Here is a 144,179-nt window from a genome sequence, read left to right on the forward strand (position 1 = left end):
TAGAAGGAGCCAAATTACACAGCAAAGCACTGTGCTGTGTAACATGCTTTAAGGTAACAGGATCAATTTTCTTTTTTTTTATGTTAGAGGCTTTATAAATACTGTAAATGCTGCTGTTTGCTCTTTCAAAATAAATACTCAAAATAAGTATAATGACATTGTTGAAAAGAGGTGGAATGTGGGTGACCTTAAAATGTTGCCCCCCCCCCTGAAAAAAGTTCTGCGGACGCCCATGACGGCCATGATAATAATGATGATCACAGCACAGTGGGATACTTTCTTTTGGGTCTCGCTTATACTTGTGTTTGGTGGGCGGTAAAACCGTGCATTTTTACCACCCCCCAACTACTCTCCTTATGCTGCACAAGCACTGCTACCATAGTAAGTACAGTGGGGAAAATAATTATTTAATCCCCTGCAGATTATGTAAGTTTGTACACTTCCAAAGAAATTAAGGGTATATCATTTTTATCATAGGTGTATTTTAAATGATAGAGACAGAATATCAACCAAAAATCCCCCCCCCCAAAAAAAAAAAAAACCACATGATGCAAACATTATAAATTGAGTTGCAGTTCAGTGAATAAAATAAGGGTCCTTTCACACGGGCGTTCCGTTTTTTTCCTCCGATCAGTTCATTTTTTTTTTTCTTTAACGGACACGGATGACACATTGGAGGGTCCGTTCCGTATGTCCGTTTATCATCCCATCCGTTTGCGGATGATAAACGGACATAATGTATGTCTATGTAAATACGGATGTCAGCGGATGACACCACTGACATCCGTTTTTGCGTCCGTTCCGTTTTTTAAACAGAAGAAAAAATAGGGTTCTCTTCCGTTCAAAAAAACGGAACTGAACGAAACGGACGCAAAACGGATGTCAGCGGATGGTCATCCGCTGACATCCGTATTTACATGGACATGCATTGTGTCCGTTTTTCATCCGCAAACAGATGGGATGAAAAACGGACATACGGAACGCCCGTGTGAAAGAGGCCTTAGTCTTTGATCCCCAAACAAAACATGACTTAGTAGTTGGTGGAGAAACCCTTGTTGGCAAGCACAGAGGTCAGACATTTCTTGTAGTTGGTGACCAGGTTTGCACACATCTCAGGAGGGATTTTGGTCCACTCTTCTTTACAGATCTTCTCTAAATCCTTAAGGTTTCTTGTCTGTCGCTTGGTAACTCAGATGACACCAAGCTTTGCAGTGGAATAACTTCCTTACAGGATGTCTCCAACTTACAAGTCAACCTCAATGCACTGTTTCATTGAGCAACTATGTGGCAAATGAGGTTTAATGTTGATAAATGTAAAGTTATGCACTTGGGGGCTTAGAATATGCATGGATCATACATACTAGGTGGAGTAGAACTGGGGGAATCCATAGCGGAGAAGGATCTGTGTGTTCTGGTAGATGCTAAGCCTTATAATAGCATGCAAGCTGCGTTTATCAAAGCAAGCAAAGTCCTTTCTTGTATTAACAGAGGCATGGACTCCACACAGAGAGAGATCATTTTGCCCCTGTACAAATCATTAGTAAGACCTCGTCTGGAATATGCAGTTCAATTTTGGGCACCAGTTCTCAAAAAGGATATCGGGGAACGGGAGAAAGTGCAGAAAAGAGCAACCAAACTGATAAGAGGCATGGAGGAGCTCAGCTATGAGGAAAGATTAGAGGAACTGAATTTATTCTCTCCTGAGAAGAGGAGATTAAGGGGGGATATGATCACCATGTATAAATACATAAGGGGTCCATATAGTGAACTTGGTGTTGAGTTATTCACTTTAAGGTCATCACAGAGGACAAGGGGGCACTCTTTACGTCTGGAGGAAAAGAGATGTCGTCTCCACATATGAAAAGGTTTCTTCTCAGTAAGAGCTGTGAAACTATAGAATAGACTCCCTCCAGAGGTGGTTCTGGCCAGCTCACTAGATTGCTTTAAAAAAAAGCCTGCATTCTTTCCTAGGTGTAAATAATATAACAGGGTACTAATATTTATAGGTAAAGTTGATCCAGGGAATATCCGATTGCCTCTCAGGGGATCAGGAAGGAATTTTTTTCCACTGCTGTAGCAAATTGGATCATGCTTTGCTGGGAGTTTTCGCCTTCTTTTGAATCAACTGCGGGTATAGGATTGTGGTTTTTTTTTTACTATTTTTTGTTTTTTTATTGATTGAGCCAGATGGACTTTTTTCAACCTGACTAACTAACTAACTAACTAACTTAAAAAAATTCAGCTCCCTCCACAAATTTTCTATAGGATTAAGGTCTAGAAACTGGCTAGGCAACTGACCTTAATGTGCTTCTTCTTGAGCCACTCCTTTCTTGCCTTGGCGGTATGTTTTGGCTCATTGTCATGCTGGAAGACCCATCTATGACCCATCTTCAATGTTCTAGCTGAGGGAAGCAGGTTCTCATCCAGGTTTTTACAATACATGGCCCCGTCCATGGGCTCCTCAATGTGGCAAAGTCGGCCTGTACCTTTAGCAGAGAAACAGCCCCAAAGCATAATGTTTCCACCTCCGTGCTTGACTGTAGGGATGGTGTTCTTAGGGTCATAGTCAGCATTTTCCTTCCTCCAAACACAGCGAGTCGAGTTAATACCAAAGAGCTCAATTTTTATCTCATCTGACCACAGCACTTTCTGCCAATCCTTTTCTGAATCATTTAGACATTCATTGACAGACTTCAGACAGGCCTGTACGTGTGCCGTCTTGAGGAGGGGGACCTTGCGGGCATTGCAGGATTTCAATCCCTGGTGGCTTATTGTGTTACTAATAGTTTGTTAGGTGACTTTGGTCCCAACTGCGTTCATTCACAAGCTCCTCCTGTGTAGTTCTGGGCTGATCCCTCCCTTTTTCCATAATCATCCTTACCCCATGAGGTGAAAACCATCATGGAGCTCCAGACGGAGGGTGATTGGTGGTTATTTTGTATTTCTTCCATTTGCGCATAATCGCTCCAACAGTTGTCTCCTTCTCACCAAGCTTATTGCTAATGGTCAGGTAGCCCATTACAGCCTTGTGCAGGTATACAATCTTGTCCCTGATGTCCTTTGACAGCTCTTTGGTCTTGCCCATGATGGTGAGGTTTGAATGGAAGAAAGAGATTCTGTGGACACTGGACAGGTGTCTTTTATACACATATTGAGTTGTCATCAGGAGCACCTTCTTAAATTGACAGGACTATTCTGTCTACCACATGAGCCCATACTGTAGCCAGTATCTGGGAGCCAGAATTATTGTTGGTTGGTAGGGGATCAAATACTTATTTTACTCACCGAATTGCAACTCAATTTATAACATTTGTATTCATGTGTTTTTTCAGATTTTTGGTTGATATTCTGTCTCTATCATTTACAATACACCTATGAAACAAATTATAGACCCTTAGTTTCTTTGTAGGTTGGCACACTTACAGAATCTGTAGGGGATCAAATAATTATTTCCGCCACTGTATTATGCTTGACTTCCTGATGAAGCGGGCTGCTGACCTATGAAACACATAGAAGTTACAGCAAGCAACCCATTGCCTAGTTTTGATATGGACGATGGGGAAAGTATCTTGTAACATCAGATCCAAATACCTGTTTGCACTAGGTTATCATGTGTATTTTTCAAAATTGTTTTAGAAAAGGAATGTGAAACTTTTAACATTTGTACAAATAAAATGTAATATTTTATATACCTAACTGGGTACCATTAAAGTCCTGATATATATTTTTGATTTAGGTTCTTTTTTTTTTGTACACAAACATAGGATGTGGTATTGGACAACATAGAGTGTCCAACATTTAGGCCTCCATTCATTGGATTCTTTCCTCCTACCTGTGATTTGTTTCTAAGAAAAATATCATCTACGAATCTACGATAGCATTTTAGTTTGGGTGATTTATTCTTCAGCACATATTCTGATTACCATTTAGACAAAAAAATATTTGCCACACTGGAGGAAAATTTTGCCCCAATCAGTTATTTGAAAAACCTGGATTTATACCAAAAAATAGTAACTTACTCCAAATTAGACTCTCAAAAAGAAACGTATTGTGTCTCCTAAAAATTCAAAAAACAAATCCAGCACCCATTTCATTTAAAATACACCTATGATAACAATTATAGACCCTTCATTTCTTGGTAAGTGGGCAAACTTACAAAATCTGCAGGGCAGCAAATATTATTTTCCCTGACTGTATTATGGCAGTGCTCCAGGTGATGGGGTGTGTCACTCGTTGCCTCTTACCAAAACGAAGTAGGTCACAAAGACCCCCAACGCCTGTGATCCCTTTATCTAGGTGGATCAGACCTCTTAATCGACTCGAGTATCCTGCTCCTTTTCCTTTTGTGCGTTTACTCGTGCAAGAATCAGTATATTCCGCATATATAGACACACAAGAAAAGCCAAAAATAGTATAATATTGCTTTGCTTTAATGAAATAAAAAACATATAATTGACTTCTTACATTTCGGTGTGCCCTCCTGGCACTAGGCAATTGGGCAGAAAGTGGCTTGCGGGTATTGGGATGACACCTTATCCGAGGATCTGCAGCTTCCCCCTGTGTCTCCTGGTTCCCTGCTCACTTGCGGCGGTCGCAGCGTCCCAGCCTATGCTCCAAAACTGCCTGTACTTCCTACTTCCGGGTTTAGCAGAGACCACAATGCATTTCGCGATGCTCGCGTCATCAGGCAAGCAATTAAACCAGCCCGGAATTTTTTTTTTTTTGCATGAATTGTCTTGGACCATTTAACCATTTAAGCACTTTATATCACTTATTTTAGCATGGTATTAAGTGGGCACATATATTTATTGTATGTTATATTAATCTTTTATGCACGAATAAGCACTTGGAGAAGCTTAAACCATTTTTCTGCACAAGTAAAGGATAGCACTTGCACTTTACTAATTGGATGTATTGAATTTATATGCACTATTATGGTATACTAATGTATTATGTGAATACACTAGTAAGCACTTGATTAATTTAATCTCCTTGCATAAGTAAAAGTTTGCACCTGCACTTTACTTTTAATTTTTTTATATACACTATTTATGTTTTGTATGGAAACTATTTTTTAATACCACAAAAAGAGCACCAGCGCCTTTTTATCAATTACCTATATTTATCTATATTTATATATATATATTTATATATCCATTTGTTGCTCCTGATGACGTCATATCGTCGAAACGCGTAGAGCGTCACTATGTCACTTCCACTGTGCACACTTCTGGCGCGTTGGAAACATCATCTATTTACAGCTCATTTTATTGTTTGTCTGTGAGTATAATTTATTACTTCAATTAATCATTTAAATTTACGGAATCACAGTATGAGGTTATTTCCATTTCTACATATCTGTGGTCACTGAGACGGACTTCCAATACCTATTGGCATTCGTGGTCTATATACTTAAGGTTTCCATTACTGGGCATATATACAAGAGCCATTTTAACTGTTATTAATGCTCGTTACCCCTCTAGGGATTCCTCTATCTGGTGAGTGCAGTCCTGGGAGAGAGGGGGAGCACACGTGTCTTCACAGTCACGAAACACCATTGAAGATTGATTAACCATTTGGGATTTGATTATGCATTATTGATTTTCTTAATAGAAGGGGGGAGATGTGGGACTTTGAATGAGGTGCACGGTAGGACATGCCATGCGCCTCCATCCCTGTTCAATGAAAAATGAAGAAAGTTGGGACTTTGAGTGAGAGACAGGACAAGGCTGGCAGGGATTGGTTTACACCAGGGATCCTCAAACTACGGCCCTCCAGCTGTTGCGGAACTACACATCCAATGAGGCATTGTAAAACTCTGACATTCACAGACATGACTAGGCATGATGGGAATTGTAGTTCCTGAACAACTGGAGGGCCATAGTTTGAAGACCCCTGGTTTACACATTTATTGGTAAATACAGATATGAAAACATAACATATTAAAATATTGGATGACCAAGGTAATAAGGGAGCTGGTAAGTGGTCCCCAAATCCAAATTCATAAAAAACCAACATAGCAAAATTACAAGGAGTAGTAGAGTAGTTTGAAATAATCACAGCATCAACAGACTCAATGCGTTTCGTGGACCACTTCATTAGGAGTAGATGTATGATACATATCTATGAAAAATATATATATGTAAGGAAATTGCAACAATGATGATAAATATAAACTGGGAAGGGGAGGAAAGGGGAGACAGAGCCCCCAAATTCCCAAAACATACATTGCAGCTCAGGTAGTTAATGGCATTGGAGGTGGAACAAGACCCTGGGTATCCCCCACGGGAGCTGAGGGCGGACAAGGCAGTCAGAGAAGGCACAACACGCCACACACGGGGAGTGTGGACTGAGATAAAATGGTAAAAAGTGATACGTGTAGCAACGTAGAAGGATATCTATCAAAAGTATACAAAAAATATAGTAAGTAAGTGTATACTTGATATGAATACCATAGTGCTACATGCATAGTAAAAATATATATGGAGGCAAGAAAAATATAAGTGTGAAACAGAATGGAGTAAATAAGAATAAAGAGTGTACCAAGCCAAACACCAGAGAAAGTATATCTGAAGCCCCATGAGGAGGTCAAAAACCACAAGTAAATGAAGACCAAGAGAAAGGGATGGAGTGGTGAAAACCAAGAAAGGACCTAGGAACAAGAAGAAGAACCGAGACAAGGTCCTGTAAGTGGCGGGGAAAGACACAAAAATAAAGAGCCAAAAAGAGGATATCAAAAGAAAAATACCAAGGATGGTATTGATTTCCTTATGGACTTACCTTTTTGGATTTTTACACAATTTTTTGCACAGATGTCTCTTTTTGCACTTTGTCACTTATTAATGTTTTTTTTTATTGATGTATTTTCCCTTTTTGGGTACTTAGTTTTACATACCCCTTTAGTCACAGTACCGTTATTGGTATTGTTTCTTTTATATCCCTTTAAACATTTTCTGCTGCACTTTATATTTATATATTTGTTATTGATGATTGATACTTGTTAGACTCACTCAATTTTCACTATTGGCTTACACTTCCCTTGGTATCAGGCAGCGCCATTTACCTCTCTCTTTTCTATCCCCTCTAATGAATAAACACAAAAGCGCTGTAAATTCTGCCTCTCCTGGGTTCAGCGCTGATGTGGCCCGGGGAAGCAACTAATGGCGGGTGACCTGTACTATATTATCTTCATTGGTGGGCTGGGTAGACAACAGGGGTCTATTAGAGAGAACCTCTCACTATGAAAGTTGAGGTTGCGACGAGCAAGTAGATGTCAAGTCTTAAAACTGTACACGTCTGTGAAAATCAATAAACGCTGGTACCCAAAATTGTCAATAGGTGGCGCTTTAAAAGTCTTTGCAGGTCATGCATTTAGAATTAACCATGAATGATTATTGTTCCAACTCCGTTAGCGGCGATATACATAAAATAAAAAGTAGAATTGTTGTTTTTCGTACGTAGGCGCACCCACCACATGTGTTTATGGTCTTATGTGTGTGGGGGAGGGGGGACAGTTTTTTGTTTATTTTTTAAGTGTTATTTATTTATTTTTTACAATTTACTTCATCATTATCACATAGGGATCCAATAGCCCCTTGTGATTACATTTTTATGTGACAGATTCTCTTTACTGGCACAATAGACTCCTTATGTCTCCCCTGCCTTCCACTCTTCCACTGAAGCTAATAGAGTGCAGATCACACTCCATTAGCTTCCTCCCACAGCAGCCAGGGTAAGTGACAGTAAAAGTCGGTTCACACCAGGGCGACTAAAAGTCGCCCCGACTTTGAAGTCGCCCGTGCAGCACGACTTCATTGCTACTTGCAAACGACATAATAGAAGTCAATGTAAGTTGCTCCGACTTCACCCAGAAGTAGTGCAGGAACCTTTTTCGGAGCAACTTCAGACGCTCTGATTAGAACGGTTCCATTGCACAGAATGGAGCTCTACTTGTCAGGCGACCAAGTCGCCTGACAAGTCGGAGTAGTGTGAACCGGGTCTCAAACTCAAAAGTGATGTAATACCATAATACACGTTTCTTCTGAGTTCCTTCATCGGAGGGGAGATTAGCAAATGGGCAGTTGCTGGTCTTTCTATGTTCCACCCGCCATGCCGATTACAGGTAGGACAGCCGAGCCCAGGATACATGATACTCATCAATGAGGGGTTCCACCATCCCGTACTCAGTTCCCAGGTTTGTACACCTACTGTTTCCATTTTGAGGGGCTCCCACCATCCCTGTGCTGAGTTCCCAGGTCTGTACATCTGCTGTGCCCATTATGAGGGGTCCCCACCATCCCTGTGCTGAGTTCCCAGGTCTGTACATCTGCTGTGCCCATTATGAGGGGTCCCCACCATCCCTGTGCTGAGTTTCCAGGGTCTGTACACCTGCTGTGCCAATTATGAGGGGTTCCCACCACCCCTGTACTGAGTTCTTGGGTGTGTACACCTGCTGTGCCCATTGTGAGGGGTTCCCACCATCCCTGTGCTGTGTTCATGGGTCTGCACACCTGCTGTGCCCATTATAAGGGGTTCCCACCATCCCTGTGCTGAGTTTCCAGGTCTGTACATCTGCTGTGCCCATTATGAGGGGTTCCCACCACCCCTGTACTGAGTTCCTGGGTCTGTACACCTGCTGTGCCAATTATGAGGGGTTCCCACCACCCCTGTACTGAGTTCTTGGGTGTGTACACCTGCTGTGCCCATTGTGAGGGGTTCCCACCATCCCTGTGCTGTGTTCATGGGTCTGCACACCTGCTGTGCCCATTATAAGGGGTTCCCACCATCCCTGTGCTGAGTTCTAGAATCTGCAACACCTGCTATGCCCATTATGAGGGGTTCCCACCATCCCTGAGCTGAGTTCCTGGGTCTGTACACCTGCTGTGCCCATTATAAGGGGTTCCCACCATCCCTGTGCTGAGTTCTAGAATCTGCAACACCTGCTATGCCCATTATGAGGGGTTCCCACCATCCCTGAGCTGAGTTCCTGGGTCTGTACACCTGCTGTGCCCATTATAAGGGGTTCCCACCATCCCTGTGCTGAGTTCTAGAATCTGCAACACCTGCTATGCCCATTATGAGGGGTTCCCACCATCCCTGTACTGAGTTCCTGGGTCTGTACACCTGCTGTGCCCATTGTGAGGGGTTCCCACCATCCCTGTGCTGAGTGCCTGGGTCTGTACACCTGCTGTGGCCATTATGAGGGGTTCCCACCATCCCTGAGCTGAGTTCCTGGGTCTGTACACCTGCTGTGGCCATTATGAGGGGTTCCCACCATCCCTGTGCTGAGTGCCTGGGTCTGTACACCTGCTGTGCCCATTATGAGGGCTTAATTTTGTTTATTGAAAAATCTTACAAACAACAACTTATATACAATGAAACCATAAGGCTGCATTCACATGTCCCCGTATTGATCGCGGGCAGAATCGCCGCTATTCCGCCCGCGATCCGGAAATCATTGCAAATCGCGGGACGCATGTGCGTTGCCCGTGATTTTGCAATAGCACCCCAAACGCTGTGCGATGTTGCCGCGATTTCCGCCTGCCGAATCGCGGTAACATCGCGCAAAAAAAATCGCGGGACGCATTACGCCCAAAAAAGTACAAGAGCTTCTTTGGAGCGTAATGCGTCCCGCAATTTTTTTTTGCGCGATGTTACCTCGATTCGGCAGGCGGAAATCGCGGCAACATCGCACAGCGTTTGGGGTGCTATTGCAAATCACGGGTAACGCACATGTGTCCCGCGATTTGCAATGATTTCAGGATCGTGGGCGGAATCGCGGCGATTCTGCCCGCGATCAATACGCTGACATGTGAATGCAGCCTAATAAAGAAAATTGATACATAAAGCATATTTACAAAATAATTGAATATAACCACACAAAACAAAAAAACAAAAACATAATAAATGATATAAACTGAATTGTGCACAGTATAATTCCTACGAGAGAGAAGCAGACTAAGGAACATCACCATCACCATGCATGTAGCCTTTTATAAAAAATATATTTTTTCTGAAAATCTAGGGGAGTGAAGCAAGGACAGAAAGAAAAGCCGCACACCGCGAGATCAACAGGCAGCAGCTACAGAGTCCTGATATTCCTCCACGCCTTTATCCAGGCCTCCTGATGCTTCTGTATACTGCCTTATCACTGAGACCACCTCCTGTGCCTCCCCAGTCCCAGAGATAAAAACAGAAATGTCATCAGCATAAGCCACAACCTTTAAAGGTGGCTCACCAGCGATGCCCATAGGTACCCCACACAATGGTCCACTCTCTAGCCTTCTAATGAAGGGGTCGATTGCAAACACATATAGCAGAGGACTCAAAGGACACCCCTGAAGCCTCGTACACACGCAACGATTGTTGGCCGTGAATTTTCTGCCTACGTCCGATTGGCCGATTGTCGGCTTGTTAGTATGATGCTTCCGACTGCGACTTTTCGGCAGAAAAAAATCTGTTGTGCATGCTATAAAATTTTTGTTGGCCGTCAACAGAACGGCCGATTTCCCATCAGTCAGTACAGATTTCGGCAGACAAAAATCAGATGAGCAAGACTGGGCATGCTCAGAGAAGAAAAAGCACACGGAAAGTAAACCAGCACATGACATCACTTCTGAAGTAGGTTGTTGTTGGCCGAGAAAATTCGTGTGCAGTCTAGAGCACATTTCAACCAACACAACAACACTGGACAAAAGACGGCCGATCGGTCGGCCAACAATCGTTGCGTGTGTACGAGGCTTGACGCACACCTGAGCCAACCACAAAGGGCTGCCCAACCCAACCATTAACCAGAGGAAAGCTTTCAGCCCCTTTGTACAAAATCTTAAACCAATCGATGAAACCCCCCTCCAGGCCATACTTGCCAAGAAGGAGCCATAGGTAATCATTAATAATCCTATTAAAGGCATTAGCCTGATCCAATGTCAGCAGAAATTGACCCCAACCAGCAGCCCTACAACGCTCCAAGACCGCCCGGACAGCTAACACAGCTGAGAAAGTGCTTCTACCCTGGACCGAGCAGTGCTGGTGATGGGATAACAAACCGCTGCCACTGATGATAATCGCCAGAAAAAAATCTTTGCCAGTATCTTTTTTAATCGACATTAAGAAATCATCGAAGGATCTTCGCCCTTTGACAGAAGAATCATTGCGGATTGCCTCATGGAAGGAGGGAGAGAAATCTCATGCAAACAGCCATTAAAAACCTCCGCAAGGTGTGAAGCCAGGATCGTCTGAAAACATTTATAAAATTTGGCTGTCAAACCGTCTGGCCCCTGCGTTTTCCTGATGGCTAGTTTATCAGTTGCCTGGATCACCTCATCTGCAGTGATTTCATCTATCAAATTCATCAAAGGAACATTACTTTCCAGACCTGGTGTAGAGTCTAAAAAGCCCGTACTGTCCTTCAGGCCATTGATCGTCTTAAATGCTACGCTCTGTTTAGAGTTCTGGTAAGTGTCAGGCAAATGGTATTTCCCATAGTCCCTTTCCGGAACCAAAGAGGCGTGCCGGTCATATTGATATCTCCTCAGGAGGAGCTTCACCTCAGAGATCGCCCCAGAGTCTCCTCAATTCAAATCAAGGCAGTCAAGTTTCCTCTGCAAATACTGGTAGGTGATATACTTATCTTGCTGTCTCTTTCTCCCTATGGCCTTGAAAAGCTCTACCAACTCTATTTTCCCCTTTCCTCCGCACCCCATGGTCCTTAATAGAAGCCCTGCAATGCCGAGGCAGGGACTGACACTGCACTTGATGCCCCTTTCTCAGCACGTCTTGCTGCATCTGCAATTTTGAAAGACATAGACACAGAAGGATTGGACACATTCTCAGTAACTGATACCTTAGATACAGACTGGGAAGACACTGACACACTAGGCAAAAGCACAAACTGGGGCACCACAGACTGGGAAGATACAGGCACACTAGGCAAACGCACAGACTGGGGCACCACAGACTGAGAAGACACAGGCACACTAGGCAAACGCACAGACTGGGGCACCACAGACTGAGAAGACACAGGCACACTGGGCAAACGCACAGACTGGGGCACCACAGACTGAGAAGACACTGGCACACTGGGCAAACGCACAGACTGGGGCACCACAGACCGGGAAGACACAGGCACACTAGGCAAACGCACAGACTGGGGCACCACAGACTGAGAAGACACAGGCACACTGGGCAAACGCACAGACTGGGGCACCACAGACTTGGAAGACACTGACACACTGGGCATTGGCACAGACTCGAGGGAATCGCAGGCTCTCTAGCTGCTGAGCTCTGAGCATACTCCATGTCCAGGCGGAAAAACTCTCTTATGAACTTAGGCTGGTTTTGCATTGCCTCAGGACACTGACTATAAGGATGCCCAACCGCATTGCACAGGTTGCACCTTATAATGTTACAATCCTTTGCCAAATGCCCTAAACCCTGACACAGATAGCACTTCATCACCGCACAGGAGGATGCAAAGTGCCCTTTATCCATACACTTGTTACACAGCTTTTGCTGGCCCGGATAGAAGATGGTCAGCCTGTCCCTCCCAGGAAAGCTGAGGATGGCAAATGCTGGATGACATTGTCAATGACTCTCAGTTTTAGCTGCACAGACCAAATCCCCCCCCCCCCCCCCCGTACATATTTCCTGATCATCCACACTCTTCTTTAAGGGGCGGGGCTCAGGATGTCTCCATATCTCCTCAACCATACAGATAAATCCCCTTGTGGTATGGACTCATTGCGGACAAGAATTGTCACCATTTTAATGAGTGGATGGCGTGATACAACCTTGGGAATCAGCCCTTTCCAGTCCGGTAGGCCCCTACACACATGCTCATACCTCTCCCAAAATATGTCCAGACTCTGGACGGATAAAGGACAAATCGTACTCATAAGAACCAGCTGGACTGATCAGGGCGAAGATATCTGCGGGTCTAAACCCCATCTGCAGAATCCTATCCACCACTGCCCTCCTATTTGGAGGAATACCCCCACCATCCCATTGAAGCTGCACAACATTTCTCCTTTTAAATAATGAGGAAGATAAAACATTTCCATGCTCCTTCCCTGCTCGCTCCCCCCTCCCAGATCCTGCAGCAGCACCAGCATATGTTTTCCTCCCAGACACACCACCAGCAATTACAGCATTGTTCTTAGGCACAACCAAAACTGCTGACAAGGAGTCTAAATTAATCATAGCAGTCACTGGAGTAGCAGAGACAAGACCCCCCTTCCCCCTCCTCTAACCACTCAGCTGCTTTCCTGGGTTCAAACAGTACAGTCCCATCTACTGCAAACTTCCAAACAGTTGTGGCACCACTGTTTCTGGCACCTCCTCCTTCATTTTCAGGAACAGCCGCGTTATTTGGTCCAGGCAAAGCCTCCGCAATGTCCATGGCGCTCCTCTCTAATTTAGAATATATTTAATTTATTCACTATTTATTCATCATTTAGCCAAAGATTCAGCACTTTGTCACATTACTGTATATATATTTTTTTATCTATAGAATAGAGCAGCACCACCTTCTCTCTTAACATTATAAATACCTTTTTTTCCCCATTTTATATTAGTGATTACATTCCTTCTGTTCTCAGCTGCATAAGAGCTGGGGGGAGGAGAAGCAGCAGTACACTGAGCTTCCCAGTGAATGGCTCTGCAACAGGGGCGGATATGTCTGATCTTTGGAGGAAAGCAGCCTGAGGTCCCAGCATAGCTAAAGAACTGACCAAGGTGTGCTCTCCTGCTTAGTTTGGTCAGTTTTTAATAGGAAAGCATAAGGACTGGCAGGAACAGCATGGATTTCACAAAAAGGAGACAATACAAAGAGAACAGGAGACTTTCTCCTACAAGTACATTGTACAGCAGGCACATATCAGGAAAATAAAGCGTTGGGGTAAAAAACGCTTTAAGTTCTTTCAGGTTCCCCCGCAGCATAGATGGTTTAAACTGATTGAGCAGAGGTCAGTTCCATGCCCCACTGGAGACTCTCCTACCCTGGCCAGCCCCAACCGAGCTGTTCCAGCTCCCCACAACTGCCCCTTACTGGCCAGATTGGGAACCCGGATTTAGCCGGTGAGTAGAGAGTACCTGGAGCAGGGCTTCAGCCTGGAATGGAGGTAAGGAGGAGGACAGGGCGTCAAGTCGCTGCACCATGGGCCTCTAGTTTGTACATTCCCCCGGGGGGCCGAAAGTTGCCAGTCTGCCCCTGCTGCCTGGGAACTCCTGCAGATTGACATTCACCCAGCAAGGCACATTGATCTTTGTATAAATCCTCGCAAGAGTCCACCCGCTGGTTGCATCAGGGCTGGGGGGCTCCAGAGAGAAGTACTGAGGCCGAGTGCTGTAAAGTTTTTTTATTAACGGCACCCTGCCAGCTCCAGTGCCATCTTAAGAGCATTATAGGCCCCCGGGCAATGCAGTGCACTGGGGCCCTGCCTACACAATCACTCACGAGAATAAAAATGCAAATTATCGATAAGGCGATATTTATTGGTAGATGTACGTCGGTCCCGCGCAGGAAGCTAGGGGGCAAGCGTGCGCTGCCGGCAGGGCGCTCCTGCCCCCACTTGGCAGCGGGGAAGCCGATGCACAGGTAAGGCGGCTCCGATTAGGGTGGAGAGCACTGGGGGGACAGGGAAAACCAGGGGGGTGGAGAGCACGGAGGGAAGGGGGAACTGGAAATCACTGAGGGGGGAGCCAGGGAGCACAGGGGGTGGAGAGCACTGGGGGAGCCAGAGATCATAGGGGGGAAGCTGAAGAACACCGGGGGGCTAAATAGCCCCGGGGCGGCAAAAGAGCACAGGGGGACTAAAGAGCGCTGGGGGGGGGGACAAGCTCACTGGGGTTGTTTAGAGCACTGGGGGGGGGTTGTTTAGAGCACTGGGGGGGGGGGTGTTTAGAGCACTGGGGGGGTGTTTAGAGCGGGGGGATGTTAAGAGCATGGGGGGGATGTTAAGAGCAGAGGGGGTGTTAAGAGCAGGGGGGGTGTTAGGAGCAGGGGGGGTGTTAAGAGCAGGGAGGGTGCTAAGAGCACTGGGGGGTGTTAAGAGCACTGGGGGGGGGGTGTTAAGAGCACAGGGGGGTGTTAAGAGCACAGGGGGGTGTTAAGAGTACAGGGGGGGTGTTAAGAGCAGGGGGGGCTGTGCATACCGGGTCCTATCCTCCAGACGTCACTGGTTGCTAGATGCCAGTCGGCTGGCCATCCTAGCAACCAGTGTAGCACACAGCTAAAGCAGCTGGTGACCGCAGAGGAGCAGGCTGGTCTGGGGGGGCCGGGGGGGGGGGGCTAGACCACCAGGTAAATTAAACTGGGGGGGACAGATGGGGGTAAATTGCCACCCTGCGTGGGGCCCCTTGGCAAGTGTGACCCCCGGGCAACCACCAGGCGTGCCCATTCGGATAGACGGCCCTGGCCAGCTCCTCCTACCAGCCATGATCTGCTTGCATTGCGTAGAGAAGCACAGAGACCCAGGGATGACCACAAAGAATCTTAAATAAAGTATGAAATGAAAATAGAAAGAGTTTATTTAACCACTTAAGGACCGGGACTATTTCTGACACTTATTGTTCATAAGTAAAATCAGTATTTTTTGCTAGAAAATTACTTAGAACCCCCAAACATTATATATATATATATATATATTTTTTTTTTTTTTTTCGCAGAGATCCCAGAGAATAAAATGGAGATCGTTGCAGTATTTTATGTCACACCGTATTTGCGCAGCGGTCTTACAAATGTAATTTTTGTTGGAAAAAATACACGTTTTTGAATTTGAAAATAAGAAAACAGTTAGCACAATTTTTTGCTAGAATGTAAAAGATAATGTTACTCCGAGTAAATAGATACAGAACATGTCATGCTTTAAATTGCGCACGCTCGTGTAATGGCGACAAACATTGGTATTTAAAAATCTCCGTAGGCAACGCTTTAAAAATTTCTACAGGTTACCAGCTTAGAGTTACAGAGGAGGTCTATTGCTCAAATTATTGCTCTCACTCTAACGATTGCAGCGATACCTCACATGTGCTGTTGGAACACCGTTTACATATGTGGGTGCGACTTGTGTATGCGTTCTCTTCTGCATGCGAGCTCGGAGGGACGGGGCGCTTTAAATTTTTTTTTTCTTATTTATTATACCTTTTGTTCCTTTTTTTACACTTTCCCCTTTAAAAAAAAAAAAAAAATTTGGATCACATTTTGATTCCTATTACAAGGAATGTAAACATCCCCTGTAATAAAAATAAGCATGACAGGACCTCTTTAATGTGAGATCTGGGGTCAAAATGACCTCACATCTCCCATCTACACTTAAAAGCAAAAAAAGAAAAAGAAAAAAATGTAATTTGTTTTTTCAGCAAGAAAAAAAATGGGCCCTTTATGGCCATTGGGAGGAAGTGACGTATGACATCACTCTGGTCCTCCAAGGCTATAGAGTCAAGTGGGGTCCATGTTGCCCTCACTCGACTTCCTGCACAGCACCACAGCGTACCGGATCGTTTTCCCCGCTACCGGGTCCAGTACGCAGGGAAAACGACCAGGTGACCACATGTGCTCCCAGTGTGGAGACACTCAAATTAAAAGTGTTAGGACTGCAGGTAAAACAGGGTGCCGTGTAGTGGCCCTGCAGCTTACACATGCGTTTGCAAATGCGTGTCAACTAAACCCCTGTTCTTTATTTATATCATGAGACAGGTCTACTTGGTTGGTGGCAGACTGGAGGGTGAGTACATCAGACTGGGGGCTGACTGGCTGGCTTCCATGCACCTCTCTTAATCCTTTTCAATTCGTTTTTTCTGATACAGGGATGGAGACGCTGGGCATACCTGCTGGTATCTCACCTGAAGTCCCAAATAGCCCACATTGTTTATGTAACCAGGGATGGAGGCACCTTGCCTACAGGCTGGTGCTTCATTTAAAGTCCCACCGTGCGATTTTAGTGCGTTTTTTGGTGGATGCAGTCTGATTTGACCCCAGTTTTTTCATATATAGGGATGGAGACCATAGCATGACCTACTTGTCTCATGTAAAGTCCCAAATATTTTATGAAATTAGGGATGGAGGCACTGAGCTATACAGGCCAATTGCCTCATATAAAGTCCCAATCTGTGTTTTACACTGCATCCGCCAAGGGGTTGGAGGTGTATGCTTCTCAGCTGGTCGTTTTCAGTTTGTACCATCACAAGAACATTGCTATTAGAGTTTTGAGATACTAGACCAGTCATAGATGGGGGTGGGTTGGGGGAGGTTTGGGCTGCTCCCTCCCACCTGCCTCCTATCCATCCATTAGCAGCCACGTGCTCCCAGTGTGGAAACACTCAAATTAAAAGTGTTAGGACTGCAGATAAAACAGGGTGCCGTGTAGTGGCCCTGCAGCTTACACATGCGTTTGCAAAATGCGTGTCAACTAAACCCCTGTTCTTTATTTATATCATGAGACAGGTCTACTTGGTTGGTGACAGACTGGAGGGTGAGTACATCAGACTGGGGGCTGGCTGGCTGGCTTCCATGCACCTCTCTTAATCCTTTTCAATTAGTTTTTTCTGATACAGGGATGGAGACGCTGGGCATACCTGCTGGTGTCTCACCTAAAGTCCCACATAGCCCACATTGTTCAGATTGGTATATAACCCCCCTCTCTGCTCTAGGTAATCAGTTTAGTAGCGAGCAGTATTAGAAGTATCAGAACTCCATAGAGGGGTGGGTGCTGTGTCCGCTGATGAACTCAGAGAAATGGATTTTACGGTAAGTATAAAAATGTTCTCTTTCGTTCATTGACGGATACAGCGCTCCATAGATCATAACTTCTGGGACGTCCAAAAGCAGTGCCAAAAAGAAAATGAGGGTGGGGAAAATAACCAAAGGCTAAACATAAGAGCTATTTACCAGGACACAGGAGACCCATCTAAAAAATACAAGTTTAAAGAAAAAACAACCCTCAAGAGAGAACAACCCCTCTTAAACGGGAGCCTGCAAAACTTTGTGGCCAAAAGAAACATCCGCATATGCCGAAGTATCTACCTTATAGAATTTTGTTAAGGTATGTACCGATGACCAAGTGGCCTCCTTGCAAACTTGCGATATTAATGCCTGGTGAGGGAAGGCCCAAGAAGCGCTCAGCGCCTGAGTAGAATGCGCTGTGACAGGGAAAGGTGGAACCTGACCTTTAATGCAATAGGCCTGAGCCACCGTCTGTCTGATCCATCTGGAGATGGTAGCCGAAGAAGTGGCCAGCCCTTTTCTTTTTTTTCACAATCCCAGCCCTTTTCTTGGTCTGTCTGTAACCACATAAAGCGAGTCTGACCTCCAAAAAGACTCAGTAGCTGCCAGATATGCCTGAATCCCACAAACCACATCAAAGGTATGCATAGCAAATTCTTTGGGATGATCCGGCTTGGGACACAAGGAAGGCAACACAACGTTCTCATTCAAATGGAAGTCAGAGACAACTTTGGGCAGGAATGATGGACAGGGACGAAGAACCACTTTATCCCTATGGACCACTAAATAGGGACTGCGACAGGATAATTCCGCCTATTCGGATACGCTGTGGGCCGAGGTAAAAGCCACCAAGAATGTCACCTTCTGGGATAATGTAGGCAGGGGAATCTCCCAAATAGTCTCAAATGGAGGTTTCTGGAGAACCGAAAACACATGTCGAACCCCATGAATGAAGGTATGAACTAAATTGTGCATGACTAGGGGGGTCGCTGAAAGAAGATTGCCAGGGCAGACACCTGGCCCTTGGTGGTACTCAAGGCCAACTTCTGATCAATGCCCTGAAAGGTTAAGATCCGAAAGGTTAAAAGAAAGGTTAAGATCCGAGCCACAGAAAAGAATAGATGATGAGCGCCAATCGACTCACACCAAGAAATGTACGCTTTCCACGTACGATGGTATATCTTGCTGGAAGACGACTTCCTTGCCTTCACTATAGTAGGGATCACTGATCCAGACAGACCTCTATCCCTCAGTGCTTACTAAACTGATTGCCTAGAGCAGAGAGGGGGTTATATACCAGCTGAGGACGGCCCATGGACGTAGCCAGGTGTTTTTTGTTCTGCCTAGTTCTACTCCTGGAGGAGGAAATATAACCCGCTAGTTATGATTTATAGAGCGCTGTGTCCATCGATGATCGGAAGAGAAACAAATTCATGGGGTACACACGTATCTGGCTTCCTGTGCAAGAATCCCAAAAATGAAAATGACCAAGAACCACATTGCAGCCTCTTTTTTTTCTCTTAGGCTGGCCATACAGTATACAATTTGATTGTATGATCTCCTTTAGGTCTCCCAACAGTTGTTTAGTGTAAGGGGGCTGCCTATACAAATACAATTTAAATTGTTTGCTAAGGTGTGTCCTCCTCAGGGCCAGGGCAAGAGGTGGGCAGAAGGGACCCCTACTGAGGAAGTCGTGTCGCGAAAGCGTAAGACGCCACGCGTATAGGGGGAGGAGACCTGGACGGACGAGCAGCGACCCACCAGCGTGGCTCCCGACAGCTACTGTTTTTGGTGTGTACGGTCCGCACAAGCCCATTGTGCCGATTCATGTGAGTGCAATTCTACTTTGAATGTGAATCAATTAAAGGATAATAGCAGTGTACACTTAGATGCCTCATTATCTTTATTCACATATCATGTCCATGGGATGGTGAGAGATCGATTCAGGAAGTGGCATTCCCTATACTGGTCTTATTAGAGGATTCAATACTGGTTTAATGCTTCAGTGAGATCGATTCAGGAAGTGGCATTCCCTATACTGGTCTTATTGATGATTCAATGCTGGTTTAATGCTTCAGTGAGGTGAGAGGCCATCTGGTGGCTAAACGGTGGTGGTGTCACTTGCACTTTTATATGAAACATCTATCAAGCACTTTATTGAATTTTAATCCACGGTTATATTTATATCTTAGTGGACTCTTATGCACTTTACTTTGAATGCACTTTATGGACATTATATATTGCACTTATGAGGAATATATATTGCACTTTAAGCGAGTTTATTGATTTATATGATGCACATTGTCACTTTATTTGATTTTATATAGCGCTGTATACATATTTGTTTATAGGGCAGAAGGGACAGCTGCCCTGGGCACAGCGGAGCAAGAAGTAGAGATTGGACACAGGGCATTAATAATGGGGGAGGGGATGCAGGTCCGCATCCTTGCCCTAAACCCTAGATAAACTTGTCCCAGTACTGGAGATTGTACAGAGATTGTATGGTCAGATTGTGTAGTGTATGGCCAGCCTAAAGCAGCAGCTCACTTTAAGCAGAGGAAAGCGATAGATGTCATATATAAGGAGGAGACTCATTGACTGGTAAATGGGACAAACCCTGGATCCTTTATTAATACCACAAACATACAACCAACAGTAACACCGGGAGGGGAGGGATCCTTTGTCTTCAATAAGGTGACACTGCTATTTCAAGGTGCATTTTTATAGCTCAATGTGTCACCTGTCTGCTCATTGGATAAAGACTCTGTGCGGCGAGATGATTCTCTTTTTACTGTCCAATGAGCAGCAGTTGACACAGTAAGCTTCAGTAGTGAATATTGGTGACACTCTTCTGGTTTTGGATCACAAGACTGGCTGAACAGGAAACCTTTATCAGATAAATGGTCCCCAAATATTAACTTTTAGGCTGAAGCTTAGCAAACTCTTAAATAAAAGTAAGCAAGAAAGTAGAACACTCATCTTCATTTCCAAAGCTCTAGAAATAATAAGTAGTAGTAAAAAAAAAAAAAAAAAACCTTATGCCCTAAGCTCCACCTAAATGTAAGTAAGCCCCACCCCTTTTGTCAATCCAAGATTTAGGACAGTGTCACCAATACACCAATATATGTACAGTTGAAGGCGAGCCTGTCTTCGGTGATTCTGCAGTGCCAGCAGTAGGCAGGAAGGACCATCTCTTCATTGATGCTGTAGGTTTACATAATCACTCTCCAGGTCTGACGCCGCTGCTGAAAGACAGAAAGAAAGATGTAAAAATCCCAGACTAGCTGCATTTTGATTGGTTGCTCTACGCGCCTCCATTTGCACTGGTTTTACATATATATATATATATATATATATATATATCATTATTTTTAATTTGAAATGTCAGCCAAGAAATCATCATACACATCTCCTGACTATCTCTATATACTCTCAACACATGCTTCATCTCTTGGGGTCCAAAACATTAGACTTTCAAGGAAACAGTGTATAAGTTGTTTTGGGAATGGCTCCAGTCCTGATGATATAGACCAGTGGTCCTCAACCAGCAGGTCATGGCTCACTGCCTAGCCATGCCCTTCTGGCTCCTGGGTCTCCACCCAACTGCAGATGTCTTAACCTAACAGCTCCCATAGTCCCCCCCCCCCCCCCCATGTCCCATAGTTGCCCACAGTGTCCCCAGGCCCCCTGAGAGCCTTTAGCCTCCACAGTGCCTACTAGCTCCCATAGTGCCCCCCAAATTCTCATGGTGGCCCACAGTGCCCTCAGACCTGCTGAGAGTCCCCAGCAGCTTTCACGGTCCCTCCAAGCTCCCATAGTGCCCTCCAAGGTCCCATAGTTGCCCACAGTGCACCCAAGAACCCTGAGAGCCCTCATTCTCCACAGTGCCTCCTAGTTCCCATTTTGCCCCCCTCCAAACTCCCATAGTTGACCACAGTGCCCCTGGGTCCCCTGATAGCCCTCAAACTTCACAGTGCCACCCAGCCTCCCACAGTGTCTCCCCCAACCTAGTGGCCCATGGTGCCCTCAGATTCCATGAGAGTCTCTCACCCTCCGTGGTGCCTCCCAGCAGCCATAGTGCTCCTCAACCTCTCATAGGGGCCCAGAGTGCCCCTATGCGCTCCAGAGCCTTCCACGGTGCCCCCCAGCCTCCCACAGTGCCCCCAGCCAGCCGAAGACCAGCTGAAAGCCCTCAGCCTTAACAGTGCCTCCCAACTCCCATATTGACACCCCCTCTCCCCCCAACTTCCTATAGTGGCCCACAGTGCCCTCAGACCCCTTAAAATCCCATAGCTTCCACAGTGCCTCCCAGCTCAGATAGTGACCCCAGCCTCCCATAGTGGCCCACAGTGCCCCTAAGTGCTCCAGGGCCTCCCACAGTGCCCCCAGCCTACTGCAGAGTCTCCAGCCCTCCATACTTTCCCCAACTTCCCACAGTTTCCCACAGTGCCCACCAACCTCCCACAGCGCTCCTCAGCCTCCTCCAGGAACCTTATCCCCTTCAGGGCCACCAAGTCAGCTGCAGAGTCCCCTAGTCAGCTCCATAAACCCCCATCCCTCTGCATTGACACCCTGCACTATCCAGAGCCTTCCAGCTTTTCAACACTCATTATGTAACACAACATTATGGATTCTCATACGTCAGCTTAATGGTTTGCACTCTTAAAGCACTGGGGTCTTTGCTTTGAATCCCAACCAGGACACTATTTTCATAGAATTTGCATGTTCTCCCAGTGGCTGAGTTTCCTCAGGGTACTCCGGTTTCCCTCTACACTCCAAAGACATGCTGGTAGGTCAATTGTCTCCTGTCTAAACTGGCCCTAGTATACAGTATGTATACATGAGAGGTAGGGACCTTAGATTGTAAGCTCCTTGAGGGCAGGGACTGATGTGAATGTACAGTAAGTAAAGGATTGTGTAAAATGTCAATGCTAGATAAATACCTGAAATTAATAAAACTAGTTAACGTGGGCTCTTTATCTTTCAAATTTCATCAAGTATACAGGGGATTTATACTTACAGGAAGGAGAGCCATTGGCATTGACCACATTCTCATAGGAGTGAAGGGAGCTCTCTGAAAGTACTGACACCTTCCCTTCGCTTTCCACACTGGATCTCATCGCGGCCGCTGAAATGAGAGGAATGCAGTTATAAGTTGAAGGAGCACACAGGTAAAGTTATGGGAGGAAGGGGCTGATGTGAGAGATGGAATTGCCATCTTCCTCATGTGACAGTGCCTAAGTAAAGCTCCTCGACTCCTTCACATGTGCCTTTCCAGTGTTCCCCTGCAGCATACTCCACGGCCAGTAAGAATGCCCAGTACTTCTAGGTATGGGCAAACATGTGACCTACCCCCATTTGACAATGCCTGAACCTAACAGCCAATCGCTGGGCCAAAGCACTGTCACATGGTGGCTATGGAGGCTATGGGCAAATCTTGAGTGAACTTTGAATAGGGTCTGGGATTAAAAGTATAATTTCAGTCTTTGCAGATGACACCAAGCTTTGCAGTGGAATAACTTCCTTACAGGATGTCTCCAATTTACAAGCTGACCTCAATGCACTGTTTCATTGGTCAACTATGTGGCAGATGAGGTTTATTTTCGATTAATGTTAAGTTATGCACTTTGGGGGTTAAGAATATGCATGCATCATACATACTAGGTAGAGTATAACTCGGGGAATCCATAGCGGAGAAGGATCTGGGTATTTTGGTAGATCATGAGCTTAATAATAGCATGCAATGCCAAGCTGCGGTTTCCAAAGAGAGCAAAGACCTTTCTTGTATTAAGAGGTATGGACTCCAGAGAGAGATATAATTTTTCTCCTGTACAAATCATTAGTAAGACCTCATCTGGAATATGCAGTTCAGTTTTGGGCACCAGTTCTCAATAAGGATATCGGGGAACTGGAGAAAGTGCAGAGAAGGGCAACCAAACTGATAAGAGGTATGGAGGAGCTTAGCTATGAGAAAAGATTAGAGGAACTGAATTTATTCTCTCTTGAGAAGAGGAGATTAAGGGGGAATACTATCAACATGTATAAATACATAAGGGGGGGATATGATCGACATGTATAAATACATAAGGGGGGATATGATCGCCATGTATAAATACATAAGGGGGGATTTGATCAACATTTATAAATACATAAGGGTTCCATATAGTCCATATAGTGAACTTGGTGTTGAGTTATTCACTTTAAGGTCATCACAGAGGACAATGGGGCACTCTTTACATCTGGAGGAAAAGAGATTTCATCTCCAAATACGGAAAGGTTTCTTCACAGTAAGAGCTGTGATAATGTGGGATAGACTCCCTCAAGAGCTAGTTCAGGCTAGCTCAGTAGCTTGCTTTGTAAAAGGCCTGGAGTCTTTCCTAAATGTACATACTATAACTGGATACTAACATTTATGGGTAAAGTTGATCCAGGGAATATCTGATTTCCTCTTGGGGGATCAGGAAGGAATTTTTTCCTCTGCTGGAGCAATTTGAATTGCTGGGTTTTTTTGCCTTCATCTGGATCAACTGAGGGTATAGGACTGTGTATTTAAGATGGTATGATTTTTTTTTATTTTTTCATTGGTCGATCTGGATTGGCTTATGTACTAATTAACTATTTAACTTCCACCAATTTAACTTGACACTTAAGGGTCTATTCATATAAAAATCTGCTTGTGAGAATGTGACAAACATTCACACAGTCACAATGAAAATTTGTTGTGTTTTTTCCAATAAACGCATTTCCTATGATCCTAAGTGCCATCTGCTGGCAATTATGCGGTATTATCCTAACATATCCCAAGCAAAAAAAAAAAAACACATTATGGCCACTAGATGGCACTGACAGTCATAGCAAGTCATCATACCCTTGTTTCCCCGAAAATAAGACCGAGTCTGATATTAATTTTGGCTACAAAAAACACACTAGGGTTTATTTTCAGGGGATGTCTTATTTATTCATGGTATGTAAAAAGATGATCTTAAAGGGATTGTAACCCTAAAATAAATAAATATCCTGAACCTTTAAAGTATGTTAGACAGCACAGTGCTTGTGTTGTGTCATTTAGCCCTCTTTATGTTCTAAAAAACCTGGAATAAAATAATAAAAAAAAAAAGTTCTCTCCCCCTCTCTCCCTGTCAGCTCAGGAGTCAGCATTATGACATTCTGTAATCCCAAAAATAAACCTTGGATAAAGTCATTGTAAAAATATGTAATCGATTTTGTAAAAAGATTATGTAATGTGCAGTTTGTCTCCTTTTGTAACTTTATTGTGGAAAATACCTTCTTTACAGCGCCGCTGGGCACTCACGTGATTCTCCGGAGCTCTACTTTCCCTCTCAGAATACTGCAGAAGGAGGGGCTGAGATCAAGGATTTTACTAGGGCTTATTTTTGGGGTAGGGCTTATATTGCAGCCATCCCTGAAAATCCTGCTAGGTCTTTTTTTCAAGGTAGGGCTTATTTTCAGGGAAACAGGGTATTAGAAAAAATATTGCAATTATTTGAAGTGAATAATTGTCAGATTTGTACAGTGTTTTATTTTTTTTTTATATAGTCCCCACAGAGTTCACGTTCAGAATAGATTTTTGTATGACTATCTGGTGAATCAACCATCAAATCATTGATTGACATGCATACTTGTGAGATCTCCCTGCTATGATTCCCAGCTCTGTTCCTGCACAGCGCAGAGTTTTTGGTGTCCTCGTTGACCTTTGTGTATTCTAGCTCCTCCTGTTACATTCTTCATAATATACGATAAAATGGAAAAGAGTGTCCCTATCCTGGAAATATGGGAGGTATGGTATATACAGTAAAACCTTGGATTGCGAGCATAATTCGTTCCGGAAGCATGCTTGTAATCCAAAGCACTCTTATATCAAAACAAATTTCCCCATAAGAAATAATGGAAACTCAGATGATTCGTTCCACAACCATTTATTCATAAATCCTTCAATTTATATTCCATATAAAAAGATTATAGCATTGCGATAGGTTGTGTAACCATACAATGTCCATCCACAAATAGCCGCTTCCACAAGGGGATTGGAAGCAAAATCCAGCAGGAGCTACAGAGTAGCAATATGGTTCCATTTAATGAAGGTACAACATTTAGCAACTCACATGGTTGATGAATAAAACAGGCACATCTAAGTATGCAGGCATCCGGGGTAAAGCTGTCCACATAGACCATCTTCTGCACCACCGGCTGCTAGTCTGTAATCCTGACCGGGAAGACCACCCTGCAGTAAAGCGATCTGAAAGCGAGGGGCAGCATGGAAAGGATGACGTAGATGTGGGTGCGGAGGATGGTCTATGTGGACAGCTTTACCCCGGATGCCTGCATCCTTAGATGTGCCTGTTCCAATCATCAACCATGTGAATTGCTAAATGTTGTACCTTCATTAAATTTAACCATTTTGCTACACTTAGAGGCGCCTCTCTTCTCTTTTATACTCAGCTGTGACTTGAGGCTACTTGTATATCAAGACATCGCTTGTATATCAAGTCAAAATTTATTTGAAAATTTTGCTTGTCTTGCAAAGCGCTCTTAAACCAAGTTACTCTCAAACCAAGGTTTTACTGTACAATATTGTATTTTATTATATAGATGGTAAAAAGTGTTACCTACCAATCCCTTTATCTGTTGCAGTAAGTTCCAACTCCGTATCACTGGGAAATACTTCTCTGAAATAAGAAAAAGAATGTCGTCACTCATGTACATGGCAAATTCTCTCTTCTCTCGTCCTTTCCCTTCTCTCCTCTCCTCTCTCACTCCAGCTTTCTTCTTCCATCCCTCCCTTCCCCTCCTCTCCTCTCCTCTCCTCTCCTCTCCTTTAAAGGGAGATGGTGTGTTCAGGGTGATGTACCATGTCCATTTTCCGCCACACATAGCGTTTTGCTTTTAGGCCAAAAAGTTCAATTTTGGTCTCATCTGACCAGAGCACCTTCTTCCACATGTTTGCTGTGTCTCCCACTCTCTTCTCGCAAACTGCAAACTGGACTTCTTATGGCTTTCTTTCACCAATGGCTTTCTTCTTGCCACTCTTTCATAAAGGTCAGATTTGTGGAGTGCACGACTAATAGTTGTCCTGTGGACAGATTCTCCCACCTGAGCTGTGGATTTCTGCAGCTTCTCCAGAGTTCCCATGGGCCTCTTGGCCCCTTCTCTGATGAATGCTCTCCTTGCCCGGCCGGTCAGTTTAGGTGGACGGCCATGTCTTGGTAGGTTTGCAGTTGTGCCATACTCTTTCCATTTTTGGATAATGGATTGAACAGCGCTCCATGAGATGTTCAACGCTTGGCAGTGTTTTAAGTGGCCCAAAAGAGGTGCCGGTACTCTATTATAGCCTATAACTTTTTTCGTCCCCCCAACCCCACATCAGGGTCCCCACAGAGCACCCCCCCTGACCTGGGTTGGGACTCCAGAGCAGGGGGACTCACTGATGGTGACTGGTCTGGCTCTGGAGTGGGAAATATTCTTGGGGGGGCAATTGAGGGCGCAGATGTCCAAAATTAGTGTACTGGTATGCTAAGGCGCAGGGAGAGGTGGCGGTATGCTCAAGAGCCAAATTTGGAAGTGGCGGTACTGAGTACCAGTGCATACCGGCCCACTTAAAGCACTGACGCTTGGGATATTTTTTTTATAACCTAACCCTGCTATAAACTTCTCCACAACTTTATCCCTGACCTGTCTGGTTTGTTCCTTGGCCTTAATGATGCTGTTTGTTCTCTAAGGTTCTCTAACAAACCTCTGAGAGCTTCACAGAACAGCAGTATTTATACTGAGATGAAAACACACACAGGTGGACTCTATTTACTAATTAGGTGACTTCTGGATCCACTAGATTTTAGTTAGGGGTATCAGAGTAAAGGGGGGCTGAATACAAATGTGCACCTCACTTTTCAGATATTTATTTGTAAAAAAATGTTGAAAACCATTTATCATTTTCCTTCCACTTCACAATTATGTCCCACTTTGTGTTGGTCTATCACATAAAATCCCAATAAAATACATTTACGTTTTTGGTTGTAAAATGACAAAATGTTCAAGGGGTATGAATACTTTTTCAAGACACTGTATCTCTCCTTCTTTTGTTCAATCACTTTCTTACTCCCTTCCTTTTCTCCTCTCTCCAGCTCTCTTCTTCTATCTCTCCCTCTTTTTTTTTCTATCGCTCTCTTGCTTCCTTCCTCAAATGGCCTAAGAGAGCCATTAGGTTGCCTTACAAGTAATAAAAAGTCTCTCACAGGTATGTGTGGTCTTTCTTCAACACCGGAGCAGCTGGAAAGAGAGAGGAGAGCGCAGTTATTACATAGGACCAAGCTGAGATTTACAAATCACAGAGAGATCACATTGGGTTACCAGTCAAATGTTTTGGTGAACTGCTAATGCTATCCAGGAAAGCCGCCACCTGTGCTAGATTCATAAAGTCCACTTGGTTTACTATAATCTGAATGTAATTGTACCCTAACACTGCAGATTTGCCCTAAGGATGCTAGATGGGATTGGAGACCATAGAAGGTGACCAGAACAGATATGGGATGGCGGGGTGACGGTCCATAGCAGAGAATGCAAATGTACCCAATGACTTGGCCATGACTACCAAGAGGTGAGGACCAAAACAACAGTGTGTAGAGCTGGGAACACCAATTATGCTGGAGAGCTTGGAGTTTCCAGATTATTGGGACACCAGGGGTCTCCAAACTTTCTAAACAAAGGGCCATTTTACTGTCCTTCAGACTTTATGGGGGCGGACTTTGACCAGTGGGAGTAGAAAATGCCCTAGCGTCAGTGGATGTAGACAATGTCTCAGGCTTGGTGGTCAGTGGGAGTAAATAAATGAAATATTACCTGTGGCCAGTAGTAGGAATAGTACCCCATCATTGGGTTCTTTGGGAGAAATACTGTTCCATTATTAATAGCTGTGGAAGGAATAATGCCCCATCCTTGGTGCCAGTGGGAGGCATAGTGCCCCATCATTGATTTCAGGGAAATAGTGCCCATCCTTAGTGGCAGTGAGAGGAATAGAGCCCCATCATTGGTGTCAGTGGGAGGAATAGTGCCCCATCATTGGTGTCAGTGGGAGGAATAGTGCCCCACCATTGGTGTCAGTGGGAGGAATAGTGCCCCATCATTGGTGTCAGTGGGAGGAATAGTGCCCCATCATTGGTGTCAGTGGGAGGCATAGTGCCTCATCATTGGCGTCAGGGGAATAATGCTCTTTTATTGCTGTCAGTAGAAGGAATAGTGACCCATCATTGATGTCAGGAGAATAGTGCCCTATCCTTACTGACAGTGGGAGGAATAAAGCCCCATCATTGGTGTCAGTGGGAGGCATAGTGCCCCATCATTGGTGTCAGGGGAATAATGCTCTTTTATTGCTGTCAGTAGAAGGAATAGTGACCCATCATTGATGTCAGGAGAATAGTGCCCTATCCTTACTGACAGTGGGAGGAATAAAGCCCCATCATTGGTGTCAGTGGGAGGAATGGTGCCTCATTGTTGGTGTCAGTGGAAGGAAGGGTGCCCCATCATTGATGTCAGGAAAATAGTGCCCCATCATTACTGACAGTGAGAGGAATGGTGCCCCATCGTTGGTGTCAGTGTGAGGAATGGTGCCCCATCCTTGGTGTCAGTGGAAGGAATGGTGCCTCGTTGTTGGTGTCAGTGGAAGGAATAGTACTTCACTGTTGGTGTCAGTAAAGGAAATGGCGCTTCATTGTTGGTGTCAATGGGAGAAATATTTCCTCATAGAAATGGGGGGAACAGTCTCCCAAGGGCCAAATAAAGTCAAGAAAAAGTGCCACCATTTCGGAGACCACTGCAATACACCATTTTTTGTGCTCTGATGGGCAAGAGAAAGAGGCACTTAGGTAGGCTTAATGGGACCTCTGGGACTTAAGGGTGGGTGTCACCAGTTTGTGCAGAAGATATATTTTGTCAATTAGTGTAGCCAGGGCTTTTTTTCTCAGAGAATAGGTGCAGGAACTCCCCCTTCTAAGTTACTTTGTGTCTCCGCCCCCTACCCACCTCCGAGCACTAACCCTTGGTTCCACCCCTTCCAACCTCCGAGCACTAACCCTTGGTTCCACCCCCTACCCAGCTTCCAGTACAGCCCCTTTTAGAGAATATAGAGCCAAGTATAATTTTGTATTGGAATGTATAGAATTAGGTTATGATAACAAGAAAAGCAATAAAATAGATCCCCCACAGCCAGCAGCAATAGACCCCCCCCCCCCAGCAGCAGCAAAAGATCTCCCAGCAGCCAGCGTCAATACACTTTCTAGCAGCCAGGAACAGTGGACCCCTCCCTAAACAGTAGATCCCTTCTAGCAACAATTAACCCTCAGTATCAAAAGATCCTCCAGCAGCAACAATAGATTGCCATGCAAAAATAGATCCCCTCCAGCAATAATAGATCTCCCAGCAGCTAGCATCAGTAGACCCTCCAGCACCCATTGGAGGTGCCGGAACTGCATTCCCCCGCGTTCCCGCTGAAAAAAAGCCCTGAGTGTAGCAGGGATTGGGCAAATCACGAGAATTTCTGCCTGTACAAATCTGTTTTTGCATAAAACATTTTCTTTGTAAGGCAATTGTGTTTTTATTTTTATTAATTGTGCATTTAGTCGCTCGACCAGAGTTGCTTTGCTCATTTAGGCAGCCAAGGGCCCTCAAACCTGGAAAACCTCCAATGTGTATACATTGCATACAGTGCATCACAAAAGTATTCACAGCGCTTCACGTTTTCCACATTTAGTTATGTTACAGCCTTATTCCAAAATTTATTTAATTTCTTATTTTCCTCAAAATTCTACAAACAATACCGCATAATGACAAGGTGAAAGAAGTTTGTTTTAAATCTTTACAAATTTATTGAACAAAAAAAACAACAAAAATCCCATGTACATAAGTGTTCACAGTTTTTGCTCAATACTTTGTTGAAGCACCTTTGGCACCAGTTACAGCCTCAAGTCTTTTGGAGTATGATGCTACAAGCTTGGCACACCTATTTTTGGGCAGTTTCTCCCATCTTTTTGCAGGACCTTTCAAGCTCTATCAGGTTGGATGGGGAGCGTCGGAGCACAGCCATTTTCGGATCTCTCCACATATGTTTAATCAGGTTCAAGTCTGGGCTCTGGCTGGGCCACTCAAGGAGATTCACAGAGTTGTCCCTTAGCAACTCCTTTGTTATCTTCACTGTGTGCTTAGGGTCGTTGTCCTGTTGGAAGATGAACCTTCATCCCAGTCTGAGGTCCAGATTGCTCTGGAGTAGGTATTCTTTAAGGATGTCCCTGTACGTTGCTGCATTCATCTTTCCCTCGATCCTGACTAGTCTCCCAGTTCCTGCCACTGAAAAACATCCCCACAGCATAATGCTGCCCCCACCATGCTTCACTGTAGGGATGGTATTGGCCAGGTGATGAGCAGTGCCTGGTTTCCTCCAGACATGATGCTTGCTATTCAGGCAAGAGTTCAATCTTTGTTTCATCAGACCAGAGAATTTTGTTTCTCATGGTCAGAGAGTCCTTCAGGTGCCTTTTGACAAACTCCAGGTGGGTTGTCATGTGCCTTTTACGGAGGAGTGGCTTCTGTCTGGCCACTCTACCATACAGACCTGATTGGTGGAGTGCAGCAGAGATGGTTGTTCTTCTGGAAGGTTCTCCACTCTCCACAGAGAAATGCTGGAGTTCTGTCAGAGTGACCATCGGGTGCTTGGCTACCTTCCTGACTAAGGCCCTTCTCCCCCGATCAATCAGTTTGGCTGGGTGGCCCGCTCTAGGAAGAGTCCTGGCGGTTTTAAACTTCTTCCATTTACAGGTGATGGAGGCCACTGTTCTCATTGGCTGCAGAATTTTTTCTGTACCCTTCCCCAGATCTGTGCTTTGATACAATCCTGCCCCGGAGGTCTACAGACAATTTCTTGGACTTCATGGCTTGGTTTGTGCTCTGACATACACTGTTAACTTTAACTGTTAACTTTTTGTTCCCCCAACTTTTTGCTTGTTTATTATGTATTTGGTCTGACTAGACTTCTGTGGTTGAGCACCCCACCCCCCACACACACCTGTACTCTATCAGTGTCCACTATCAAGTAGATATGGGAGGAGTCCCTTGTAGTGCATTAGCACATCTCTCCCAGCAAGGAGTGTTGTCTCCAAGGGTAAGAAAGGCTGGATTCACCCCTTTTTTATGGATAGTGTAGGACCCACTGATAATGGGGTACTTTGACGCAGGACGATATGGCCATATAGTGGGACTAAATCCCCATTTTTATTTATGGATTGTCTCCATATTTGATAGTCATTTCTTTTGCATGTGTGCGCTATTCTTTTTTAATATACACTGTTAACTGTGGGATCTTTTATAGACAGGTGTGTGCCTTTCCAAGTCATGTCTAATCAACTGAATTTACCACAGGTGGACTCCAATCAAGTTGTAGAAACATCTCACGGATGATCAGTGGAAACAGGAGGCACCTGAGCTCAATTTTGAGTGTCATGACAAAGGCTGTGATACTTATGTACATGGGATTTTTTCGTCTTTTATTTTTAATACATTTGCAAAGATTTCAAACAAACTTTTTTAATCTTGTCATTATGGGGGATTGTTTGTAGAATTTAAGGGGAATAATGAATTTAATCCATTTTGGAATAAGGCTGTAACATAATAAAATGTGGAAAAAGTGAAGCGCTGTGAATACTTTCCGGACGCACTGTATCTCTGCACCAGACTGATGCCACCAATGGCAAGGCTCCGGCTTCAGAATATACAGTCCAGAGCTCCGGACAGCCTAGCTGATTACATAAGCAGATATAGGAAACATTGTTGCGCAGTGACTGAATTAAATGAATGTAGAGAAAATCCCTTATTAATTTAATGATGGGACACGGAGCGAGCCCGCTGATTCTGCGATAAACCCACGGCATACGCTACTAAAGCAAGCAAAATCCTATAGTGATTAAAAAAGAAATACGCAGGCACATTGCATAACGAGAGGAACTCATTGACATATTGCAGGATGGGGGGTCACCTCTGTATTTCATCTACCTCATTACATAACTATTTCACGAAAACTGAAAATTAAAAAAATAAATAAATCTCACGCTGCCTCTAAATAATTACAGAACAATTCTATGAAAACACAATTAAAATAAAAATGTTACACTACTCTTATATTACTACAGAACTAAGTCATGATAAAAAAAATAGATTCTCACTGTGAAAATAAAAGAAAATCTTGTACTAACTTTGAATCAGTAAAGAATAAAAAAAAAAAAAATTAGTGAAATAAAAACTTTGGCACTTAAAAATCCCCTCGTTTTCCCGCCATCTACTCCAATTGGAGGAAAGGTGATGGCCTCTTTCAGAAAAAAAAAAACATTATTTTTCTCTCCCTAAAAGAGTAAAATTAAAATCTTACGCCATCTTAAAATTTTTTTAAAAAAGTTACAATTACAAAATGATTGAAAAAAAAAACAAAATGCTCATCCCATCACATCTTACCCAATCATTGGAAAACACATCTTACCCAATCATTGGAAAACACATCTTACCCAATCATTGGAAAACAATGAGATTTTAAGCAGAAAAAAACTTTAATTTTTAAAAATGTGAAAAAATAAAAGAAAAAACTCACACTATCTCTATAGCATTATAGAACAATTTCTGGAAATGTAATTCAAAAAATTCAAAACTTCACAAAATAAAATCAAAATCTTACACTACGTTTATATTACCACATCGCTACTTCTTGAAAACATAACAAAAAACAAATTCTTACCTGTGAAAATTAACCGCTTGCCGACTGCTCACAGTATATTTACTGCGGCGGTCAGCCCCTCACAGGCAAAGTGACGTAGGTCTACGTCGCTAGCCTGTGAGGGTCTAGGGAGCGAGCGCGCGCCGCCGGAGGCGCGCTCCCGCGTGGTCACGGACCCCCCCGCGCGTGTGACCGGCGGACCCGATGTCCGCCCGTCACTCTGCGATCGTCGCTGCAGAGGGAGAAAGTCAGGCGGCTGATGTAAACAAGCCGCCTGTCATTCTCCCCTGTTTAGAAACAGTAAACATACGGTTCTACTATGTAGGACCGTTGATCACTGTTTCTACAGCTCAAGCCACAGCCAATCACAGTTAGAATCACGCCCCTAGGGACACACACAGCCCCTCCCTCTCAAATAAAGTCAACCCCTTCACTACCAGTGTCATTTTACAGTAACAGTGCATATGTATAGCACTGATTACTGCAGTAATGTCACTGGTAGCCCCAAAAGTGTCAAAAATGTCAGTCAAGGGTCCGATCTGTCCGCCGCAATGTCGCAGTACCGCAAAAAAAATTGCAGATCGCCGCCATTACGCGTTAAAAAAAAAAAACAACAAAAATGACAAAAATCTTTCCCTTTGTTAGTAAACGCGATAACTTTTGCGCAAACCAATCAAAATACGCTTTTTGTGATTTATTTTACCAAACATATGTAGCAGAAAACAAATTGACCGAAAATGTTAAAAATTTTGATTTTTACATTTTTTTTGGGGAATTTCATATTAAAAAATGTGAAAAATATTGTTATTTTTGCAAAATTGACGCTATTTTTTTGTTTTTAGCGCATGATCAAAAAATCGCACAGGTGATCAAATACCACTAAAAGAAAGCTCTGTTTGTGGGAAAAAAAGGACGTCAAATTCGTTTAGGTACAGCGTCGCACGACCGCGCAATTGTCCGTTAAAGTCACGCAGTGCCGAATCGCAAAATAGGCCCTGTTCAGGAAGGGGGTAAAATCTTCCGGGGCTTAAGTGGTTAAAAGAAACATTGTACACTACTTTTATATTACTACAGTGGTATTTAATGAAAACATAATATGAACTATTACAGAACTATTTTACGAGAAAAAAATTCTCAACCCATCCTATCTCACTCAATCATTGGAAAACAATTAAATTGTAACTAGAAAAAAAAAAAAATTTATACAGTCTAGAAAATTAATGCTGAATCTCACACTATCCTTATATCATTATAGAACAATTTCTGGAAATTTAAATTTAAAAAATGTATTGTCTAACTTCATAAAATAAAATAAAAATATTACACTAAGTTTATTTTACCACAGCGCTACTTCATGGAAACATACACTACCTTTAAATCAATAAAGAAAAATTTAATAAATATGAAAAATAATTCATGTTCTTTACACTAGAATATTACATAGTTACATAGTTGGTGAGGCTGAAAAAAGACACCGGTCCATCCAGTTCATCCTATGATGTGTGTGTGTGTTTGCTGTTAACCGTACATTGTATACCCCTGTATGTTGTACATTGTATACCCCTGTATGTTGTGGTCTCTAAGGTGCCCATCTAATAGTTTTTTGAAACTATCGATGCTCCCTGCTAACACCACTGCTTGTGGAAGAGAGTTCCACATCCTTACCTCTCTGACGGTATAGAACCCTTTACAAAGTTTAGGGTAAACCGCTTTCTCTTTTAATTTTAGTGAATGGCTTTTCAGCCTTTCGCTGAAAAGTTTGTTCCCTATGCTAGGGTCACCAGTACAGTATTTGTACATTGATATCATATCCCCCCTCAAGCGTCTCTTCTCCAGGGAGAATAAGTTCAATGCTTGTAGTCTTTCCTCATAGCTGATGCCCTCCATTCCCCTAATTATTTTTGTTGCCCTTCTCTGGACTTTCTCCAGTTCCGGCACTTCCTTCCTGAGGACCGGTGCCCAGAACTGGATGGCATACTTCAGATGTGGCCGGACCACATTTCGGAATTGTTTTATCTCTGGAGTGAATCCCCTTTTTTATACCATATATATGCCAGTATTCTGTTGGCTTTGCTTGCAGCAGCATCTGGGGGAATTCCATCCTAGATTCCCCCAGAGGTACTCCCCCTAGCGAGTAACTTGCATTTGTATTTCTGACACCCAAGTGTCAACCATACATTTTTCAACATTAAACCTCACTCGCCATGTAGTTGCCCACCCCATTATTTTGTCCAGGTCTTCTTGTAAGGTTTCCATGTCCTGTGTAGAAGATATTGCCCTGCTTAGCTTAGTATCATCCGCAAATACTGAGATTGTGCTGGTCACCCCATCCTCCAGATTGTTTATGATTAAATTAAACAGGATTGGTCCAATGACAGATCCTTGGGGGACCCCACTTTCCACATCCGACCAATCCGAGTACTCCCCATTTATCACCACCCTCTGGACTCACCCCTGAAGCCAGTTTTCAATCCAGGTGCTCATCCTATGATCCATACCTATGTACCTTAGTTTGTACAGTAAGCGTTTGTGGGGAACGGTGTCAAATGTCTTTGCAAAGTCCAGATACACCACATCCACAGGCTTTCCTTTATCTAGATGGCAACTCACTTCTTCATAGAAGGTTAATAGATTGGTCTGGCAAGATCGATTCTTTATGAATTCATGCTGATTTGATTACTACTAATGATACCGTTTTTATTACTAAAATCTTGTATATAGTCCCTTATCCTCCCCTCCAATAGCTTGCAGACTACTGATGTTAGGCTAACCAGCCTGTAGTTCCCAGGGATATGTCTCGGCCCTTTTTTAAAAATTGATACCACGTTGGCTTTTCTCCAATCAGCTAATACCATTCCCATCAGTAGACTGTCCTTAAAAATTAGAAGACGGTCTGGCTATCACCTGGCTGAGTTTCTGAAGGACCCTCGGCAGTGCTGTATTTTGGCCTAGGCCAACAAGGCCCAGGCCTAGGGCAGCACTTTGCAGGGGGGCAGCAAAAAAGCCGCCCCCCTCCACCTGAGACACTTTTGGCCACTGGTTGCCACCTCTCTCACCCCCCTCCTCTCTCTCTCTCTCTCCCCTCCTCTGTCTCACCCCTCCTTTCTCTCTCAACTGTCCTTTCTCTCACATCTCTCACACCCCATCTCTCTCTCACACCCCCCTCTCTCTCACACCCCCTCTCTCTCTCACGCTCCCCTATGTCTCTCACCCCCCCTCTCTCAACCCCTCCTCTCTCACCCCCCCCACCCCCTCTCTCTCTCTCATCCTCTCTCTCCCCCTCTCTCATCCCCCTTCTCTCTCCCTCCCTCCCTCACCTACCCCCCTCTCTCTCTCTCTCTCATCCCCCCCCCTCTCTCTCCCTCCCTCACCCACCCCCCTCTCTCTCTATCCCACCCTCTCTTACCCCCCCTCTCGTTAGATCTCAGGGGTTCATGCTGGGACTTGGAGTCCTTCAATTTTGGAGGGAGTCACATCCGTTAAAAAGGAAGGAGTGAGGCAAATTTACATAGGAGTCGGAAGGGGGCGCCCAATTTTAGTCTTGCCTAGGGCAGCACAAAACCAAAATACACCACTGAACCTCGGGTGTGAGCCATCTGGTCCCAGTGACTTATTTATGTTACGTTTTTCGAGTCTTGTTCTGAGTCTGTCTTCTGGTAACAATGAGGGTGCTTCCTGTGACGTGTTATTAACATTACAGTCTAGGTTACTGTATCCCCCCAATTCTTTTGTGAAGACTGACAAGAATAATTTTTTTCGAACCTCTGCCTTCTCTCTGTCCTTTATAGCCAGATTCCCTTCATTATCCTTCATGGGGCTATGTTCTGGCCTCACTTTCTTATAATTTATTTACTTAAAGAATTTCTTGGGGTTTTTCTTACTCTCTTCCGCTACGTGCCTTTCGTGTTCGATCTTAGCCACCTTGATTGCGCTCTTACATTTCTTATTGCATTCTTTGTAGTGCTGGAATGCTGCCAATGACCCCTCGGCTTTGTATTTCTTTAAGGCCTTTTATTTTGTTTTTATATGCATTTTTACGTTGGAGTTTAGCCACCCAGGGTTTCTTTTAGCTCTTTAAAACGTATTCCCTGTTGGAATGCACTGGCCAATACCTTTATTTAGTATGTTCTAAAAGCACTCCCATTTTTCTTCCATGTTCTTTGTTCCCAGGATTCTATCCCATTGAATATCATCTAGCAAAGAGCTCAGTTTAGGGAAATTGGCTCTTTTCAAGTTCTGTGTCTCTGTATTACCCTATATGTTTCCTAGTTCTGTGATTTATACTGAAACTAATTGACCTGTGGTGACTGTTTCCTAAATTGCCCCTTATTTCTACATCCTCAATCAGGTCTGTATTATTCGTAATCAGTAGGTCTAGTAACGCATTGTTTCTCGTTGGTGTGTTCACCATCTGACCCATGAAGTTGTCCTGCAAAACATTTAGGAAACATTTAGGAAATGACGAGCCTTAGACGAATGCGCAGTTCCTTCTGCTCAGTCTACATCTGGATAACTAAAATCCCCTATTATAATGATATTTCCCATCCTTGCTGCCATTCCAACCAGCTCCCTCTGGCTGGGGGGCCTATAGCATCTGCCCAATATTAATTTCTCCTTAGTATCTTCCGTTTGAAGCCCATTAAAAGAGAAATCTCACATTATCAATATAATATCAAGTAGTACTGTAAATAAAAATAGGGAAAGGTTAGAACCCCTGCTGGTTTTTATTGATATGTGTTTCCTGTAGGAGATTTTCTCTCATTTCCTGTCTGATGAAACTGTTGTCACAAGGACAGGAAGTGAGGGGCAATGTCTCTATTGGAGACCCGGACAGCAGTAAAAACTGACAGGGGATTTAATTGTTTTCCCTTGACTGTATTGACTTTATCTAAAATTAAAAAAAAAAAAAAAGTTTTGGCTAGGCTTAATGCATAGTAAGGGTGGGCCTTACCACGCACACGCCACACATACGTGTCCATGGTGGCCAAGAGCATACTTGCAGCACCGGCAGCTCCCGGTCTCTGCTGGTGGGATGGGTTTCCCATCATGTGACTGCTCTGACAGCCAATCACAATGATCACATGATCGGAAACCCTGTCTTGAGCTAATACCCAGTTAAAGGGCCACTGGATTAAAGGCGAACTCCAGCCAAAAACAACATGATAAAAATATGCAGCCTATTAAAAAATAAAGTAACAAAACTAGCTCATTCTTAAATATTCACTTTCAGATTTTGCCCGCAGTACTTTTTACTACCCTTAGATGTGTTCAGTCTGACATCCACACCATTAAACCCACTTCCTCTGAGCCCAGGTTGCTCAGTGAAAGGGGAAGCAGCACAGTGATGAGCTCTTCGAGCTCTTCTCTCTGCTCTCTCCTCGTCACCACGTAAACTGATTTGTTCTTCGTGCTGCTTCTCCCTCTCACACTCCAAAGAGTACTAGATATTGATACCAGGTCAAGTTCAGGATATTGCATTAGAGAAAATACAATTCATGATATATTAATTAGCTGCATTCATTTGTGCCTTTTATATCTGTTCATCTTTAAACTCAGAATAGCCCCTCATTCTAGCTGTGCAGTTTAATAGAAGACACTTACAGGCAAGAGACCCGTTTACATTCACCACGTTCTCGTACGAGTGACAGCGGCTCTCCGAGAGTGACCCCTTCCTCTCACTTTTTACGCTGGATCTCATGGTTGTCACTGCAATAAGACGATTGAAGTAATCAGTGGGTCAAAAAAAATTCTTACGATCCAATATTTCAATATTAAAGCATAAATAGGTGTTTGCCACTTCTGGAGCGCTTCTGTGCTTCTCTGAGTCAGATTTCCTAAACCCTGAATAGAAGCTAAAAAAAAGGATTTGTACCTGGGGAGGAACCTGTCTGTAAGAGGGGCTTCGTAGGTAAATGAATTTGGCACCAAGAGCACAAATCCCCAACTCTGCTCCTGTCCTGCTAGAACACTTTTCTCCCTCCTGCTGAGGCCGTTCCCTCCGGCATATGGGGGGGGGGGGGGGGGGAATAATTATTTGATGCCCTGCAGATATTGTAAGTTTGCCCACTTACAAAGAAATGAAGAGTCTATCAATTTTATCATAGTTGTATTTTAAATGATAGAGACAGAATATCAACCACAAATCCAGAAAAAACACATGACACAAATGCTATAAATTGATTTGCAGTTCAGTGAGTAAAATAAGTATTTGATCCCCAAGCAAAACATGACTTAGTAGTTGGTGGAGAAACCCTTGTTGGCAAGCATAGAGGTAGGACGTTTCTTGTAGTTGATGACCGGGTTTGCACACATCTCAGGAGGGATTTTGGTCAACTCTTCATTATAGATCTTCTCTGAATCATTAAGGTTTCTTGGCTGTCACTTGGCAACTCGAAGTTTCAGCTCCCTCCATAAATTTTCTATATGATTAACCACTTAAGCCCCGGAAGATTTTACCCCCTTCCTGACCAGGGCCTATTTTGCGATTCAGCACTGCGTGACTTTAACGGACAATTGCGCGGTTGTGCGATGCTGTACCTAAATGAATTTGACGTCCTTTTTTTCCCACAAACAGAGCTTTCTTTTGGTGGTATTTGATCACCTGTGCGATTTTTTGATCATGCGCTATAAACAAAAAAAGAGCATCAATTTTGCAAAAATAACAATATTTTTCACATTTTTTTATATGAAACTCCCCAAAAAAAAAAATGTAAAAATCAAAATTTTTTAACATTTTAGGCCAATTTGTTTTCTGCTACATATTTTTAGTAAAAAAAATCGCAAAAAGCGTATTTTGATTGGTTTGAGCAAAAGTTATTGCGTTTACTAACTAAGGGAAAGATTTTTGTCATTTTTGTTGTTTTAACGAGTAATGGCGGCGATCTGCGATTTTTTTTGCGGGACTGCGACATTGGGGCGGACCCTTGACTGACATTTTTGACACTTTTGGGGTTACCAGTGACATTACTACAGTAATCAGTGCTATACATATGCACTGTTACTGTAAAATGACACTGGCAGTAAAGGGGTTAACTTTTTTTTGAGAGGGAGGGGTTAAGTGTGTCCCTAGGGGCGTGCTTCTAACTGTGATTGGCTGTGGCTTGAGGTGTAAGAACAGAGATCAACGGTCCTACATAGTAGAACCATATGATCACTATTCTTACACAGGGAAGAATGACAGGCGGCTTGTTTACATTAGCCGCCTGCCTTTCTCCCGGTGTAACGGATGATCGCGAGTGCCCGGCGGACCGCACACGCGCGGGGGGGGGTCCGTGACCAAGCGGGAGCGCGCATCCGGCGGCGCGCGCTCACTCCCCAGAGCCTCACAGGCTAGTGACGTACCCATACGTCACTTTGCCTGTGAGGGGCTGACCGCCACAGTATATGTACAAGTGGTTAAGGTCTGGAGACCTTAATGTGCTTCTTCTTGTGCTACACCTTTGTTGCCTTAGCGGTATGTTTTGGGCCATTGTTATGCTGAAAGACCCATTCATGACCCATCTTCAGTGTTCTGGCTGAGGGAAGAAGGTTTATAATACATGACACGTCCATTGGCCCATCAATGCGGCAAAGTCGGCTTGTTCCTTTAGCAGAGAAACAGCCTCAAAGGATCATGTTATTGCCTACTGTACATGCTTGGCTGTAGGGATGGTGTTCTTGGTGTCATAGTCAGCATTTTTCTTCCTCCAAACACAGTGAGTTCAAATTTGGTCTCATCTGATCATAGCACTTTCTCCCAATCCTTCTATGAATTATTTAGATGTTCATTGACAAACTTCAGATGGGTCTGTACGTGTGCCTTCTTGAGGAGGGGGACCTTGTGGGCGCTGCAGGATTTAAATCCTTGGCGGCGTATTGTGTTACCAATGGTTTGTTTGGTGACAGTGGTCCGAATTGCCTTGAGATAATTTATAATATCCTCCCGTGTAGTTCTAGACTGATTCCTCACTTTACCCATGATCATTCTTACCCCATGAGATGAAATCTTGCATGGAGCTCCAGACCGAGGGCGATTGATGGTTATTTTGCATTTCCATTCGGGAATAATCAATCCAACAGTTGTCTCTTTCTCACCAAGCTTCTTGCTGATGGTCTTGTAACCCATTCCAGCCTTGTGCAGGTCTACAATCGTGTCCCTGACGTTCTTTGACAGCTCTTTGGTCTTGCCCATGATGGTGATGTTTGAATGGAAGAAAGATTCTGTGGACAGGTGTTTTGTATACACATAACGAATTGTAGTTAGGAGCACCTTCTGAAATTGACAGTAATCTATGTACTATATGAGCACCTACTGTAGCCAGTGTCTGGAAGCCAGAATTATTGGTAGGGGGATCAAATACTTTTTTTTACTCACTGAACTGCAACTCACTTTATAACATTTGTATCATGTGTTTTTTCTGGATTTTCTCTATCATTTAACCACTTAAGTCTCCTCTTCCCAAGGTCATTAGTACTCACAGGACTATGCTCTCTGTAGTCACCTGCTTGCTAGATACACATACCTCCCAACATTCTGAGATGAAAACGAGGGGCACCTATTAGCAAAAGTATGTAGGCATAGCAAGAAGAGGATTGTCAGAGGAAAGCTCACAAGCATTGCATCCCTTAAATGGGCATAGAACACACAAAAGAGTTGCTCCCTCAGCTGGGATTTTTTTTAGGTGCCAATAACAGGTAGGGTAAGGTATGGAGGAGCACAGTGAGCCTTGGGGGCATGGGAGTCAAACACACTACACCTATCAGGATGGAGCCAGCACACTTTGGCCCTGGACAGGGCAGGAGGCAGGGAGCAGTGGGCTTGTACTCAGAAGGAGCCGGCTGTAGGCCTTCTGTCCCTTATGGAGGTGTTGCTAGGGCCAGTGCTGTATTTTGGCCTAGGCCAATAAGGCCCAGGCCTAGGGCGGCACTTTGCAAGGGGGCAGCGAAAAAGCTGCCCCCCCCCCCTCCACCTGAGACTCTATTGGCCACTGGTTGCTATAGCCGCCTCTCTCCCCCCCTCTCTCTCACTCACCCCCTCTCTCTCACCCCTCCTCTCTCTCATCCCCCTCTATCTCTCTCTCTCTCATCCCCCCTCTCTCTCCCCCCCCTCTCTCATCCCCTCTCTCTCTCATCCCCCCTCTCTCTCTCATCCCCCTCTCTCAACCCACTCTCTCTCACCCCCTCTCTCTCTCATCCCCCTCTCTCCATTATCCCCCTCTCTCTCACTCTTTCATTCCCCCCCCCCTCTCTCTCACCCCCCTCTCTTTCATCCCTGCCTCTCTCTCCTCCTCTCTCTCATCCCCCCTCTTTCTCTCATCCCCCCTCTCTCTCTCCCTCCCTCACCCCCCCTCTCTCTCCCTCAACCTTCTCTCTCTCTCACCCCCTCTCGGGAGATCTCAGGGGTTCATGCTGGGACTTGTAGTCCTTCAATTTTGGAGGGAGTCACATCCGTTAAAAAAGGAGTGGGACACATTTACATAGGAGGGGGGGGGCACCCAATTTTAGTCTTGCCTAGGGCAGCACAAAACCAAAATACACCACTGGCTTGGGCCAATTGCACAAGGCCTTTTAGGCTAGGTGGGGGATCCGTGTGTGACAGCTTCCCTGGAGGGTTCACAGGAGAGAAGTACCCATAGCTCCCAACTGTCTCTGATTTCAAAGGACTGTCCCTCTCTCCCTCTTTCTCTCCTTCCTCCCCCTCAGCAGCGCTCTGTGAGTGGATTTAGGAAGCAACCATCTCTCTCAGAGGTGTGTCTTTGAGGAATAAATATATTTTATGGGGGAATATAACCCATTGATATCCTTACTAATCAATCTCTTGAACTTTATGACATTTTTGAATATGTATGGACTCTTTTTGCCTTACATTCGATTCCCTGATGTCTGTCCTACATTAATATTCTTAATAAATAATCCAATGCTTATAATATCTGTATTGAGTTTATTTTATTTTTTAGTTATATATTTATTCATCAGTTAAGAGATTTGGGGTTCTGGGAGATTCTTTAAATGGATCTATGTATAAAAACTTTTACCAAATATATTGTTTATAATTAAATAGGTTCTGAAATCTCCCTTCTGCGGCCAACATATGAGTGTCCCAATTTACAACCAACTGCCGTGTTTTCATCTGACTTTTTTTACTGGGAATTATTAAATTCCATAAAACAAGTTGCAATCTGCATGAATAGTTAGTCAAACATACAGTGGTAAAAAGCCCCTTATCAATCTTTACATATCTTGTTACAATGTATTGTTATCTATGTATTACCTAGATTATATGTATTATTTTTAATGTGTGCTATTGGGTTAAATTTATATGCTTTGTTATATATGGTCTATATTTGTAAATACTCAGACTGAGTGAATCAGAGCTGGTTCACACTGCCGCGACCATAAGTCGCCCCATGTCGGAGCGACTTTTTACCGCGATTTTAGCTCGACTTCAGCGCGACTTGTGAATTATTTTGATCGACTTATATGACAGACGACTTTGTGTTTGGCCAATCAGAATATGGTGTGTTGTGACCTAATTCCCCTTTTCTGTTTTTTTTTACTCATTTCCTCATTGCCCACCAGTGCCACGTATCAGTGTCCACCAGTGCCACTGCCCACCAGTGACACGTATGTGTCCACCAGTGCCACATATCAGTGCCACGAATCTGTGTCCACCAGTTCCACGTATCAGTGCCACGTATCAGTGCCACAAATCAGTGTCCACCAGTGCCACATATCAGTGCCACGTATCAGTGTCCACCAGTGCCACGTATCAGTGCCACGAATCAGTGTCCACCAGTGCCACATATCAGTGCCACGTATCAGTGCCACGTATCAGTCTATTATCTCTTGTAGTATATAGTGTTCCATGTAATATGTATATAGTAAGGTATATATCCTCCAGGTAGTAGTTGTACTCTCTTGTAGTATAGTGTTCCCTGTAATGTGTATATAGTCTATATACATATTACAGGGAACACTATATACTACAAGAGAGTACAACTACTACCTGGAGTATATACCTTACTATATACATATTACATGGAACACTATATACTACAAGAGACTCTTTTAGTATATAGTGTTCCCTGTAATATGTATATAGTAAGGTATATCCTCCAGGTAGTAGTTGTACTCTCTTGTAGTATATATTGATCCCTGTAATATGTATATAGTAAGGTATATCCTCCAGGTAGTAGTTGTACTCTCTTGTAGTATATATTGATCCCTGTAATATGTATATAGTAAGGTATATACTCCAGGTAGTAGTTGTACTCTCTTGTAGTATATATTGATCCCTGTAATATGTATATAGTAAGGTATATCCTCCAGGTAGTAGTTGTACTCTCTTGTAGTATATATTGATCCCTGTAATATGTATATAGTAAGGTATATACTCCAGGTAGTAGTTGTACTCTCTCGTAGTATATAGTGTTCCCTGTAATCAATAATCCATAGTGTTTTCGTACTGTAATTTCTTGTTTTTTAATTCCTTGTGTTTCACGCTCATGTTATGTTGTCCAAACGTTGTGTTAATATTTAAACACTGATTTTGTTTGAGGTACCAATAAAAATAAATATCGCCTTATCGATAACTTGCATTTTTATTCTCTTGCGTGATTGTGTAGGCAGGGGGCCCCAGTGCACTGCATTGCCCAGGGGCCTATAAGGCTCTTAAGATGGCACTGAGTATCCCCAAATCTTATGTTTACCTCTTTCTGCATTTCTGACTTTCTGGGATGGTGCAGAATTCGGAGTATTCCTAAGAAAGAAACATTGTTACTGTCATCATAGATTCGCCATTGTATCGAATATTCAAGCCCACTTCCAGTACTTATATGGGAACCATTTGCAAAATAATTAAATTATGATTCAGTTCAGCCAGTCTTGTTTTTCACACACCTCTGTCACCACACACAGCCAGGAGGGTGACCGCATTGTCCACTTTTGTGGATTTGAAGGCTCTTGTGTCACCTGTTCATGGGGCAATAAAGCAACAGTATAATGGGGCTCAGTAGTCAAAGAGGTGACACAGGAAGTGACAAAACTGCAGCCATGAATAAGGCAAAGTGTGATACTTTGATATTTGTGATTCTCGTAACCACTTAAAGCAGTTGTATCCTCAAAAAAAAAAAACCCTGCAGGACAATGGCATAATGTGCTAGTATGCTTTGCATACTAGCACATCATGAAATACTTACCTTAGAATGAAGCCCCCACACGGTCGCCCGGACACCACTGAGGGAGCTGACATCTTCCCTCGGCGTCTCTTCCGGGTTTCGGCGGCTCCGGTGCTGTGAGTGGCCGGAGCCGTGATTACGTCATTCCCACGCATGCGTGCAGGAGTTCACTTTCCGGCAAGGAGCTCGGAATTTTACCTACGGGTAAGCCTTATTATAGGCCTTATTATAGGCTTACCTGTAGGTAAAAGTTAAAAAGCGGAGTATACTACCACTTTAAGGACCCAGCCATTTTCTGACATTTGTTGTTCACAAGTTCAAATCAGTATTTTTTGCTTGACCGTGACTTAAAATCCCCAAACATTATATATTTTTATTTTAGCAGAGATGGTTTATGAAACAAACAAGATGTGCTTTAACTGCAGATTTTCAGCTTTAATTTGAGGGTATTTACATCCAAATCAGGTGAACGGTGTAGGAATTACAACAGTTTGTATATGTGCCTCCCACTTTTTAAGGGACCAAAAGTAATGGGACAGATTAACAATCATAAATCAAACTTTCACTTTTTAATACTTGGTTGCAAATCCTTTGCAGTTAATTACAGCCTGAAGTCTGGAACACATAGACATCACCAGACGCTGGGTTTCATCGATGGTGATGCTCTGCCAGGCCTCTACTGCAACTGTCTTCAGTTCCAGCTTGTTCTTGGGGCATTTTCCCTTCAGTTTTGTCTTCAGCAAGTGAAAGGCATGCTCAATCGGATTCAGGTCAGGTGATTGACTTGGCCATTGCAGAACATTTCACTTCTTTCCCTTAAAAAACTCTTTGGTTGCTTTCGCAGTATGCTTCGGGTCATTGTCCATCTGCACTGTGAAGCGCCGTCCAATGAGTTCTGAAGCATTTGGCTGAATATGAGCAGATAATATTCCCCGAAACACTTCAGAATTCATCCTGCTGCTTTTGTCAGCAGTCACATCATCAATAAATACAAAAGAACCAGTTCCATTGGCAGCCATACATGCCCACGCCATGACACTACCACCACCATGCTTCACTGATGAGGTGGTATGCTTTGGATCATGAGCAGTTCCTTTCCTTCTCCATACTCTTCTCTTCCCATCACTCTGGTACAAGTTGATCTTGGCCTCATCTGTCTATAGGATGTTCCAGAACTGTGAAGGCTTTTTTAGATGTTGTTTGGCAAACTCTAATCTGGCCTTCCTGTTTTTGAGGCTCACCAATGGTTTACATCTTGTGGTGAACCCTCTGTATTCACTCTGGTGAAGTCTTCTCTTGATTGTTGACTTTGACACACATACACCTACCTCCTGGAGAGTGATCTTGATCTGGCCAACTGTTGTAAAGGGTGTTTTCTTCACCAGGGAAAGAATTCTTCGGTCATCCACCTCAGTTGTTTCTGTGGTCTTCCGGGTCTTTTGGTGTTGCTGAGCTCACCGGTGCTTTCTTTCTTTTTAAGGATGTTCCAAACAGTTGATTTGGCCACACCTAATGTTTTTGCTATCTCTCTGATGGATTTGTTTTGTTTTTTTCAGCCTAATGATGGCTTGCTTCACTGATAGTGACAGCTCTTTGGATCTCATATTGAGAGTTGACAGCAACAGATTCCAAATGCAAATAGCACACTTGAAATGAACTCTGGATCTTTTATCTGCTCCTTGTAAATGGGATAATGAGGGAATAACACACACCTGGCCATGGAACAGCTGAGCAGCCAATTGTCCCATTACTTTTAGTCCCTTAAAAAGTGGGAGGCACATATACAAACTGTTGTAATTCCTACACCTTTCATCTGATTTGGATGTAAATACCCTCAAATTAAAGCTGGAAGTCTGCAGTTAAAGCACATCTTGTTTGTTTCATTTCAAATCCATTGTGGTGGTGTATAGAGCCAAAAAGATTAGAATTGTGTCGATGTCCCAATATTTATGGACCTGATTGTATACCCCAGTTTTTTTGTATAATGTGAAAGATGATGTTACACTGATTAAATAGAAACCTAACATGTCACGCTTTTAAATTGCGCACTGGCGATACTTAAAAATCTCAGTAGGCGACACTTTAAAAATGTCTACAGGTTACCAGTTTGGAGGTACAGAGGAGGTCTTGTACTAAAATTATTTCTCTTGCTCTGATGCTCCTAGCGATATCTCATGTATGCTGCAAACATCTTTTACATATGTGGGCGTGGCCTACGTATACGTTCACTACTGTGTGCGAGCATGCAGGGACTGGGGCCCTTTACATTTTTTTTTTTTTTTTACATTTATTTTATTATATTTTTTTTAATTTTTACACTGTTCCTAGCGCAAGAAATGTAAACACCCCTTGTGATAATAATAAAGCATGACAGGTCACCTTTATGGAGAGATATACTGCGGCAGGCTGGCTCGGCTGCGCGAACCGCCGGACCTGTACGTAGGTTTGTGGGAGCGCTCCTGGGGGCGCGCACCCGCCGCATTAGAAAGCGAGGAAGCTGGTCCATGGGGCCGGCGGCCGCGATTGCCACCGGCCACCCGTGATCGATCCCTGCTGAGAGAGAAGAATGGTCAGCGGTTGTAAACACAGCTGACCGTTCTTTTCTCTGAAATGATCACAGAGCGCCTGTGATCCTTCTATATAGGATCCCAGGTCTCTATGGTCATTTCACAAGTCCCTCCCCCATACAGTTAGAAAACACTACCCTAGGCTTACACTTAACCCCTTGATCACCCCTAGGTTAACCCCTTCCCTGCCAGTGTCATTCATACAGTAACAGTGCATATTTTTAGCTCTGATTACTGTAGTAATGTCACTGGTCCCCCCCCCCCCAAAAGAGTCAAAAATGTCAGTTAGGAGTCCAATTTGTCCGCCGCAATGTCGCAGTCCTGCTAAAAAACGCAGAGCGCCGCCATTACTAGTAATAATAAATAAATAAATAAAAATGACATAAATCTTTCCCGTAGGTTGTAGACGGGATAACTTTTGTGCAAACCAATCAAAATACGCTTATTGCGATTTTTTTTTTAACCAAAAATATGTAGCAGAAAACAAATTGGCCTAAAAGGATGAAAAAATTAGATTTTTACATTTTTCTTTTTTGGGAATGTTATATAGCAGAATGTGAAAAATATTGTTTTTTTTTTTTCAGAATTGTCGCTCTTTTTTTTTTTCGTAGCGCAAAAAATAAAAATCGCACAGGTGATCAAATACCACCAAAAGAAAGCTCTGTTTGTGGGGGAAAAAAGGACGTAAATTTAGTTTAGGTACAGCGTCGCACGACCGCGCATTTGTCCGCTAAATTAACGCAGTGTCGAATTGCAAAATAGGGCCTGGTCAGAAAAAGGGGGCAAATCCTTCCGGGGCTGAAGTGGTTAAAGTAACACAGAGCCGAATCGCAAGAAATGGCCTCGTCATTAAGGGGGAAAAATCTTTCCGGTCCAGAAGTGGTTAAAAGCAAAAGATCAAAAAAAAATAATTATCTTTTGCTTTAAGTAAAAAAAAACAATGTTTACATGGCTCGAGAACCAAAAGTGACATTGACGTCACTCTGGTCCTCCAAGGGCATAGAGATGAGCTGGGGCCATCTTCCCATTGCAGAAACCCTGCCGACCTCAGAGGGTTCCCAGGCTCAGCGATCGGTAATGTTAGCCCGGGAACCACCGGGAAGACGGGGGCAGAGCAATGATGTGCCGGCGTTACTGGAGGGGGTGCATGTAGGCAGGAAGTGGCTGAAAGAGGCTGGAGGAGATCAGCAGCACTGAGATGGAGAAAAGAATACTAATCAGTGAAAAAGAAAGACATGGCCGTTGTCTATGGGAACGATTATATCACTTACTTGTTCAGTTGGTCTTTAATCATCTGAATGGGTACTGAGGGGAAAAAAACAATGTACAGTATATACAGAGTGAGAGGAGGGAGGATACAGAATATAAAAAAAAAACATGCACAGCAATATTACAGCAATACATTCTGATATGAGTGTACCTACTGCCTAGAATAACACAGTTTTAATTGCAAGCTCCTTTGTCTGGGGAAAAAAATATCATAAAGAAAGTGATCTGAAACAAAAGGGAAGAAAGTGTAAGCAGGTGCAGTCTACTTTCTCCACTGCAGGTGGCGCACTGTTTTTGGAGAGGATGTCAAGAGAGTTCCTCTATGGTTTGCCATATCATGTGACTCTGGCAGCCATCTTGGGTCAGGCAGAGCCTTTTTTGCCGTGCTTTTGCGAGTTGGCAGAGTAGGGGCAGGTACCCTGCCTATTAGGGAAATTAGAAGGAGTAAGGGAAAGGTTCCTGATGAGGAGGGAAAGTGTAGGGACGCATCTCCTTTAGACTTCATCCCATTTGGGCACAAGACGGCCAGGCCAAATTCTGCTCTCTTATTAGACAATGTCAGTCCGGCTGATACCTGCTCTCCTCACATTTGCTGTGAACTGTTCCTGTACTGTCTCAATGCATGTTCTTCACTGCACCTGACTGTAAGAATTAACATTGCCGTACCACGCTGCACCCCACCTACAAAAGGTAAGACACAACCTAAGACAGCAGCCCATGCCAGTCTTTACCCCCTCCATGTATCCAGCTTCTCCTCCGGATTTCCAGGCCTTACCCCTTCCACATTTCCAGCTCTTACTTCCTCCATATTTCCAGCCCTTACATCCTCCATATTTCCCCCCTCCATATTTCCTGCCCTTACCCCATCCACAGTGGCGTACCAATAGGGGGGGCGGTCCGCCCCGGGTGCCACACATTAGGGGGGTGTCAGGGAAGATCAGGGTGACACCCGGGGGCCGGCCGCCAGACTGCTTCCACCGCGGAGGAGGAGGAACTGTTTAAAGCAGAGAAGATGTGAGAGAGACTCACTGTCACTCCCGAGCCCTGAATACACAGCGATCGGCGCTGCCGCAGTTTACTGTGCTGGTTAATGAGAAGGTGATTGGTTGCTAGGACCGCCTATCAACCAATCACCTCACCTGCTCATTAACCAGCACAGTAACTTCTGCAGTTCCCGCCGAGGCGCCGATCGCTGTATTCAGGGCTCAGAGTGACAGTGAGTCTCTCACATCCTCTCTGCTTTAAACAGTTCCTCCTCCTCCGCTCTCCTCCTAAAAAGGTAGGGGGGGGGCTTTGTATTGTAAAGGGGTTATTTTGAGGGGGCGGGGGGGGGGCTTTGTATTGTAAAGGGGTTATTTTGAGGGGGGGGTGACTTTGTATTGTAAAGGGGTTATTTTGAGGGGGGGTGACTTTGTATTGTAAAGGGGTTATTTTGAGGGGGGGGTGACTTTGTATTGTAAAGGGGTTCTTTGGAGGGGAGGGGGTGACTTTGTATTGTAAAGGGGTTCTTTGGAGGGGGGGCTTTGTATTGTAAAGGGGTTCTTTTTTTGGGGGGGTGGCTTTGTATTGTATAGGGGTTCTATGGGGGGCTTTGTATTGTATAGGGGTTCTATAGGGGGATTTATTGTAGAGGGGTTCTATTGGTGGGGGCTTTGTATTGTAAACGGGTTATATTGGGGGGCTGTGTAATGTAAAGGGTTGTATGGGGGATGGGGCTGTGTAATGTAAAGGGTTCCAATGGGGGGCTGTGTAATGTAAAGGGTTCCAATGGGGGGCTGTGTAATGTAAAGGGGTCCAGGGGTACGGGGGCTGTGTAATGTAAAGGGGTCCAGGGGTACAGGGGCTGTGTAATGTAAAGGGGTCCAGGGGTACAGGGGCTGTGTAATGTAAAGGGGTCCAGGGGTAAGGGGGCTGTGTAATGTAAAAGGTGGTCTCCATACATTTTACACGTGACACGTCAATGTTCGTCGCCTGGGGGGGGTGCCAGATATAGGATCCGCCCCGGGTGCCAAATGCTCTAGGTACACCCCTGCCCATCCATATGTCTCCCCCTTACCCCCTCCATATTTCCCGCCCTTACCCTCTCCATATTTCCAGCCTTCACCCCCTTCCTCCCCATTTCCAGTCCTTACCTCCTCCACATTTCCAGCCTTTACCCCCTCCATATTTCAAGCCCTTACCCCCTCCACATTTCCCACCCTTACCCCCTCCACATTTTCAGCCCTTACCCCCTCCATATTTCCAACCCTTATCCCCTCCACATTTCTCACCCTTACCCCCTCCACATTTCTCACCCTTACCCCCTCCATATTTTCAATCCTTACCCCCTCCATATTTCCAACCCTTACCCCTTCCATATTTCCAGCCCTTACCCCTTCCATATTTACAGCCCTTACCCCCTCCATATTTCCAGCCCTTACCTCTTCCATATTTCCAGCCCTTACCCCCTCCATATTTCCAGCCCTTACCTCTTCCATATTTCCAGCCCATACCCCCTCCATATTTCCAGCCCATACCCCCTCCATATTTCCAGCCCTTACCTCTTCCATATTTCCAGCCCTTACCCCTTCCATATTTCCAGCCCATACCCCCTCCATTTTTCCAGCCTATACCCCCTCCATATTTCCAGCCCATACCCCCTCCATATTTCCAGCTGTGTAAATAAAACCTTAACACAGTGTCACAATGTAATGAGAATAGATGATAGAACGAGGTGCCTTCACCGTCTCCCTGACATTGGCATCAGATTGGATTTCATGAGAAGTTTACAGCAAGAGCTCAGGATGCAGAAAACGCAATGAATGTTCTCATGACATTTCCGCCTTAGTAAGAAGCGCAGAATGCAGCACGGAGCGAAGGGGGGGCGGAGGAACGCGGTCAGGTTGGTTTCCTGTCACCTTCAGGCTTGGTGTTGCTCTGAGAAAGAAAACCGAATGCAGACGTGATAATGAAAGTGTCTGCAACCAGCAAACTTCTTATATTTCTTCTCTTCTGGTCCGTTACATCCACCATTGGCAGTGTTTTATTGTAGCTGCTCAAATGCAGAAAAATACGTGTTGATCCTGCCAAAAATACATTTGCTTTCTGCCTGTGCTAATTTTTTGCATTATTGTCAGCAAACTACAGAACACCTTTCCAACACCAGTGAGATAAGTAGAGGGGGAGGTGTTTTGTAGCCCCAAAATGCTTCCTAGGGCAACAACGCTTCTTCTCCAAAGTCAGTGAGCGTTGTCACCGGATCACAAGAAGTGTGTTACTGGCAGGATCAGCAGAGGGAAACAAACCTTAAAAAAAGAAAACGAATGCAGCCACCACAGGACTGGTAAGCTGCAATATAATACATTGATGTCCTTGAGTTTAGATACACTTGAACAGTTGCAATAGGAGTCTGCAGGCTTTGACCCAATCAAATCCCTCTCTATATTCTTACTGTAGTAGAAAAACAAATGTAGAATCTCTTTGTTGTGGATAACATGTTAGAGGCGAATTTCTAAACATCTGCAGAGCTGTTTGCATGCACATTCGTTCTGTGAAAGTAGGGTCAAAATTGAATGTTTTTGAACAATTTTCCTCTCTGGCTCGAATGTTATTCTTCATACCGAAAAGAATGATTCCTGAAAATACCGACTTATGGCCACTAGATGGAGCTTGCAAACATAGTAAATAAGTGTTTATTCTCACCTCCATCTAGTGGCCACGATGCAGTATTTTCCTGATTCACTCCATTCTGTATGCATTTATTTTCAGCTCCATCTAGTGGTCATAATGCAGTACTTTCCTGATTCCTTCCATTCTGTATAAATGTATTTCAGCTCCATCTAGTGGCCACAAAGCAGTATTGTCCTGATTCCCTCCATTCTGTATGAATTAATTCTCAGCTCCATCTAGTGGCCATAACGCAATATTTTTTGATTCACTCCATTCTGTATGAATGAATAACATTCAACCTGGAGAGTAAATAGCCTAATAATGTTCGATTTTTGATCCTATTCGCATAGAACAGATGTACACAGAGTTTCACAGGAGGAATAGCTCTGCCAATTTTTTATTGTTGTTGTGGCTAACACTTCACGGGTATTTTTATAAACATTTTCAGAGCTATTTGTCCTAAGAAACTGCATGTCCATTCGTTCTGTGGGAATGGGGCCAAAATTGAATGATATTAAGCTATTTTCTCTCTAGATTGAATTGTATTCTTCATAATAAATATAATGATCAGGGGAAATACTGTCTTATGGCCACTAAATGGAGCTGACATACATAATAAATATTTTTTTTCAGCTCCATCTAGTGGTCATAATGCAGTATTGTCCAGATTCACTCCATTCTTTATGAATAAATAACATTCAACCTGGAGAGAAATAAGCCAAATAATGTTCCATTTTGACCCCATTCACATAAATGTACATACAGTTTCACAGGAGGAATAGCTCTGTAAAATGTTTTTTTTCTCTGTAAATAACAGTTTAGGGTGTATTTTTATACATTTGTAGAGCTATTTGTCCTGGGAAACTGCATGTACATTCGTTCTGTGCGAATGGGGTCAAAACGGAATGTTATTAGATTATTTTCTCTCTTGGTCAAATGTCATTCCTTATATTAAATAGAATAATTAGGGAAAATACTTCCTTATGGCCCCTAGATGGAGCTGACAAACATAGTAAATATGTATTTCTTTTCAGCGCCATCTAGTGGCCATAACGCAGTATTTTCCTGATTTCTTCCATTCTGTATGAATTTATTTTCAGCCCCATCTAGTGGCCACAATGCAGTATTTTTCCTGATTACCTTCATTCTGTATGCATTTATTCTCAGCTCCATCTAGTGGCCACAATGCAGTATTTTCCTGATTTCTTCCATTCTGTATGAATTTATTCTCCGCTCCATCTAGTGGCCACAATGCAGTATTTTCCTGATTTCCTCCATTCTGTATGAATTTATTCTCAGCTCCATCTAGTGGCCACAATGCAGTATTTTCCTGATTTCCTCCATTTTGTATGAATTTTTGTTTAGCTCCATCTAGTGGCCACAATGCAGTATTTTCCTGATTTCCTCCATTCTGTATGAATTTATTCTCAGCTCCATCTAGTGGCCACAATGCAGTATTTTCCTGATTTCCTCCATTTTGTATGAATTTTTGTTTAGCTCCATCTAGTGGCCACAATGCAGTATTTTCCTGATTTCCTCCATTCTGTATGCATTTATTTTCAGCTCCATCTAGAGGCCACAATGCAGTATTGTCCTGATTCCCTCCATTCTGTATGAATTTATTTTCAGCTCCATCTAGTGGCCTCAATGCAGTATTTTCCTGATTTCCTCCATTCTGTATGAATTTATTCTCAGCTTCATCTAGTGGCCACAATGCAGTATTTTCCTGATTTCTTCCATTCTTTATGAATTTATTTTCAGCTCCATTTAGTGGCCACAATGCAGTATTTTTCCTGATTCCCTTCATTCTGTATGCATTTATTTTTAGCTCCATCTAGTGGCCACAATGCAGTATTTTCCTGATTTCCTCCATTCTGTATGAATTTATTCTTAGCTTCATCTAGTGGCCACAATGCAGTATTTTCCTGATTTCTTCCATTCTTTATGAATTTATTTTCAGCTCCATCTAGTGGCCACAATGCAGTATTTTTCCTGATTCCCTTCATTCTGTATGCATTTATTTTTAGCTCCATCTAGTGGCCACAATGCATTATTTTTCCTGATTTTCTCCATTCTGTATGAATTTATTCTCAGCTCCATCTAGTGGCCACAATGCATTATTTTCCTGATTTCTTCCATTCTGTATGTATGAATTTATTCTAAGCTCCCTCTAGTGGCCACAATGCAGTATTTTCCAGATTCCCTTCATTCTGCATGAATTTTTGTTCAGCTCCATCTAGTGGCCACAATGCAGTATTTTCCCGATTCGCTACATTCTGCATGAATTTATTTTCAGCTCCATCTAGTGGCCACAATGCAGTATTTTTCCTGATTCCCTCCATTCTGTATGAATTTATTCTAAGCTACCTCTAGTGGCCACAATGCAGTATTTTCCTGATTCGCTCCATTCTGTATGCATTTATTCTCAGCTCCATCTAGAGGCCACAATGCAGTATTGTCCTGATTCCCTCCATTCTGTATGAATTTTTGTTCAGCTCCATCTAGTGGCCACAATGCAGTATTTTCCCGATTCGCTCCATTTTGTATGAATTTATTTTCAGCTCCATCTAGTGGCCACAATACAGTATTTTCCTGATTTCCTCTATTCTGTTTAAATGTATTCTCAGCTCCATCTAGTGGCCACAATGTAGTATTTTCCTGATTCACTCCATTCTATATGAATGAATAACATTCAACCTGTAGAGAAATTAGCCTAATAATGTTAAATTTTGACCCCGTTTGCATAGAACGAATGTACACACAGTTTGACAGTCTGTCATTTTTTGTTGATCAGTACACCCCTTGGAGTCCTTCTTTATAAGCATGTATATCCAAGACCCCCATTGTGCTCTCTGGCCATAGGTGTCACCACCTGCCTGTGTCTGTCCCCTCCTGCCACTCCCCCTTAGCGCTAACACGAATGATCTACTTTGACAGAGCCAAACTTGCAAGCCCCTCTGCAGGTCAGCGTGCCAGGTTATAAAGTTGCTTTCTGATTGGCTGCCTGGAAATTCCTGTGCATCGCCACTGCCCTTTGCACCTGAGTTCTTAAAGGCACACTCCACCTAAAACTGAAACTTCAATTACATGTAATTCTTCTGCCGCAGCCTTCAGAGAGCCAAATATCACTACTGGAAGTGATTCCCCCCTAATACCAAAAAAAACTATTCGTTGGAGAGTCCAGCCGTGACAACTTAATTATGGTTTCATAAAAGGGGAGGGGCAGAGACACGCTAGACAGATCTGAGAACCATTCATACTTGAGTTATGCGTTGTGGGTGGAGCTGAGCCCAAGCTTGTGAAGTCAGTTGCAGCGTCACAAATTTTCAACTTACGTTCTTCAAAGTCGTCTTCGTAATCGTTGTCAGGGTCAGCGTCTCCTAAAGAAGGGAAATCTGATTATTCCAAAGGTGACCATACACTAGACCAGTGATGGTGAACCTTGGCACCCCAGAGGTTTTGGAACTACATTTCCCATGATGCTCATGCACTCTGCAGTGTAGTCGAGCATCATGGGAAATGTAGTCCCAAACCATCTGGTGTGCCAAGGTTCACCATCACTGGTCTATACAATCCTTTTTAGATCCGCCAACAACTATGTAGTATGAGAGCCCTTCCAAATGGCTGACGGGTTTCGAGGGGAGACCCCTTCTTCCTCAGGGCTCTGATGAAAACAGCCGACCGTTCTTCTCCCTGGAATGATCACAGAGCACCTGTGACCCTTCTATATAGGATCACAGGTCTCTATAATAATTTCAAAAGCCACGCCCCCATACAGTTAAAAAACACCCCCTAGGCTCACATTTAACCCTTTGATCACCTCACTGTTAACCCCTTCCCTGCCAGTGTCATTAGTACAGTAACAGTGCATATTTTTAGCACTGATTACTGTAGTAATGTCACTGGTCCCCCCAAAAGTGTCAAAAAATGTCAGTTAGGGGTCCGATCTGTCCGCCGCAATGTCGCAGTCCCGCTAAAAATTGCAGATCACTGCCATTACTAGTAAAAAAAATGAAAAAAAAAATGACATAAATCTTTCCCCTAGTTTGTAGACGTGATAAGTTTCGCGCAAACCAATCAAAATACGCTTATTGGGGGTTTTTTTTTTTTTTTTTTTTACCAAAAATATGTAGCAGAATACAAATTGGCCTAAAAGAATGAAAAATTTAGATTTTTACAATTTTTTTTGGGAATGTTATAAAGCAGAATGTGAAAAATATTGGTTTTTTTTCAGAATTGTCACTCTTTTTTTTGTTTATAGCGCAAAAAAATAAATAAATCGCACAGGTGATCAAATACAATTTTTTTTATACCAAAAATATGTAGCAGAATGCAAATTAGACTTTAAGAATGAAAATGTTTGATTTTTAATTTTTTTATTTTTTTTTTTGGGGGGGGGGGAATGTTATAAAGCAGAATGTGAAAAATATTGTTTTTTTTTTTTCCAGAATTGTCGCTCTTTTTTTGTTTTTAGCGCGGAAAATAAAAATCGCACAGGCGATCAAATACATATTTTTTTTACCAAAAATATGTAGCAGAATACAAATTGGCCTAAAATTATGAAAATTTTTGATTTTATTTTTTTTGGGTGGGGGAATGTTATATAGCAGAATGTGAACAATATTTTTTTTTTTTTTTTCAGAATTGTCGCTCTATTTTTGTTTATAGCGCAAAAAATAAAAATCGCACAGGTGATCAAATACCACCAAAAGAAAGCTCTATTTGTGGGGAAAAAAAAAAACATCAATTGTATTTGGGTACAGCGCCGCACGACCGCGCAATTTTCCATTAAATTAAGGCAGTGCCGAATCGCAAAATAGGGTCTGGTCATTAAGAGGATAAATTCTTTCGGTCCAGAAGTGGTTAACAAAGCTATGACAAAGGTAATGCGCTGGGCTGGTGCGCCCCCTGTTGTTTGTCTTTGCAGTATTTCTTCTGGATTTCCCCAGCCTGTAGGGGGCAGAAAAGCCGGTGTAAATATTAAATTAGCCAAAGATGTCTGATTGATTTTTGCCAGCCCACTCCTCTTGAACACAGGACATTGTTTTTTTTTTTGTTTTTTTTTTTGTATGTAGTATGAGAACTGTATTAGAAAAAAAAAAATACAGCATCATTCAACCAGTAAAACCACATATACATTTGTTTAGTACAAATCGAGACACAATCGAATGCCATTAGGCTATTTTCTCTTTGCAGGTCAAATGTTTTTCATAGAGTGAAAAAAAAAAATACTACTTTATAGCCACTAGATGGAACTGGTGATTACAGGAAATAGATACACATTTTCTGTGATTGTCAATGCCATCTAGTGGCCATAAAGTAGTATTTTCTTGATTTACCCTAAGAAGAATATTTGACATTGAAAGAAAAGAGCCTAACATTTGATTTTGTCCTCATTTACACAGAACAAATATATATCCAATGCAGGATGCAATTCCATTAAAACTTTTGAAATCACAAACCTGTGAAAAAGTCTCTGTCATGATAATTTGTGTCCCTGTCAACCTGACCTAATCTTTGCTCTAACAATTTACGCAAATGTGTTTTTCACACCCTTGCATGTGTTGCAATGAAGCATTAAAAGGAAATAATGCTTAAAAAGAAAAAAAACCTTCTTTCACTTTGCTGATCCTCTAGGTTACATAAAAGTCACATTAATATGATATCAAATTTTACAGCAGAATAAATTAAGGGTACATATAAGGTGCTCAAATTACATAAATGTTGCGTTGGGAAGAATTACAGAAAAAACAATCTTTTTCTAATTGTTATTACTTCTTATTTGCAATATTTGATTAATGCAGTGCTACACCTGGTGCTGGCTGTTTTAATTGTTTCATTTTATTTATTTTTTTGCACAGCAGATTATATTTTCTATTTATTGTCAATAAAATAAAAGAAAATAATTAAAAAAAAATGTATGCGATTCTATTACCAAATGAAAACCCTATCTGTCCTGAAAAAAAAAAGATGTATTGGTAGATAAAAAATATGAAAAACAAAAATTCTGGAATTTAGGGAACAAATAATATGGATGGGGAAGATACAGATCAAATAATAATACAACAATGTAATATATTATATTGGAAAATATTATCTCAGTCTATGCATTAAAAGATGACATTCTTACTTGTTATCCTTGGCACGCTATAAGCAGCAGACGGAGAGGGAGTTGGTGGATATCGATCTAAAAAAACGAAACAGGATTACCGTGAAGAAAAACAAAATAAAAAATATTAGGTTTCTTTAGGTTTAACTTGCCAATTTCTGTTGAACCTGTAGACAAAACCATAAAAAAAAAATTATTATTTTTTTTTTCTGTTTTAACTAGTTACTTAAAAAAAAAAAAAAAAAAAAAAAAAAAACCTTTATTTAACTGTTAATAAAATATATGCTGAAAATAATTTGTCCAATTTAAAGTGACATTAAAATTATGTCTGACAAAGTGCCCATCAGTGCCGCCTTATTAGTGCCCTTTAGTGCAGCCTAACAGTGTCCATCAGTGCAGCCTTACAGTGCCCATCAGTGCCACCTTATCAGTGCCCATCAGTGCCACCTTATCAGTGCCCATCAGTGCAGCAAAAAAATATATATATTTTTTTTTTTGCTATGCAACACTGAAAAAAGGAATGAAAAAAAATGAATGGTAAAAAAAAAAAAAAAAAAACAGGTAGAAAAACGGTAGCTTAGGGAAAGAAAAAAAAGTTAATTAAGGCTGATTATGGTTAACTAAGGGTTGATATAAGTTTAAGAAAAATAGTAATTTAAATAAATAAATTGAATGTAAAGAAAAAAAAAAAACACTATTTAACTGTAAATAAAATATATGCTGAAAATTATTTTTCCAGTTTAAAGTGACATTAAAATTATGTCTCACAAAGTGCCCATCAGTGCCGCCTTATCAGTGCCCTTCAGTGCAGCCTAACAGTGCCCATCAGTGCCGCCTTATCAGTGCCCATCAGTGCCCATCAGTGCCGCCTTATCAGTGCCCTTCAGTGCCGCCTTATCAGTGCCCTTCAGTGCAGCCTAACAGTGCCCATCAGTGCCGCCTTATCAGTGCTCTTCAGTGCAGCCTAACAGTGCCCATCAGTGCCGCCTTATCAGTGCCCTTCAGTGCCCATCAGTGCCGCCTTATCAGTGCCCTTCAGTGCCGCCTTATCAGTGCCCATCAGTGCCGCCTTATCAGTGCCCTTCAGTGCCGCCTTATCAGTGCCCTTCAGTGCAGCCTAACAGTGCCCATCAGTGCCGCCTTATCAGTGCTCTTCAGTGCAGCCTAACTGTGCCCATCAGTGCCGCCTTATCAGTGCCCATCAGTGCCGCCTTATCAGTGCCCATCAGTGCCGCCTTATCAGTGCCCTTCAGCTCAGCCTTATCAGTGCCCATCAGTGCAGCAAAAAATATATATTTTTTTTTTTTGCTTTTGCTATGCAACGCTGAAAAAAGGAATGAAAAAAAAGGAATGGTAAAAAAAAAAAAAACAGGCAGAAAAACGGTAGCTTAGGGAAAGAAAAAGGTTAATTAAGGCTGATTATGGTTAACTAAGGGTTGATAGGGGTTTAAAAAAATAGTAATATAAATAAATAAATTTGTAAAAAAAAACAGAAATGAGGGACTTTACATCTTGGTGGTAGAAAGTGACATTCTTGTACTCCTCCCGGGTGCAGCTCTCCTTGGTGGACCGGGAAAAGGGCAAGGCAAAGGAAAAAGGAGAAAAGACCCACTGTCCCCTTTTATATACACATATAATGGATCGGACCCAACATCCTGCCAAAAGGCCAAAGAACTGGGAAAGTCATTATCCCCCACCTTCCCTTCTAGGGCAGCACCTATCTAGCTAATTAGAACCTGCTTACAAGCTGGAGGTACCCCCTCCAACCCCAAAAGTCTATAACTTTATATTGTACATATAGGCAGCCATGTACATATATATAGTTCAAGTAAAACTCCACCCAATTAGTTTTTTTTTTTTTTTTTTTAATCAATTGGAAATATTGTCCCTTATTTCCTGTCTTGTCACTGGACCAGGAGGTGACAATGTCCATCTCAGTGATCCTCTTCGGGACATCTCCTTTCACTTCCAGTCCAGCCAGCAGACCAGGAGGTGGAGGAAAATCTCCCCAACCAGGAGGACACAGATGATTAAACTTGACCGAGCATCTAACCCTTCAATTGTTTGGAACTTTGTGTAACGCAAACCAAAAAGTTACTTTTTAATATGCAAAATAATAGGATTTATGATACCTTCTCCATTATAGGGAAAAATAAATTACCTGTTTGGTATCGAGGGTTGCGTTCAGATTCAGGAGTCCTTTATGAAATCATGAAATTACCATTCAGAAAAAAAACAGAAAAAAAAAAACAATTATACTGCGCCTTGAAAAAGTATTCATACAACTTGAAATTTTCCACATTTTGTCATGTTACAACCAAAAATATAAATTAAAAATTATATAAAGTATAAAATTATATTATAAAAATATAAATTAAAAATTATATAAAGTATAAAATTATATTATAAAAATATAAATTAGTTTTATTGGGATTTTTCTGATAGACCAGCACAAAGGGGCACATAATTGTGAAGTGGAAGGAAAATTATAAATGGTTTTCAAATTTTTTTACAAATAAATATGTGAAAAGTGTGGCTGCATTTGTATTCACCCCCCCTGAGTCAATACTTTGTAGAACCGCCTTTCCCTGCAATTACAGCTGCAAGTCTTTTTCTCTACCAGCTTTGCACATCTAGAGAGGGACATTTTTGCCCATTCTTTGCAAAATATCTCAAGCTCTGTCAGATTGTATGGAGAGCGTCTGTGAACAGCAATTTTCAAGTCTTGCCACAGATTCTCAATTGGATTTAGGTTTGGACTGTGGCTGGGCCATTCTAACACATGAATATTCTTTGATGTAAACCATTCCAATTTAGCTCTGGCTGGATGTTTCGGGTCATTGTCCTGCTGGAAGGTGAACCTCCGCCCCAGTCTCAAGTCTTTTGCAGACTCTAACAGGTTTTCTTCTACACTCCCTTCTAGATTGTAAGCTCTAATGAGCAGGGCCCTCTAGTTCCTCCTGTTTTTGAATTGTATTGTAACTGTATTGTCTTACCTCACATTGTAAAGTAATGTGCAAACTGTTGGCGCTATATAAATCCTGTATAATAATAATAATAAAAGATTGTCCTGTATTTGGCTCCATCCATCTTCCCATCAACTCTGACCAGCTTCACTGTCCTGCTGAAGAAAAGGTTCTCCACAACATGATGCTGCCACCACCATGTTTCACAGTGGGGATGGTGTGTTCAGGGTGATGGGCAGTGTTAGTTTGCCGCCACACATAGCATTTTGATTTTAGGCCAAAAAGTTACATTTTGGTTTCATCTGACCAGAGCACCTTCTTCCATATGTTTGCTGTGTCCCCCACATGGCTTATCGCAAACTGCAAACAGGACTTCTTGTGGCTTTCTTTCACCAATGGATTTCTTCTTCTTACTCTTCCATAAAGGGCAGATTTGTGGAGTGCACAACTAATAGTTGTCCTGTGGACAGATTCTCAGGTAGAGGACAGCGCTGACTTTGGACTTGATAAGACACTGGACCAACACCAGCAGATGACATGGCTCCCCAAATCACCACTGCCTGTGGAAAATTTTGCATTTCATTTGAAAATCCAGGTCCCAGAATCTGGAGGAAGAGTGGAGAGGCACAGAATCCAAGTTGCATGAGGTCCAATGTGAAGTTTCCACAGTAAGTGATGATTTGGGGAGACATGTCATCTGCTGGTGTTGGTCCACTGTGTTTTATCAAGTCCAAAGTCAGCGCAACCCTCTACTAGGAAATTCTAGAGCACGTCATGCTTCCCTCTGCTGACCAGCTTTATGGAGATGCTGATTTAAATCTTCCAGCCGGACTTGGCACCGCCCACATTGCCAAAACTACCAATACCTGGTCACATGATCATGGTATCACTGTGCTTGATTGGCCAGCAAACTCTCCTGACCTAAACCCCATAGAGAATCTGTGGGTTGGTGTCAGGAGGAAGATGAGAGACACCAGACCCAACAATGCAGATAAGCTGAAGGCCACTATCAAAGCAACCGGGGCTTCCATAAGACCTCAGCAGTGCCACAGGCTGATCACCTCCATGCCACGCCGGATTGATGCAGTAATTTATGCAAAAGGGGCCCCAACCAAGAATTGAGTGCATCCTATACTGTACATGAACAGACTTTTCAGTAAGCCAACATTTCTGTATTAAAAAAACTTTTATTTTTTTTTATTGGTCTTATGTAATATTCAAATTTTCTGAGATACTGAATTGTGGGTGTCACTAGCTGTAAGCCATAATCTTCAAAATTAAAGGAAAGAAATGCTTGAAATACATCACTCTGTGTGTAACACATCTATATAAAATATATGAGTTTCACTTTTTAAATTGAATTACTGAAATAAATTAACTTTTTGATGATATTCTAATTTTATGAGGTGCACCTGTATATATATATATATATATATATATATATATATATATATATATATATATATATATATATATATATATATATATATATATATCTATATCTACTGTATATCTATATATATATCTATATATATATATATATAAATATTTTGATAGATAGATATACACGCACAGTATGCTACATATATATGTACACACAGAGTTGCCAACTGTCCTGGATTTGCTGGGACAGTCCCGGATCTTGAACCTCAGTCCTGAGAATACTATGTTCCAGGATCACTGTGTCACCCTTAACCATCCCCCCCCCCCCCAGAAAGTTTTACCCCTATCATGACCAGAGCATTTTATGCTATTCATCAGTGCACTATTTTAACTGGCAATTGTGTGGTCATGCAACACTCTACCCACAAGAAATGTTTATCATTTTTTTCCCCATACAAATAGAGCTTTTTTTTTGGTGGTATCTCATTTCTTGAGGCCCTTAAATGCCAAGGTAGTACAAATACCCCCCAAAATGACCCCTTTTTTGGAAAGTAAACAGTCAGAGGTATTTAATAAGAGGCATTACGAGTTTTTTTGATGTTGTCATTTTTTTGTCACAATTTTTTGGAAAATTAAGAAATAAAAATATTTTTTTTTTTTTCAAAATGTTTTACATTTTTTTTTTACATACTGTCACCAGTGCAGAACAGCATCATCGTATAATCACATGGTGCAAGTAGTCAGGTGCCACGTGATTACTGTTGGCCAAGGCCATTGGCCAATCACAGATCACATTGTAAACAAGCTGTTCATGAATGAAAATCCCTTCGCTATGACCAATCATACCCGGCCTATGACCAATCATACCCGGCCTATGACCAATCATACCCGGCCTATGACCAATCATACCCGGCCTATGACCAATCATACCCAGCCTCTGACCAATCACACCCGGCCTATGACCAATCACACCCGGCCTATGACCAATCATACCCGGCCTATGACCAATCATACCCAGCCTATGACCAATCATACCCGGCCTATGACCAATCATACCCGGCCTATGACCAATCATACCCAGCCTATGACCAATCATACCCGGCCTATGACCAATCATACCCGGCCTATGACCAATCATACCCGGCCTATGACCAATCATACCCTGTTGCCGGTAATTGTATTCCACTGTGTCCTGTAGGCACATCGGTCACAGGAGCGGCATGCTGCGCACCCCTAACACAGAACAGGCAGGATGAGGTACATGAATATGATCCTGCCTGCCCATTCTGCCCACCCACAGTACATTTATTAGGCTAGCCATACACAAGTAAAATTGTGTTAAAAATTTGGATTTTAAGAACATTCGGTCGATTTTCTCATTTTCAATGGAGTCATTCATTTTTGACCGCAATGAGAAAATTGAAAGCTGCAACATGGAAACATTTTCTTGAACAAACATTTTTAACCGCTTGCCAACCACCATATAACAGTTTTACTGCTAGAGGGCGGCCGCTGTGTGCAGGATCATGTATATATATATATATATACATGATCCTGCACTTCCGGGTAGCGGGCGCGAGTGTGCCAGCGGCGGCTTACTCGCACTGTGATTATATACAGCGGGAGCCGATGGGCAGGTAGCGCAGACTCGATGTCCACCAACCATTCAGTGCACAGGTAGAACAGCAGTCTGCCTATGTACAGGGCTTCTATTAGAAATCACGGGGGCCCCCCGACAGCCTACCTGGCAGCCCCCCCTAATTTATCAAGACAATATTTTCACTAAATATACACTAAAATCATTATTAGCGGACACAAACATAACAGAGAACCTGTGTGAATTAGCTCTTTTTTAATTGTTTTTTACATTTTTTTTTTATGTAACAATTCTTTTATTTTACAATTTTTTTAAAACGAATTATTAATGTTTAATTATTATTTTATTTTAAATTTATTTTTTTTACAGGAAGGGAAGCCTGCAGGGCTGCGGGGGGGTCAGAAGCAGGCAGAACAGGGAGGGGATTGGTGTCGGGGAAGCAATTACAGGAACGATGCCCTGTGTCTGTGTCTCTCCCCACAGCAGCTGAAAGCTGGCAGGAGGGGGAAAAACTGGCTTTCAGCTGCTGCAGAGAGCCACACAGGGCTTCCTTCTGTAATTGCCCCTCTGCCAGACTGCACCGATTCCCCATGCTGTTGGGGCCCCTCTGTGTGCCCGGGCTCCCTACAGGAGGACTGATGTTCCCCCCCCCCATCAGCAGCCCTGCCTATGTAAACAAGGCAGATTGTCATTCTGTCAGTAGGGAAGGCACGGATCCTGTGTTCCTGCAAAGCAGGGACAAAGATCAATGCCTTCCCCTAGTACAGGAGTCTTCAAACTATGGCCCTTCAGTTGTTCAGGAACTACAATTCCCATCATGCCTAGGAATGTCTGTGAATATCAAGAGTTTTACAATGCCTCATGGGATGTGTAGTTCCGCATCAATTGGAGAGCCGTAGTTTGAGGATCCCTGCCCTAGTACAAGCACCTCCCCTACAGTAAGAAAACACAAGCTAGGCACACATTTAACCCTTTGATCGCCCCTGATGTTAACCCCTTCCCAGCCAGTGTCATTAGTACAGTGACAGTGTATATTTTTAGCACTGATCACTGTATTAGTGACACTGTCACTAAGTCGCTGATCGCCGACATTACTAGTAAAAAAATGAAAAAAATAAATAAATAAAAATTCCCATAGTTTGTAGGCACTATAACTTATACGTAAACCAATCAATCTACACTTTTTGGGATTTTTTTTTTTTTTTTTTTTACCAAAAATATGGAGCGGAATACATATTGGCCTAAATTGTTGAAGAAATTTTATTTTTAAAATGTTTTTAAATTGGATATGTTTTACAACAAAACGTAAAAATTTTAATTTTTTTTCAAAATTGTCGCTCTTTTTATTTATAGCGCAAAAAAAAAAAAAAAATGCAGAGATGATCAAATACCACCAAAGGAAAGCTCTATTTCTATAGAAATCTAGTGAGCTGGCCAGAACCACCTCTGGAGGGAGTCTATTCCATATTTTCACAGCTCTTACTGTGAAGAAACCTTTCCGTATTTGGAGACAAAATCTGTTTTCCTCTAGACATAAAGAGTGCCCCCTTGTCCTCTGTGATAACCTTAAAGTGAACAACTCAACACCAAGTTTACTATACGGACCCCTTATGTATTTATACATGTTGATCATATCCCCCTTAATCTTCTCTTCTCAAGAGAGAATAAATTCAGTTCCTCTCATCTTTCCCCATAGCTGAGCTCCTCCATGCCTCTTATCAGTTTGGTTGCCCTTCTCTGCACTTTCTCCAGTTCCCCGATATCCTTTTTCAGAACTGGTGCCCAAAACTGAACTGCATATTCCAGATGAGGTCTTACTAATGATTTGTACAGGAGAAAAATTATATCTCTCTCTCTGGAGTCCATGCCTCTTAATACAAGAAAGGACTTTGCTTGCTTTGGAAACAGCAGCTTGGCATTGCATGCTATTATTAAGCTTATGATCTTCCAGAACACCCAGATCCTTCTCCACTATGGATTCCCCCAGTTCTACTCCCCATAGTATGTATGCTGCATGCATATTCTTAGCCCCCAAGTGCATAACTTTACATTTATCAACATTAAACCTCATTTGCCACATAGTTGACCAGTGCATTGAGGTTGGCTTGTAAGTTGGATGGAGACATCCTGTAAGAAAGTTATTCCACTGCACTGTGATGGAGGGCTCGGATGTAATGGGTAGGCTCTGATGTGATGTGGGACTCTCTTGTGATCAGTAGGCTTTGGTGTTTCGAGGAGACTTTGACGTGATCGGTAAGCACTGATGTCTTGGGGGGACTCTTGTGTGATTGATAGGCTCTGATGTGATGGGGGACTCTGATGTGATGATGATGAATAGAATAGAATATGAACCAGAAATCATATAAAGTTTCATAGAAATGGCCTTATGATGTGTTTCTAATGAGAAATATGAGCTTATAAAAAGAAAGGAAACATTGCCCCTCCCCCTACACAGAATACATTTATAGATCATTTGAATAATAAACTTACGGTGGAGGAGGGCGGCGATCAGCACCTTCACGTGACTTATCTATACCAGGATAAAACACAGTTATTCAATTAGACCAAGGCAGCTGCAAAGCAAGCTGCTCCGCTTTCCCCCTTGCTAGCCACATTATAAAACAAAGCGTGAGTTTATATATAAAGCACAGGTTATAAACATAACTTAAAAAAAACAACCAAATAAATTGACCAACATCCCATATCGTTTCCATTTAATATGACATCAGCCATTCATATGGTGATTTGCCTTTAGCTGAAAAGCCTTATGATGGATAATAGAGTGTTTATTTCTATTACTTCTTCCTATACGTTCCATTGTATCCTTGGATTCCGCTTACCGTCAGGAATAAGAGTATAATACACTGCTCAACAAAATGAAAGGGACACTTTTTAATCAGAGTGTAGCATCAAGTCAATTAAACTCCTGGGATATTGGTCTAGTCAGTTAAGTAGCGGAGGCGGTTGTTAATCAGTTTCAGCTGCTTTGGTGTTAATGAAATGAACAGGTGCACTAGATGGGCAACAATGAGACAACCTACAAAACCGGAATGGTTTTACAGGTGGAGGCTATTGACATTTCTTTTCCCTACTCATCTTTTCTGAATGTTTGTCACTAGTTTTACATTTGGCTAGGGTCAGTGTCACTACTGGTAGAATGAGGCCATACCTGGACCCTATAGAGGTGGCACAGACATTCCAACTCTTCCAGGATGGCACATCAATACTTGTCATTGCCAGAAGGTTTGCTGTGTCTCCCCACACAGTCTCAGAGCATGAAGGAGATTCCAGGAGACAGACGGTTACTCTAGGAGAGCGTGACAGGGCCATAGAAGGTCCTTAACCCATCAGTAGGACCGGTATCGGCTTCTTTGTGCAAGGAGTAACAGGATGAGCACAGCCAGAGCCCTATGAAATGACTTCCAGCAGCCACCGGTGTGAATGTCTCTGACCTAACAATCAGAAACAGACTTCATGAGGGTGAACTGAGGGCCCAACGCCCTCTAGTGGGCCCTGTGCTCATTGCCTTGATCTGTTGAGCTTGATTAGAATTTGACAGAATTGGCAGGTCCGCCACTGGCGCCCTGTGCTTTTCACAGATGAGATTCACCCTGAGCACATGTGACAGACATGAAAGGGTCTGGAGAAGCCGTGGAGAACATTATGTTGCCTGTAACATCGTTTAGCATGACCGGTTTGGTGGTGGGTCAGTGATGGTCTGGAGAGACATATCCATGGAGGGACGCACAGACCTCTACAGGCTAGACAATGGCACCCTGACTGCCATTAGGTATTAGGATGAAACCCTTGGACCCATTGTCAGACCCTACACTGGTGCAGTGGGTCCTGGGTTCCTCCTGGTGCATGACAATGCCCGGCCTTATGTGGTGAGAGTATACAGCCAGTTCCTGGAGGATGAAGAAATTGATACCAATGAATGGCCCCCACACTCGCCTGACCTAAATCCAATAGAACACCTCTGGGACATTATGCTTCGGTCCATCTGAAGATACCAGGTTGCACCTCGGTCTGTTGAGGAGCTCAGTGATGCCCTGGTCCAGATCTGGGAGGAAATACCCCAGGACACCATCCGTCGTCTCCTTAGGAGTATGCCCCTAAGGCATGCATATAAGCACGTGGGGGCCATACAAACTACTGAGGACCATTTTCAGCAAATTGGACTAGCCTGCTGCATAATTTTTTCACTTTGATTTTCGGGGTGTCTTTGAAGTCAGCCCTTTGTAGGGTGATCATTTTCTATTCCATCAAATTATGTGGAATCCTTTCCTTCCTAACACATTACCCAGTCCATACCAGTATAGATCCTAACACATTGCCCAGTCCATACCAGTATAGATGCTAAGACATTACCCAGTCCATACCAGTATAGATCCTAAGACATTACCCAGTCCATACCAGTATAGATCCTAACACATTGTCCAGTCCATACCAGTATAGATCCTAACACATTACCCAGTCCATACCAGTATAGATCCTAACACATTACCCAGTCCATACCAGTATAGATCCTAACAAATTACCCAGTCCATACCAGTATAGATCCTAACACATTGCCCAGTCCATATAAGTATATATCCTAACACATTACCCAGTCCATACCAGTATAGATCCTAACACATTACCCAGTGCATACCAGTATAGATCCAGTATAGATCCTAACATATTACCCAGTCCATACCATAACAGTATATACTGCATCAGTATAGATCCTAACACATTACCCAGTCCATACTAGTATAGATCCTAACACATTACCCAGTCCATACCAGTATAGATCCTAACACATTACCCAGTCCATACCAGTATAGATCCTAACACATTGCCCAGTCCATATCAGTATATATCCTAACACATTACCCAGTCCATACCAGTATAGATCCTAACACATTACCCAGTCCATACCAGTATAGATCCAGTATAGATCCTAACATATTACCCAGTCCATACCATAACAGTATATACTGCATCAGTATAGATCCAGCATCAGTATAGATCCTAACACATTACCCAGTCCATACTAGTATAGATCCTAACACATTATCCAGTCCATATCAGTATAGATCCTAACACATTACCCAGTCCATATCAGTATAGATCCTAACAAATTACCCAGTCCATACCAGTATAGATTCTAACACATTACCCAGTCCATATCAGTATAGATCCTAACACATCACCCAGTCCATACCAGTATAGATCCTAACACATCACCCAGTCCCTACCAGTATAGATCCTAACACATTACCCAGTCCATACCAGTATAGATCCTAACACATTACCCAGTCCATACCAGTATAGATCCTAACACATTACCCAGTCCATACCAGTATAGATCCTATCACATTACCCAGTCCATATCAGTATAGATCCTATCACATTACCCAGTCCATACCAGTATAGATCCAAACACATTACCCAGTCCATACCAGAAGAGATCCAAACACATTACCCAGTCCATACCAGTATAGATCCTAACACATTACCCAGTCCATACCAGTATAGATCCTACCACATTACCCAGTCCATACCAGTATAGATCCTAACACATTACCCAGTCCATACCAGTATAGATCCAAACACATTACCCAGTCCATACAAGTATAAATCCTAACACATTATCCAGTCCATACCAGTATAGATCCAAACAAATTACCCAGTCTATACCAGTATAGATCCAAACACATTACCCAGTCCATACAAGTATAGATCCTATCACATTACCCAGTCCATACCAGTATAGATCCAAACACATTACCCAGTCTATACCAGTATAGATCCAAACACATTACCCAGTCCATACCTGTATAGATCCTAACACATTATCCAGTCCATACCAGTATAGATCCTAACACATCACCCAGTCCATACCAGTATAGGTCCTAACACATTACCCAGTCCATACCAGTATAGGTCCTAACACATTACCCAGTCCATACCAGTATAGATCCTAACACATCACCCAGTCCATACCAGTATAGATCCTAACACATTATCCAGTCCATACCAGTATAGATCCAAACACATTACCCAGTCTATACCAGTATAGATCCAAACACATTACCCAGTCCATACAAGTATAGATCCAAACACATTACCCAGTCCATACCAGTATAGATCCTACCACATTACCCAGTCCATACCAGTATAGATCCTACCACATTACCCAGTCCATACCAGTATAGATCCTAACACATCACCCAGTCCATACCAGTATAGATCCTAACACATTATCCAGTCCATACCAGTATAGATCCAAACACATTACCCAGGCTATACCAGTATAGATCCAAACACATTACCCAGTCCATACAAGTATAGATCCAAACACATTACCCAGTCTATACCAGTATAGATCCAAACACATTACCCAGTCCATACCTGTATAGATCCTAACACATTATCCAGTCCATACCAGTATAGATCCTAACACATCACCCAGTCCATACCAGTATAGATCCAAACACATTACCCAGTCTATACCAGTATAGATCCAAACACATTACCCAGTCCATACCTGTATAGATCCTAACACATTATCCAGTCCATACCAGTATAGATCCTAACACATCACCCAGTCCATACCAGTATAGGTCCTAACACATTACCCAGTCCATACCAGTATAGATATCCAGCATGAGATTTTTCCCCATTGAGATCTGATGTGTTTTCAAAGTGTTCCTTTAAATTTTATGAGCAGTGTATATCCTCCTCTTGGTGTAATAAACATGTCCATACATAAGCAATTCTTCCATCAGACTGAATATTTGCTCTTTAAATTCTACATTCGGCAAAAAAATGCATTTATTTTTTTATTAAAGAGGAATTTTAGTTTCCTAAATGAGGACCCCGTTCCCCTCCATTATTATTATTATTATTATACAGAATTTATTTAGCGCCAACAGTTTGCTCAGAGCTTTACAGCACCGCCTTCAGGACCTGGCAGAGCTCTGCAGCACATCTGCGCATGCACAGACAAAACAGAGGTCCCTGACCTTCACTCTCTCAATCAACGTTGACTACTTTTAATCCTTATGCTGCTAGCTTTAGAAAATAGATATTAAATTATATCATGTTTACTTTTTTGAACTTTATTTTTACATTTCTATTGTTACTTCCTGGTTTCTTGCCGGGGCAAATGATGTCATACATCCCAGGAGTATTCAGGAAAGGAGGAGGGGTTTTCATCTTGCATCCCGGAGCTAAGGGCAGATGGATTCCAGGAAGTATATTCTACATGAATCAGCTGCCCTTACTCAAGATGGCTACAGCCAGAAAGGGTGGGGGGGGGGGGGGTTGATTTCTCAGCAAAATAAAGCATGGTGACATGAATGGATGGGGGAGTTTGCTTTGAATGATAAAAATGTAATAAATAGGGTTTGCAGTACTCAGATGCAGTGTAGTATCTAAAAAAAAAAAAAAAAAAAGAAATTAGTAAAAAAATAAATAAATGTGTGTGTGTGTATGTATATATATATATATATATATATATATATATATATATATATATACAGTATCACACAAAAGTGAGTACACCCCTCACATTTTTGTAAATATTTTATTACAGTGTACAGCTTGTATAACAGTGTAAATTTGCTGTCCCCTCAAAATAACTCAACACACAGCCATTAATGTCTAAACCGCTGGCAACAAAAAGTAAATATACTCCTAATTGAAAATGTCCAAATTGGGCCCAATTCGCCATTTTCCCTCCCCGGTGTCATGTGACTTGTTAGTGTTACAAGGTCTCAGGTGTGAATGGGGAGCAGGTGTGTTAAATTTGGTGTTATCGCTCTCACTCTCTCATACTGGTCACTGGAAGTTCAACATGGCACCTCATGGCAAAGAACTCTCTGAGGATCTGAAAAAAAGAATTGTTGCTCTACATAAAGGATGGCCTAGGCTATAATAAGATTGCCAAGACCCTGAAACTGAACTACAGCACGGTGGCCAAGACCATTCAGCGATTTAAAATGACAGGTGCCACTCAGAACAGGTCTCACCATGGTTGACCAAAGAAGTTGAGTGCACGTGCTCAGCGTCATATCCAGAGGTTGTCTTTGGGAAATAGACGTATGAGTGCTGCCAGCATTGCTGCTGAGGTTGAAGGGGTGGGGGGGGGTCAGCCTGTCAGTGCTCAGACCATACGCCGCACACTGCATCAACTTGGTCTGCATGGCTGTCGTCCCAGAAGGACGCCTCTTCTAAAGATGATGCACAAGAAAACCCGCAAACAGTTTGCTGAAGACAAGCAGACTAAGGAAATGGATTACTGGAACCATGTCCTGTGGTCTGATGAGACCAAGATAAACTTATTTGGTTCAGATGGTGTAAAGTGTGTGGCAGCAACCAGATGAGGAGTACAAAGACAAGTGTGTCTTGCCTTACAGTCAAGCATGGTGGTGGGAGTGTCATGGTCTGGGGCTGCATGAGTGCTGCCGGCACTGGGGAGCTACAGTTCATTGAGGGAACCATGAATGCCAACATGTACTGTGACATACTGAAGCAGAGCATGATCCCCTTCCTTCAGAGACCGGGACGCAGGGCAGTATTCCAACATAACGACCCCAAACACACCTCCAAGACGACCACTGCCTTGCTAAAGAAGCTGAGGGTAAAGGTGATGGACTGGCCAAGCATGTCTCCAGACCTAAACCCTATTGAGCATCTGTGGGGAGTCCTCAAACAGAAGGTGGAGGAGCGCAAGGTCTCTAACATCCACCAGCTTTGTGAAGTCATCATGGAGAAGTGGAAGAGGACTCCAATGGCAACCTGTGAAGCTCTGGTGAACTCAATGCCCAAGAGGGTCAAGGCACTGCTGGAAAATAATGGTGGCCACACAAAATATTGACACTTTGGGCCCAATTTGGACACTTTTCACTTAGGGGTGTACTCACTTTTTGTGGCTGTGTGTTGAGTTATTTGGAGGGTGCAGCAAATTTACACTGTTATACAAGCTGTACACTCACTACTTTACATTGTAGCAAAGTGTCATTTCTTCAGTGTTCATATGAAAAGATAGAATAAAGAAATTTACAAAAATGTGAGGGGTGTACTCACTTTTGAGAGACACTGTGTGTGTGTATATATATATATATATATATATATATATATATATATATATATCTAAATGTGTGAGAGGGAGGGGTTCCCCATCTCAAACTCACTCATCCATGTCTTTATAGACCTTGCTTTGTGCACTGGTGCGCAGTCATGTTGGAACAGGAAGGGGCCATCCCCACACTGTTCCCACAAAGTTGGGAGTATGAAATTGTGCAAAATGTCTTGGTATGCTGACACCTTAACCACTTAAGCCCCGGAGGATTTGGCTGCTAAAAGACCAGGGGGTATTTTGCGATTCGGCACTGCGTGACTTTAACGGACAATTGCGCGGTCGTGCGACGCTGTACCTAAACGAATTTGACGTCCTTTTTTTCCCACAAACAGAGCTTTCTTTTGGTGGCATTTGATCACCTGTGCGATTTTATGATCACGCGCTATAAACAAAAAAAGAGCGACAATTTTGCAAAAATAACAATATTTTTCACATTTTTTTATATGAAATTCCCCCAAAAAAAAAGTAAAAATCAAAATTTTTTAACATTTTCGGCCAATTTGTTTTATGTTACATATGTTTGGTAAAAAAAATCGCAAAAAGCGTATTTTGATTGGTTTGCGCAAAAGTTATTGCGTTTACTAACAAAGGGAAAGATTTTTGTCATTTTTGTTGTTTTTTTTTAACGCGTAATGGCGGCGATCTGCGATTTTTTTGCGGTACTGCGACATTGGGGCGGACAGATCGGACCCTTGACTGACATTTTTGACACTTTTGGGGTTACCAGTGACATTTCTACAGTAATCAGTGCTATATATATGCACTGTTACTGTAAAAATACACTGGCAGTGAAGGGGTTAACTTTATTTGAGAGGGAGGGGCTGTGTGTGTCCCTAGGGGCGTGATTCTTACTGTGATTGGCTGTCTGTTGAGCTGTAGTTACACTGATCAACGGTCCTACATAGTAGAACCGTATGATCAGGGTTTCTACACAGGGAGAACTGACAGGCAGCTTGTTTACACAAGCTGCCTGCCTTTCTCCCTCTCCCCCGCCGATCGCCGAGTGACTGGCGGACATCGGGTCCGCCGGTCACACGCGCGGGGGGGTCCGTGACTGCGCGGGAGCTCGCTCCCGAGAGCCTCACAGGCTAGTGACGTAAATATACGTCACTTTGCCTGTGAGGGGCTGACTGCCGCAGTAAATCTACTGACGGCAGTCGGCAAGTGGTTAAGTGTTCCCTTCACTGGAACTAAGGGGCCAAGCCCAACCCCTGAAAAACAACCCCACACCATAATCCCACCACCACCAAATGATTTGGACCATTGTACAAAGCAAGGTCCATAAAGACATGGACCAGCGAGTTAGGGGGGAAGGAACTTGACTGGCCTGCCCGAGTGCTGACCTCAACCCGATAGAACACATTTGGGATGAAGTAGAGCGGAGACTGCAATCCAGGACTTCTCTCCAACATCAATGCCTGACCTCACAAATGCGCTTCTGGAAGAATGGTAAAACATTCCCATAGACACACTCCTAAACCTTGTGGACAGCCTTCCAGAAGAGTTGAAGGGGTTATAGCTGCAAAGCGGGGGGCCAACTCAATATTGAACCCTACGTACTAAGACTGGGATGCCATTAAAGGTTATGTGCGTGTAAAGGCAGGCGTCCCAATACTTTTGGTAATATAGTGTACCTCTTGATGAGCCATAATTGGCACTGATCGACTTCAGTATGCTAGGCACGTGAGTTCAGGAGACATTCAGCCCAGCCTAGTAGACGCAATATGATGCCACCACCACCAGGTCATTCAGTGACAACTACATAAAGGTGCAAAAGTTTGGGGTTGGATGCAGTATTTGTGTTGGCTACCTGAATCTGAATCCTTGGGTTTGTCCAAACCAAAACAGCCAAAGCAGCGAAGAACAGATCAAAAAGTTTGCTGGCGCTTATATCTAAAGCTAAACCTTTTTTTTAAATATTTAAATTAAATTTTATATTTAAATAAAAAATAAATGTAAGAATTGAATATCATAGGGAATCGACTTTTGGCTTTATATACGGTTCAAATTTAAGTAATTTTTTTTTTTATTATTGTATTTGTATAAGCTTGAAACTTGATTGTATAATCTGAGCTAACACTGAATGGTTCTGGAGGACATTGGGTGAGATAAATGTGAACAGAATGGAGGTTCAACTGTCAATTTTCTCATGATATACACTTTGGGAATAAGCTTTTGGTTTTAGATTTTTTTTTCTTTCAAATTTTAAGAATAAACAGTAGAATGTGTGAACTGTAGCACTAAGCTCAAATGGTTTATAAGAATTAAAATTCTTAAAAATATTTAGGTATAAAGAATTCAAGTAGGGGGGGGGGGATAGAAAGAGAAAAGAGAAAAACAAATTAAGGGAATGGGAAATTGACCGGGCTTTGTTGAGTTAGGATTAAAGTTTATTTTTCCAATTTTAATTCGAGAAATGTTGAGGTCAGTGTCTTATAAACCAACCATAATTTTTAAAAATTTAGAGATTTTCATTTATATTGGAAGTCAATGTTTCTTCAATCATGGTTCCCATAATTCTTTGCTTTACTTCTCTTGCATTTTTTATTGTTTTTGTGTAAGCTTGAAGCTTGGTTATTGGGTGAAATTAAAAAATGAACCGTATGGAAGTCCAAATTTAAATTTTCTCATTATATATATATATTCACGTAACTTTGCATGTATACTCACGTTGTCGGCAGCTGGCGCAACCAAGGAGGAAAGCCATTGCGGATATTCCCAGGAGACTGGCAATCCAGGCAAAATTAGCAGTCAATAGGTCGGTAAAAAGAACAGCCATACACGTCACTGTCTCCTTCCACCTTTGTCTCAACGGTCTCCACGTCTCCTAACACATTGTTCTTCTTCAGCTTTATATTGATTGTTTGTCCTTCTTCTGGACACCTAACCTAGAACTTTTTGGACCTTTAAATTCTTTTAAGGTTTTGATTTTGGTACCAGAAATAATGTCTTAAATCCTTTTTTTGGCTCTTCAGAACTTTTCCACTGAATGCCCACTCCAAGTTCCTCTACTTCTCCTTCAGATCTTTGCCAAGTTTTCTTGGTTTTCTTTTATCACCCCCTTCAACTTCCCCACTCTGTACGCTGCCCACTGGTCCTGTAGAGGTGCTACCAAGAAACGTAGGCTGTAGACTCTCTCACTCTCCTCCCCCAGAGGTGAGTCAGATCAGCGTGTGAGGCTCGCGCTGCATATGAAGCCACCAAAACCACACAGGACAGGATGCTGACACCTCCATAGGCCACTTTGAGCTGCTCTAAATTTAACAGCCGACACTCTGAGAGAGACTCTTTGAAAAGAGAGAATAAAGCATAAGCTGTTACTTTATTTTGCAGCTGCAGATTTTGGCCCATTTTGAGTTTTTTTTTAAATTTGTGGAACTGATACATGGGCCCAGGGTTAGGACCCCATGGCAGTCTTTGTTTCACTAGGTGCCCTGAGAGTTAAAGTGACACTAAACTCTGGTTAAAACAAATATATTCTATTTAAGTATGTACAGTGCCTTGCAAAAGTATTCGGCCCCCTTGAACTTTGCGACGTTTTGCCACATTTCAGGCTTCAAACATAAAGATATAAAACTGTAATTTTTTGTGAAGAATCAACACCAAGTGGGACACAATCATGAAGTGGAACGAAATTTATTGGATATTTCAAACTTTTTTAACAAATAAAAGACTGAAAAATTGGGCGTGCAAAATTTTCCAGCCCCTTTACTTTCAGTGCAGCAAACTCTCTCCAGAAGTTCAGTGAGGATCTCTGAATGATCCAATGTTGACCTAAATGACTAATGATGATAAATAGAATCCACCTGTGGGTAATCAAGTCTCTGTATAAATGCACCTGCACTGTGATAGTCTCAGAGGTCCGTTTAAAGCGCAGAGAGCATCATGAAGAACAAGGAACACACCAGGCAGGTCCGAGATACTGTTGTGGAGAAGTTTAAAGCCGGATTTGGATGCAAAAAGATTTCCCAAGCTTTAAACATCCCATTTAAACATTTAAACATTTTATGTTTGAAGCCAGAAATGTGGCAAAAGGTCGCAAAGTTCAAGGGGGCCAAATACTTTCACAAGGCACTGTATTAGAAAAGTCCCTTCTATTGCTCTCAGCCTCCTTCAAAGCTGCAAATACCTTCTGTGATGTGACTTTCTGTTAGAGGGTGGCTATGTTCATTCTCCATGTGTCAAGGTCTTACCTTACCTTCCTTTTGGCAGCCATCTTGGACATGTGCAGACTGCTGTCTCTTATAAATTCTGTTTGCATCATCACTTGCCTGCTGCCTGGGCATCGCTCAGTGATGATGTTGCACACCTGACTATATACATCACCAGCTTGCAGTCCTTGCCCTTGTGTTGGTGCTCCAAGGTGCATCACTGCTAGCAGTCTTCTGGTCTCCGTGGTCCTCCATGCATGACCTGGCTTGGCTGACGACTTTCCTGGCTTTCGATCTGGCATCGGCTGAGGACCCCGCATTGGAAGATGATCCGGCATCGGCAGAGGACCCCGCATTGGAAGATGATCCGGCATCGGCAGACTCTCCGCTACTGGACTCGACCCCGGCTTGGATGAATACCCGCTTCTAGACTCGATCCTAGCTTGGATGACTACCCACTTATGGACTTGACCCTGGCTGTTCTTGATTTTGCTCCTCACCCTTGCTGTGTGTTTATTGTTGTAATAAACTGCTTATATTTTACTTCATGTGGTCTGGTTTCCTGGCACCCTGACACCATGGCCCTACTGTATGTAGGAATGTAGCCACGCTCTCTTGCTCCCTCCCGAGATGGACTATGAGATTCATTGTGTGTATAGAGCAGTGCACATGACCACATTTAAAGTGTACTGTTGGTTCCAAACGTAAAAAAGTAATTTGGAAAAGGAGAGGTTCGAATGGTCGCAGAAGACATTACAAATTTATAGAAAAACACACTAAATTATTCCATGAAAAATAGTTTACAGCGCCACTAATCGGTGCAAATGTATGGACTATTTTTTGAAAAACAGGATATTGTTTAGTGCAGGGGTCCCCAACCCCCGATCCACGGCCTGCTGGGAGCCGGGCTGCGCGGCGGGAATTTGCAGTGGGTAGAGCAAACTGGCACAACCTGTACTGCCATCCTCCGACCACCAGCTCCCCTTCTCCTAGCACCACTACTCCTCTTCCTCTCTGTGGTCACAAAGAAGGAGAAGAGGAGGGAGGCAAGCCGGGCCAGGGCCAGGATTTCATAGCACTGTTGAGACCCAGGTTGCATCACCCCCACCCTTCCAAGATGACAGACTGCAACCACCACACATCCCCCCTCTCCAGGTAATAAGGTGCATTCCCCCCGAGGTGACAGACTGCAACCACCGCCACAACCCTCCCCTTCCCCAGGGCGACAGGCTGCAGCCACCACATCCCCCCGCCCCCCTGAGGTGACAGGCTGCAATAACCAAACACACACCCCCCCAGGTGATAAGCTGCATTATCCCCCCCCCCCCCAAGTGACAGGCCGCAGCCACCATGGCCCCCCAGTTAACAAGCTGCAAACCCCTCTGACCCCATACCCAAGGTGACAAATTAACAAACCCTCCCCCCTCCCCGCAACAGGCTGCAACCACCAAACAAATAAGCAACAACCCCCCTCATTCCATGGAGGGGTTTACTTCCGTTGGGGAATCACTGGTTGAGGCTCGGTTCACACTGCCGTGACTTGGGATCTGACTTGTGAGACCCCAATTTGTATGGCAGTAAAAGAGAGCGGTCCTAATTAGCACTACTGAAGTTACTACAACTATAGAAAAGGTTCCTGTACTACTTCAAGTTGACTTCTATTGTGTTAGAAATACAGGGCCCAATAAACTGTAACAATTAGTGGTGCAATAATAAAATAGCTATTAGCATTAGCAACAGATTGCAGCATTGGCAATAGTGTGATATATACTGTATATATATAATAAATATATATATGAGGGTAAATTGGATGTGGGCAAGGAAGTTGAACAGCATGGCTGGGGGGGGCAATTATTGGAACCGATCCCCTGTGTGGCACTGTCTCCAGCAGTTGAAGGCTGGCCTCTTCGCCTTTTCTTATCGTTGGCTTTCAGCTGCTGCAGAGAGAGCCACACAGGTGATCGGTTCCAGTATTTGCTCCCCCCCCCGCCATGCCCATCACCCTCCATGTGCACTGTACATTTCCCCCTGCTGCCCAAATCCCCCCTCCCCCTTGTGCCCCCCCCACCCCCCACAGTGCTGCTGGCTTTCCTCCTCTTCTTCCTGCCAGCAGTTGCAAGCACACAATAGGATCCTTCAAGATGGAGAGTTGGGAAGAATCCAGTAAATATGTCATATTTACCAGGCTCTTCCCCTGAATGAACACAATGAGTGATCCGTACCGATCACTCACTGTGTTCCATCATAACTGAAGAAATGGCTGTAAGGGGCCTCATGGTTTCTACCAACAGCCCTGAAAGTAAGGGGAGGTTATAAGCCCTGTCAGTTTGTTTTTAGATCTGTGTCTCTTGGGGAAATTTCCCATCACTTTCTGTCCCATTGCCAAACAGGAAGAGAGAGGAAATTCCTCCAAAGTGAGGGAATCCCTGGTTGTCACCACTAGTGTCCCCATTGGAAGATTTCCCCTCCATTCCTGCTCTGGGGACAATCCAAAATGTGGGATTTTCTGTCAATTTCACTATCAATGATAACAATGAATCTCCCTATTGGGGGCACAGACAGAAATAAAAACATGACAGCAGTTCAAATCCCTCTTCACTTCAATCTATAACAAAAAAAATTTCTTTAAATATACTTTAAGGAAGGTTAGTACGTTCTCTTTTTTTTTTTTCAGTGGTGACCATTGAACCCAGAACAGGAAGTGTTAGAAAGAAATAGCTCTGCGCCTTGGATATGTGAATTCAAGTGAATGTTAATTATAAACCCAATATGTGAAATAGATGATGTAAGTAGTGAGTGCTGCAGCTATTTCTGCTATTATAAACACAAAAAGCATAAAACACCCAGTGAAAACCATAAAAACCACTGACAGTAAACATGTAATTACCAACATATATGCTGCGAATATTGGCCTATATTAATGAGAATGATAAAAATGAAAAGTCCAGGTGTAAACAGCTTGTATATATGGGGGGGGGGGGGGAAAGATCCATGCCGCCCACTCCAAAGCCAGAGATGGCGTGCGTTCCACTGCCTGGAAGTGACGTCAGCGGAAGTTGTCTCATGGCTCATAAACCCCGCTTCAACGCGTTTCAAACTATTGGTCGTCTTCAAAAAGCTGGTTTCTACCATATTTGATACTAGATTTATACCCTCGGGGCATTAACCCTTGGATACCCAATTAGAACTACACTGGGACTGATATTCCTGCATACAATAGGTGTTGCCACACAACTGTACTACAAATATAATCAGTTTGCGTACACTAGTTTGAGGCAATACAACAAGTGACATAACGTATAAAAACTGTATAAAAATACAATAATTTGGAAACCACGCAATATTGGAGGATAATTAACTACCCCTAATATATCAAAACTGTCCAAGTCCACCTTCTCCATTGACATCTAGTAGTGGAACCTAATACTGCAGGTAGATTATTTGTAAATTAATTCTTAAGATAAAAAAGTAATAAAGAAAGTATGAAAAAAAATATATATATATAAAAGAAAAAAGGCATTAAATGAAAAAAATGTAAAAATCTGTAATAAAACAATTAAGGTTTATTTCTATATTGAAACCTTATAGTGTTAGTGTTTAAAGCTCATAGATTCACTTAATCTCCTTACACGAGACTTCTCTATTTAAATTCCTATTTCTAAGGGTCAATTCATGAGAAACTGCAGGAACTGCCTATTAATTGATGGCTACATGGAACAAACAAATGTACTTATACAAAGGTTTATTGAGAAAGGACACAGGCAGAAATAATTGGTATCTGTTAGAGAAGAGGTAGGAAAGATGCAAATGGAACGTTTACTGGGGGAGAAAAGAAAAAGTACCAAATCTCATGACACAGCATTCCTCACTGGGTTTAACAGGCAATATAAACAACTGGAAAAATTATTTAAAATGCAATGGCCCATTTTGTGTAGGGATCACACTTTAACCAAAATATTGCCTAACAAACCCTTCTTTAGTTATACAAGGGCCCCAGGTCTAAGGACAATGGTAGTCCATAACATTTCTGATCTCCCAAGGAAAAAACCCCAACTTCTCTGCAAAAGGGTGTTTTTTTCAGATGTGGCATATGTGGGCTGTGTAAGAGCACAAAAAAATGCCCAGGAAAAAGACAGCATTCATGTCTAAAACCATACCCTATAAAAAAAAGTTCATTACATGCAACACTAGATATGTCACTTATGTCTTGAAATGCATATGTGGCTACCAATACGTGGGTAGGACCACAAGCAGACTTACTGGACTAAGAGGATAAGTAAACATATCACAAATATACGTAATGGCTATAAGAAGCACAGCGTCTCAAATCACTTTCAACTGGTGTACAACAAAGACCATGTCCTTTTGTCTTTCTAGGTCATTGATATAGTAGAAAAGCACTGGTGGGGATCAAATTTGAATCTCGTAATGAGACTAAGTGAATCTTTGAGCTTCAAACACTAACACCACAAGGTTTCAGTAGAGAAATAGACCTTAAAAATGATTTTTAAATTATTTTTATTCATTTAATATTAATTTTTTAATTAATTTATTTAATTCATTCTGTCCTTTTTTTATTTCCAATATTAGCCCCATATATTTTGGTATTCACATGTTTTCTATCAGTGAGTTGCATGGTTTACACTGGGTTTTTTATGCTTTTTGTGTTTATATCAGAACAAGAAGTGATTTGAAATCCAAACATTTTACAGTTGTCACTGAAACAGGAGGGGGAAATCTTTGAAGAGATTTCCTCTGGGTGCCCAGGCATGTTAATATGATAAATAAGAATGACAAGCACTAACACCAATCTAATCTCAGAGGAAAAAGCTGAACAAACTGGACTCAGCCGCTCAACCAACCTCCTGACAGTGATCAGAGAGGACTGCCTCCTGAATCCACATGAATAAAGATCATCTCCTGATACATCGAAATGCACTAGATTCGGTGACAAGCACCTTAAATGGATAGGAACACTAAAAGGAATCCGTATAAGAAGGAATAAAAGTCTGCCATTGTTGATCCTTTCCCCTCTCATCAACATCCCAATAAAAATTTTAAAAATGTCCATTTTCATTACATACCTTTTTTTAGACCTAGTGACATCATAATGGGTCTCTGTACTTCTCTATGCAATGTGGGCAGATAATGGCTGATGGGAGGGGCTGGCAGGGTGTTGTACATGGTTTGGTGAATACATCACTGCCCCCTGCCTCAGTACTCCTCTCAAGAGCTTTCAGCCCCGATACAAGCAGTGGGCTGGCGCTGTGGAGGGGTTATGCAAAATATCAAAATACCTTGATGGGCACATATCAGTCTGGAAGAGTGGGTGTTCCTGGGCAGGCTGTATTTACATAATTAGCACCCACATGCAGTGGCGGCTGGTGCTCCATGGGCCGGGGGGGCGGCAGACGGACCACACCATACCCCGTCCGGACAACACCAGCCCGCACACCATGACCCCCCCCCCCTCCCCTGTCACCGGCTCACTCACCCTGGACATGTGGAGGGCAGGCAGGCAGCAGCAGTGGCGGCGGCTTCCCCCTCAGTCTCCTGCATCTCCTCCCTCCTCCTCCTCCTTGGCCAATGGCATGGCTTCTCCTTACGGCCAATCGGGAAACGGGACTCAGGACCTGCTTCCTGATTGGCCAGGAGGACAATCCGTGTGACAATAGCAAATATTCTTTCGCTATTGTTACACAACTGGGTGGGCTCAAGGCGCAGTGCTCTGCGCCCCGAGCCCACCCTTTTTTAAAGCCTATTAGAGCCTCTGGCTCTAATCACGCGCTTCAAAAAAAAAAACCATTGGAATCCATGCGTCCAGCGCCCCGCATGTAGATTAGGAGGCCCACAAGTTATGCTGATCCCCAATGATTAAAATAATTGAAATCCAATAAATGAATGGGGGGAGTGGGACAGGGATGGCCAAGCTTGGGAGGAAAGTCCTCCAGCCAGGAAATGAGGTGGGCTGCATCTGACTTGCTGCAGCTTCTAATGCACATTGAGAGAGGCTCACAGTGTGCAGTAAAATCAGAGGAAGCCATTTTAGTCCAGGAGAGGAGCTGGTACAACTGTGCAAAACCGAAAGGAAGGCTGGAGGGCAACAATAATGCAACAATAAGAACAGAAACCGCACTTACAGTAACATCCTGTATAGAAGCTTTAATCTACAAATTTAGCAAAAAATAGACATAAATTATATACAATTGCATTGACATTGGAAACACACATAACATATAAAATAAAACATAAAGATGACAGGAAATGATCATTTTAGTTATTTGCAGAACAGGAAGTGAAATCAGAAGGGAGCACCATGGGTTAGATCTGCAAAGAGAAGATTTCTCACATCTATAAATAATGTTGTTAAACCAAACCACTCGGCCTCTTAAATGGGCTGCTTCCTCACTGCAAGGGTTAAATGCTCATTCAGGTCCAGGGTACCGGGAACAGCAGATACCCCGGCGTTTCTCCTCCCCTACACTCCAACTCGTGTGTTCCTTTGCTCCCTCACATCCAGTGCAGGGCTATGGGCTTTGTATTGTATTTGATGACATCAGAGGACCTGCAACCACCATGGCCTGCAGGAGCGAAGGATTGGGTAAGTGGAATTCCTTTTTCCAGCATTCTAGACCTAAACAAGCATTTAAACCTTGCAGGGCTAGAGCAGCCCCACTGCAAAAGAGGATTTTTCCTTTCCCCCAGGGTCCAGCTTTAAAGTGCATTTCCACTTTTGCAGCCAAATTGGGATAACACCTCCTTTATATTTGTTACCTGTTCCCATTAATATAGCACAATTAAAAAAACATATTTAAAAAAAGGCTGGTTACCTATTTAAGTGCTTTTTACTTGCTTAAAAATCCTTCCATGCTCTCCTTAAATTTGTCATGTTTAGGAGGGGCCTGGGGAGCAGGGTTGGGACAAGGGCTGGGCAGGAGGGGAAAATGCCCTGGGCGCAATGGTTTACTGTATGAATAGGGGTGCCTTCCCTCTGTTACAAGGCTGGCAGGAGTAGTGACAGTGTACACCAGTGCTGGCTTATGAATACAGGAGTTCTGCACTGGCAGGAAGGAGGAGGGGGAGAGAGAACACAGCCTGTGCTGCCTCCCTGCTCTCTCCTCCTCTGCTCGCTGCTCCCATTGTTGGGCTGACAAGAATACAAATGCACACCACATTTTTTTAATATGTGTAAAAAAATTTGAAAACCATTTATTATTTCCCCTCCACTTCACAATTATGTGCCACTTTTTCTATCACATAAAATCCCAATAAAAAACAATTTTTGGTTGTACCATGACAAAATTTCAAGAGGTGTGAATATTTTTTCAAGGCACTGTTTGTTTCAACAAAAGAAGCAAATTGCATAGGTGTGAACAGGCCCTCATAGACAATTGGATTCCACTTGTCATGCATTGTAGCGAGAAGCGTGGCAATTCGAAAGTCTCAATGGGCGCTATGCATTATCTGCACTTGTAGCGGATTGCTGTAACTATCACCAGCCACATGGTGGACTGTATCATATCTCAGATACAGTCACCAGTCCTGCTTCTAAGCGTGGGCTTACTTATCCTTAAAAAATATATATATATCTCAGGTTTTATCAGCAAAGTAATAACTACGTCAACAAAGAAATATTTACAAAACTTAAATAAAATGATACATTCATATTTTATCTCAGGTCACAAAAAAATACTCCACAACAACCTTCTTCAACCGGGGTTCAGTGGGACCCCAGGGTTCCTCCAGAGGCAGCTAGGGGTTCCTTGAGCAATGAGGTCTGCCTCTCAGATAAGTAATCACTGACTCCAATGATCTTTCAAGCTGTGTCTAAAGCCTCGTACACACGCAACGATTATCGGCCGACCGATCGGCCGTCTTTTGTCCAGTGTTGTTGTGTTGGTTGAAATGTGCTCTAGACTGCACACGAATTTTCTCGGCCAACAAAAACCAACTTCAGAAGTGATGTCACGTGCTGGTTAACTTTCCGTGTGTTTTTTCTTCTCTGAGCATGCCCAGTCTTGCTCATCTGAATTTTGTCTGCCGAAATCTTTACTGACTGACGGAAAATCGGCCGTTCTGTTGACGGCCAACAAAAATTTTATAGCATGCACACCAGATTTTATTCGGCCGAAAAGTCGCAGTCGGTTGTCGGAAGCATCATACTAACAAGCCGACAATCGGCCGATCGGACGTTGGCCGAAAATTCATGGCCAACAATCGTTGCGTGTGTACGAGGCTTAAGGTGCGTATTCTTCACAAAAGGTAAAAAACATTCTTCCCAGTAACCACCACACTATTGTACTATGAGCTGTAGAATTGGCCTGAGTCAACAGTGAGCAATTTCAAGGGTCCATCTCTATTAAAAGGCTTAAGAAAGGCGGTCCAAACCCTCACATAAAACTCACTTCCGTTACGGGTGAATGGTGGTAGACTGTATCACCCACTGGCTTTCCAACATCTCTCTCGCCCCGATTGAGTTTTCTACTTTGTCACAGTGAGCCAGATTTACCAAAGAAGTTGAGATTTTTCACTCAAATTCCACAAAGAATCAACCAATCATGTGTAAACCAAATTCAGGTTTATTTACTTTAGTGGCACACAATCGAGTGAATGTAATCTACTAAGTGAAGATTTTCAACTTTTCTAGTAAATCAACCCCAGGATCTCACTCTTCATGCAATATTCTCTATTATTTATGTATGTCAACCTCCGTAGCAACAACAAAGCCTCTTTGGTAGGTAGGTGTGGCTGGGATTTCAAAAATCTTAGCCAATGGAGCATACCACGGGATGATTCAGCCTCGGTGTCTTCACCCATAAAGCTGGCCATACACCAGTAAAAATGTTGTTTAAAATTTTTCATTTTTTTGGGACGTTCATTTAATCCTCTGTTTAGTTTGGTCAAAACGATGATCATTTTTGACGGTAGCTGAGAAAATTTGAAGGAGAAGGAAGGAAATTTTTTTTTCGAACTGACGAAATTCTGATAGTGAATGTGGTTTATATTTGAGAAAAATGGTACTAATTGTAACAATAATTCCTAGAAACCTCTACTCTACGATTAAGATTCCATTCAAGTAGCAGATATGGACTAAATTTTAAGAACTTTTCAATTAAATTAGATGGCTCAATGATGGCAAGATGGAATGCTTTGACGAACAATTCTTCTGAATTTCTGTATGAACATTAAAAAAAAATCCTGCTGGTGTATGGCCAACTTAAAGCGGAGTTCCGGGCAGAGAATCGTTTTTTTTTTTAACATACCCCCGGGACAGTCAGGGCTAGCACATTCCACAATGGCTAGCCTCTGATCTGTCCCGGTTCGCACTTACCTTTTAGAAGAAATACTTACTTAGAAGTTTTCTTCCACAGCGTTTCCATCTCGGTTGTGGGCAGCTGAAGCCGGCGCGGTCCTCTTCTCCGTCTTCTTCCGCGTCTTCGTGTCCCAGAATGCGCTGCACCGGCCCCTCTCGTCACTTCCGGTGCGGCGCCGCATTCCTAAACAGCTTCTGGGCATGCCCAGAAGCTGTTTAGCAGGGGAATGCGGCGTCGCCCGGAAATGACGAGCGGGGCCGGTGCGGCGCATTGATTCCTGGGAGCTATGACGTTTAGCTCCCAGGAATCATCGCGAGGCAGGAAGTGACGGGGTGAGCCGCGGCGCTGCAGGAGGAAGCTGTCATAGGTGAGTATTTACGATCGTCAATAAAAAGGTGAGTAAACAAAAAAAAAAAAAAATAACTATCCAATTCCTTTTCAGGTGCGGCATACCTAGCGGAGGGGCACAAAAAAAAAAAAATCTTTTTTGTGCCCGGAACTCCGCTTTAATGGAAATACCAGTAGATGTTGGAAGTAGCCTTTAAAAATTGCTCCTTGAGTATATACAGTAGATCATAGTCTTGGTTGTCCTCATGGGCACTTATGTAACATTGGATTGTCAACTGTACTATTTTCATCAGCACAGAATTAAAAGGACAGAATGAAGGCAGGCTTCACCCTTTTTTTTTAGGATTTTTTTTCCCAAAAGCTCCTGCAGAAATCAGTAGATCATTTAGGACAATGATCACTTAAAGAATAATGCCAGCTTTAGGGTACCATTTAGGTAATCCAGCTCTAATGGCACTTTTCCACTGCAAGTACTGGCTCGTCTCTACTCGGCCCTGCTTGGCCCGGTTTGCTTTTCCACTGCTGGTACCGCATGGTACGGTGTTGGAACGGTTCGGTACGGTATGGTTTGCTTTTCCACTAAATTATTACTAAAGTTAAGTGGGTGGGATAACAAAGGGGTGGGTGGGATTCTCTGACCAGACAGTGGCTAGTAGTGACTGCATGCAAAGGATTGTGGGATATGGTACCGGGTATGGTACCTCTTGGAACCACAATCGAGGTGGTACTGTTTTTGAGAGCCGCACCGTTCGGTTCCATGCAGTGGAAAAGCGCTGCCATACTGTGCTGTACCAAACCGTTCCTACACCATACCATGCGGTACCAGCAGTGGAAAAGCACAAAAGCGAGCCGAACCGTTCGGTTCCATGCAGTGGAAAAGCGCCATAAGTGATTCATTTTGAGTTCTAAAATAATCTCACATCTGCAAATCTGGAAATGTTATAAAGTTTTGCCGTGTCCAAGGTGACACGGTGAATCGTTCTCAGGAGTTGCCAGCTCAGGGTTGTCAAGAACCCTCCCACAGGCACTTCTCATTGGTCAAAGGGAGGGGTTTATAGAACTCTGTATAAGTCTCACCGAAACTGGAGAATCATTAACAGCATAGTGTATACAATGGTTATATAGAAGGAGTGGTAGAGGTATGTTATTAGTATATTTAAACACCAAGAAGCAGAATAATAAAAGTAAAGATCCTATGAGAATTCAACCCAAAGAGTAAAAAATGCAGAAAATATAAAAGCTCCTTTTTGAACATTGACAAAATTTGAAGTCATTTTAAAGCTAAAAAGTATGTAGCGTAGAAAAGACTGAGCGTTCCATGACACATATTTTTAGTTTGTCTATATTTCACCCACTCTCACCGAGATTGGTCCATCTCTTATTGTGGAAGAAGACTTGATTGGTTTTATACCACATTACGTTGGAAAGAATTATGATATTCCATTTAGATAATACTGTAGAACATTTATCATTTTTGGCATCTAACAGTCACACCCACTTTTCTTTATATTCACCAATTGGGGGGCAGGTCCAGGTGCAGATGATAGCTATGACCTTTGTCACAGTAACATAAATAACATCTTTCGTGGCTTCTTTTTATTAATGATCCAACGGCTTCAATGACCTACCTGCCATTTTGGTCCAACAGGTATGAGCATGGAAGAGGAGAGGCACCTTGGTGAGTCCAATAAAAATGTTTTGGGCTTGTTGCAAGCAAATGGTCCAATGGCTTTAATAACCTGCCTGCCATTGTGGTCCGACAGGTATGAGCATGGAAGAGAAGAGGCACCTTGGTGAGTCCAATAAGAATGTTTTGGGCTTGTTGCAAGCAAATGGTCCAATGGCTTTAATAATCTGGCCGCCATTGTGGTCCAACAGGTATAAGCATGACACCTTGGTGAGTCCAATGACAATCTTCTGGGCTTGCTGTAAGCAAATGGCCCAATGGCTTCAATAACCCTGCCCACCATCATGGTTCAACGGGTATGAGGATGGAAGATAAGGCACATTGGTCAGTCCAATGAAAATCTTTTGGGCTTGCTGCAAGCAAATGTTTCAGTGGCTTTAATGACCTGCCCACCATTGTGGTCCAAGGGGTATGAGGATAGAAGATAAGACACCTTGGTGAGTCCAATGAGAATCTTTTGGACTTTCTGCAAGCAAATATTGACACAATGTCACAATGCTGATTGGCTTGAAGCTGGAAAGATTATGGTTTATGAATGGGACAGAAGAAATGTTATGAAAGACGATCTAGAACAATCTTGATCAAAAAATTGTCTGTCTGGGCAACATTGAATATGGGATAAAATCAGCCATTGTCAGAAGTATTCATTGTTAACCGAGGCCCTGTTCATCAGCAAATTAGGTGGTTTAACCTGCAAAGAGAAACAAAAAATATGACACATGAATAATTTCATAAGACTAAAACCCTTGCCATCGGGTCCCATCCTCTGTAGACCCTGTGCCAATACAATACTATGCCCTAAACCAAGGGTCTCCAAACTTTGGCTTCCAGGCCAAATACAACCCACTACAGGATTGCATCTGGCCTGCAGCTACTGTAGGGTTAGGTTCCCTCCTCTGCGTTGTCTTGATTCAAGTCAGTTGGTTGCTAGAACCACAAGAGGACAGATATTACTCCATCCATACCTACCACCTTCAGGCCCCTGCCCTTCTACTAAACTAACTAGAGCCATGCTGTAAGTAAGGCAAGGGTGGACCCCTGATGTAAAGAGGGCTTCATAAGGACTCTAGCATTCCAGCACACCTTATTGGCTCCTTCAGCCTTTTCCTCTCCTAGTCTGAGCTCTGCTGTACAAGGACTGCAAGAGGCAAAACCAAGAAAAAGGTAGGTACTTAAAAAAAAAACACACACACACTCCGGATGTATTAATAAATATAGAGCTGCATTTGTTTGTGTCTCTTAGATCTGCCTAGAGTTCAGGCCCATGGTGCCCCCCACCCAAGTTGGTTCTCCGACTCTCCTGTTTGTTTGTCTGGGTAACCCAGGACCTTGGTACACAGTGGTAACATTGAGAGCAGAATCTGATTGAGGAACATCTATTCCCAAATCTCCCCCATGACCGATAATATCACTTCCTTGTTCGGCGCCGTCATGCCTCGGCTACTGTAAGGTCCTTTAGTAACCAAGGCAAAAGGCCAAAGTGCTAACCCCCATGAGTTTATCTGAGCAGCATAGGTTGCAGGTCTTGCCCTTTTTGCACAACCTTCCTGCTAAAGCACTCAAGGCGATTGCCTCTGCTGCCTACCCCTCAGCCACAATGATCTTCTGCACTTAAGCTAATTTTGCATTCATTATAAAACAGCGTTCCATCTTACCTATATGGTCATTTCCCAAATTTTCATAATCATGCATGTCATCATCATCGCTGTCTGGAATAAAGGACACAGGACAGAGTTTAACATGCAGCAGATGGAGAAGCACATCCTATCTCTGTCTCTTGGAGGGATAGTAAGGAGCCTACAGGGGGTGAAGTTTTGAAAGCCTGACTTATATATTTATACTGTATGTCTTGGGAACGTGTTCGCAGAACAGCAAATACCTCAAAAGAAGTCACCAGATCACCTGACACCTTGTATAAGGGGAGGAAAAAACAGTAGGTGTAGCTATCAATAGGAGACCACACCTCCTTCTAGAGAGATTTTACCACTTGAGGAACATAAGAAACGGGTCTTCAAAAATGCTGCAGCAAAGTTTTTAGGATGCATCTCTAAAGCTGGCTCTAGGTAGATTGAAGTTTGGCCAGTTCAGCAGGGACCGGGAAAATTTAGGATCATCTATGGCCTTTCCTATCAGTGGAGGACTGGGCCAGGGGGGCAATTGCCCCCCGGGCCACTCTGATGCTCCATAAAAAGGCTGCACCGCTTCTGCCACAGGCATGCCCTAAGGATTCTTGGTGAAGAGAAGTAAAAAGTCCCCACTACTGACCTACTGAGCACGGGATGAAGACAAGGAAAGAGCGCAGACCTCCCCCCCCCCAGCATGGATGGTGTAAACTGTGTCTGAGCAGAGGCCTGTTCCCTGCCCCACTGGAGACTCTCCTCCCCCAGGAAGCCGGGACTGAGCTGTCAAAGCTCCCCCCAACTTCTCCCTGCTGACCAGGTCGCGAACCCGGATTTGGCCGGTAAGTAGAGAGTACCTGGAGCATACCTTCAGCCTGGAATGAGGGTCAGAGGGTCAGGAGGAGGCAGGGAAGAGGGAGGGTGGGAGGTGGGTCGTGAACCCGGATTCGGCCAGTAAGTAGAGAGTACCTGGAGGAGAGCTTAAGCCTGGAATGAGGGTCAGGAGGAGGCCAGGAAGAGGGAGGGTGGGAGGTGAGCTGAGTTGCTACACCATGGGACTCTGGTTTGTACTTGCCCCGTGGACCGAAACTTGCCAGTCAGCCCCTGGTTCCTATTCAAGAGAAGTTGATCTAATGATCATCTTCCTTCCCTCAGTGCCTGCAGTCAATCGGAGTCCTCGCCATCAGAATACAATAGCACAGAAGGGAGGATTCCTCCATCCAGCCCCACCCTCCTCGCTTGTGTCGATCAGGCAATCATTTCAGCTGATCAAAAAAACCCAAAAACGATCCATATTTGCCCAGCTTTACATTCAGCTCCTCTTCCCTCCCTCTGCTATTACTGGTGATTACTGGCTGCCAAAATGACAGGCTGGAAATGTTTTGTATTACATAGCAGGGGCGACTGTCAAAAAACAAGAAATGGCACTGTTATTGAGTGAATACGATGAATCAATGTATTGTTTCATTGTATTTAGGACTTCATTTATGTGTAGATCAGGAGTGCAACCATTGACATGCTTTTTACATCAGTTAGAACCTGTTCACACCAGAACACGGTGTGGGAAAGGCGGGTTCTGTGCTCCTTTACTGCGCACCACTCAAAACGCACTGCCGCTGCGATTCTGCTGTGAATGGCAATGTAATGTTAATGGCATCACAAATGCAAATCGCAAACACAATGCGTTTGCAGACACCAGATTATATGGTACCATGCGATCTGGTGCAGCGCGTATTTGAAAAGTGAATGGGCTGCAAAATCACACCTCACAGGAACACGCAAAAATTGCAAAGGAACGTGGACCGCATTTCTGTGTGATTCAGGTGTGAACCGACCCTTAAAAAAAAAAAAAAAACATTACAAGTAAAGAAAAAAATCAGCCCTTATTAAACCCCTTCCTCTCCTTCTCCACTTAGCTATTTTTTTTTTCTTCTGATTTTTTTTCCCTATCTCTTCGCTTCTATTTTTTCCCCATTAAAATGTATTTATTTTTTCACCTCTATTCAGTTTGTTTGCTCTTTTTTTTTACAGTGTCATAAAAAGAAAAAGAGGGGAAAAGTGCTTTAAATTAACATTCTTTGTACTAAAAGCAACATTTTAGTGTAATTTTAAACGTGACCAAAGAAAAGGTATATTTTTATTTCCAGTAAAGTTACTTGTGCAAAAATGAAACATCGGCTACTGCTGGGGTGACTTGGAAGGAAGAATTGAGGATATTCTAGAAGAAGCATGGCTACAGTAGTTAGATGGGGAGCAGATAGGGCAAAAGGTATTTCCGCCATAACATAAAACTCACGGTGATAGGTGGAGCTGTGAGGTTTTACTGCTTCGTCCACGTTGACGTACTCCAGGCTCTCTAACAGAGGGAAAAAAAAAAGCTGTCACCATCTCTACCAAAAAAAGTTAGAGTCAGCCTGGGCTACTGGGCTAGGTGCCTGGAGGTTTGGCTTGAAGCCACTGGATTAGCATGAGAGCCAAGCTAACAGTATTTTCAAAGAGAGGACAACTTTTTAAAACATAACCACATTTATTTTTATTCTCATATCTGCCTGGAGTTCGGCTCATTGCTTTCACATATACACTTAAACAAAAGGTAATCCTATTATGTAATCATTATTATTTTTATTACTATTATTAACAATGTATTAACAATAATAGTAAAAATAACAATAATACAAACATATTAATATAAATAATAATAATAATATTCATAAGAAAAATTTCTTATCACCTCTATCACTGATGATAATAATAATATTTTATAATAAAAATGTCTTATTATCATCATCATCATAATCATGTTTTTATTATTATTATCATCATCATTATCATCATCATCAATAAAAAAAAGTAATTATAAACAACAATAATAAAAAGTATTATTATCATTATCAATAATAATAGTAAATATTAATAATACGAATAACCATAATAAATATAATCATCATCAATAATCAATTATAATAAGAATATCTTATTACTATCATCACCATCAATGGTAATAATAGTTTTTAATAGTGTTATTATTATTATTATTCTTATCATCATCAACAAAAATAAAAATACAATTTTTTTAAATATAATTTTTATTATTATCAGTAATAATTATAGTAATAATAACAATATAAAAAAATATTAACAATAATAATTATGTATTAATATTTTTAAAAATAATAGTAAAAATAACAATACAAACATATTAATATAAATAATAATAATATTCATAAGAAAAATTTCTTATTGCCTCTATCACTGATGATAATAATAATATTTTATAATAAAAATTTATTATTATCATCATTATCATAATCATGTTTTTATTATTATCATCATCATCATCATCAATAAAAATAAAAGTAATTATAAACAACAATAATAAAAAGTATTATTATTATCCTTATCAATATAATAGTAAATATTAATAATACGAATAACCATAATAAATGTAATCATCATCAATAATAATTTATAATAAGAATATCTTATTACTATCATCACCATCAATGGTGATAATTGTTTTTAATAGTGTTATTATTCTTATCATCATCATCATTATCATCAACAAAAATAATAATAATATGATTTTTTTTTATATAATTTTTATTATTATCAGTAATAATTATAGTAATAATAACAATATTAAAAAATTATTTTTATCATAATCGTTAATACTACTAAATAATATTAATATTAACAACAATAATTATGTATTAATATTTTTAACAATAATAGTAAACATAACAATAATACAAGCATATTTATATAAATAATAATAATAATATTAATAAGAAAAATTTATTATCACCTGTATCACTGATGATAATAATAATATTTTATAATAAAAATGTCTTATTATCATCATCATCATAATCAGGATTTTATTATTATTATCATCATCATCATCAATAAAAATAAAAGTAATTATAAACAACAATAATAAAAAGTATTATTATTATCATTATCAATAATAATAGTAAATATTAATAATACGAATAACCATAATAAATATAATCACCATCAATAATAATTTATAATAAGAATATCTTATTACTATCATCACCATCAATGGTAATAATAGTTTTTAATAGTGTTATTATTATTATTCTTATCATCATCATCAACAAAAATAATAATATGATTTTTTAAAATATAATTTTTATTATTATCAGTAATAATTATAGTAATAATAACAATATTAAAACATATTTTTTATCATAATCGTTAATACTACTAAATAATATTAATATTAACAATAATAATTATCATCATTCATAATAATATTATTAATCATAATCATAATATTTCCGGCAATATTAATAATAATAGTAATAATAACAATTATTTATTATTATTATTATTATTATTATCATTATCATCGTCACATAAACCCTAGTATGACTAAGTTGGGAACTTACCCTTAGAATCCCCCACGTTTACATAGTTGTTGTCATCTGTCGCTTCTAAAAGAGGGCAAATCTCTGTTACTTGGAAAATTAAATCAATATCTTCAGTCAGTCAGACACATATAAGGGCCCATTCACATCATCGTATTTTGATACATTGTGCCAAAGCATGTTATGTAGCTCATTAAAATGCATGTATTAGGGAGGCCATTCATTTGATCACCAAAAATGTGCATGCACCATTGCTTGCAAAGCAACACATCACGATGCATTGTTGGTAGAGTTATTGAGGGAGCCTGGAAAGACTCTGTAGATACAGTGGAGGAGTGAGCGTAGCCACCAAGATCAGGAAGTGTGTTAATCACATGTGCCTCTGCATGTAGGAGAGCCTCATTGGTGTAGTGCCCCCTGGTGTAGTGCTGCCCTTCCCTAGCCCAGTCTGTGCAGGTGATGACAGGATGCCACTATCATGACTCAGGTACTTATGATAGCTCTACTAAAAAACAAAAAGCATTTTTTAAGTGACTGTAAAAACTCCATTGGAAATATGTGCTCGGAGTTCAGTTTTAATGACAGTATGTAGACAATATGTGAACCAGTCTTATTTTGCTGCAAAAACGATTGGTCAGATGCAGGGAATTCTCATGCGCAGCAGGTATTTTACGTACCATTTGACTGGGGTGGACCTTCCACATTCATATAAATCACTGGAAAGACAAAAGCGTGATTATTTGTGTTTCTTTCTTTAGCTGAAATATAGAGATTAGCCTCAGAAACTTTACTATATGGACACCTGACCATCACACCTATATGAGCTGGTTGGACCCCTTCTGAAATCGTGGCCGTAATACGGAGTTGAATATAACATCCGCCACTCTTCTAGGAAGGCTTTCCATAAGATTTTGGAGGGTGTCTGTGGGAAATTGAGTCCATTTGTGATGGATGAATTTGGATGAGAAGACCTGGCTCATCATCAACTCTACAAGTCATCACAAAGGTGTTTAATAGTTTTGAGTTCAGGGCTCTTGTAGTGCACTAAGGGCATTTCACCGGCTACTGAACTTGTGAATTGTCACGTCATTGTAAATAATGGAATTTAATACTTGCTTTTGGCCTGGATACAGGGGGTGAGTTGTGTGTGTGCTGGAGTACAGATATCATTGGAGTGTGAGCAAAGTGTATGTTAGAGCCTGGAATAGAGAGCAAGGTGTGTGTTGGAGGTAAGATCTTACTGGTGGAGCATGCTCTGTTTAGCTAAGGGTTTGGTGGGGCACCCAAGGTTCTTATGCAGCTTCAGGGGGATGTTGTGTCTCATTAGGAGAAAACTGGCCTTTCAGTTAGTTTCATTAGGAAATCCTGGTATGGGTCCTGGAGCCTAGAGGTCTTCTAGAGTGTTGGGAGGGATGGTGCCCTAAACACAGGTTCCATGTTTTGAAGGTGACCAGCAACTATTGTTTGTGCATGTGTGTATATGTCTTATGATAAAGGAGTTGAGTAGAGTTCAGAGCTCCACCCTCCTCACCAAATTGTTCTGCTACCAGGGAGAAGGCTTCATCTCACCCAATGCTCTACAAAGTCTCAGGGCTACAGGTCACATACCAGGATTTACTAATCCTTGAGATACCGAAAGACCAGGCTTCTCCTAATGAGACCTCAGCTTGCATGGGTGACAAGCCTGGGTGCCACCACACCCTTGTACTGCCGGAGAGCAGCAGGTGTATGCAGACAAACGACAAGTGTTTAGTTTCTGACCTCTGATCTACCTGGCCTAGGAGAAAAGTCAGAGGTCAGACTCAAAACACTCCCAGTGTGTGTGCATACACCTGTGACGCCATGGAAGCACAATGGTCTGGGAAGGAAGGAAACACTGAACTTTACTCAGCTCTCATAAAATAAGGCCTGTACACATCTGAACAATTTTAGCTGCTGGTCACCATCAAACCATGGATCCACGGTTGGAGACTTCTTCCCACTCAATACTCTACAAAGTCTCCAGGCTCCAGGACCCTATCCAGGAGAAAACTGAAAAGCCAATCAAACATCCCAGAGCTTCTCAATCTGCATGGCTGAAAACCTTGGATGCCACCAAAGCTTTATTACACCGTGACACGGGGCAGCCTTGTCCCAAATATATATACATGTGGTCATCTCTGCTTTTTGAAAACTGTGAACTACCAAAAAGCAAATAAGTATTAATAAATCATAAAGTAAATAAAAGTGTAGTCATATGTACAGGTACTTAGAGGGATTTATACCTGAGGACATGCTCTCTCGGTTGATGAGGGCAGTAGGGGACTCTGTCTCTACAGGCTTTGCACTGCTGACATCTGGAAGGACATCACTGTACAGATGCGAAGGAAAAGAAAAAAACCATGTGAACAAAAACTGCTTATTATAGATTGCATAGCTAAGGGTCTGTATACATGGGATTATGTGTGTCAGGACTCCTAATACAATTCAAGGGGAATGCAGAAGAAGCTTGATGCAGCTTAAAAGGATGAAAACTGCAAGTCAGAATAAGATCAATGCAAGTCATGAAAGTCAATTGCAAGTCAAAACAAGGTCAGAATAAGGTCAAATGCAAAACAGAATAAGGTCAACTGCAAAGCAGAATAAAGCCAACAGCAAGCCAGAACACGGTCATAATAAGAAACAGGGAAAAATAAAATGGTATCACTATCCCTGCGGACTCTATTTGTGCCCCAGAGTAACCGCTACAGGTGGGCGTGAACCAAATGGTGGGATTTTAAGGGTGAGGCTTGTAAGGGTATATGTTTAAGATAAATAATTCAAAAACAAGATAAAATTATAATTTTTATTACAAATTCGATAAAAACAATCACATACAGTGATACATCTTGATATCGCAAAGATACTTAAATGTACATAGAACCATTGAAAGGTGCTAGGGGTCACTAGTGTCCAACATGTTTCGCCGGAAGGCTTCTTCTGGGACAATACAGGAATGGTGACCTCTGCTGGTTCTAAGTATGAATAACATACAGTCAGTTTACAAAAATATACCAAGTTAATTACAATCAGATATAGAAATTACAGTGTAGTAGGGCTCACCACAAGTTGTATCTAGAGCAAAGCAGCCATATCAGCGTCCGTGTATCAGGGATCATAGCGATCCATCCAATGGCGGGTAATAACCCTGAACTACAAAGTCCAGCCAGACCTGACCCCGCTACTTTAACAGGAACCGGACCGAGCTCGGTCGAACGGGAGTAAATCTGAAAAAACCAGCATTCCATAAAAGGAAGAAGCTAGTTACTAAAAATCCCACATGATACTGAAATCAGGTGTATATAGGTACGTTACCCACGTTCTCCAAAAGTAGGGCCATAGCAGTGAAAAGATCATGCTTAGGTTGTGGAAGAGAAAAGGGGGCTACATAGAGTGATAAGGCAAGGAAACAAGAGGGGTTGATGAAGCCAGGGGTGCACAAACACCATGTGGGAGATAGAGATGTAGCATATGGTTATAGACCAGGTGCAGACCAATGGTAACCAAAAGGTTAAAAGTGTGCAGGATTATTGAGAGTGAACTGAAAGATAAGTCCGATTAGGAACCTACCCAGAAAGTGAATATTGAGAGGAGGAGGTGAAAACACATTTAGTCAGCAGAGATTGTGAAGGAAAAATGCCATTACCGCCGTACAGATGGGAGATCGTTGTAGTAGAACTTACCTCATGTGCTCCGGTTGATTGGTAACAGACAGCCGCGCCACTAGTCGTGGCCTGTCTGTACCATATTCCGCTCGGCGTTATAAGCGCGGTCCCACCGGAAGTGATGAGGTACCTCATGACCCCCAACTGGTCACTTCCGGTGCGGGCGCCATCTAGCGGTCCCAATCAGAGCTGCACCGCAACAAAGAGGTACAGATGAGTGGGAACGCTGTACATCCGCTATCAAAAGAAAGCGGACTCGGGGAAAAAATGTGGGAGGAGAAGAGTAGTATAAATCTCAACAACACCACCCCCGGCTTGGCGCCCGAGCCCCTGTCAAAAAAGAGATAAGCAGGGAAAGGGCCGGCACATTGGATTTAGTCGCGATTTAATCCTATATTGACACACGGACTCCGATCTCATAAAGCTACAAAAATAAGAGGGAAACAAAGAAAAAAAAGAAAAATATAAATATCATAAGATAATATGTATTAATACTTCACAGCACATGACCAACATGTGCTGTGATTAATTAATTATAAGCAACATATGATTAATGACATGGAAGGTATACAATAGTATCCTATCCTGAATTCTGGCAACATGATGGATTACTGTGATGTTAATACAGTATTTTGGTTCGTCTAAATGCTGAATCAATAGGTACATGGACAATATAGACAATACAAAGCATGATCACATGAGGAGTTTCAGGAAGAACGGAGGGTGGGGAGTTTTTTATTAGTCTTATGGTTACATGTATATAGTAGGCAGTAATACAGCCCTAGATTCATTCCAAAAAAGGTTTAAATGATAAGGCCGTATTTAAACCTGGTGGCCTAGTGGCCTGTAATTTATAGATCCACTTTACTTCTGCCTTAAGAATTGCATTGTCATAATTAATCTAAATCTTTGGTTTTTCCTGATCCCCCTCTTTCCCCTCCCCCTCTGGACATTTAAATATCTGAGATTATATTGCTAGCCTCTATCTCTAACCCTTCTCATATGTAATAAATTCTTTCCCTAGGATTAGCTTCCATTTCCCCACGATGGCAAAAATGGCACAGTTAGGAGGAAAAAACTGGGAGGATTTCCTAGATAATATTGAAAAAAACTGTACCACCACTAACCCAAATGATATTGATATAGAGGTATTTTTTCAGAAAATTAGACGATTGATGGAAAGAAAATCCAACCTCGGTTGGCACATCAGGTTTTTTGACAAATATATAAGAGAAAACGTTAACCCTATGGGGCTACGTATACAAATCTTTCCTTCTTTTGAGGTGCATGATATAACCTTTAAAGAAAAATGGGAAAAAAACTTAACCCAATGTACCTCCAACATGATGGAGCTTTTGAGAGACAAATACAAGTCGGATTTAATGGATATCGATAAGGATATTGAGAATTTGCAAACAAGAAATCGCTCACTTATCAAGCATTTAGAATACAATAAAAGGGAATCAGAATTACAGGCTCACCTGGAGAGTTTCAATAAAACCCTTCTGATGAGAAAAGATTTGAAATTTTACAAGGATAAGCTGGCCTTTATGGGAGGCTACGCCTATAAATGGCAAAAATCCACCTATACACGTAAAAATAAAACTCAAAAAATATTATCTGATAAGACAAGTTATCAATATCCATCTGACTCCGAACTATCTCTTGTATCTTCTGCCTCATCAGCTCGATCAACGCAGAGGGGTCAAACCAGACAGGGACAGGGTAACAGTGGTAAATCAGGGAAACGAAGTAATAAAGGCAATCAACATCAAAATATGGTAGGAGACACGGATAAACCTAACAGGAAGCGCAATCTATCCCCACAATCCACACCAAATGCCAAAACAACCCCAGTTATGGGAGTTATTAGAGACCTAGGAGCTATTCCTAAAACTTCCAAGAGTGAGTTAATGCCAACAACCACTAATGATGAAACAATCCAGGGATTCCCTTTAGGGACCCCTCTTCCCACAAAACTGGTAGACGAAAAAAGAGGACCCATAGACACCTTTGTAATAAGAGGACAAACGATAAACCTGGAATAGGATACACACACAGGGACACTCCTATTTTGGCCCCTGTAGCACCTTCACATGTTGGGATCAAGGATGGACTGTCAAATTCTACTCAACAACCAATATACAATCAAGGGGAAAAAAAGAATCCTCTTGATATTATTAATCTTTCCTCCCGATCACTCTCACAAACTGAAAAAGAAGTATTACAACTAGGCCTAAGTTTTTGTCCAGATCAACAACTAAACAAATTTGAAGTGGTCAAAGACCTTCATTTATTTGCAAGGAATTTGACATATAAATATATTTTTGACAAAAACAAAGGCCAAAACAATATACAGGCATACCCCACTTTTAAGTACACAATGGGACCAGAGCATGTATGTAAAACGGAAATGTACTTAAAGTGAAACAATACATTTTTTCATTTCTCAATGCATGTAAATACACTAGCTCTATAGGAAATCTTGGTCTGCTTGACATGGCACTGCTGACAAGGACACCAAGCTTGGGGAGCATGTTAAGGGGATCCAGGACTATTATATGGTAGATTACCTTGGCAAGCTGGCTGGTCACAAATAGGATATATTGTAGTCCTGGGTCCCCTCTCGGTGCTCCCTAAGTTTGATATCCCTGTCACTTATGGTTTGGGAGCAGTGCCATGTCAAGCTGACCAAGATTTCCCATAGACACCAAAGTTAAAAACCGGGAGTAGTGCCATGCCAAGCTGACCAGGCTGTGTCTGTACTCGCGAGTGTATGTAAAGTGAGTGTACTTAAAACGGGATATGCCTGTACGGGATGAGGATCTATACAAAGGATTCAAGGCCCAAGATTTTAGAAATCTCAAAACAATGATGCAGTTAATTGAGGAAAATAAACAACATCCAGACTATTCATCGTCTGATTCCTCTTCTGACGATGAGGAGGAACCACACGATGAAATAAACAAATTCAAATCTAGATCAACACGTTTTCCCAATCTCCAAACTTGCCCAGCTATTTGGGCTTTTGTGAAGCACACCCAGAAGGAGATCGACAGATTGGAGGCCCCCCTACCTGGGGCCTCTAACCTGTCGGCCCCCCAAAGGACTGCTTTAGATGACCTCATCCATGACGACCTCGTTGTCATTAAACCCTCGGACAAGGGTGGCAACGTGGTCGTCATGGACAGGCATCAGTACGAGACCATGTGTCTCGATATTCTAAAAAATGAAGAATGCTATAGACCAGTATCTATCGAGGAAGTTGATATAATGAAGGGTAAATTTAAATCTATAATCTTTAATGCCTTACAGTCTCATGTGATCAACCAAGAACTGTATGACTATTTAAACGTTAAATGGCCAATCTTGCCAACGTTTTATGCGTTACCCAAAGTACATAAAAGCCTCGAAACACCTCCAGGGCGCCCAATTGTTTCAGGCATCGGTTCTATCACTGAACCTTCCAGTAGGTTCGTTGATGACCAACTACGCCCACATGTCATGGGCCTACCTTCATACCTCAGGGATACTTTAGAGCTCTTGAGAGTTCTGGAGGGTCTCAGTGTCACTGGTGGCTCTCTTCTGGTCACCCTTGACATTGAGGCCCTCTATTCTAGTATCCCCCATACCAGAGGTATCGAGGTTATTACCACCTTTATTAAGGAACAGACCCATCGCACTTGGGCGCTGGCAGACTTTACACTTCAACTACTGAACCATATCCTCAGATCCAATATCTTTGTATTCGGCGAAACCACTTACCTCCAGGTACAGGGGGTAGCGATGGGGACTGCCTGTGCCCCATCGTATGCCAACCTGTACCTGGGGGGGTGGGAAAGGGAGCTGTTTGCCAATGATGGCGCTTCGATATACCTGCGCCACCTAGCGCTGTGGCGCAGGTATATCGACGACGTCATCGTTGTATGGACAGGCTCGGTGTCCACTCTTCTGGAATTTATAGACTTCATATCCAACAATAATTATAATTTAAAATTCACTGTTCAATATGATACCCAACAAATAGCCTTTCTTGACACTACAATATATCTTACACCTGAGGGCAATATTTACACCTCCCTATACCGTAAAAATACGGCAGGAAACACTATACTTCATTATACTAGTAGTCACCCGCGATCCCTAATACGCAGTATCCCGTATTCACAATATCTTAGAATACGACGTAACTGCTTTCTGGATGATGACTATAAACAAGAAGCTAAGGCCCTACAGCAAAGGCTCTTGGTCCGTGGCTACAGCAAGAAATTACTTAAAAAAGCGTATCAAAGAGCTAATCTCCAACCACGAGATAGGCTTATTTTTGGGTCACGTCAGACTAAACCCTCAAATACTACTAAATTAGTCACTAAATACAGCTCCCAACACCAAACCATACGTAAAATCTTGGATAACAATTGGCATTTCTTAGCAGACGATATTACGGTCTCAAAATACATCAAACCCTACCCAGAGATAGTTTATCGTAAATCTGCCTCACTTAAAGACAAACTTGTACATAGTCATCACAAACCAAAGAAGGAGGAAGATTATTATGGAGCAGTGGGGGGCTATGGTACTTACAAATGTGGCCAATGCTCAGAATGCCCCTGGGTGAAAGAGGGGTACACCTCCCTCCTACCTCGGGGAGGGATTTTGAGACCTAGGTTTAGGGCTACTTGCCTTACTGAGGGTGTTGTTTACTTAGCTACATGCCTCTGTGGGGCGTTTTATGTAGGGAAAACAATTAGACCCTTTGCGAAACGCATTCAAGACCATCTGTACTATATGGACACTGGACTTATGTCTACACCCATTTGTAGGCATGTAGGCCTGAATCATAATTTCGACCCCCATTTCATTAAATTCATTGTATTAGAAGCAATTAAGAAGAATCCCAGAGGGGGTAATTATGACAATGCAATTCTTAAGGCAGAAGTAAAGTGGATCTATAAATTACAGGCCACTAGGCCACCAGGTTTAAATACGGCCTTATCATTTAAACCTTTTTTGGAATGAATCTAGGGCTGTATTACTGCCTACTATATACATGTAACCATAAGACTAATAAAAAACTCCCCACCCTCCGTTCTTCCTGAAACTCCTCATGTGATCATGCTTTGTATTGTCTATATTGTCCATGTACCTATTGATTCAGCATTTAGACGAACCAAAATACTGTATTAACATCACAGTAATCCATCGTGTTGCCAGAATTCAGGATAGGATACTATTGTATACCTTCCATGTCATTAATCATATGTTGCTTATAATTAATTAATCACAGCACATGTTGGTCATGTGCTGTGAAGTATTAATACATATTATCTTATGATATTTATATTTTTCTTTTTTTTCTTTGTTTCCCTCTTATTTTTGTAGCTTTATGAGATCGGAGTCCGTGTGTCAATATAGGATTAAATCGCGACTAAATCCAATGTGCCGGCCCTTTCCCTGCTTATCTCTTTTTTGACAGGGGCTCGGGCGCCAAGCCGGGGGTGGTGTTGTTGAGATTTATACTACTCTTTTGATAGCGGATGTACAGCGTTCCCACTCATCTGTACCTCTTTGTTGCGGTGCAGCTCTGATTGGGACCGCTAGATGGCGCCCGCACCGGAAGTTGGAGGTCATGAGGTACCTCATCACTTCCGGTGGGACCGCGCTTATAACGCCGAGCGGAATATGGTACAGACAGGCCACGACTAGTGGCGCGGCTGTCTGTTACCAATCAACCGGAGCACATGAGGTAAGTTCTACTACAACGATCTCCCATCTGTACGGCGGTAATGGCATTTTTCCTTCACAATCTCTGCTGGCTAAATGTGTTTTCACCTCCTCCTCTCAATATTCACTTTCTGGGTAGGTTCCTAATTGGACTTATCTTTCAGTTCACTCTCAATAATCCTGCACACTTTTAACCTTTTGGTTACCATTGGTCTGCACCTGGTCTATAACCATATGCTACATCTCTATCTCCCACATGGTGTTTGTGCACCACTGGCTTCATCAACCCCTCTTGTTTCCTTGCCTTATCACTCTATGTAGCCCCCTTTTCTCTTCCACAACCTAAGCATGATCTTTTCACTGCTATGGCCCTACTTTTGGAGAACGTGGGTAACGTACCTATATACACCTGATTTCAGTATCATGTGGGATTTTTAGTAACTAGCTTCTTCCTTTTATGGAATGCTGGTTTTTTCAGATTTACTCCCGTTCGACCGAGCTCGGTCCGGTTCCTGTTAAAGTAGCGGGGTCAGGTCTGGCTGGACTTTGTAGTTCAGGGTTATTACCCGCCATTGGATGGATCGCTATGATCCCTGATACACGGACGCTGATATGGCTGCTTTGCTCTAGATACAACTTGTGGTGAGCCCTACTACACTGTAATTTCTATATCTGATTGTAATTAACTTGGTATATTTTTGTAAACTGACTGTATGTTATTCATACTTAGAACCAGCAGAGGTCACCATTCCTGTATTGTCCCAGAAGAAGCCTTCCGGCGAAACATGTTGGACACTAGTGACCCCTAGCACCTTTCAATGGTTCTATGTACATTTAAGTATCTTTGCGATATCAAGATGTATCACTGTATGTGATTGTTTTTATCGAATTTGTAATAAAAATTATAATTTTATCTTGTTTTTGAATTATTTATCTTAAACATATACCCTTACAAGCCTCACCCTTAAAATCCCACCATTTGGTTCACGCCCACCTGTAGCGGTTACTCTGGGGCACAAATAGAGTCCGCAGGGATAGTGATACCATTTTATTTTTCCTTGTTCAATGTATCAATAGGGATGTGGTGTTGGCTTGCTGGGTACATTGGCCAGTTTAGGCATGGCACCTTCCTTTTCTTGTATACGGTCATAATAAGGTCAAATGCAAAACAGAATAAGGTCAACTGCAAGTCAGAATAAAGCCAACAGCAAGTCAGAACAAGGTCAGTATAAGGTTAAATGCAAAACAGAATAAGGTCAAATGCAAGTTAAAACAATGTCATCTCAAAGACAGAATAAAGTCAACTACTACTGTAGTTAGAATAAGGTCAATTGCAAGCCAGAATACATTTAACTGCAAGTCAGAATAAGGTCAAATACACGTCAGAATAAAGTCAACAGCAAGTCAGAAGAAGGTCAGTATAAGGTCAAATGCAAAACAGAATAAAGTCAAATGCAAGTCAAAACAATGTCAACTTAAAGCCATAATAAAGTCAACTACTACTAAAGTTAGAATAAGGTAAATTGCAAGCCAGAATACATTCAACTGCAAGTCAGAATAAGGTCAAATACAAGTCAGAATATAGCCAACAGCAAGTCAGAAAAAAGTAAGAATAAGCTCAAATGCAAGACAGAGCAAGGTCAAAAATGCAAGTCAGAACAATGTCAACTTCAAGCCAGAATAAAGTCAACTACTAGTCAGAATAAGGTCAATTGCTAGCCAGAATAAATTCAACAGCAAGACAGAATAAGGTCAAATGCAAGTCAGAATAAAGTCAACTACAAGTCAGAAAAAGATCAGAATAAAGACAACTGCAAGTCAGAATAAAGTCGACAGCAAGTCAGAATAAAGTCAACTGCAAGTCAGAACAAGGTCACAATAAGGTCAAATGCAAAACAGAATAAGGTCAAATGCACGTTAAAACAATGTCAACTTAAAGCCATAATAAAGTCAACTACTACTGTAGTCAGAGTAAGGTCAATTGCAAGCCAGAATACATTCAACTGCAAGTCAGAATAAGGTCAAATACAAGTCAGAATATAGCCAACAGCAAGTCAGAACAAGGTCAGTATAAGGTCAAATGCAAAACAGAATAAGGTCAAATGCAAGTTAAAACAATGCCAACTTAAAGCCATAATAAAGTCAACTACTACTAAAGTTAGAATAAGGTAAATTGCAAGCCAGAATACATTCAACTGCAAGTCAGAATAAGGTTAAATGCAAGTCAGAATAAAGTCAACAGCAAGTCAGAAAAAGGTCAGCATAAGGTCAAATGCAAGACAGAGCAAGGTCAAAAATGCAAGTCAGAACAATGTCAACTTCAAGCCAGAATAAAGTCAACTACTAGTCAGAATAAGGTCAATTGCTAGCCAGAATAAATTCAACGGCAAGACAGAATAAGGTCAAATGCAAGTCAGAATAAAGTCAACTACAAGTCAGAAAAAGATCAGAATAAGGTCAAATGCAGGTCAGAAGCACTTGTGAAGAAACTCAGATGGAACTCAGAAGTGTCTACAGCTTATTTCAATTGCAACATGAATGCACCTGAAACACGGTGCATCTACACAAGTCTAAATTTGGCTAGAGAACTATCATTTCCCCTGTAGCTACCAGTGAACTATAGATCTCAGTGTTTCCCATTTGCATGCTCGCATTTGTAGTACCTCAGCCTTCCAAGCTCATGTCTTCTTTATTTAAAGCCTTACTTAAAGCTAACGTTTTGTCTTTTTTTTAAATTTCCCACTGGAGGTATAAATAGAGCTCAGACTCCAATACTCACTTATATTACTTAGCTGTCCCTTGCAGTATAACTTTTTTGCCACAGGATGTCCTCGGTTTTCCAGGTCGAATGACACCCTGAGTAATTCAACCGTAAAGACTGAAGAAAGGCTTTGTGCAGGGTGTCATTGCCCCCCCCCCCCCCCCCAGCACAGGGCTTTGCACTCATGATGTATTGATGCACAGAGCATTGCTAATGTCATCATATCTGCATCTCTGCATTATTCAGGACCGTCCACTTTTGGGAGAACACCAAAGATGAGCTAGCATGTCAAAAGGCTGGCTAGAATAAATCAGATGACGCTGAGTAAACAAAAATGCAAAACACTGCGGGAAGGAGGGGGGCATTAAGGGGGGAAGGGGGACCTTCAAAGGGCACAGAGCCTGGGCTTTAATGGAAATCTGTAATGAGACAAATATAGAGCTACTCTTGCTGCATCTTCCTCCTGAAAATACTCCAATAGTTTTTGACCCTCTTATGGAGAACAATGCCGATCTATATTTCGGACTCAGAAGGTGATTTGGAAAGCACTGGGGGCATTGGATCAGCAAGACAGCCAGGCAACTGATCATTTCCAGTAGGACAGGACAGTGATAGTTTTCTATGAAAACAAACTCTATGTAGCTTTTTCTTACATATAGGGTGGAGTAGCCTTGTAGTCACAGTTAGGATAGTCATCATACTCATGGTCTTCATCATCAACCTCTTGGCTTTTAGGGGGTGAAAGCCCTATAAAAATATACACAATTACATTAGCTTTTTACCCTTTAGAAGTGATGTTGTATATCTGTTTTTATAGATTATCTAACCACTTGGGGTCCTCTTGGCTCACCCACGTTTTCAAGGATATAGGCAAGAACCTTAAGTGGCAATCCATGCCCGCATTCTCCACCTTATGTGGGCTGGAAGCTGGCAGGTATAATGCTCCCTGGGGTGAGCAAGCTTTTGAGGCACAGATACCAGTCCAGTAGTAACTGGTGATATTTTCAGGTGTTTTACTGTGCTCCAAAAAGAAACAGTTCAAAAACTTCAAACACACAAAACCCTATCCGTGTCCTGGCACTAACCACACAAAAGACATGACCTGTCTGCTCCCCAGGCTGCAGAGCACTCACTGTGTGTCCAGGTGAGCCTAAAGGGTCTGCATAGGAGAGGTTAAACACCTGGGGTGGATCAATGTTATCAAAAGGTACAGTCAGGTACATAAATATTGGGACATGGACACAATTCTTATCTTTTTGGCTCTATACACCACCACAATAGATTTGATGATACAAACAAGATGTGCTTTAACTGCAGACTTTCAGCTTTAATTTGAGGGTATTTAAATCCAAATCAGGTGAACAGTGTAGGAATTACAACAGTTTGTATATGTGTCTCCCACCAAAAGTAATGGGACAGATTAACAATCATAAATCAAACTTTCACTTTTTAATACTTGGTTGCAAATCCATTGCAGTCAATTACAGCCTGAAGTCTGGAACACATAGACATCACCAGACGCTGGGTTTCATCCCTGGTGATGCTCTGCCAGGCCTCTACTGCAACTGTCTTCAGTTCCTGCTTGTTCTTGGGGCATTTTTCCTTCAGTTTTGTCTTCAGCAAGTGAAATGCATGCTCAATCGCATTCAGGTCAGGTGATTGACTTGGCCTTTGCATAACATTCCACTTCTTTCCCTTAAAAAACTCTTTGGTTGCTTTCGCAGTAAGCTTCGGGTCATTGTCCATCTGCACTGTGAAGCGCCGTCCAATGGGTTCTGAAGCATTTGGCTGAATATGAGCAGATAATATTGCCTGAAACACTTCAGAATTCATCCTGCTGCTTTTGTAAGCAGTCACATCATCAATGAATACAAAAGAACCAGTTCCATTGGCAGCCATACATGCCCACGCCATGACACTACCACCACCATGCTTCACTGATGAGGTGGTATGCTTTGGATCATGAGCAGTTCCTTTCCTTCTCCATACTTTTCTCTTCCCATCACTCTGGCACAAGTTGATCTTGGTCTCATCTGTCCATAGGATGTTGTTTCAGAACTGTGAAGGCTTTTTTAGATGTTGTTTGGTAAACTCTAATCTGGCTTTCCTGTTTTTGAGGCTCACCAATGGTTTACATCTTGTTGTGAATCCTCTGTATTCACTCTGGTGAAGTCTTCTCTTGATTGTTGACTTTGACACACATACACCTACCTCCTGGAGAGTGTTCTTGATCTGGCCAACTGTTGTGAAGGGTGTTTTCTTCACCAGGGAAAGAATTCTTCGGTCATCCACCACAGTTGTTTTCCGTGGTCTTCTGGGTCTTGTGGTGTTGCTGAGCTCACCGGTGCGTTCTTTCTTTTTAAGGATGTTCCAAACAGTTGATTTGGCCACACCTAATGTTTTTGCTATCTCTCTGATGGGTTTGTTTTGTTTTTTCAGCTTAATGATGGCTTGCTTCACTGATAGTGACAGCTCTTTGGATCTCATATTGAGAGTTGACAGCAACAGATTCCAAATGCAAATAGCACACTTGAAATTAACTCTGGACCTTTTATCTACTCCTTGTAAATGGGATAATGAGGGAATAACACACACCTGGCCATAGAACAGCTGAGCAGCCAATTGTCCCATTACTTTTGGTCCCTTAAAAAGTTGGAGGCACATATACAAACTGCTGTAATTCCTACACCTTTCATCTGATTTGGATGTAAACACCCTCAAATTAAAGCTAAAAGTCTGCAGTTAAAGCACATCTTGTTTGTTTCATTTCAAATCCATTGTGGTGATGTATAGAACCAAAAAGATTAGAATTGTGTCAATGTCCCAATATTTATGGACCTGACTGTATATGAAAGTAGCCTAGGAGATGTCCTTAAACAGGACTTTTCCAGGCTACCTGAGAGACACTCTGCTACTATATCCAGTTCCTGACAATAGGACATCCATGGACATCTTTGGGTTGAGTTGCTTATACTGGGATGATGCCTGCAGCTACAGGCACTGTCCTGGTATGAAAATTTGTTCCCTGTAAAGCAAAAGTCCCTTCTTCAAGCAGCAGAAAGGGGCCCCCCTCCCGCCACTACCGCCTTTCCCAGGCTCTCCCATACGATCGCAGAGCCCGGGAGCGATGCAACCTGTGGTGACAGCTGCAATACACAGAGAGAGAGGGACTGACGTTGTTCCTCCCTCTCTGTGACCCCGAAACCTAGAAGCAATGAGGATTTAGTCACTTCTAGTTTCGGCTCCTGGTTTACCTGGCTGTTAACGGCCAGGAAAGCATCCTTTCAGACCAATCCGTGTCTGGTTGGCTGCATTGGAGGCCAGAGGAGAGATCTGGGGTCTTCAATAGACCTCAGCTTTCTCCATAAAGAGGACCTCTCATGGCCCATGCTGTCACAAGGGATGTTGTTCATCTCTTGTGATAGCAACAAAGTTAATACAAAAAAAATTGAAAAGACAGTGTAAAAAAAAAAAAAAAAAAGTTTAAAAATAGTTAAATAATAATAAAAAGATTAAAAGCGCCCTCGTCCTCCCATGCATATGTAAATGGTGATCACACCAGACTTGTGAGGTATCGTCGCAAACGTCAGAGAGAGAGAAATAATTTCAGTGCCTCCTCTGTAACTCTAAACTGGTAACCTGTAAAGGCGTTTAAAGTGTCCAGAGTTTTAAGTACTTTTAGGAACCGTACTTTGGCGCCATACCACGCAGCTTTAAAGTGTGACATGTTAGGTTCTTATTTACATCATCTTTTATATTCTACCAAAAAAATGGGTCTTATATTGCGTTTGTGTGCACTAAAATTCAATCAAGTTCATTTTTTCCCCCAAAAAGTTGTGTTTTAAAAACCGCTGTGCAGATACCATGTGACATAAAAAAATGAAAACACCCATGATTTTATTCTCTAGGGCCTCTGCTGAAAAAAAAAAAATATATATATATATATATATATATACAGTATATATATATATATATATATATATATATATATATATATATATATATACATATATATATATATATATATATATATATATATATATATATATAAATAATGTTTGGGGGTTCTAATTTTCTAGCAAATAAAAAAAAATTAGATTTTTTTACATGCACAGTATTTGAGAAGTATCAGAATTGGCCCAGTAAGGAAGTTGACATATATATATATATATATATATATATATATATATATATATATATATATATATATATATACATATATATATCAGCCAATGGCTTGCTCAGCACTCTTTTCAATTACATTGCTATTGCTCTCAGCTATCTCTGAGGACTACAGAACACCTTCCTCTTATAGTATGGACAGAGATGTTCTGCTGACAACAGTGCTCCTCCATAAATACAATAAAGTAAATGTAGCCACCCTAGGACAGAAAGTAGGTTACTGGCAGGAACAAAAAATGAAAAAACAAAAAAAAAAAAACACAACAAATGTAATCATCACATCTAAGGCTTGGTAAGCTGCAATGTTACTTTTTTTTAATTTGTGTACTTTTTTTGGACAAGTACGACTATTTTGTAGATTTTATTTTATTTTTATTTTTTTATTTAATAACTGGGTAAATGAACAAAAAAAATAAAAAAAATATTACAGTGATATAGGATGTGTTGGATGAATCTTTGGAAAAAGTTTGAAATGATTGGGCACTTACCTGGAGAGATGGGTGCAGTGTCAAAACCAGATGGGAATGCTGAAACAATTGAAAACAATATCATCAATCACAAAGAAATGGATAGAATGCACAAATATCAATACGCCCCAACCCCAATATTCGTAGTATAGTCCCATCCTGACAAACCCATTCACAAAATATTTATTACTGTAGTATATCATCGTTCATGAAAAAAATAAAATCACAAATTTTACTACCTGAATCCTCAGGCTTTTTTCTCCCTAAATCCTCCCAGAGCATTGTTTTTTTGTTTTTTCATTTAAGCTTTTGTAGTCTACCTCTACCTCATTTTTCAGCACAGATAGAACTTGCATTTGATAGTCGATTTGGAACAAATATTTTTATTTCCTTTTTTTTTTTGTTAGAAATTAACCATAAAAAAAATAATAATTTTATCATTTTTCCCAATGCAATGATTACATAATATCCGCATTCCCCTAATAGCTACACCTAAATATACATAAATAGTACTAATTATTTTAAATTTCAATGTCTTTCCCAACTTACTATACATCATTTTTCAGGGCGGATAGGGCTTTAATTGGGAAACAAATTTTGGTACATAATTTTATTTCTTTGGTTTTTATTGGAAATAAATAGAGGGAAAAAAGGGGGGGGGGGAAACCTGCTTTTTAAAATGTAAAATAATTATTCTCCATACTGTTTTTTTTTTTTTTTAACCGCTTGCCAACCGCCGCACCACTATTTACGTTGGCAGTCAGCCCCTCACAGGCAAAGCGACATAGGGCTACGTCGCTAGCCTGTGAGGCTCTAGGGAGTGAGCGTGCGCCGCCGGAGGCGCGCTCCCGCACGGTCACTGACCCCCCTCCCGCGCGTGTGCCCGGCGGACCCGATTTCCGCCGGGCACTCGCGGTCGTCCGTGACACCGGAAGAAAGGCAGGCGGCTAATGTAAACAAAGCCGCCTGTCATTCTCCCCTGTGTAAGAATGGTGATCATACGGTTCTACTATGTAGGACCGTTGATCTCTGTTCTTACACTAGTAGCCACAGCCAATCACAGTTAGAAACACGCCCCTAGGACACACTTAACCCCTCCCTCTCCAATAAAGTTATCTCCTTCACTGCCAGTGTCATTTTTACAGTAATAGTGATTATGTATAGCACTGATTACTGCAGTAATGTCACTGGTAACCCCAAAAGTGTCAAAAATGTCAGTCAAGGGTCCGATCTGTCCGCCGCAATGTCGCAGTCCCGCAAAAAAAAAATCGTGAAAAATATTGTTATTTTTGCAATATTGTCGCTCTCCTTTTGTTTATAGCGCATGATCAAAAAATCGCACAGGTGATCAAATACCACCAAAAGAAAGCTCTGTTTGTGGGAAAAAAAGGACGTCAAATTAATTTAGGTACAGCGTCGCACGACTGCGCAATTGTCCATTAATCACAAAATAGGCCCTGGTCAGGAAGGGGGTAAAATCTTCCGGGGCTTAAGTGGTTAAAGATTAACATTCGAGCTGTGTAGAATTTAGCTTGAGAACATTTGATTTTGGCCCATTTGCACAGAACAAGTTTATGTTCAGTTTCCATGAATAAACAGATACGTCATTTTTTGAAAATAAATTAATTCCTTAACATTCCTTATATATCTAAATTAATTCCTTAACCACTTGCCGACCGCCGCACGACTATCTACGTCGGCGGTCAGCCCCTCACAGGCAAACTAACGTAGGGCTAAGTTGCTTGCTTGTGAGGGTCTAGGGAGCGAGCGCGCGCCCCCGGAGGCGCGCTCCCGCTCCCGCGTGGTCACGGACCCCCCCGCGCGTGTGACCAGCGGACCCGATGTCCGCCGGCCACTCGGCGATCGGCGGGGGAGAGGGAGAAAGTCAGGCAGCTTGTGTAAACAAGCTGCCTGTCATTCTCCTCGCTGCAAAGACACTGATCACATGGATCTACTATGTAGATCCGTTGATCAGTGTCCTTACAGCTGAAGCCACAGCCAATCACAGTAGAAAGCACGCCCCTAGGGACACACACAGCCCCTCCCTCCCAAATAAAGTTAACCCCTTCACTACCAGTGTATTTTTACAGTAACAGTGCATATGTATAGCACTGATTACTGTAGAAATGTCACTGGTAACCCCAAAAGTGTCAAAAATGTCAGTCAAGGGTCCGATCTGTCCGCCGCAATGTCGCAGTCCCGCAAAAAAAAAATCACATATCGCCGCCATTACGCGTTAAAAAAAAAAAACAACAAAAATGACAAAAATATTTCCCCTAGTTAGTAAACGCAATAACTTTTGCGCAAACCAATCAAAATACGCTTTTTGCGTTTTTTTTACCAAACATATGTAGCAGAAAACAAATTGGCCAAAAATGTTAAAAATTTTTGATTTTTACATTTTTTTTTTTTAGGAATTTCATATAAAAAAACGTGAAAAATATTGTTATTTTTGCAATATTGTCGCTCTCCTTTTGTTTATAGCGCATGATTAAAAAATCACACAGGTGATCAAATACCACCAAAAGAAAGCTCTGTTTGTGGGAAAAAAAGGACGCCAAATTTGTTTAGGTACAGCGTCGCACGACCGCACAATTGTCCATTAAAGTCACGCAGTGCCGAATCACAAAATAGGCCCTGGTCAGGAAGGGGGTAAAATCTTCCGGGGCTTAAGTGGTTAAAGATTGACATTCGAGCTGTGTAGAATTTAGCTTGAGAACATTTGATTTTGGCCCATTTGCACAGAACATGTTTACGTTCAGTTTCCATGAATAAACAGATACGTCATTTTTTGAAAATAAATGAATTCCTTAATATATATCTAAACCCAAACCTTTTTATGGTAGCGTAAGGATGGTTAGAAACCTTCTCCGGCAAAGGAGATTTACCACACCTTCTTGTCCTAGACAACAGGAAGTGAGGAGAAATCTCTCTAAAGTGAAGGCTAACCCCCTCTTAGATATTTGGCCCTGGAACAGGTGTCCCCATTGGAAGATTTCCCCTCTATTCCTGTTCCGGTGACAACTGTAACATTTTGATTTCCTATTACTTTAAAGTGGTTGTAAAGTCAGAAGGTTAATGCATTAAGATAAAAAGCCTTCTGTGTGTAGCAGCTGCCCCAACATCCCCTAATACTTTAATATCAAATAGTGAAAATCGAATCCAACTAGCCGCGTATTGCATACAAACTCTATATGCGTGAATAAGAAATACATAAATAAATTAAAAATCACTGAAACTTGACATTGGATAGGGATTGGTAGATCATGCACAGAGATGAACCGTGCCAACAAACAGCCCACATCCAATCCACTGTGACCCAATAAGATAATAGATGATAATGATAATTGGTAGTGTTTGCATGCAATGCGCGACTGGTTGCATTGGCTCCCGCGGCTGTCAATCAAAGTCAGTGAGCCATTCAGGAGAGAGGGGGGTGGGGCCTAATGGCAGCTCCGTGTCTGAATGGACACATGGAGCTGCAGCTCGGCTCGGGTGCCCCCATAGCAAGCTGCCTGCTGTGGGGGCACTCGATAGGAGGGAGGAGACAGGAGCAGTGACGAGGGACCCCGAGAAGAGGAGGATCTGGGCTGCTCTGTGCAAAACCAACTGCACAGAGGAGAGAAGTACAACACACAAAAAAAACGAGACTTTACAGTCATTTTAAGGCTGTGGTCAAAAAAGAGAAGTGTAAATTTTCATACGGGGACACAGGCAGCAAAAATCTGCCAAGGGTACAGATCCCTCCCTATTTTATCCAAAACTGGAACAGAAACTTTAAAGCAATTTTTAAGGTGAGGTATACATTTTACAACGAGGGTAAGTCTCCCCAGTAGGGGGGGGGGGGGTCGCAGCACCAAAAAGAGTGTCAATTTTGTTTATTAAAAAAACATAAAAAACATACAGCTTACTAATAAAAAAACATTTACATATGTACAAAAACCCGTGCCAGTCACATCAGTCTCTGCACCAGAGGAGCTTACACTCCAATAACCCCCCCCCCCCCCAGTCTATTATTATAACTCTTACCAATAATAGACTGTGACTGTAGGGGACGGGGACGGGGACGGGGGTAAAGTGTAAGCTCCTCTGCTGCAGAGACTGATGTGACTGGCTCAGTGCACCCTGTACAGCACTGCGGTATATGTCAGAGCTATATAAATGTATGCTTATAATAAAGGTGTTGGACTGTGGGGGGGGGGGGGTGCATTTGAGTGTAAGTTTTTCTGGTTCTGGTGAATGGGTCAGTGATCTTTGTACAGTGCTGTGGTATATGTCTATATGTCAGAGCTACAGTATATGCATGTATTATAATAATAGTGTGTGACTGTGTATGTGGGGGGGTCGGGGGGAATAGAGTGTAAGCTCCTCTGGTACAGAGACTGATGTGACTGGCTCAGTGTCCTCTGTACAGCACTGCGGTATATGTCAGAGCTATATACATGTATAATAATAATAATAATAATAGTGTGTGACTGTGTATGTGGGGGGGAGGGGGATAGAGTGTAAGCTCCTATGGTGCAGAGACTGATGTGACTGGCTTAGTGTCCTCTGTACAGCACTGCGGTACATGTCAGATCTATATAATTGTATAATAATAATAATAGTGTATGACTGTGTATGTGGGGGGGGGGGAGGGGGGAGAGATGGAGTGTAAGCTCCTATGGCACAGAGACTGATGTGACTGGCTCAGTGTTCTCTGTACAGTAATGTGGTATATGTCAGAGCTATATAAATGTATAGTAATAATAGTGTGTCTCTTTGTTTGTGTGTGTGTGTGTGTGTGTGTGTGTGTGTTTGGGTGGGTGGGGGGGGGGTATTGGAGTGTAAGCTCCTATGGTACAGAGACTGATGTGACTGTGTGTGTGTGTGTGTGTGTGTGGGGGGGGGGGGGGTATTGGAGTGTAAGCTCCTATGGTACAGAGACTGATGTGACTGTGGGGGAGGGGACATTAAAGTGTAAGCTCCTCTGGTACAGAGGCTGATGTGACTGTCTCAGTGTTCTCTGTACAGTACTGCAGTATATGTCAGAGATATATAAATGTATATTAATAATAGTGTGTGACTGTGTGTGTGTGGGGGGAGGATAGAGTGTAAGCTCCTATGGTACAGAGACTGATGTGACTGGCTCAGTGTCCTCTGTACAGCACTGCGGTACATGTCAGAGCTATATAAATGTATAATAATAATAATAGTGTATGACTGTGTATGTGGGGGGGGGGGGGAGGGGGAGAGATGGAGTGTAAGCTCCTATGGCACAGAGACTGATGTGACTGGCTCATTGTTCTCTGTACAGTAATGTGGTATATGTCAGAGCTATATAAATGTATAGTAATAACAGTGTGTCTCTTTGTTTGTGTGTGTGTGTGTGTGGGGGGGGGGGGGGGGGGTATTGGAGTGTAAGCTCCTCTGGTACAGAGGCTGATGTGACTGGCTCAGTGTTCTCTGTACAGCACTGCGGTATATGTCAGAGCTATATAAACGTATAATAATAATAGTGTGTGACTGTGAAGTGACATTAGAGTGTAAGTTCTTCTGGTGCATGGACTGTTCTGAAAGGCTCAGTGTTCTCTCTACAGCACTAGGACATATGTAAGAGCTATATGGATGCATAATAATAGCGTGTGAGTGCAGGGGAGGGGGGTATTGGAGTGTAAGCTCCTCTGGTGCAGAGACACTAGGTATATAAATAGATAAAATATATGTTCTGCTCTCATACACACCTTTAACATCTCTCCCCACTGAACTCCTGCGGCTGTCGGGGGGAATGGGAGACCTCCTGTAGGCAAAAAATATAAACTTTTTATTACCATTCCCTTTAATTTCTGCTCTAAAGAAGATCTAACAACTAATTGGCAAACCTGTAAATAAACCAATATTAAAAATACTGTATATAAAATATAAACACACAGTTAAAACATCAAAAATTAAATAGCACTAGAAATAGATGTCAGCAATATCACTTGATATTATTGTTGTGTGTAATTGTGATACATTGCACACATCAGAATGAATTAAGGAATTATGGTGCTAATCGCCGGCAGCGCGCTCCCGCCCCCGCTCGTCAGACGGGGAGCCAGTGCGTGTGACAGGCGGCTCCGATGGCCGCCGGCCACTCGCAATCTCCCGCAGCTGACAGAGAAGGATAGACGGCTGATGTAAACACAGCCACCCGTCCTTCTCCCTGAAGTGATCACAGAGGCTATGTAATACTGCTATATAGGATCACATGTCTCTGTGTTCATCTCACAAGCCACGCCCCTCTACAGTTAGAATCACACCCCTAGGGACACATTTAACCCCTTGATCACCTATACTGTTAACCCCTTCCCTGCCAGTGTCATTTTTACTGTAACAGTGCATATTTTTAGCACTGATTACTGTAGTAATGTCACTGGTACCCCCAAAAGTGTCAAAAATGTCAGTTAGGGGTCCGATCTGTCCGCCGCAATGTCGCAGTCCTGCATAAAATCGTAGATCACTGCCATTACTAGTAAAAAACAAAACAATAAAAATGACATAAATCTTTCCCGTAGTTAGTAGACACAATAACGTTTGCGCAAGCCAATCCAAATACACTTATTGCGATTTTTTTTTTTTTACCAAAAATATGTAGCAGAAAACAAATTGGCAATGTTAAAAAATTTAAAATACATTTTTTTTTTTTAGAATTTCATATAAAAGAATGTGAAAAATATTGTTATTTTTTCAAAATTGTCGCTCTTTTTTTGTTTATAGTGCATAAAATAAAAATCGCACAGGTGATCAAATACCACCAAAAGAAAGCTCTGTTTGTGGGGAAAAAAAGACGTCAATTTTGTTCAGGTACAGCGTCGCACGACCGCGCAATTGTCCGTTAAAGTCACGCAGTGCCGAATTGCAAAATAGGGTCTGGTCATTGAGCAGCCAAATCCTCCGGGGCTTAAGTGGTTAAAAATAAAAAAATGTTTTTGATTTTTACATTTTTTTTTTGAGAATTTCATATATAAGAATGTGAAAAATATTGTTATTTTTTCAGAATTGTCGCTATTTTTTTGTTTATAGCGCATAAAATAAAAATCGCACAGGTGATCAAATACCACCAAAAGAAAGCTTTATTTGTGGGAAAAAAAGGATATTAGTTTCGTTTGGGTACAGCGAAACACAACCGCGCAATTGTCCGTTAAAGTCACGCAGTGCCGAATTGCAAAATAGGGCCTGGTCACTGAGCAGCCAAATCCTCCGGGGCTAAAGTGGTTAAAAAAAATAAAAAATTTATAGCTATCCATCCAGTAAAACCGGTACTACATTTGTTTAGTGCAAATGGGGCAAAATCGAATGTTATCAGGCTTTCTGCTACAGGTCAAATGTTACTCATTCATTAAACAATAGAGTGGCTCAGAAAAATGACACATTATGGGCACTAGATGGAGCTGACAATCATTGGGAATAAGTATTTATTTTCGGTGATCCTAAGCTCCATCTAGTGGCTGTAATGCTGTATTGTTCCATCCACTAAAATTTTTGTCAAAGTGTAACCTTCGATCAGTAAAGGAAATAACCTAAGAACATTCAATTTTGCTCCATTCGCACCAAACGAATGTACCAGCAGTTTTGCTGGACAAATAGATATGCAAAAAAAACATTTGTATTAAATAAAAACACATATAGGATTAGCATTTTATCATCAATCTTACATAAATGGAACATAGAGCTATATTTAATGCTGTTTTTATCTAAAATAGCTGCAAAGCATAACACGGCAGTCGTTTTAAAAAAAAAGCTGCAAAAGTGCATCTCAATACAATTAAATAGCGTTACATACGGGACGGTGAGGGACATTTCCTGGGTAGACATGATGGTGTGGGAGGTTGACGTTCGAGGCAAAACTGTAAAAGATGAAAGCAAGTTAGAAAAAAGTGGAACTGTCATTCATTTATTTAATAAAATGATAATATTAATCACTTCAATACCGGGCACTTCCACCCGATCCTGCCCAGGCCAATTTTCAGATTTCAGCGCTGTCGCACATTGAATGGACAATTGCACAGCACTGTACCCATAGGACAATTTTTATAATTTTTTTCACCTTTTTTTGTTGATATTTAACCACTTAAGCCCGGAGGATTTTCCTGCTAAACGACCAGGGGGTATTTTGCGATTCGGCACTGCGTGACTTTAACAGACAATTGCGCGGTCGTGCGACGCTGTATCTAAACGAATTTGGCGTCCTTTTTTTCCCACAAACAGAGCTTTCTTTTGGTGGTATTTGATCACCCGTGCGATTTTTACTTTTTTGCGCTATAAACAAAAAAAGAGCGTACATTTTGCAAAAATAACAATATTTTTCACATTTTTTTATATGAAATTCCCCAAAAAAAAAATGTAAAAATCAAAATTTTTTAAAATTTTCAATTTGTTTTATGCTACCTATGTTTGGTAAAAAAAATCGCAAAAAGCGTATTTTGATTGGTTTGCGCAAAAGTTATTGCGTTTACTAACTAAGGGAAAGATTTCTGTCATTTTTGGTGTTTTTTTTTTTAAACGTGTAATGGCGGCGATCTGCGATTTTTTTTGCGGTACTGCGACATTGGGGCGGACAGATCGGACCCTTGACTGACATTTTTGACACTTTTGGGGTTACCAGTGACATTTCTACAGTAATCAGTGCTATACATATGCACTGTTACTGTAAAAATACACTGGTAGTGAAGGGGTTAACTTTATTTGAGAGGGAGGGGCTGTGTGTGTCCCTAGGGGCGTGCTTTCTACTGTGATTGGCTGTGGCTTGAGCTGTAAGGACACTGATCAACGGATCTACATAGTAGATCCGTGTGATCAGTGTCTTTACAGCGAGGAGAATGACAGGTGGCTTGTTTACACAAGCTGCCTGACTTTCTCCCTCTCCCCCGCCGATCGCCGAGTGACCGGCGGACATCGGGTCCGCTGGTCACACGCGCGGGGGGGTCCGTGACCACGCGGGAGCGGGAGCGCGCCTCCGCGGGCGCGCGCTCGCTCCCCAGAGCCTCACAGGCGAGCGACGTAGACCTACGTCACTCTGCCTGTGAGGGGCTGACTGCCGCAGTAAATCTACTGTGAGCAGTCAGCAAGCGGTTAATCACCACTGGGTTTTTTTTTTTTTGCTAAATAAACAAAAAAAGATAGAACATTAAAAGAAAAAAAAACATTTTATATATATATATATATATATATATATATATATATATATATAATTTTCCGTTATAAAATTTTGCAAATAAAATATCTTTCTTCATAAATTTAAGTAAGAATGTATTCTGCTACATTTCTTTGGTGAAAATAAATCCGTGTTTATTATTTAGTCTGTAGGAAAGTTACTCAAACTATGGTAAATATATCTTAAAATCGGTCAATCTTGACAGCTCATTTTTTGAGGCCTGAAAATACCAGGATGGTACGAATACCCCCCAAAATGACCCCTTTTTTGGAGAGTGGACAGTCCAAGGTATTTAGTAAGAGGCATGGCAACTTTTTTGAAGTTTTCATTTTATGTAACAATTATTTGGAAAAATTATAAATTAAAAAAAAAGTGTGTTAGAAAAAGAAAAGAAAATGTAATAAAAAAAAATAATTTTTATTTTCTTTTATTTTTTTTACATACTGCCACCAGTGCAGTAAAGTGTTATCATATAACTGGTGTGGAGGTGATAATAGACCCTGACTAGTGACAGCATATAAAACAAAATAAACAATTACATTAGTTTTTTTTTTTTTTTTTTTTTTTTTTAATGATTTTTTTTCTAACACACTTTGACCAGAACAATATAATGTTACCATAGTAAAACTGTACTACTCTTAGTAAGTGATCAGGAATTTTTTTTTTTTTTTACACATTATGATTGCTTATACCAATGATACTCATTGGTATAAGCAACCGTTTTCTAGCTAGTTTATTGTCCCATTGCAGGTGAATACTGTAAATAAAAAAATATTATTGCAAAGGAAAAACACTGCAAGAAAGGATTTCAGATATTGTGCCTCGGATTTGTAAAGTTGGTTACAGGGTCTCCTTCACTCTAAAATTAAACTTTAACTCTGAACCCCTTTTAGCATTGAACCCTAAGAATTATTTCTGACCCTAATACTTAACTTTTTCCCTAAACTTGAAACTCAATCCCTAAAGTAATCCCTTATCGTGTAATCTCCCCCAACACTTAACCCCTATCATACAGTATATCTAATCACTTAACCTCCCCCAACACTTAACCCTTCATATATGGTATATCTAATCACTTAACCTCCCCCAACACTTAACCCTTAATATACAGTATGTCTTATCAATTAACCTTCCCTAACACTTAACCCTTAATATATCGTATAGCTAATCACTTAACCTCCCCCAACACTTAACCCTTAATATACAGAATACCTTATCACGTAACCTCCCCCAACACTTAACCCTTAATATACAGAATACCTTATCACGTATCCTCCCCCAACACTTAACCCTTAATATACAGAATACCTTATCACGTAACCTCCCCCAACACTTAACCTTCATATATGGTATATCTAATCACTTAACCTCCCCCAACACTTAACCCTTAATATACAGTATGTCTTATCAATTAACCTTCCCTAACACTTAACCCTTAATATACAGTATGCCTTAGCACTTAACCTCCCCCAAAACCTAACCCTTAATTTATCATATGTCTTATCACTTAACCTCCCCCCAACACTTAACCCCTAATATACCATATGTCCTATCACTTAACTTCCCCCAACACGTAAACCTAATATACAGTATGCCTTAGCACTTAATGTCCCCCAACACTTAACTCATAATATGCAGTGTGCCTTATCACTTAACCTCCCCTCGACACCTAGCCTTTAACATAAAGTATGTACTATGACTTAACCTCATCCCAACACCTAATCCTTAATATACAGTATATTTTATCACAAAACCTCCCCCCCCCCCACACTTAACCCTTAATATACAGTATATCTTATTACTTAACCTCCCCTAACACTTAATCTTTAATATACAGTATGTCTTATCACTTATCCTTCCCCCCGACACTTAACCCTTAAGCATAAGGTATGTAATATCACTTAATACCCCCAACACTTAACCCTTAATATACAGTATATCTTATCACTTAAACTCTCCCCCACACTTCACCCTTGACATACAGTATGGCAGTGAAGTCAGTGAAGCCATAAATAAACATTGGATACATACTTATGTTCCCCGAAGGTCCTTTCATGACTATAAAACTTGATGAGGGGGGGTGATACTGGACTCTAGAAAAGAAAGATAAGTGAATATAAATAAAAAGGCCTGACCCTTTTGTAAGCCAGGGCAACTTAAACTGAGCATATTTTGAAGAAAGTACACTTGCAGAGGTTACCTACAGTGAAAACTGCACTTCAAAACCATCAGCAGATAGAAATATATAGGCAGCTGAAGTTACATGCCGATCTCAGCTTTCCCTGTGAAGGTAGATGTTCACTCCGCCTCCCGAGCCTCGCTATTGGTACTTCAAATGTGATGAGTAAATTCAGACCAACAAGGAGAGAGGGGGTGGGGCCAATCTTGATTTCGACTAAAAAATGTGAGCCTAGCATATAACTTTAGCTGCTAATGTTACTAGACTATTGATAACAGATCACTGAATGTCATCTTTGCTTTTTGCATTTTTTTATCATATGTTCGGCTGGTATGGCCGAGGTTTGTGTCAGGTTTTATCCCATGTTGGCTCTCCAACTACAGCAACAGAAAGCGAAAATTTACAAACTTTCTTGATTTGCTTGGAAAGATAAAATGTTTCAAACACACACTTATACCATCTAATGGTATGGTAGGCCGACGCTGGCTCTGCTGAAATTCCTGTCTGTTCGAGAGTTTGAGGTGTTTCTCCCATTCTTTGTGTGTTTGGCTTCCCCTGTTACATTCCTCATAATATCAAATAAGTAAGAACCCAGCAGGTATGGTGGGAACCACTCCTAATGGGCACAGAAGGTGTATAGACCAAGAAACTCAGCACAGGGATGATGGAAACCCTCATGGGCACAACGGTTGTTTAAACCTAGGAACCCAGCCCAGGGATGGTGGGAACCCCTCATAATGGGCACAGCAGGTGTACAGACCCAGGAACTCAGCACAAGGATGTTGGAAACCCTCAAAATGGGCACAACAGGTGTTCAAACCTAGGAACCCAGCACAGGGATTGGTGGGAACCCCTCATAATGGGCACAGCAGGTGTACAGACCCAGGAACTCAGCACAGGGATGGTGGGAACCCCTCATAATGGGCACAGCGGGTGTACAGACCCAGGAACTCAGCACAGGAATGGTGGAAACCCTCAAAATGGGCACAACAGGTGTTCAAACCTAGGACTAGGTACCAGAGGGATGGTAGGAACCCCTAATAATGGGCACAGCAAGTGTACAGACCTGGGAACCTAGCACAGAGTTGGTGGAAACTCTCATAATAAGCACAGCAGGTGTACAGACCTGGGAACTAAGCACAGGGATAATGGTACCCCTTATAATGGGCACAGCAGGTGTACAAACCTGGGAACTCAGCACAGGGATGGTGGTACCCCTTATAATGGGCACAGCAGGTGTACAAACCTGGAAACTCAGCACAGGGATGGGGAAAACCCTCTTTATGGGCACAGAAGGTGTACAAACCCGGGAACTCAGCACAGGGATGGTGGGAACCCCTCATAATAGGCACAGCAGGTGTACAGACCCGGGAACTCAGCACAGGGATGTTGGGAAACCCTCATAATGGGCACAGCAGATGTACAGATCAAGGATAATTTATGCCACAGTACAAATAAACTGAATGAAACCTCCAGAAGAAGAAGGCTGCAAATTTGTAAGAGGATATTTTCTCTCACTTCCTTTTGTGTTTTTGGGAAAGCGGGAGAGCTAAAATCTCCACTACGGGAACAAAATAACGACCTCAAAAGAAGATCTAGTGTCATTCTCAATCAGAGTTCCATGGAACCACCACTGTAAGGTTTGCATGCTTTCTCCTTACTGGCAATATATGAGATATTTTTTACAATGACCACTGATGGATTCGTTTTGATAGGGGTTCCCTGAGACCCAAAAGATATTTTAAAGACTCATCTAGAGTAATTAGGAAAGGCCGATCTAATGCTTTTGCCCCTATAAATATGCAGAATATTGTGGAAAGAGGGGGGAATATACCCTTCTAGTGGTCAAAAACAGTATTGCACCACTTTAAAAGGGGCCGCTGCCCAACTTAAGATGTGCACTAGTTGGAAAAAGTGATCCACTGATGATATTTAGCAGTAATGTGCGTAAAAATGTCCTACAGGGGCAGTGACCACATAAACAAAGAAAAATATTGTAGATCCTCCAGATGAAGTCAAGGGAGAATTCACCCGGGAAAATAAAACAATCCATCCCCCTTGAGGTAAAATGCTCCTATCAACTTAAGCATTAAACTCTGTGGTTTTAACAAAAATGTCAAGCATTATAGGGGCAACCCTGCATCTAACAGGCAGGAGGAGAATACCACATTTGACCACTAGATGGGGCTAGGTCTATTTGTCTCTAGGTCTACTTGTCTCCATCTAGTGGCCAAATATGGTATTTTCATTTTAAATCAATTATTCACACTGGAACAGCACAGGATATTGCCTGTTCAATATTTTTTTTCTTTTATACGCAAGAAAGGAATGTGCATCCTCTTTTACTGGGCAAATGGTTATGCATTTTTTTTCATAAATCAGTTCCTTAGAGTCACTTGTCAGTATACTCTTGCTGTTGTCCTGTGATCACAGTTGTTGAGATACAAATCTTGCGTATTGTGAACACCAGTGATTAGGTAAACTTACTTGTCATCGTAGTAACCGGTCTCTGTTATATGAACTGAAAGAGAGAGAAAGTTAGTAAATTAAAGTTGATGATTGAGCTGCTTGTTTGCCATCCCTGTTACCTCCCCTCCCCCACATCAATATTATAAGAACATTTTTATACAGTGTTTATATATATATATATGTATGTGTGTGTGTGTGTGTGTGTGTGTGTGTGTGTGTGTGTATATCATCCCTAGCATTGCTATAGTGCTAGAGTTTTGGGATTTTTGTGTTAGCGTAGATAAATTGCCCCCTTGCTGGCAGCCAAGCCCATGTGTTTTTTCTGGGTCAGGGTTGAGTGACTCAGGGAGGCTGGATGACTCAGCAGCAGCATCTCTGGCGACTCCCCCTGCTTGCTGGAAACTTGGAGAAGATTCCAGAAGAAGCTGAAAGGGGTCTAGGAGGAGCTGTCTGGAGTATTCTGAGGGCCCTGACCAATCTCCAACAGATGGGTTGGCAGGGGGCAGGGGGCAGGCCGTCAAAAACTCAGGTTCAGCCCAGCTGTGGGAGTGTGGAGTTCGGGTGGAAGATGGAGATGGAGATGGAGTGTTCGGCTGTCGGAGGCCTTTAACAGTAAACCTCTAGTCTGGGAGGGAGGGGGGTGAACTCAGGACTGGGCTCGGGTGCGGGAGGGACCCCTTCTCATGACACATGGAGGGATCCTGACCAGGAGGCACGGGAGCAAGGAGAGGACAGCAGGAGGACACTGCAGGGCAAATCTCCAGGGAGAAAGTCAGCCAATAGGGTTGGAGAGTGTTACAGTCAGAGGAGTGAGAGGCATGCCTGAAGGGACTGGGTGCAAGCAGTCTGAGATGGATGCAGAGTCAGTATGGGAGGACTGTGGAGAAGTAGCCTCGAGGGCTAGTGAAAGGGGCAGCTGCAGCCAGGCGGGCTGGCACTGCCTAAAGAGGTGGTACTGGGAGCGGTAGCCACAGGAATAGGACAGCTAAGCACCAAAGACCTCTTTTTCTGCTACACTACCAAAGAGGCCCACGCTCCCTGCCTGCAAAGCGAATTGATCTGGATCTGAGTCTGTGTTGGATCAATTTGTCAGTGCTAGCTGGTCCTGGAAGATGTAGTTCTACAAGCAAGTCTGTGCTGGAGGTAGAAGAGAAGAAGTGTGTATATATATATATATATATATATATATATATATATATATATATATATATATATGCTGGATGTATATAGTTTGTGCCCCTGAAGGTTCCTTTGTTGATCAAGTGGGCATCCCATAACAACTCTATTCCTATCCAAGTTTAATCCCCCTAATTAAATACAAAAAACAAAAACTGCAAGGACTGATTCCTGACTTCTGAGTGTGTGGAAAATGTGTGTGCCTGGCTGTGCAGGGTGAGAGATACCCATATTCACCAGCGGCTCCTACGGGGGTAGCACTACATATATATAATATTATCTCTGCTAGGCCCCGTTCAAAATTGTGCGACGCGTTTTGTCAGCATGTGTTTTGCGCAACAGGATAGGGAAGCTTGTTCACGTGCGCTCCTGCCCATGGAACTCCCTAGGTGAGAATGCAGCCTTGGAGCTAAAAGGTTGGTGAAAATGGAAAAACTGTTTGTGGAGGCTGACAATGCTGGAAGTATGCTTGGACAGCCTGATAGTTAGGATTGCCTTTTGCGTGGGTTTGTGCCAGAACATGGCTTGGATTTTGAACTGTTTAATTTTGGAGCACTATACAGCACCTGTAAATAGCACCAATCACAGGTATGCGCAGGGGGTGTGCCAGGTGTGCCTGGGCACACCTTAATCACTATGTGCAGTGCAGATTTCCCCTACTGCCTGTTGGCTGCCCCACTCCTCACTGCTGCTGGCTTCCCTCCTCCCTCCTCTGGCTGCTGCGGGGGGACGTTTCAGGGTGGAGAGCACGGAAAGGAGCTAGTAAAAATGTAATTTACCAGTGCCTTCCTTTTCTAAATGAACACACCCAATCACTGTGTTCATTCATAACTGAAGCATAGTAAACCGCGTCTACTATGCTTCAGTTTGTGAATGAACAGGAAGCTGCACAGAACAGAGCACTTCCCATTCATTCACTGTCCAGTGCAGCTGAGGCTGCAGAGAAAAACATGTGTGTTTGAGCTTTTGGGGGGCACACTCTACACACCTATGGCACTAATAAACACGCTGCTGTTTGGCAATATACTACTGGACTAGAATCTGTGCCTAAAAAGGTTGCTCACCCCAGGGAGCATTATACCCGCTACTTAATTACTTACCCCCACAGACCCGTATAGACAAAACCTCATACCTGGGCGGCACAGTGGAGTAGTGGTTAGCACTTTCACCAAGCAGCAAGAGGGTCGCTGGTTTGAATCCCAACCACGACACTACCTGCCTGGAGTTTGCAAATTCTACCTGTGCCTGTGTGGGTTTCCTCTGGGTACTCCGGTTTCCTCCCACACTCCAAAGACATACTGGTAGGTTAATTGGATCCTGTATAAAATTGGCCCTACTATGTATGTATGAATGTGAGTTAGGGACCTTAGATTGTAAGCTCCTTGGGGGCAGGGACTGATGTGACTGTACAATGTATATGTAAAGCGCTGCGTAAATTGACAGCGCTATATACCGTAAGTACCTGAAATAAAAAATAAAAATACCTGGGATCTTCCTTCTGCAGCCGATACACAGAGCCGTGATGAAGATAACAGGAAGGACCAAGGCCAAAGCCCACAGGGTACTTATAGGGTCCATGGCATGGGCCTGGAAAAAAAAGAATGAATAAGAACACTGTACGCAAATTACATTTTAATCATTTTCTTTTTTCACAGAAATAGAGCTTTCATTTGGAGGTATTTAATCACCATTGGGTTTTTTATTTTTTGTTATATAAACAAAAAAAATACTGAATATATTTAAACCCAAATAATTATCAATCTCCTCCTCTTTTCGTATGAGGTGTTCCAAGCATGTGAACGAAATTATAATCTGATAGATACAGAGGTCTAAAATGGAACACTCGCAAAATGATTTTTCCGCTCAGGAATATCATGGGACTCCTTGTGTGGATATTAGGTCCTTATGCTGTTCAAGATGTTTCTATATTATTTCTGTATTACTGTCTTGATTTATGACATATTTTTAACCTGTTGCACATTTTTCTCAAGCGTATTGTTTGTACAATTATAACCCTTTATTTTCAATAAAATGTTATTGGAAAAAGGAAAAAATAAAAATAAATAAAATGCTGAAAATTTTGAAAAAAAAAACAAGTTTTTATAATTTCTTCTTTATTTGCAATAAAATGTTATTGGAAAATGAAAAAAAATAAAATAAAATGCTGAAAATTTTGAAAAAAAAAACACGTTTTTATAATTTCTTCTTTATTTTCAATAAAATGTTAATGGAAAATGAAAATAAATAAATAAATAAAATGCTGAAAATTTTGAAAAAAAAAACATGTTTTTATAATTTCTTCTTTATTTTCAATAAAATGTTATAGGAAAATGAAAAAAAATAAAATAAAATGCTGAAAATTTTGAAAAAAAAAAACACGTTTTTATAATTTCTTCTTTATTTTCAATAAAATGTTATTGGAAAATAAAAAAATAAATAAAATGCTGAAAATTTTGCAAAAAAAACACGTTTTTAGAATTTCTTCTTTATTTTCAATAAAATGTTATTGGAAAATGAAAAAAAAATAAAATAAAATGCTTAAAATTTTGAAAAAAAAAAACACATTTTTATAATTTCTTCTTTATTTTCAATAAAATGTTATTGGAAAATGAAAAAATAAATAAAATAAAATTCTGAAAATTTTGAAAAAAAAACACGTTTTTATAATTTCTTCTTTATTTTCAATAAAATGTTAATGGAAAATGAAAATAAATAAATAAATAAAATGCTGAAAATTTTGAAAAAAAAAAACATGTTTTTATAATTTCTTCTTTATTTTCAATAAAATGTTATTGGAAAATGAAAAAAAATAAAATAAAATGCTGAAAATTTTGAAAAAAAAAAACACGTTTTTATAATTTCTTCTTTATTTTCAATAAAATGTTAATGGAAAATGAAAATAAATAAATAAATAAAATGCTGAAAATTTTGAAAAAAAAAACATGTTTTTATAATTTCTTCTTTATTTTCAATAAAATGTTATTGGAAAATGAAAAAAAATAAAATAAAATGCTGAAAATTTTGAAAAAAAAAAACACGTTTTTATAATTTCTTCTTTATTTTCAATAAAATGTTAATGGAAAATGAAAATAAATAAATAAATAAAATGCTGAAAATTTTGAAAAAAAAACACGTTTTTAGAATTTCTTCTTTATTTTCAATAAAATGTTATTGGAAAATGAAAAAAAAATAAAATAAAATGCTTAAAATTTTGAAAAAAAAAACACATTTTTATAATTTCTTCTTTATTTTCAATAAAATGTTATTGGAAAATGAAAAAATAAATAAAATAAAATTCTGAAAATTTTGAAAAAAAAAACACGTTTTTATAATTTCTTCTTTATTTTCAATAAAATGTTATTGGAAAATGAAAAAAAATAAATAAAATGCTGAAAATTTTGAAAAAAAAACAAGTTTTTATAATTTCTTCTTAAATTTAGGCCATAATATATTCTGCTACATTTCTTTGGTAAAAAAAAAAAATAACCCAAATCAGTGTTTATTATTTTATTATTGAGTCCACAAACTAAGGTATCTATATAAAAATTGATCAATCCTGATGTGCTAACAGACTATCTTACTTCTTGAAGCCCTAAAATGCCAGAACAGTACAATTACCACCCAAATGTCCCCTTTTTAGAAATTGGACAGTCCAAAGTATTTAGTAAAAGGCATGGTAAGTTTTTTGAGGTTATATTTTTATGTCACAATTCTTAAGTAAATGAAGAAATGAAATAGAATTTGTTTTTCTTTCACAATTCCTTTTTTATATACTGTCACCAGTGAATTACAGCGTCATTATATGACTGGTGTGGCAGTGATCAGGGATACTGTTTGTTGACAGTATGTCATTATGGTGACTATTCTGATGACGGTTTAAAAAACAAAATGGTAAAAAAAAAAAAAAAATGTTAAAAGAAAGAAAGAATGATTAAAAAAAAAAAAAAAATATATGTATATATATATATATATATATATATATATATATATATATATATATATATATATATATATATATATATTATCTCACAAAAGTGAGTACACCCCTTACATTTTTGTAAATATTTTATTGTATCTTTTCATGTGACAACACTGAAGAAATGACACTTTGCTACAATGTAAAGTAGTGAATGTACAGCTTGTATAACCGTGTAAATTTGCTGTCCCCTCAAAATAACTCAACACACAGCCATTAAGGTCTAAACCGCTTGCAACAAAAGTAAGTACACTCCTAAGTGAAAATGTCAAAAATGTGGCCAAAGTGTCAATATTTTTTGTGGCCACCATTATTTTCCAGCACTGCCTTAACCCTCGTGGGCATGGAGTTCACCAGAGCTTCACAGGTTGCCACTGGAGTCCTCTTCCACTCCTCCGTGATGACATCACAGAGCTGGTGGATGTTAGAGAACTTGCGCTCCACTGCCTTCCGTTTGAGGATGCCCCACAGATGCTCAATAGGGTTTAGGTCTGGAGACATGCTTGGCCAGTCCATCACCTTTACCCTCAGCTTCTTTAGCAAGGCAGTGGTCGTCTTAGAGGTGTGTTTGGGGTCATTATTGTGTTGGAATACTGCCCTGCGGCCCAGTCTCTGAAGGGAGGGGATCATGCTCTGCTTCAGTATGTCACAGTATCTGTTGGCATTCATGCTTGCCTCAATGAACTGTAGCTCCCCAGTGCCGGCAGCACTCATGCAGCCCCAGACCATGACATTCCCATCACCATGCTTGACTGTAGGAAAGACACACTTGTCTTTGTACTCCTCACCTGGTTGCCACCACACAGGCTTGACACCATCTGAACCAAATACGTTTATCTTGGTCTCATCAGACCACAGGACATGGTTCCAGCAATCCATTTTCTTAGTCTTCAGCAAACTGTTTGCGGGCTTTCTTGTGCATCATCTTTAGAAGAGGCTTCCTTCTGGGACAACAGCCATGCAGACCAATTTGATGCAGTGTGCGGCGTATGGTCTGAGCACTGACAGGCTGACCCCCCACCCCTTCAATCTCAGCAGCAATGCTGTCAGCACTCATATGTCTATTTCCCAAAGACAACCTCTGGATTTGACGCTGAGCCCCTGCACTCAACCACTTTGGTCGACCATGGCGAGGCCTGTTCTGAGTGGAACCTGTCCTGTTCAACCACTGTATGGTCTTGGCCACTGTGCTGCAGCTCAGTTTCAGGGTCTTGGCAATCGTCTTATAACCTAGGCCATCTTTATGTAGAGCAATAATTCTTTATTTCAGATCCTCAGAGAGTTCTTTGCCATGAGGTGCCATGTTGAACTTTCAGTGACCAGTATGAGAGAGTGAGAGCGATAACACCAAATTTAACACACCTGCTCCCCATTCCCATCCTTGTAACACTAACGAGTCACATGACACCGGGGAGGCAAAATGGCTAATTAAGCCCAATTTGGACATTTTCGCTTAGGAGGTGTACTCACTTTTGCTGCCAGCGGTTTAGACATTAATGGCTGTGTGTTGAGTTATTTTGAGGGGACAGCAAATTTACACTGTTATACAAGCTGTACACTCACTACTTTACATTGTAGCAAAGTGTAATTTCTTCAGTGTTGTCACATCAAGATATAACACTCAAGATATAATAAAATATTTACAAAAATGCGAGGGGTGTACTCACTTTTGTGAGATACTGTATATATAGATACATAATAATATAATAAATTAAAAAAAAAAATATATATATATATATATATATATATATATATATTTATTTTATTTTTTTTTTACATTCTTTCTCTCTTTTAACATTTTTTTTTAAATTTTTTACTATTCTGTCATCAGTGGCACTGAACTAAACTGTTATCAGCAATAGTTGTAGCTGTCACATTTTCCCGTTGCTGGCAGTCAAAACGTTCCTATTCTGAACGCAATTCTTCCAGGATCAAGAGAAGGAGGTTGAGGGAGGTTGAAGCTCCCCTCATAAACTCTTGTAAAAGCCTTGTGTACATAAACACAAGTTTAGGAGCTGCTAGCATACATGAAGCCTAACATTTGTTAGAACAGGCAGTGAACGGTTGAACTGAAGTGTGTTGAGCTGAACCACAGCAGGTTGTTGTTTGTAGTGTTGATGTGGAGATAACGGCTTCCTCCGAGGAGTCACTGCATGCAGATAGGATCACACAGGAACATGAAGAGACACAACCTGCACCAGATGTAAGTGTCTTCAAAGTCATCTCTCAGTCTCCGTTACTCATGAATGCCCTACAATGCCCTACACGTGACTGCCAATCAAGTCTGTGTGCCCCAATCCCCATTTTATCCCAGCAGTTCCTATTTTTTCCCAGCAATCCCGTGCTAAAAAATTGTCCCTGCCTATGCTCGTGGAAAGTAATATCTGTACTTGTCATTATGTTGATTTCGACAGTAGGTCTGTCAATGCAGACCTAGACCCTAAGTAGGAAGAGTAACACCTTAGATCTGAGTCTTAGAGGCAGCCGGGGTATCCTTGGTGAACTCTAGAGTGGTCAGAGAAATGTAGAGAGAAAAAGCGTGCTACAGAAATTGTGTAGGTCCAGGAAATTTTTATTTTGTACAAGACACAAGAAGAAGCCAACACATTTCGGGGGCTCATCACTTCACCTTCATCGGTGTTCTGCTGGAGGACTCTACTCCTTCATCTAACTAACTTTCCTCTCCTCCTCTGGAATACTTTTCTCTGCTGGAGGACACAGCTCCTTTTCCTATATAATTCTCCTTTCTAGAAATTCTCTGCACTATTAGAAGACTCCTTCCTCTATCTAACTCTACTCTCTGTTATTCATGAATTTGTTTGAACATGCAGTGAACAGTTGAACTGAAGTGTGTTGAGCTGAACCACAGCAGGTTGTTGTTTGTAGTGTTGATGTGGAGATAACGGCTTCCTCTGAGGAGTCACTGCATGCAGATAGGATCACACAGGAACATGAAGAGACACAACCTGCACCAGATGTAAGTCTCTTCAAAATCATCTCTTAGTCTCTGTTACTCATGAATGCCCTACAATGCCCTACACGTGACTGCCAATCAAGTTTGTGTACCCCAATCCAGTGGCGTCACTAAGGTTAGTGTCACCTGGTGCGGTAAAACATGGTGTCACCCCCAATATTTACCAATTATTCATTGCAACATAATGTATAAATTACAGGGGTCAGCAGCAAGTAACAAACAAAACAATATGTACAGTGCAGCAGTAAGGATGGGTGCCACATTTACATCAGAGTCCTCCCTTACACCAAAGTCTTCAGCATACATAAGAGTTTCCCCTTACATCAGTGTCCCCAGAGTGCCACCACCTTACATCAGAGTCTGCAGAGTCCCCCCTTACATCAGAGATCGGACAATCCCTCCTTACTTTGAGTTCCCCCTTACAGCAGCATGTCCCTTTACATCAGAGCCTGGCAGAGTTCCCCCTTATATCAGAATCCAGCAGAGTGCCCCCTTATGTCAGAATCCAGCAGAGTGCCCCCTTATGTCAGAATCCAGCAGAGTGCCCCTTTACATCATAATCCGGATGGTGTGTCCCCTTACATCAGAGCCTGGCAGTTCCCCCCTTACATCAGAACCTGGTGGAGTGTACCCTTACATCAGAGCCTGGCAGAGTGTCCACTTACTTCAGAGCCTAGCCAAGTGCCCCCTTACATCAGAACCTGGCAGAGTACACCCCTACATCAGAATCTGGTCGCCTGCCCCCTTACATCAGAGCCTGGCAGAGTGCCCCTTACATCAGAGCTTGGCAGAGTGCCCCCTTACATCAGAGCCTGGCAAAGTGCCCTCTTATATAAAAGCCTGGTGGATGTTGCTCCTACATCAGAATCTGGCTGGCGTGCCCCCTCACATCAGAGCCTGACAGAGTTGCCCCCCTACATCAGAGCTTGGTGGAGTGCCCTCTTACATCAGAACATGGTGAGTGTCCCCTTACATCAGAACTTGGCAGAGTGCTCCCTTACATCAGAATCTGGTTGCCTGCCCCCTTACATCAGAGCCTGGCAGAATACCCCTTACATCAGAGCTTGGCAGAGTGCCCCCTTACATCAGAGCCTGGCAGAGTGCCCTCTTATATCAGAGCCTGGTGGATGTTGCTCCTACATCAGAATCCGGCTGGCGTGCCCCCTTACATCAGAGCCTGGGCGAGTTGCCCCCCTACATCAGAGCTTGGTGGAGTGCCCTCTTACATCAGAACATGGTGAGTGTCCCCTTAAATCAGAGCCTGACAGAATGCCCCTTACATCAGAGCTTGGCAGAGTGCCCCCTTACATCAGAGCCTGGCAAAATGCCCTCTTATATCAGAGCCTGGTGGATGTTGCTCCTACATTAGAATCCGGCTGGCGTGCCCCCTCACATAAGAGCTTGGCAGAGTTGCCCCCCTACATCAGAGCTTGGTGGAGTGCCCTCTTACATCAGAACATTGTGGAGTGCGCCCTTAAATCAGAGCCTGGAGAGTGTTCCCTTACATCAGAGCGTGGCAGAGTGCCCTCTTATATTATAGCCTGGTGGATGTTGCTCTTAAATCATAGCCCGGTGGAGTGCCTCCTTACATCAGAGTTCAGTTGCCTTATGTGCTAGATGGGGGAGAGAAGGGAGGGAAATGGGGAGAGTCCTTGGTAGTGCAGAGCTCACTCACCCCAGGCTGGTCTCTGCAAGCTCAGATAGTGGCAATCATAAAGCTAGATGGATCTGCCGCCTGCAGTACTTCAAATTTCCCACCCACACCCCTTTCTCAGGCACAGCACTATCCGGAGATTGGAGTGTGGGTGGGGAAGACACAGAGAAGAGGGGTGCGAGGAGGAGGAGGAGAAAATCAATATCTCTCTCTTCTGTCGTGTCTCTGCAGAAACGAGTCTGGAGGGGGGAATGTGCTGGCTTGGCTTTCAAAATCACTGGCCGCCCGCACATGACTACTCACCTCCTCTCCCTAGCGTTGACGTCACCGCGACTGGCTCCGCCTCCGCCCCCGCCCGCTCTGCCTGAACGTGAGGACAGGGAGTGAGGGAGGGGAGGCTCAGGGCGCGCGGCGCGGCCCAGAGAGAGGCGGAGCAAAGAAGTCCAGCCTAGGCACTGGCTGGCAGCAGACTGAGTGACACACTCACTCACTGTCTGACACAGTACGTCTACTAGTATGCGGCGGCGGCGCAGCGGCGATGCGATGCCGGCCCGGCGGCCCGCACAGTTAGATGAGGAAGTAAGAGACAAGAGAGGCAGAGCGGTCACGGTGTCACCCTCCACCCGGCGGACACCCTGGTGCGGCCCGCCCCCCCCGCACCCCGCTCGTGACGCTACTGCCCCAATCCCAATTTTTTCCCAGCAGTCCCTATTTTATCCCAGCAGTCCCGTGCTAAAAAAAATGTCTCTGCCCATGCTCCTGGAAAGTAATATCTGTACTCATCATTATGCTGATTTTGACAGTAGGTCTGTAAATGGAGACCTAGCCCCTAAGTAGGAAGGGTAACACCTTAGACCTGAGTTTTAGAGGCAGCCGGGGTATCCCTGGTGAACTCTAGAGTGGTCAGAGAAAAGTAGAGAGAATAAGCGTGCCACAGAAATTTTGAAGGTCCAGGAAATCTTTATTTTTGTCACAAGAAGAAGCCAACACATTTCGAGGGCTCATCACTTCACCTTCATTGGTGTTCTGCTGGAGGACTCTACTCCTTCATCTAGATAACTTTCCTCTCCTCCTCTGGAATACTTTTCTCTGCTGGAGGACACAGCTCCTTTTCCTATATAATTCTCCTTTCTAGAAATTCTCTGCACTACTAGAAGACTCCTTCCTCTATCTAACTCTACTCTCTGTTATTCATGAATTTGTTAGAACAGGCAGTGAACGGTTGAACTGAAGTGTGTTGAGCTGAACCACAGCAGGTTGTTGTTTGTAGTGTTGATATGGAGATAACGGCTTCTTCCGAGGAGTCACTGCATGCAGATAGGATCACACAGGAACATGAAGAGACACAACCTGCATGTCACGTACCTGGGAGGAGTCTGAGTTGACGAGGTCGGCCTCTCTTATATCTCCGGCCCAGACCCCACTGAAGGTGAGACAGAGGGTGTCAAAGGCCAGGAGGGACACGAGTGCCTGCGGTTGTTGATGGATCAGGATAGGCTGCTTGTCCGGATCCTGGAAACTGGAACATGCAATGCTGTATGGAACATGTGCAGCAGATAGCCAGACAAGCACTCGGGTATTTCTGAGAGACGGAGTCAGAGTAGTAGGAAAGCCAGGGTCATCAACAGGCGGTGCAGCAGGGTACCAAATCGTAAGCAGAGCCAAAGTCAGGGACGGAGCCGGGTCAGGTTTAGCAGAGAAGCAGAAGCAGAATCCAAGTCCAAGTTCAGAACAAGCCAGGTCAGCAACAGGGAAGCATACAGGTATCATCAGGTCACAGGAAACAGCTGAAGATCAGTCAGCACAGGAAACAGGAATGAACTTCCTTTAAATAGCCTGTCTGGCACCACGCCCATTAGTCATTCTTCTGGGAATAGCCTGTGCACGGCCACGCCCCAGACGTCTCACAGGGATTCCCTGACATTGCCCCCCCCTTAAGGGCAGCCTCCGGATGCCCAACATAGACCGTTTATCCGGATGTTGTAGAAGGTAGGCTCGTAACAATCGAGGAGCATGGACGTTTGAAGCAGGCTCCCAGGAATTATCCTCAGGGCCATAGCCCTTCCACTTGATAAGAAGCTGTGTCCGACCACCCCTTCTTCTACAGTCCAGAATAGACTCCACCTCAAATTCTTCATTACCTTCGATCAAAAGGGGAGCAGGAACTTCAGATCCACGATCTGGAAAGGGGTTGGGAACTGCTGACTTCAGTAAAGAAACGTGGAACACGGGATGGATCTTCAGATTACCTGGTAAGATTAATTCGAATGCCACAGAATTAATCTTCTTCCTGATAGAAAATGGACCTAGGTATCTTGGGCCAAGCTTTTTTGAGGGACACTTTAATCTCAGGTTTGCTGTAGATAGCCAGACCTTATCCCCCGGTTTTAAATTCAAATTCCCTCTCCTTCTTCTATCAAAAAATTTTTTATTACCAGCCTGTGCCTTCAAAATGGTTTCCCGCAAAAGCTGACTGTTGGTATTAAGAAAATTTAGTCTTTCTTGTACAGCTGGTACAGCAGATTCCATAGGTAACTCAGGTAGGAAGGAGGGGTGATATCCATAATTGGCGTAGAAAGGAGACTGCTTGGTGGCGGAATGAACGGAGTTATTATAAGCAAATTCCGCTAAAGGGAGGAGTAACACCCAGTCGTCTTGAGAAAAAGAAGAGAAGCACCTTAAATATTGTTCAAGAGTTTGGTTTGTCCTCTCGGTCTGTCCATTTGTTTGTGGGTGGTAGGCAGAAGACAAACAAAGTTCAATGTTTAATGCTTCACATAAAGCTTTCCAAAACTTGGAAGTGAACTGCACCCCACGATCAGAGACAATGCTGGCTGGAATGCCATGCAATCTCACCACTTCTTTGATAAACGTGGAGGCAGTTTCGGAGGCAGAGGGAGTTCCTTTCAGAGGTATAAAGTGTGCCATCTTGGAAAGACGATCAACTACGACAAAGATAGTTGTAAACCCTTCAGATGGAGGAAGTTCCACAATAAAGTCCATAGAGATCATACTCCATGGTTTTTCAGGTACAGGGAGGGATTCCAACAGGCCCCAGGTCTTGGCCCGATCAGACTTGTTTCTGAGACACACAGAGCAGGATCTGACATAGTTTTTACAGTCCTTTAACCAATCTGGCCACCAAAAGGAACGGGAGACCAAATCAGAGGTTTTATGGATACCAAAGTGTCCAGCCAGAAGATGATCATGACACTTCTTAAGAATGGTGACCCTCAGTTGTTCGGGAATAAAAATTTGTTCCTTGTGGAAATAAAGTCCATCCCTCTGCTGGAGATGCAAGTTCACAGGAGGTGGGGAGTTTGCAACTGTCCCCTTGATCTGTGACATCAAGTCTGTTTGCAAGAGTAGGAAATTCTTAGCTGGCAAGATGGTGTCAGGTTCAGGAGGTGGAGCTGGTTCAGGAAACATGCGAGAAAGGGCATCAGGTTTGCAATTCTTAGAGCCCGGACGAAAAGTTATATGGAACACAAATCGAGAGAAGAAAAGTGCCCATCTTGCCTGTCGAGGTCTTAATCGTTTTGCGGTTCTTAAATATTCTAAGTTCTTATGGTCTGTAAAAATAAGTATAGGGTGTGCAGCCCCCTCCAGTAGGTAGCGCCATTCCTCCAGGGCAGCCTTTATGGCTAACAGTTCACGATCTCCTACGTCATAGTTCCTCTCAGAGGAGCTTAATTTTCTGGAGAAAAAGGCAATAGGGTAGAGTAGGGACTTGGCTCCTTGTCGTTGGGATAGTATAGCCCCGACCGCATTTTCAGAGGCATCCACTTCAAGTACATAGGCTAAAGCGGGATCTGGGTGTTTTAAAATGGGAGCGGAAGTAAACAGAGTCTTTAAGAGTTCAAAGGCGGCTTGAGCCTCTGGAGTCCATTTGAATGGGGTAAACTGTTTGGTCAGCTGTGTGATGGGGGATATGATGCCAGAAAAGTTCTTTATAAACTTCCTGTAAAAATTAGCGAAGCCCACAAAGCGCTGTACTGCTTTCTTGTCCTCGGGGGCAGGCCATTCCAGTACGGCAGATACCTTTTGCGGGTCCATAGCAATGCCATCCGCAGAGATAATGAGTCCCAGAAATTGGATAACCTGTTTTTCGAACTCACATTTCTCCGCCTTTGCGTAAAGATGGTGTTGGCGAAGTCTGTCCAGTACCTTCTTTACATGGTTTCTGTGTAGGTCGAGAGAACTGGAAAATACAAGGATATCATCCAAGTATACGATGATAAACAAATCAAGATAGTCCCGAAATATATCATTAACAAGATGTTGGAATGTGGCTGGGGCATTACAAAGACCGAATGGCATGACCAGATATTCGAAATGCCCAAAGCGCGTTCGAAACGCGGTTTTCCATTCGTCTCCTTCACGAATTCTGACTAGGTTGTAGGCACCCCTCAAATCAAGTTTGGAGAACACCTGTGCCCCTCGTAACCTCTGGAAAAGTTCGGGAATTAGGGGAAGAGGATAACGATTCTTGACAGTTATCTTATTGAGATCGCGATAATCCACACAGGGCCTAAGGGTATGGTCCTTTTTCTCAACAAAGAATATGCCCGCTCCTGCGGGTGAAGTGGAGGGTCGGATGAATCCTTTTTCCAGGCTTTCATTAATATAGTTACGGAGAGTCTCTAATTCGAGCTCAGAGAGAGGGTAGATCCGGCCAAAAGGTATTTCAGCCCCTGGCAACAGTTCAATGGGGCAATCGTATGTACGATGAGGAGGAAGAGAATCAGCGCTCTTTTTATTGAAAACATCCAGGTATTCGTGGTAAACTGTGGGTACCAGTTTCAAGACTTCGGGGTCCGGGTGGATACCAAGGAGAGAGGTAGCAGTAAGAGACTCCTCAGGAACACAGTGTGCCCGGCAATAGGGAGAAGAGAAGGAAATCTCACCCGTGAGCCAATTGATGCTAGGGTTATGGGCCTTCAGCCAGGGTATACCAAGAATGACAGGAAACATGGGTGATGTTATAACGTCCAGGCAAAGGAATTCTTGATGACCAGAGGAGGAAGAGCAGAAAATTGGAGCCGTCTCTTGTGTCACTGGACCAGACTTGATACCAGAGCCATCAGCCAGGTGAACAACAAACCCTTGTTTCTTGGTACAGAGAGGAAGATTGTGTTGGGCTGCAAATGTCACATCCACAAAACAGCTACAGGCCCCAGAGTCTATAATAGCAGGAACAGAGATAGTCTTTTCAGGAAGTTTCAGATGGCAAAGCAAGGTGAGATGTGTTTGATCAGTCCTGGGTGGATGCATCATAGAAATCCAGTTAGAGGAGGTTCTGCAAGGCCTCACAGGACAAGTCTGAATGTGGTGACCGGCATCGCCACAGTAGAGGCAGAGATTGGAGCGATACCGTCGAAGACGTTCCGATGTGGACAGAGGGGATCTCTGGAAACTCTTTCGTGAAGGGTAGTGAGGTACCTCTGGGGGGTTAACGGTAATGAGAGGAGTATCAGCCCCAAACTCCGGGCGGACCAAAGGAGCCTTGTTAGTTCTTTCGGCTTGCCTCTCACGTAGCCTCCGGTCAATCTGGATGACAAGGTTCACCAGGTCTTCTAAGGCCGTTGGTACCCCCACCCTGGCAAGTTCATCCTTTAGGGCATCAGACAAGCCAAGACGGAACTGATGATGGAGGGCCGAATGGTTCCACAGAGTATCGGCACTCCATACACGGAAATCTGTCACATAATCCTCCACAGGCCTTAGGCCTTGCTTTAACTTGCTAAGCTTTGATTCAGCAGTCCGATGACAAAAAGGATCTGCGTATAGCTGGGACATGGCAGAAAAAAAAGAGTCCATGGTTGTCAAGGCTGGATCGTGTTGTTCCCGAAGATGGAAAGCCCAGGATTGGGGCTCATCCTGAAGGAGCGAGATAATAAACCCCACCTTGGTATCTTGTGAAGAGAATGTTCGAGGCAACAGGGAAAAGTATAGTTCACAAGAATTACGAAAAGTCCGAAATTTTCTTCGATTTCCAGAAAAACGTTCAGGAATGGGAACTCGAGGTTCCGGGTGGAAATCCGCCGCACAGGATGTGCTGGGCTCCGTCAGAGAAGAGTCATTTTTGCGGGCCGATAATTGATCTTCGATGCAATCCAATTTTCCTTGCAGGCTTTGTACAATGTGGGATAGTGCAGAGATCGATCGGCAAACGTTCTCCAGTGGAGAGACCTCCCTTTCAGACTCCATAGTTGGCTGACTGATACTGTCACGTACCTGGGAGGAGTCTGAGTTGACGAGGTCGGCCTCTCTTATATCTCCGGCCCAGACCCCACTGAAGGTGAGACAGAGGGTGTCAAAGGCCAGGAGGGACACGAGTGCCTGCGGTTGTTGATGGATCAGGATAGGCTGCTTGTCCGGATCCTGGAAACTGGAACATGCAATGCTGTATGGAACATGTGCAGCAGATAGCCAGACAAGCACTCGGGTATTTCTGAGAGACGGAGTCAGAGTAGTAGGAAAGCCAGGGTCATCAACAGGCGGTGCAGCAGGGTACCAAATCGTAAGCAGAGCCAAAGTCAGGGACGGAGCCGGGTCAGGTTTAGCAGAGAAGCAGAAGCAGAATCCAAGTCCAAGTTCAGAACAAGCCAGGTCAGCAACAGGGAAGCATACAGGTATCATCAGGTCACAGGAAACAGCTGAAGATCAGTCAGCACAGGAAACAGGAATGAACTTCCTTTAAATAGCCTGTCTGGCACCACGCCCATTAGTCATTCTTCTGGGAATAGCCTGTGCACGGCCACGCCCCAGACGTCTCACAGGGATTCCCTGACACTGCACCAGATATAGGTGTCTTCAAAGTCACCTCTTAGTCTCCGTTACTCCTGAATGCCCTACAATGCCCTACACATGACTGCCAATCAAGTTTGTGTACCCCAATCCCAATTTTTTCCCAGCAGTCCCGTGCTAAAAAAAATGTCTCTGCCCATGCTCCTGGAAAGTAATATCTGTACTCATCATTATGTTGATTTTGACAGTAGGTCTGTAAATGGAGACCTAGCCCCTAAGTAGGAAGGGTAACACCTTAGACCTGAGTTTTAGAGGCAGCCGGGGTATCCTTGGTGAACTCTAGAGTGGTCAGAGAAAAGTAGAGAGAATAAGCGTGCCACAGAAATTTTGAAGGTCCAGGAAATCTTTATTTTTGTCACAAGAAGAAGCCAGCACATTTCGAGGGCTCATCACATCCCTTTTATCGAAGTTCTCCTGGAGGGCTCTACTCCTTCCTCTAACAAACTTTCCTCTCCTCCCCTGGAATACTTTTCCCTGCTGGAGGACACAGCTCCTTTTCCTATATAATTCTCCTTTCCTGAAATTCTCTGCTCTACTAGAGGACTCCTTCCTCTATCCAACATTACCCTCTATCATTCATGAATGTCCTACACGTGATATCAAGTTTGAGTGCCCCAATCAACTCTCTGACAATGATCCTGGAAAGTAAGACTTGTACTGGTACTGGTCGTCAGGTGGATTTCGACAACAAATGTGTTGGTGGAGCAATGGACCCAGGGTAGGAAGGGTAAAACTTTAGATCTGAATTTTAGAGTCAGCTCTCTATCAGCCAGGATCTCCTTTGTGAATTGCAGAGTAGTCAGAGAAATGTAGAGAGAATGAGAGTGCTACAGAATTTGTGTAGGTCTGTTAAATCTTTGTTTTGTGCAACAAGTGGTCACTAGAAGAAGCCAACTAATTTAATAGGCTCAACAGTCCCTGTTCATTAGAGCTAAGAAATATAACATAGAATATAAAAATAAAAAAAAATCCAAAAACAAACCAACCAGATAATAAAATAAATAATAAAAGAACATTGTAATAATAATAATAATATTATAATCAAATACAAAAATAAAATGGAATAAAATAACAAATCAAATTGAATATTTGGATTGTCTTATTGCAAAACATGAATGTGCTATTAT

The 144,179-nt window shown here is 42.2% G+C and overlaps 2 protein-coding genes and 1 long non-coding RNA gene across 3 annotated transcripts; all 3 read right to left on the reverse strand.

The window, feature by feature from the left end:
- Window positions 1-20,341: 20,341 nt before the first annotated feature.
- Window positions 20,342-77,487, reverse strand: LOC309558176 (uncharacterized protein). Its single transcript, XM_082261189.1, has 12 exons — window positions 76,980-77,487; window positions 67,667-67,706; window positions 61,392-61,429; window positions 59,252-59,308; window positions 56,457-56,501; window positions 49,476-49,509; window positions 45,170-45,219; window positions 39,084-39,188; window positions 27,970-28,003; window positions 26,351-26,406; window positions 22,740-22,847; window positions 20,342-20,964 (listed from the first exon to the last, which is right to left on the reverse strand). The coding sequence occupies exons 1-12, from the start codon at window positions 77,086-77,088 to the stop codon at window positions 20,915-20,917; spliced, it is 726 nt and encodes a 241-aa protein (XP_082117315.1). The 5' UTR covers window positions 77,089-77,487; the 3' UTR covers window positions 20,342-20,914.
- A 12,377-nt stretch (window positions 77,488-89,864) lies between these two features.
- LOC309558178 lies at window positions 89,865-98,177 on the reverse strand. Its single transcript, XR_014225412.1, has 7 exons — window positions 98,087-98,177; window positions 96,500-96,538; window positions 95,844-95,888; window positions 93,725-93,784; window positions 91,465-91,518; window positions 90,016-90,500; window positions 89,865-89,911 (listed from the first exon to the last, which is right to left on the reverse strand). It is a non-coding gene; the product is annotated as an uncharacterized lncRNA (long non-coding RNA).
- A 9,051-nt stretch (window positions 98,178-107,228) lies between these two features.
- On the reverse strand, window positions 107,229-129,216 carry LOC309558530 (uncharacterized protein; the record flags this gene model as incomplete). Its single annotated transcript, XM_082261610.1, has 8 exons — window positions 107,229-107,232; window positions 108,644-108,737; window positions 112,661-112,699; window positions 118,363-118,418; window positions 120,444-120,507; window positions 123,846-123,907; window positions 126,481-126,514; window positions 129,123-129,216. 8 exons carry the CDS (start codon window positions 129,214-129,216, stop codon window positions 107,229-107,231), a joined length of 447 nt encoding a protein of 148 aa, XP_082117736.1.
- Between the last annotated feature and the right edge of the window lie 14,963 nt (window positions 129,217-144,179).

This window comes from Pelophylax lessonae (assembly GCF_965119305.1).
Source record: "Pelophylax lessonae genome assembly, chromosome: 6".
NCBI lineage: Eukaryota > Metazoa > Chordata > Amphibia > Anura > Ranidae > Pelophylax > Pelophylax lessonae.

Excerpts from the sequence above, each read along its gene's own strand:
- LOC309558176 (XM_082261189.1), bottom strand. The coding sequence starts at position 77,088 with ATGGCTGTTCTTTTTACCGACCTATTGACTGCTAATTTTGCCTGGATT. Across the intron at positions 39,189-45,169 it reads AGTCAGAAATGCAGAAAGAG|TGACAACCATGAGATCCAGC; the intron begins GTAAACATAAGA and ends GTCTTATTGCAG. Across the intron at positions 22,848-26,350 it reads TGCAACAGATAAAGGGATTG|CGGCCGCGATGAGATCCAGT; the intron begins GTAGGTAACACT and ends CTCTCATTTCAG.